Genomic DNA, 143,235 nt, shown 5'->3' with positions numbered 1-143,235 from the left:
TTTGCACGTGCATATATTGGGTTGTGTGGCGCGTGAGGGATGCTATTGGATTTGATGCAAAAAAAAGAGAATCACTTTAATCAAATTACCAGATTGATTGATTCGACAAAATAAAACGATTTTTTTCATTGATTTTTCTCTCTTCTAAAAATACACCCTTTGAATTGAACGAATAACAGTGAAAAACAAAAAACCACTTTATGGTCAAGTGTTTTTTTATTATTGTTGTTGCTTTGCTTCGAAATGAAACGCGACGTTGGAATAATTGAACAGAAAAAAAGAAAACCAAACAGAATATTAAATGGAAATATTCAATCGATTCTTGGTATTCTATTTCCATTCTGTTTGTCTCTCAATTCTATGCGGTTGGCTAATGTTGCATCCGTGTTGAATTTCTTTGGAGGTAAATAATTTGAAACGGTGTGAATTAGTATGGCTTCAGTTCGTATCGGTTCTTTGGGGGCGATTGAGCCATCTGCAACTAAACTTGTGCTTAGACTTTCCGATTCGTTCGCTTGAATTTTTGCGCTCTCGCGATTTCGTTTAACTCACTAATTATTAATAAATAGTTTTTCATTCGCGATTTCTCTCTTGTTGTTCTCATTCAAATGGTTTTACTGTGAAACTCTACTTTACTCTACTCTATGATTCGGATATTCAGCCACCATCACCATGTACACACACGCACATACACACACTCTGCATTGATTTTGTATTATCGATACATTTGTTGTATTTCTCATAAGTCTAATGTTGTTTATTTGAATTACGGTGGTTCAGATAAGCGATGAGAAGAAACATACTGAACGATTGAATGTTGATTGTTAACGAAGAGGTAAAAATCTATAAAACAAAAGTTCAGGAGAAGAGCAAACGCGAAAACCCCTCCAATACATACAATTTCAATTTCACTTACAGATCAAACAAAATGATTTTTCTTATTTTCCTTTTTATCTATTGTTGTCATCGCTGTTGGTCGGGGATATGGAGCCCCATAAATTTTGTGAATTCAATGAGAACTTCAGGTGGTTGAAATTGATTTCAGATCTTATTTTTTCACGATTTCGTTTTGCATTTGGCCCATTCAGTGACACATGATGCAAAGACACACAGCACCGTTCCTTCTACTTTGTTTGTTTGTTTTTCGTTTTTCAGATTGGCATTAAAAAAAAAATCTTTCACTGGTCACTCAAAGTCAATGGATAACACATGGTTTTTTTCCTCTTTCCATCGAACGTAATGAACAAGAAACGAAAAATGAAAATTGAAACTAGAGCAAGTGAACAAAACGATTTTGTTTGAGAAAAAACTTTTGTTCGAATTAAATATTCTCACTTTGACAGTAATGTTTCTTAACAATTTGTTTGGCTAATCAGGAAAGTAAAACACACTCACACTCTTATTAATTCTCATGAAATGCACCAAAAAACTTTACTTTAAAATCAAAAGACACACACGAAAACTGTGTTTGAGTGATAAAATAAAAAGATGTACAACGCAAAATTCAAAACAACAATGAATTTTGCGATTTGAACATGGAATTTATTTGATTGTTGTTATATTTTGGCGATGATTCTTTTGAATTTGTCAAATTCAATCTTTCCGAAAAAATCAGTAGCCAGTAATGTGTGGATAATATTCTTTTTTTTTATCTGTCTTCTCTCACAAATTTTCGCATTCGTTGCGAATTAAAATCGAACCAATTATATTTTCTTGTATTTATTTAGCACATTCACACACTGACGTACTTTTTTTTAATGCCTCAATGATAATAACAATAAAAATAATAAAATAGGAAACGAAAAAAACGACGTATCGTGCATGTATATGAAGCAAAGAAAGTAGAATTTTCACTTCTCGAATAGCCTTTGAACGCAGTAATAGCACTCATTCATTCACGTATACATGTATTTTAGATGAGCATAAGAGCACAACACATACACATATATATATCGCACATATACATAACCAGCAGCACATATGGGCTCTGGATATTTTGACAGATATGCATGCAGTGTGTGTTTATTCGATTCGTTATGTTGTCAAAAAATGTGAACCACAACACTCATACAAACGCACACACATACACACTAACAAAACGCACTCAAACGAACTTCACCAAATCTCGTTCGATTCGACGTTTATTTTGGTAACCTGCTGATTGTAATTAAAATTTTATTTTTTAATAAATCTCACGCGTTCGCTTATCAATGCATTTTTGCATTATAATTGACACATGCACAATAGTTGATTGAACATTTGTTTGGCTAATGTTGTTGTATCATATATATTTTTTTGCATTTGAATCAATATCTAGTTTCTTCGTCAACAGACAAACTCATTTAGGTAAACGAAAACAAAAGGTTTCAATTGCGTTCAGTTGTTTTCAATTGGGTACATCGTATGCAAGTGATGTGTGTGTGTGTGCGTGTGTGTCTTTGTGTAAATGAATGTATAAGTGTGTGATGTCAGGCCATTTTCTGAGGTGAGTTTCAGCAGTAAGTGCGTATGTTTAACACTTTGGTGAATAAATCACACGCAATTGCATTTTACCCGTTTAATTTCAACTTCAAATTGGAAAACGTTTCACCCCCGAAAATGATTGTTTTTAATTCGTTTGATTATTTACAGCAATCAAGCTCATGTACATCTCGTTTATTTGGTAATATGTAAATGAACACATTTTTGTGCAATTGCAATTTGTGCGAGCAATTTTCAAATAATAAAATGTTGTAATTATATAAGAATTTTGTATGGTGGTGAATTATAAAATCATTGCACCGAATATTTGTAGCATATTTTACCATGAATTTATTGAAGAAATCAGAAATACTCAAAACACATAAGCGAATAAATTGTTAAATTATGAATAATATTTGCCAAACATGTTGCAATTCTAAAATGACACACACACCACATTCGAACAATGAATCGATTTATTTTTCTAAAAATGTCAATGCACATGCTTTCAAACAGTCACTCTCTCTCACCAGTGGTGCTCTGTGGATTTAAGCAAGGATACAAATTCCAATGACCGAACAAAAATCCGATTATTTTGAAAAACTTACTCTTTTATTTTTATATCGAAAATTCGTTTAGTTAAATTGACATTACGATTGACTGATATTGTGGTCGAATTGTTTGTGGTTGTGCAATCGTTTCGATCCGGTATGACATTTGTATAATGAGAATGTTAAAAACAAACAACAAAACGAAGAAAATACGAAAGTAACACGGTAATGTTGACGTTCAGCGTCCTCTACTGGACATCTGTCACATACATTCAATCCGAACTTACAATTACTGTTCTTATTGTTGTTTTGATTTGTCAAATCTCATTCAATTTTTTATTTTTATTTTTCATCTATGATCGCATTGTTTTTGCAAACAACTGAAACCGTACGGAAATCAACGAAGCAAAATCAAAGAATTTCATGTTGCATTGCGAACGAACTTGTTATAAAACATATTTTGAAACGGTGTCATATGCACGATAGTGAGTGAATGAGAGAGAGATTTTTCCCGAAATGACATAAAAAATAACGCTCGACGATATTTTATCATGTTTTGTTATCAGTAATTTAAGAAGAAGAAAAAAAGATCGTGTGCCATGTTCCTACGTTAGCCGCTTAAGCATATCAAGTCAAATGGTTGCGTTGATTAGTTAGTCTTGTGTTGTTTTTATTCTCTTGAAATTTCCGTTTTCGATCATTTTAGTTGTTTTTTTTTTATTTGAAAGAAAACAATAAAACTACGTTATTTTCTTAATTTCCCAAATGTGTGCAAACTAATCAAAATTAAGAGTGTTATTTCTCTGTATTTGCAACGGTTGTTTTTTTTGTGTGTCATATTTATGTTTATGCGGTGTAAAATATGAATTATTTGATTGTGATTTTAATCGTATGCCACGTTAATCTATTATTTGTCACATCTGCCGATGTAAAGACAAAAAATGATGAGCATTCAAAGCAATCGATCGAAGTGCCAAATGATATAAATGCAGAATATACAAAACCACCGACAATTTTAATTGTCACATTATTTCGGAATAAGGCTCATATTCTGCCATTGTTTTTAACGTATTTGAATCGCATCGAATACCCAAAGCAGCGCATTTCGTTATGGTAATCCCTAAATAACATTTAATTTTTTGATCTTTTTAATTAAGAATGATTTTTTTTAAAACTCCGTTTGTTTTAAAAATCAATTTAAGAACAGAAAGAAAATACTGATTTCGTTACAGGCTTCGCTCCGACCATAATGAAGATGAAACGATTGAGGTCTTAAATGCATGGCTGCACAAATGGTCTAGCGAATATCATCATGTTAATGTTCAGTATGATAACACGACCAAACGACGTGACTTGGAAACATCTCAAACACATTGGCCCGATGAACGCTATTTGGATGTGATTCGAATGAAAGAAGAGGCCCTGAATTATGGCCGAAAAATGTGGGCCGATTATGTTTTCGTGAGTAAATAATTTAAAATTTGAAGACAAAAAAATAGTAAGGTAGTGAAAATGTATGCATTTATCTTGAATTTATTGAGAAAAAAAAAACTCTTCAAGACTGCATTTAGAATGAAAACAAAAAAAAAACAAATTTTCTTTTTTAAATTTTTAGTTCCTTGATGCCGATGTGCTTCTGACCCGTCCAACAACACTCACCGAATTGTTGAGTTTTGATGTGCCAGTTGTCGCACCTATGCTCATGTCCGATGGTCTCTACTCAAATTTTTGGGGTGGTATGACGTCCGAATACTATTATCAACGTACCGAAGACTATAAAAACATTTACAATTACAATCGTCGTGGTCAATTCAATGTGCCAATGGTGCACAGTGCCGTGCTTATCAATTTGAATGACAGACGCAGCGATACGTTAACCTTCAACAAAACAATTTTGGGTGCACGTTTTTCGCTCAACGATTATGATTTATCAAAAATACCAACGGATGACATCATTATATTCGCATTATCGGCAAACTATTCTCAAATGCCGTTAAAAATCTCAAATGATTACCTCTATGGGTATGTAAGTGTGCCATTGGATGCGGATGATGACATTGACAAAGATTATAAACAATTGATCAATTTGAAAATTATGATTTTAAACGATGAATTGAATGGTTCAATTGACGTTGAACCAGAACTTGAACGATTCAACGAACTTCCGTCGATGGACAAAATGAGTTTGGATAAAATTTTCATGATTAATTTACTGCGGCGTCCAGAACGACGCATTAAAATGGAACGAAGTTTTAAAGAGCTTGGATTGAATGTTGAACACGTGGCTGCAGTCGATGGAAAGAAATTGACACAAGAATATTTGGATGAAATTGGTGTAAAATATTTGCCGGGATATTCGGATCCATTCCACAATCGACCCATGACCAAAGGTGAAATTGGTTGCTTTTTAAGTCATTTTATGGTGTGGGAAAAACAAGTGGCACAGAATTTACAGGAAGTTCTTGTACTTGAAGATGACATACGCTTTGAGCCGTATTTTAAGCAACGAGCAATGCATTTACTTGATGAAGCTCGAAAAATTGGTGGATGGGATCTAATGTAAGAAATCAAATCACTTAGGTTTTACGATAAATTCCATTTTGCGTTTATTTGACAGATACTTTGGTCGCAAGCGACTATTAAAAAAGAACGAGATGTGGGTAGATGGTTCCGATTACTTAGTTCATGCAAGCTACTCCTACTGGACACTTGGATACGTTCTCTCACTTGAAGGAGCTAAAAAACTTTTGGGTATTTATTTGTGTTTTTGGTTATTTGAAATTTGGCCGATTGATAAGAAAAACCAAAGAAAATATTTTTAAAAAATTGACAAATCTCACTTTAAAAGGAAAAATAATTGACGGTAATATTTTAATTTTAGCTGCAAAACCGCTTGAAAATTTGATACCAGTCGATGAATTTCTGCCAGTTATGTTCAATCAACATCAAAATGAGACGTGGAAGAGTGCTTTTCCCAATCGAAATCTGGTTGCATGGAGTGCGGCTCCACTTCTACTCTTTCCAACGCACTACACAGGCGACGACGGATATTTGTCGGATACCGAACCGTCGGAAGAGTCTGACATCATCAATGTTACTGGTAAATATTTCACACAGACACTAATTTCGCAAATGACAAATTTCGGTCCGAATAAACTAATTTAAATTCGAAATTCCATAACAAAATATTTGTCATCGACCGAAATAACCAGAGCAAGTGTCAATCATTTTTAATTGTTCAATTTAGTAAAAACGACCAAATGCGATTGATATTGATTTTAAAGATGGTTTTTTTCACATTGATTGAAACTACATTAGTAGAAAAAAAAAGCAATAACAAATATATAATTCCAATTTTAGGCGACGAGACAATGGAGAAAAAGGGCAACAAAGAAGTCAGTAATGGCAGTCCTTCGGATCAATTGCAAAAATCAATGGACAACACAGTGGATCAAAATTTAAATGTCAATGCCATCAACAATGCATCGATCGACACTTCGTTCTTTATAAATAATGTAAATGATCACGCAACTATCCAGCATAAGTCATCATCCGATCAGCACACGGAGCTATGATACAAAAAGTCAATTGAAAATTAAAAGAAACGAAAACGGTGAACGTTACTTGCCGCACCAAATTCTATTTCTCAAAAGTCGCAAAGTGCCTTTTTTTGTAAATGCGTCAATTATTTCTGTTTTTTTCGCTTTTGAGCATTGCAAATGCTTCGATATATTTTCTCTCATACACTGTATTCTATAAAATATATAATAATTAAGTAAAAGCCATGACCAATGAAAATCAGACAGTCTGCATATGCATCTTATTTAATGAATCTCCAACGAACATGAAGAACAAAAAGAAAAGCCATATGCATTTTCAATGTGTAAAATTTTATTGAAGTAAACAATTATTTTTAGGAACAATTTTACATATCCAATAAAAACGATCGATTCGAAAAATGAGAAAAATCGAGATTTTATTTCATTAATTTGCTATTTTGTCTATGACTTCACAAAAAAAAAACTTTTTAAAAAAGTATTGGTGAACTTAAATATCTTCGACTTTGGTTGTGTGCGTATTGCATCTGAATTTACTTGGAACCATTTTGTTCGCTCCAGTTCATTTTATTCGGTGTTGGTGGCAGTTGATTGAGCATTTTATTATCAACGTCATTGAAATCGATAACGATACGTTTGCAAGTTGGTTTGTATTGCGTGTACTTGATTCCGGCTGCGTCAAGCATTCGCTTCGATGCAATTACCTCAGGTTTGTGTGCATGTTTATCCGACAAATAGATGATATCCTTAATGCGTGACTGAATAATAATTTTGGCGCATTCATTGCACGGAAACAATGCCACATACAATGTGCAATTCTTTAAATCGGCCGATAATTTATTGAGCACTGCATTCACTTCGGCATGACAAACATACATGTATTTTGAGTCAATCGCATTCGGTGTATTTTTACACCATGGGAATTCGTCATCGCTGCATCCCAACGGAAATCCATTATAACCAACACCAACGATTTTTTTATCTTCGTTCACAATACATGCACCGACCTGTGTGCTTGGATCTTTGCTACGTTTTGCTGCCAAAAATGCCATCGCCATAAAATAATCATCCCATTCGATGTAATCTATGGTGGATCAGACAAGAAAAATCGAATGAATGGAAATAATTGAGAATGCATAGCATTTTTAATTACCCTCACGCTTTTTTGACGGCGAACCATTTTGCACGATATTTTCTTCCATTTTTCGCACGAATCTATTTACACCTTCCACGTTTGGATCAACGACTATGAATATTCTTGTAACAAAAATAAACTGGTTTTGTTGTTGGTATTTTTATGGAATTGTCAAAAATACGCGGCAAAACACACTTTATGTATGGGTTTGAAATTGAATATTAAGATGGCGCACTGCATTTGCTTATTATTTCATAGTAAGATTTTATTTATTTATTTAAATATTTTCACTAATCCAAAAACTAAAAAAACTAAAGACTAAAGACACACACACACATGAAATCATTAACACAAAAAATAAAACAATATTATTGAAAAAAAGAGCTCAGTAGAGAGAGAGAGAGAGAGAGAGAGAGAGAGAGAGAGAGAGAGAGAGAATACTAGACGATATTTGACACGAATTGGCCGAATTACAAATGCTTTCAGTCAATGTTAATTTCTATTGTATATTTGAATAGTCTGAAGTATTTTTTAACGATCTACAGTACTTTGACCAATGTCAACAAATGACCATTTGTCGGAAAACGTAAAAAAATACATAAAATTTGTTAATTTTGTCTTTAATACATACATCAACGAGATTCGGTGAATATTTCATTATTATGGAAAAAATCGAAGGCAAAATTCGTTCAATTCTAAGCGAATCAATTGTGGGTTCAACGATTGCCAAATTCTGGCAAACCTGTCGTCATTCAATGTGCATCAAAAGCGGCATTTTATATAAAAACTTAAAGAATAAAAAAAAACTTTGTGTGGTCCACCAAGAAATAGATTGAACTATTGCGCCATTTTTGCTTACATATACATGCTTAGAGAACATCTGTCAAATATCTAAAATTGTTTGATTGAAGTGTCAATGTGATTGCGCCAAAGCTGTTCATCAAAACAATCGTGTAGTTGTTCTCACTTCTGGTGTTTTGTGTAGTAATATTCACAAGTGAAAAAAAAGTCGTGCAAATAGCATCATGTCGACATTGAGTGAAGCAGAGCTTGCTCGAATTGCCCGAAATCGCGAAAAGGCACGAAATATAAAAGCATCCAAGCTTTGTCTTCATCCGTATTCTCGTCCAAAATCCAATGAAAATGGCGAACAATCCAAGAATGAAACGGCAACGACAACAAAAAGGTAAAAGAAAACCATCAAAGTTTCAAATGTTTTGAATTTCAAATTCCATTGATCAGATCATTTAATAGTTTTTGTCTCTTTTTTTCATTGACTCAGTGTAACACGTGCCACAAAGCTAATTGACAGTGGTGGTGGTTTTCTCATTGAGCAAGAAATTTTTACCGAAACACCAGAATGTGTCGAAAAACCCGATGTAATTGAAGAAATCCTACCGATTCCTGTACAATACGATACATGTTTGGAATGTAATGAACAATTCATTGAGTCGTATCTGTTGAAGAATTTTGGTTATTCGGTTTGTGATAAATGTCGCGATCCGGACGACAAACATTCACTTATAACTCGTACCGAAGCCAAGAATGAATATTTATTGAAAGATTGTGATTTGGATAAACGTGAACCGCCACTCAAGTGTATCGTCCGCAAAAATCCACATAATGTCAGATGGGGCGAAATGAAATTGTATTTGCATTTAGAAGTGGAGAAACGAGCATTAGAAGTTTGGTATGTTGGATAGTTAAAAAAAAATACATTAATAATAGCTAACGAAGTCCTTTTGCTATCTTTGCTTCAGGGGTACCGAGGAGCGTCTCATGGAGGAGCGTGATTTACGTGATGAAAAACGCGATCGAGCCAAACTGAAGAAATACAACAAAAATATGAAACAATTGCGAATGGAAATGCGAAGCAGTTTATATGATCGCACAACACAGGCACCACATGCACATGAATACGGCGAAGAGACATATCACGAGGAAGAAGATAATTATACACACAAATGCACCATTTGCGGTTTTATTGAAACATTTGAAAAAATGTAAAAAAAATACTCAGCCCTCATCGGTCCACATAAGCAACATTAAGCAACCTTAAGCAACCCAAAATACATCTATATTATTTCTTAAAAGTAAATCTACTTATTGTCCTTAATATTATAAAATTTTGTACAAAAAAACACCGTGATTCAATAAATTTGCATGAGGTCACAAAAATTAAGCGAAAAATCTTCATTGTGTTTGTGTCGGTCGATTTTGTTTCATTACCTTTCTTGACTCCAAAAAAAAAAAATCGATAATACAGATTTCATACATTGTTCAATCAGTTTTTCTCATCTGTCAAATGGCTGTATACAAATTTGTCATTGGTCGTTTCCACGTGCTCTGTGTACACGATATTGAAGCGGGGAAGTGAATTTTTATTTCAATTTTGGATTCGATTTTAATTGAACGTGATAAAAAATTTGCGGTAACAACAAAAAATGGAAGAAGAACAAATTGAACAAGATCAAGCGGTCGTCAACTTTATTCCCTGCATATCGTTTGTGAAGCGTGGTGTTGCCAAAGAGAATCCAGACAAGGTTTCTATTGTTTACATTCAATTCAAAACATTAACGCAATTTCATTAAGTAAATGAAAATGAAAATGCCATCCATTTCAGGTGACTTTAACGCGAGAAGAATTAGCCAGAGTTATTTCGTCTACAAAAAAAGAGTTAGAGTAAGTTTTAATTTTATACACCACAATGCTTTGAGCGCAAAGAGAATTGATTTGTTTTGTGTTCATTTTTAGTGACGAGGAAAATGAGGACGATGACGACGAAAACGATGAAAATATGGACACTTCTGATGGTGTCGAACCACAGTCACGAAATCCAGACGACGAGTTCAATTTTGCCGACTACGATGAAGAAGGTAATTTCCAGAATACCGCATTTTTTTCTCTTTGTGTGTTTATTTTTAATGCAACAATTGTGATTATAATTTCAGACGCAACTCAAGTGGCTGCAGTGAGTGATATAGCTGTCGTTGATCCGGATGAGCACATCAGTGACGGAGAAGATTCAGAGGCTGAAGATGATCTCATCAAACCGACAGACAATTTACTACTTGTTGGGCACGTTGATGACGACGCTTCATCGCTGGAGGTGTACGTTTATAATGAGGAAGAAAACAGTTTTTATGTACATCATGATTTTCTGTTACCAAGTTTTCCACTTTGCATTGAATGGATGAATTATGATCCAGAGAGCAAAGATAACGGCAATATGTGTGCCATCGGTTGTATTGATCCGATCATCACAATTTGGGATTTGGATATTCAAGACACGCTCGAACCGGCTGTTAAATTAGGTTCAAAAGGCAAACGAAAAAAGGGCATCGAAAAATTTGGACATACAGATGCTGTATTAGATTTATCTTGGAATACAAATTTTCCGTAAGTAAATAGCTCAAAGTGCGTTTTAAAATGCTCATAAAATGATAAAAAAAAAATTTTGTTTCAGACACATTTTGGCAAGTGGGTCCGTTGATCAGTCTGTAATTTTATGGGATTTAGACGAATTGCAGCCACATACCACAATTCGTGCATTCCAAGAAAAAGTGCAATCAATTAAATTCCATCCGACCGAAGCGCAAATGCTATTGACTGGCAGTTGTGATGGTACTGTTAAATTGTTTGATTGCCGTGATCCAAGCGAAATCGATACGAGTTTCAAACAATGGTCATTCACTGGAACCGAAGTGGAACGGGTCTACTGGAATCCACATAATACAAACTACTATTTTGTTGGCCTAAACAATGGTTTCATTCACTATTGTGATATTCGTCAAGAGGGCAACAGTATCTGGAATATACAAGCACACAGTGATGAAATCAGCGGCATTCTCGTCAATCATATGCAAGACGGTATGCTCACCACCACATCGGCCGATGGTGTTCTGAAAGTATGGCGATATAATTCAAGCACAGCTCCAACATTAATTCATGAAAATGAAGTTGGCATCGGTCGTATTCAATGCGCAGACATTTCTTATGACAATGGATTTACGTTGGCCGTTGGCGGTGACAACAAACAAAAACAACTTCGTGTCATTGATGTTCGAGATTTCGAAGTTGTTAAGCGACAATTTAACGCATAATTACGATACAGAAATTCTTATTTTTGTTTATAAATAACCAAATGAAATTATTCATTATTTTTTTAAATCAATTTAAATAAAATCACTTTTTATGTTTTCGAATTGAAGAAGATGTGTTATTTTTCTTAAAGAAAGAATGACTATGAAATTATAACAGTTTTTTGTACCATTTTTATATGACCTGCTCCACTCGCATTTATTCTACATTTGTGAACAGCTTTTATTGGGCTGAAGCTTTGAATGTTAATTAGATACGAGTGGAGAAATGGTATAAAGCGTTGAGTTATTCAAATTTACTCATTTTTTTCTACTGGGTTTAATACAAACATTTTTTATGGATCGCCATACGCTGGATACTTTACCGGAAACAAGTTCATTATTTCGAAAGCCGAGACAATTGAAAATATTTTCTTAATGAGAACGATGATTTAATTATTTGGCGCGGTTGCCAGTAACGACATCTTGCTTTTCGCTTTTAAAACAAAAGCTTTTTTCCAAGCTCTTGTCAAACTGTATCTCGAAGCTCCAGCATTGATAAACCATTTTCGCTACAAGATTTTTTCAAACAAATGCTAAATAAAAAAGAAAATTCAAAATTTTTCGATATTTATAAATTGCTTTTGTGATATAACAAGAAAATAAAACACATTGGATTTAGTTTGACGATTGTTTGGATGTATTTAGTTGTTAAATGCGCACATGCAAGTCGCTTTGTACAATGTCAATGTCAGCTGTGAACTGTCCAAAATATGTGATGCGACTTTAGCGCACTTTCATCGCCAAGGGAAGATAGCCGAGTCGTTAAGGTCTCAACCAGCGGCGGGATGAGCTGGTGCTATAAGTGTCTTCTAGATGCATGCCTCTTGGAAGTGCTTTGATGCAATATCTCAAAGGGCGGAAAAAGGTCAGTCCCCAATTATACCTAATTATCGTCTCTCTCTCTCCGATAAGCGGCCTTTTTCTTGTAATTTCATTTACCATTTTCTATGAAAATCCAATTTTTTTCACAGTTCCGATGGTTTTTTCGAATCGAGGTTCGAATCCTGACGTGGCAAAAAAAAATTTTCGCCATTTTTTTTCTCGATTTATGTTTTTATATTGATTTTTCAATAAATCTGTTAGGAAAAAGAATTTTGTTCAGATATTACAAACATAGGCTTTATTTTTTGAAAATAGTTCAATAAAATGTAAAAAATGAAAAAAATAAATCATAACGCTTGAATCTATCCAGCCCTGAATATTTTTTTACAAAAATATACACATATCGCACACATATGGTCGTGTATACATGCCGTCATATGTGTACATATGTGTATACTATTTCTCCTCCATATACAATGACACAAGTAACACAATGAAATAACGCTAAAAAATAAATCGATTTTTGCTTTCGGAAATTCACGAAAAAATATTTAAATGAATAAAAAAATACAATTTTTTAAAACACAATCTTCGATTGAAACATGAATTTCGTAGTGAAAATACCCGAATTTGATTTACACGAAGTAGATTTTTTGCTTTTGAATTTCATTTAGTTTCTTGTGTTTGTTCGGAGGTGTATCGTATTTTAATAAGTACAAATTATTACTTACGAGAAAATCGAGATTTTTAAATCGCCAGAAATTCATTTACACTCGATAACGAATTTTAGAAATGAATAAGAAAGGACTGGATTTCCAACCATTTGACGAAAGCACGAGCCATCATTCTCAACTAAGATGTAATTTAGTTTCACTTTGGATTTGAGTGTGTGATGTCTATACACGCCGAAAGCAGAACGATGACTGAATTTCATTCATATGTGAATACTCAACGCTCGTTCTTTGTGTGAATGAAGGGGAATAGAGCAGCTGTATCGTATGATGCTCATACACAATAATAAAACACACACTATGTTCGTGATACAGCTGAAATTAGCGGCATATATGAGATTGCGCACAGAAAAAAAATCAAACATATTTCTTCGATGAATCTATTGTTGAAATTTGTTCAATATGAAATTTTCGGATTATCGCCATATGCGAGCTAGACGAATATCAACAACAGATGAAAGAATATTTTTAATATAGGCATTTACTTTGTTAGCTAGAACAAAAATTACTGAAATAATAATATGAATGTGCGATTGTTTATATTCACTTTGTTGGACCTGGAAAACTACTTCATTTAAACTAATTATCAAAAACGAAATTGGTTTATGCTTTGTTAACAAAATTTTATGGCACCAATTTCAGATCCATTCAATTCAATCGCTAAAAAATAAAATCTAATATTGATTGCACACTTTTACAATTCATAGAAATTTAAAAAAATGCACAAAAGCAGTTTGTGCTTCTCAATAAATCGTCTGAATGTTTGTGGTCGTCGTTAACAATGTATTCAGATTTAATGTCAAGAAACAAACAAAAATGTGAATTTTGTTTTTAATCACGACGGTTTTGAAATGAAATTTAACCGTCAATCAGAGTGGACAAACGATTGTTTCAATATTTTATCGAATTTCATTGTTTCGACCACTTTGAAATTTGCCACGCTGAAATGATTTTTTTTTTTTTTTTTTTTTTGAAAAATCACAATGTTTCAAGCGATGAAAAAAAATCTCAAACAACATCGGAAAACTAAACAATTGGATCAAAGGAAATCAAGTTTTTCGAAGCATGTAGCTGGCAAAAAAGTGAAGTGGCATATGGCCAAAGCCACTAAAAATCGAGGAATTTGTTAAATTTTCATATATTTATTATTCATAAATACTTTGCTTTGAACATTTTAAATTCTGCTAACAATTCTCTGTACAACTTTCAAATAAATATTTAATTTTTACACACAAAAAGAAAAAGAATAAATAAATACAAACAACAACAAAAATAGTTAATAAGAAATGAACATAAAAAGTCATTTCAATACTTTTTAAATGATTGGCGCAATTGGAGCAAGTGGTGCAATTGGTGCAATTGGCTGTAATGAAAATGATAAAACGAAAAAATTCATCAGAACAAAAAAAAAATGGTTAAAAAAATCCATTCCTTACCAATAGACCCAATCGCGTCTTGAGACCAGCAAGCTTCACTTGGAGTGGAAGAAGTGTGTTCGTTTTGAGGAGATCTGTGTGAGAAATAAAAAAAAGAACAAATGAATAATGAATGTCAGATAAATTGCATATATAACAATGCAATATTTGTAAACATGCAATTGAAACTTACTCTTTTGAAGTCCGAGATTGGTTCTGAATGCTCCAAGATTGATGGCTCCCAATTGGAGTGGCAAAAACTTCAATCCAAGTGGTGCAAGTGGTAGTAAAGCTTGTCCAACTGTTGGTTCGGTGGATGATTCGTCTTTCTTGGATCCATCTTTACTCGAATCATTGTCGGCTAATTCAATAACGGCTGCAACACCTGATTCATCAGCAGAATCACTGTCACTGTCACTGTCGGCTTCACGTTTGTTCAATTTTTTGTCTTCATCGGCGTCTCTTGACTTGCTGGATGATTCATCATCGGCTGATTTATCTTCAGTTTGTTGTGATTCATCGGCAGCTTTGCTTTCGGCTTCAGGTGATTCGGCAATGGCTTCAACAGTCTCTACTGCAACGCTTTCCTCTTCTTCTTTTGGCGAGAAGATGGTAATTGTTGATCGTTTCTTTGGATCGGTTGCTTTGCGTGCAACTGAATCTTCCGACAATAAACTACGAACAAAACGGCTACCAGATTGTCCTTGAATCAATACTTGAAATGGAATATTTGCCTCTTCACAATTGGCTTGCATGTCTTCCACACAATTCACATCTGTTGATGAAATGAGCAACGAATGAGAAGAGCAAACAATGCAAAATGGGAAAAAGAATGAATGATTAATAACTCGTTTGATCCGAAATAAGTCGACACTCACTTTCATCATCTTTATTATTGCATTCACAAATACACTCATCACCACAATAAAATCCAATACATTTACATAATTTACATAAATCCTTACATTTTTGATCTTCCGCCACTTCGTTCCGGAGTGGAGTCGCCTGAATGTGGCACACGGCACAAATAACGACGATGAAACACAATGCAAAACTGATTTGATTCATTGTTATGCGAAAATGTGGAATCACTTGCTGCCAAAGACAATGGAACTGCACAAAATACGACTGAAGAAAGTCAAATGGAAAATGTTTCGACTTGAACAAGTTAAATGTGATAATTCACTTGAACACTGAATACTCAATGGTTGCCAATTTGAAATGTGTGCCATTTTATATAGCGGTCATATTGTTTATTATTTGCTCTGGATTGCATTTGTCAACTCTTTTTTCTTTCATACACTCACCTTCAATTCGACGCGATGTAAGCAAATTATTATTATATTTTTTTTGTTGTTGGCTTAACGTATCTCAGGTCTTAGCAAATGACATTCGAATAAATATTTTGCACAAAAACATATGCGTATGCATTTTCTTCTAGTTATGGCTTTCGTTCATGGGCCAAAAAAATATGTCTTTTCCGGGAGACAGAGACATGCAGATTTTATTACAGTATACCACCAGTAACCGCAATGCAACATATATTACTCACGTTATTGTTTTCATTTGAATGTTGTTGTTTTTTGCCATTTGTTAATTTATCATTTCTGGTTCAGTCACCTCGAGCTACATCTGCAACAATTGACCTGGTATTTGGCGCTTCATGCACAAAAAACGATCAGAATCATTTCTTAATTTTTTTTTTTTTTTTTTTTTTTTTTTGAGGAAATCCTCATAAGACTAGAAAAATCATTGAATGTTCAAAAATCTAAGGAGACATAGAAACACTGTATTTTTCCTGATTTAATATTTGTTTTATTCATAGTTCATAGTATAGTCATTTAGCTCTAAAATATCCAATAATTTCGAACGTATCATCCAATAAAACACACGTTTAAAAATAAATAAGGTATTTTTTTTAGTTTTGTCATGCAAGATTTAGTTTTATTTTGTTTTCTTTTTGTGTGTTGTGTGCCTCTACTAGTAGATTGTATTATAATTAATGTGTGTTTTTTTCTTTGTCCTTATGAAAGTCAGCAACAAAGATCTAATTTCTCTCTCAATAATCCGTATTTTGTGTCTCGTTTTCATTTACTTTTTTTGGATAAAGTATTGAATTTGATGAAAAAGATTCGGGAGTAGCGGAAGTGTGATAGCACAAAAACGAACGAAAATAAAACTTTTCGATGAACATAAGATACATTTTTAAGCGATTTTTCTTTATATGATAAGTTTATCGTAAGAGGGTGGAGAGTCGTCAATCTTTGGGTTATCATTCAAAATGGCAATGTGATATGGCGGAGGTGGAGCTATTGGGTCAATTACATTCGGAACCTGTAAATAAAGCAATATATTTGATACATGAGTGAAATAAATGGAATATACAGTTTGAACGTTTATCGTAGTATTTTCATGGTGAAATTTCATTTTTAAAAATGGGAGATTTTTACATGTGGTTCATGCTGGTCCAGATGCGCTATTTCAATATCGTTCACATTTGTTGTGACAGCACTTAGCTGGGGAGGTGAAATACTCAAGTTACGTGGTCGACGACACAATGAAACTGTACAAGCAGCGACAAAAAATGTCGCCGAAAAAGCACAAAAGATCAAAATCTCTAAACCGCTCCCTTGAAACGCTGCACGGAAAACGATGAGAATAAATTGTTGAAAATCAAACATTAAAAAAATTATTATTGAAATCAATGAAACAATACAAACCTGCCAGAAAAACTGTAGCCAATGCAAGCGATGCCCACATACCACACTTTAAATGACTGGGTAAAACTTGTGAATCCGTTGAATTTACAGCGTCCACAACATTTGCACGTTCATCAGCCAAAATTTCATTCGACGGTTGAATTGCATTCATTCTTAACGTTCCTTGTCCCAATTCGATTGGCAAATGTGATTGACTGTATTAATTTCAGGCAAAAGTCATGTAAAAATTACGAAAATGGTAAAAATGAGAAAAATATATTCGATAATGTGCTTACTATTGGTGTAAAACAGGAAAATCGGCTGGTTCACCGTATGATGTGTTAACCTCAGCATGTGTTTGAATTTCATGATGTGCACGAGATGTATGATGCTGATGATGCTCTAAATTTAGATCAAATTAAATCGAATTTAATTGAATCATTATCAGTATAAACTTTTGATTAGAAAATTTCAATCAATGCCATAAAACATTGTAAAGTCTTCATAAATGTCATTGTTTAATTAATGATAGCTTGTGTCTTCTGGGTGTCATTCAGTTTTCCAAATTAAGATTTATAGTATACAAACCTTGATGATGGATATTTGAACGATGGACGTTGGGTCGATGAACATTTGGTCGATTCACGTTTCGACATTCTGTATTTGGAAACCGATGAACTGGTGTTAGCATTGATTTATTCCGTCGTGGTGGATGATAAAAATCGTATCCGCTGCCTGACAACGAGGCGGCCACACTAAGTCGCAAATTTGTAAGTGGTTTTTTTTTTTGTTAATTTTCGAGAATATTCATTTAATTTCATAATAAAAAATTAATGGTTTTTATTTGATATAAATAAATTTAACTTACAATCCTGCTCTGGCTCGTCCAAAGCCACATGCTTGTGATCGTTTATCGATCCAAAAATGCATCCCAATCACTTTCTCTCTGTATCTTTCGCTCTCTGTATAATTTGTATGTGTGTATATTAAATTTATTTGCAATTGAGCCTATCTGAATGTTCTTAATATTTAAGCATTTGAACTCATTTCAAATTGAATCAAATCAATTCGTGAATTATAAATGTGTTCAGAGTGGAAGATTTTTCAATAACCATATTATGTCTTTTGTATTCTTTGTATCCAGATTGTTGTGTTTGCATTGAATAATGTTACTTGATTTGAAAAATTAATTAATACAATTGTTTTTCGGACATTATTCACATTCAATGACGGCAAATAATTGGATCATTTATTTATGGAAAATTTAATGGATTACATTTATGCAAAAATATGATTAAATGTCGATAATTTAAAAAAGATACAAGTCAATACATTGAAAATGCAACAATTTGATTTTTTTTTTTGTTATCACTTGAACACTTTAAAATTGTTGGATTTTTTTCGTCTATCACACACATTAATAGAATAGAAAGCACAAAATCGGAGAAAAATTCGTTCGTTTACATTATTATCTGTTGCGAGATCAATTGGTGACTGAAAATTATCTTAAAAATATGCCATTGTCCAGTCCCTCGAATTCAGTTGGTTTCATTGGATTTTTGGTCGACGCTTTTCGAAAAGCAAAAATGTCCATCACATTTTCTAAAGCGATTATTTCACGAAAAAATGATGTTCCATGTTTGCACTGTAATTGCTTGATTTATAAGACAAATGACTATTTATTGTAACGAACAGCATTTTTTCTATGTATTATTTTTTTCTATGGAAAATAAATGTTCTAATCGCAGATACGTCTTGTTCTTCTTTCAATGAGAAAGCGAAAAAAAAACAAAAATAAAAATCACGATCATATACAAAGTTCCAGGTTCGATATCCGCAGACTATGGAAGATATAACGTAAACAATAACAATAAACGTGAAAATGCTGTGGCGAATGGTGGAAAATTGATTTTTTTTGCCACTCGCTCTTTCTCTCACTCAGAGACTACTGCTACTTTGCATCTTTAGCGTGTATAAAATCCAGGAAACACAAACTTCACGTTTATTTTTAAATGCATCGAATTCAAATAATAAATGAGTTCTTTTATCTTTCCTCTTCTATCCACTTTCGAAAGTCGTTCTTCCTTTTTTTTCTCTAAATCTATTTATGTCGAAACAAAAAAAAACGAAACTGATTCAAGTAATAGAAAGTTTTTGTATTGTCTCGTCGTCGCCGTTGTTTTCGTCGTCGTCGTCGATACGAATCAACATTATTTTTGTTCCACTTATTTTTTTTTTTCACCAAAAAAATGATATATTTTAAATGGATATAGTCAATCGTTTCGGGTCGAAATTTCGTCTGCGACGTATTCGAAATCCGATTTAAACTTCAATGTTTATGTGTGTTGTATTCTATACTGTGCCATCAGCCATGATTTTCCAATGTAGTTGAATAATAAAAGAAATGAAGAAGCAAATTCGCGTGCTCGGATGATAGAAACGGAATCAAGAGGATGCAAGTTGAGAAAGTAGCTCGATGTGTGCTGTTGTATTGTGTGTGCTATATATTCGCAAATTATACCTGGGCAAAAAAGCACACGACACGAGAACACAGAATACAATATCAATGGAGAAAAAAAAAATATTGTGAGTGTCAACAACAACAAACGCATGGCGCTTGTACCACCAAAAGATTCATCGCAAACGGGCAATATAAAATATAATGTCAGTGCATGGATACACCGATTCCTGTTTCCATTCGACATCGGGTTAAGTTTACCAATTTTTCTATACGGTGCGCGACTCTGCCTTTGCGCATATCTATACATATATTTTGCAAATGTAGTAAAAATGTAATACAATACAGTGAAATATTGCCAACATCCGAATAAAGGCGAAAAGCTTTTTGCTATTCGAACCATTTAGACAACATATAGAGCAGAGGCTTTTCTTTAACGAATGCTATTATTCGCTTTTCATCTGAATCTCACACTCTCTTGTGCTTGTGTGAGCGTAACAGTTTCACTATGGGAAAATGGTCAAATGTTTGCCTTGTTTCGTTTGCCGATCGAAATTCGAATTTACGAAATAAATAGCCACTTCAAATGCAAAGACACAACTCCAAGCTAACACAAACAAACATAGATACACAAACACACACATTCTCTCTTTCTCTATGTCGCGTACATAGAAGCAAATGCACGAACAAACATAGAAAAATCGCATGAAATGCATTATCCTCTTTTCGGATGCTATCTCTCACCCTTTTGTTCGTATTTTGATAACATGCAATGCATTGCTCTTATGTCATCGTATTTATCCAGTAGGAGAGAAAAATGTATGAACACCCGATGTATCGATGTCATGTTGCTATTATTTTTCGGGTTTTCAGTTTCATGGTCATCGTTTAACTCAATATAACATTTTCATCAATATTGATAAAGAATATAATCACACAACCATCCACATCGTGTGATGGAAAGTGTGAGAGTAAAACAATACAACATAAGAGCAAAATCAGCAATGTGCAATTTGCACAAGTAAAATTGTCAATGATAATTTATATATAGATAGATTGATTATATGTATAAAGTATCAAACAACAAGGATAAGTAATGCTTGATCTGAACACACGGGAGGTGATTTTATGTACAAGTGGCTATTTGTGATTCGTTTTATTCCAATTTTACAACTTATTAATCGATTATCACCTCAAACACAGACACAGATAATGAAAATAATGGACTGATTGATTTAATTTTCAGTTTATTGTAATTATCGGTCGATTTGGTTACAAGCGGGATTGTAAGAAAGCAAAAAACCGATCAAAATAACGTGTATCACTACACGCTATGCCCAACATTTGGAATGAATGGTTAAAATTAATGAATTGATTTGGAATGGGCACCGGAACAATATACAAATTTAATGAACATGAAAATCAGACGAGGTTAATCAAACGAAAACAGAATTAAAGATAAAATCGGACATAATTCGATAATAGCACTAATCGAAGCTGTTTTTTTAATCAACTAATAGCAAAAACGACATGCTCCATTTGACACAAATCGTATTATCAAGTAATTAACATTGTCTTCTTGTTCAATATATAACAATTTGATTTCACCTCTCTTCGTAAAAGGATAAAATTGAATCAACATCATACGTCCTCAGCAGGGGTCCGAGGGGTCCGATTACCCCCCCCCCCCTGACGAAGTGTTACCCCTTGAAAATTTTCAAAGAATTCTTTCAATTTGCTAGGGATTTCCGCCAAAAAAGTGAAGAGCAAAAAAAAAACGAAAAAAGTACACTTTTCGCAAAATACACTTCACTTTTTTGCTTACCCCTCTCGATTTTTTTCAATTACCCCCCCTTAAATTTTTCCCTTGAGGACGTATGATCAACATCTTAAAAGATTGTTGTGTGCAAAATAGAGAGAGAGAGAGAGAGAGAGAGAGCAAAAGAGCAAGAGAGAGATAAGAGGAGAGCGAAAGATGGAGACGATTAATCTACTTTGTCGGCCGTTTATTTCGACTAATTCCGAATTATACGTACCTTACTCAAAACGATCGAAAAATGTATATCAATATTATTCCAATGAGAACATTATTTATGTGACATTCAACGTATATTTGTACATGCAAACATGTGATTCTTGTTCCCACTAGAATATGCATTAATTTTTAATCAATAACAAAATACAAGCCCAAAATAAATATAATCTTTTTTTATTGGTGCTTTTATTCGATTATTTAATGGAAATTATAGTTAACAAAGCAATTTTATTAATGACCTTTGAGTCAGCTAAATTATTTATCGAAAATGTAATAAACATGTGAGAATATTTACCTTTGTGTTCGAAAAATGATCGAAAACGAATTTCCGTATGAAAGGTATCAATTGCTTTTACCCAATTAAGTAAGTTGAAGTGAAATTATTTTGTTCAAGTAATAGATTTTTATTGCTGCTAATTGTTTGTTGTCCGGGTTGAGTGTCAATTTCAAAACGTAATTGAATTGCTTTTAAAAAAGGGGGTAATTAAAAATGTGGCATGAATTAAAACGATAAAAGATTGTTAATTTCAATTTCGAACTTGTTGTTCAATTTATAATGAAAATGCACTTTTTCGGTCATAATTTGATTTTTGTTTTTTTTTTAATTTTACATATTACATTCGACACAACAATAACAGAAATAAAAAAAAACGTAGTAATAAATGGGGGCAAGAAACACCAGGGAAGAGGGAAACAATTTTGAGAGAGAAATATATATAAATATGTATCTATAAACCCTGTCCTCGATTTAAAAAAAGAAACATTTACAAGTCCAAAATGATATACAATGTATGCATGTGAAATTGTCCTTTAACAACAGCGATGTCAACATGCCGATCATATCGAATCAAATCGAATGCAATAAAATTAGTTTTCTCGTTACACGACACTTTTATAAAGAATATTATACAAATTAAACAAACAATACAACAAGTCCATAGTCCATGGAAGAACGACAAGCATTATGGAAACATAAATAACACAAGAGATTGGTAGTTGGTAATGAACATGCTTGTATTATTAATAATTTTGCCAAAAATTTATGTTTTTCGTTCTTCTATTCCATGTTTGGTGCAAAATTATTGTATGCCATTGAATTCGTTTCAGTACTGAATATCAAACAGATTGAAATAAAAAAAACGTAAATAAAAGAAGAAATTAGAAAATGTACATTTTTCACGATATTTTGCCTGTTTTTTTTTTGTCGCTGAAATTTCGTATATTTATTGCATATCTTCAAAGGTATGAAAAAAAAACTAAGTTTAAACGTACGAACGATGTCAATTATTACTTTCGTCTCATTTCATTATGTTTTTGTTATTATGATTGTTTTCAAGATATACAAGAAGGAAGCGCGTTTTCATTGTCATAAATTATTGAATATTGATGTCTTTCTTCTATTTCCATCATAATAATTATATCTTTTTTTTTTTTTTTAATGTTATTCTACGACGAAATAAAAAAATATTACAAGAAATATATTGATAAAAATCAACAAATCAGATTCATCTTTAAAGTATATTAGTATAGTATATGACGGGAGCTGCGTATGCATTGCATGCTTTAACGACAAAAAAATATTATTATTATTTTTTCAGAACAATAAACACTGCGTTTTTTTAGTTCGATACATTTTCTACGTTTGTTTTTTTGTTTGGAAATTTCATATTCGGTTTTTTCGATATATATCTGTTACAATATATATATAGTACGTATAACCTAACAGACTTAGCAGACAATTGTTGGGAAAAAAAATTTCTTCTTTTTTTTTTGGTGCATTTCGAATTGCCGACGGTATTTGTTTCTTGCTTTTCAAAAGAAAAGAAGAACTCCAATTGCATCCAAGCTTCAGGACTATATGTTATGTATTTGTTTGTTATTCTCAAGTGTATTCTCTTGTATAAAAAAATAGTAGCGGCATTATGTATATGTGTATTATTATTTTTGTTTTCTTTTTCACCAAATAACAAAAAAGAATGCAAATCGATTGTTTGCTTTGCGATTCGATAGGGTGCCGCATTGGTATTTTCTTATATTCTTTGTTTGTATCTTGGTCTCTGTCTCTCTTTTTTGTTCTACATAATTTAATTAAAAAGCAGCTTCTGAATGCGATCGTACGCGAACGTCACCGCTTATTTCGTGATGACGTTGAATTAAAGCTAAACATTGCAATAGACAATGTGTACTGGCAGATGAAACGGCCTTTAACATCAGCACATCTGGATCAGTCGGACCAAGCGGACCAGTTAAGTTTTCAACAGCTTTAGCTAAGGCAGCATTACTACACATGGGGCGACAATGAAGGAAAATCAGTTTTTTATTAGATTTATGTAAAAATAAAAGAGAAAAGAAACATGATGATATACGCTTACCATAGTTCAGTGTTGTGAATTTGTTGACGCGCATTGGTGTATGCGTCGGCACTTTCACGTGAAGGTAAAATATCGGTGTGGGAACCAATTGATGGAAAATGTTTTTTTGAAAATCGTTTTCGATGGAAATTATGCTTTATGGCCGACACTTGTGTGTTGTGATTTTCAGCTATCATACGTAATACGTCCACCTGGAGATGAATCAGAAAATATAAAATGGAAATAATCAAAATTAATCAACATGTAATGGAATAAAATTATAAACTATTGCTCTAATCTCCACTACCAAATATCAATTTTTTAGCAATTTGTTTGCTATCGAGACTTCATTTAATCGAAGTTTTTTTTCTATTTCTACCCCTACTTTCATACTTTCTAACGGTTTTTGATGATATGAATTGGTGTGATTGTAATATAATAGAAATAATTAAAAGAATGAATGGAAATTCTTCCATAATGAAAAAGTAATTTTGATGACCCACCCACTGTTGACGGCTTGCTGCGTTTGCCGCACGAATTTTTAACGTATCACCCGATGCACAAGTGATTGTAAATGTTCGTGAATCTTCTTCGCTTGGATTGATAATAGCACCGGCCAAATGTTCCTGCAATAAAAATGTTTACCGTTTATGTTATGTGTGCGGTTGTGGTTTTGCCCCCTTTTTTTGTTGTAGATTCGATTTTATCGAAATAAATGTTGTTATACAATATATAATGTGTTTTTTTGCGCCTACCTGCCATCTCGGTGTGGTTCCAATGTGATTTGATGTTGGACTATCAACATTACATCCGCTATTCATGCTCAACGCATCAAAGTCAAAACTTCGATTACCACTTGAAATGCTGTGGGTGTCAGCAGCAATATTATTTGTCGATGATGACCAGCTATTTGTTGGTAGAAAATAGCGTAAATACCCAGTTTGAGCATCGACAGTAAAATATCTATATTGCCAACCTGCCGATCACAGTAAAGAACAAATCTAATTTAAATGTGTCATACGACAAAATAAATTATGCATATACATAATTTTTTTAAATGGTTTTAAGCGAAATAACAACATCAAGCCACAAAAAAAATACGAAGGGTAAAATGTGGCACATTTTATTTGCATCATTGAGTGCACATTAATCACATTCATTTTGAACTGCCCGGCAAAAATACAAAGTGCCCGTTGAATAATTACGATTCAATTTGGTTGCGAAAAAAAAAACTAACGACGACAGCAAAACAACAATGAAGTTATTATTCAGAATCTTTCGCTCACATTACAGATCTATCATTTTTCCTGTGTCGTGCATTTTGTTTAATAATTATACATGATAAAAATAGAACCGAAGCTGGTGGTGTGTTTTTTTTTAAATCTGTAATTAGACGTGATTTTCAATCAACGTTCATTGCATTTAATTAGGTAGAAGAATCGTGTAATATCGTAATCAGGCAAGAATCGTGAATTGCACTTGTACGATTTTGACTAGTTGTTTATTCATTGTTTAATGTTTCGTAATAGATAGAGCTCTCAACACCGATATTCCAATAAAATGGAATTTATTTTATTTTATTTTTGTTAGAGATGAAAATGCGTCTCATACCTTTAACAACGTTTGTGTATTTTAACATCATTTGGCCGTTAAGCTGCTGACGTGAAATACTTTTTGGTAAATTCGCGTCCATGGTTGTCGGCACCTCTTTGGTTTTATGACGCGATTTTCTGTGAAACAATTTACGAAAAATGTTGGAAATGTCGTTGAATACGTATTGACCAAGAAGGTAGAAAAAATATCTTGAAGCAAGACGATATATAGCACTGGCAGGCAATGGTTAAATCACAGCGTTGTTTATGTTAAATGGTTCTATTTGCCACATTCGATTACATATACGGGAACAAAAACTGTGTCACAACACACGCCAAATAGTCATTGGCAACAAATGGTTTTTAGTTTATTCTTTTCTCCTTTAGTTTTTTTTTAAATATATATATTACAGCTTTTTTGTTTGTTTCTCCTTCACTATTCTCTTTTCTCTTTTTTCCGTCTTTTTGCTGCGGTTTTATTATGATTATTATCGCGGGGTGCAAATCGCAATCAAACACGTACACATAACTTTTTACGAATAAAACAACGACAATGAAAATAAAATAACTTCACATTAACTGATGGCCGAGAATGTGCGCGCGCGAGCGATATGACGACGTAAAGCACTCGCGAACTAAACGCTTTTCGATCAAAAATATGATGTGACGAATATTCAGGTTCGGTGTGTGTGTATTTTTTTTTGTTTTAAATTCAATAAAACCGATTGATAATGATGACGATGACGATAATTGTCATAAAACCTCAGTGCTTTTATGATTGAGGAATAGAGACAGACATAGAAATAGATACGATGGCCCGCGTGTATGGCACGCAAAATTAACATAAACAACAACAAACAAAAAAGAAATTATAACAAATCCGAAATGAAATAAACCGCGAAATATACACAAAAAGAAAACTACACGAAAAGAACAAATAAGTTCAAATTTTAAAATGAAACTGAAAACGAGCGGCAGCAGCAGCAGCAGTAGTAGTCAACATCAAATCACAACACTTGATCAAATGAATAGAAAGAGAGAGAGAGAGTGAGGGACAGAGAGAAAGAGAATAATTTAAAAAAAAGCAAAACTTTTAATGCATACACGTCAAGATGTGCACATAGCTGGCGTGTAAATAACACACGGTACGGCCACGACTTCTTATGTTTTGCTGTTGCTACTGTTGCGATATAGCGTTCGCCTTAGCGATTGTTAACAGCGCACATTTACCATGTAAACTGAAACTGTAGTTAACTAAATTGTTGTTGTTATTGAAGTAACATAAAAGAATTATAATTTTTAAAAACACACACACTCAATCCACAAAAATTTAAGTCGAAGACGATCGATGGGGTGGCGATAGCGTTGATGTTTTACTATTTAAATGAGCAATTTTCCACGTTTCTCTTTTTCGTGAAATCTATACCACGGCAAACAAACTTAAACAACAAAACAAAGAAAAAAAAAAATATGTTTTTCTTTCGTGATCGAATCAATCGATGTGAATGCAGTGCACCAATCGATGCATACAAGAACGTTATGTTTTACTGTTTTGTCTTCTTCGTGTATTTTTTTTCTGTTCTCTGCTGATTTTTTTTGCTAGTTATTTAAGTTCTGAACCCGATTATACTTGTACAAAATTAATGAACAAACAATTTCGCGTATAAAATACATTATTCACTCTATCTTTTTTGTTCTGATCCGTTTCAGTTGATGCCTGTTTTTACTTTTCGAATGGGACTCTATTATGTTGATGTGTATAAGAATTGGCAACCGCTTCGGTGGGGAAAATGAATTCAGCCTTTATATTATTGTTTGTACGAATGAATTCACTCTGTCGCGCACATAACAACGACACCGAAAAAACCAGCAAATATTCGCACAAATAAGGAATCTTGTTTCATTTTTTTTTTTTTCATACACTTTATTGTGTCCCCGAAACACGGAATCTTAATTGGCCTAGTAGTTGTTGTTGGTTTATGTTCTTTCTTTGTTTCCCTTTCGTAATATGTTCTCTGTAATGTTTTCTCGTGCTCTTTCTCTCGTTCGTTCAATGAAATCACGTTTCAAGTGTTCATCATTTGTCCCAAATCCCAAATCGAGTGCGATTTTTTTGTCCTGCACACATCAATATTGTAGAGAGATGAGATGATCCGAGTTTGATTTTGTTGCTGTTGTTATTGTTTGTTATTCTTTTTTATTATTGAAATATTTTTTTTCAACCGGTACAACGAAATACGCACCGAATATTTCAATCGTACTGAGTGAGAATTTTTGTTGAATCTCAGTCGCCGACAAGAGGTAGAGATGATAAATAACAGAAATAAATTAATGACAATGAAATGCCACACACAAACACATTCTACCAATCTGAAATAAAATTGAATCAGAATTGCCGCCTCACTAAAAAAAATCGTATGCAAAACAAACACCGTATGTGTTGTGTGTGCCGCGCGAATGAATTGAATTTATTTCGAATAATATTTGTCCCTTTTAATAACAATTATCCATTCAACGCTTTGACTTGCGACAATACACACGAGCTGAATTTGATTTTTGGACTTTTTGTTCGTTTATTTTATTTCTACATGAAAACGTTTTAATATTTTCCTCAAATTACTCTGGTTATTTATTTTCCGTTTTATTTTTCTACTTTCGCTCGCACTTCTCACACTCTGTGTGTTTATTTTGTTTTCAATCCATAAATTTTGACGTCGCTCATTGTATGATATAAAAACACTGATGATGTTGATTACAAAAACAACGATTCTAGCAACAAAAACAGCACCATCAGCTTTAATCCACTGACAATTTGTACAATACAACGTAGCATAATCAGATTTCACATACAGCTTCATTTGAGCGCCCGCATAACAGTATGCGTGCGCACGTCTGTGTATGTGTGAACACGTTAAATCACAATTTTATACAGCCCTACGACCATACATTCCGATGCTACACCACATATATACACTGATTCGGTACGGATGTTTCGTAGAATTTCGCTCCACTGACGTTTCAACCCAAACTCGCTGCATTTGGCGCGAATTTTAATATCACTTTGCAATATAAACAATTATTTATATCTAATAAATTATTCCTGATTTCAATATACAGACGAACGAATTGCGATGCATATTTAAATCTGAAAATACAATGTTTATTTTAAGGAATATTAAATTTCACATCCATTATGAATCGATTTGTATCGAACTCTGTAATAACAATAAACATTTTATGGCCACCACCACCAATACGGTTATGCGCATCAAATCATAACACAATCACAAGTAATTGTGTCGACGGAGATGTAAATATACCAAAATCCGTTATGTGATTCAAAATCGGATCACCGTCACAGCATTCTGTAACTACGCGTTGTCGACGACAGAACATTTGAAGCTGCACGGAAGAAAAAACACATTTTTTTATTATTATTTTTTTTTTGCATTTACCGTGCCGGTAAAGAGATTAAAATGGGGGTACCACGACTTTTCAAGTACCTTACCGAGCGATATCCAAGCCTGCAAAAAACGATCGAAGCAAATCAGGTATGTTTCTTAATAAACAATTTTTGTTCGGTATTATAATCAATGTTTATGGTGTTTTATATCGCGTATTTTCAGCTACCAAGCTACGATTACGTCTACATCGATTTGAATTTTTTGCTGCACAAAGCGGTCACCGAAAATGGTTTATTGCCTTTGGAACGGGCTGATGATGAATTTTTGCTTGAATCGCGTATTTTTGAACGGGTTTTACGTCAAATTGAAACCCTTCATCGCATTGTACCGTCAAAGGTACTGTTTTTGGCCATTGACGGCGTTGCACCACGTGCCAAATGGATGACGCAAAGAAATCGACGGTAAATTTTTGGAACTATTTTTTTTTGTTTGGTGAATGTTCAGTATAGTTAAATTAATTGCTCAATTTTCTTGGAATTGTTCAGAATGCTTGCATTCGAGAAGAATGGCGTGCCAGCGGGAAAATTTGACACAAATTCCATATCACCCGGTACAATTTTTATGCGTAATTTCGAAAATGTATTGCTTGAATTCATTGCTGACAAAATTAAATTGCACAAAAATTGGAAAAATTGCGAAGTTCGTGTTAGCGGATCGAACGTAAGTAGCATTGATTTATTTTAAAAATGTGTTTGGTTATTACTGTGGTACCGTTGAATACCTTTTTTTTGGTTGAAATTGAATTAAAATCCAATTTTCTAGGTACCGGGTGAAGGTTCGATTAAGATCATTGATTTCATCCGTAATTTGAAACATTTCAATGACTACGTGCCGAACCAAACTCATTGCATTTACAGCGGTGACAATGACTATCTTTTGCTTGGTGTTGCAACACATGAACTATATATTTCGTTCATTCAAGAGGTAAGAATGTTTTAAACGAATGCATTTACTTGAAACAAAATAAATTCAATTTCCGATTTTTGAATAGCCAAAAAAGCCAACTGGAACACTGACTTCACTCTGTTCGGACGATGTAAAACACAAGTTTTCGATGATACACTTTGAATTGTTGCGTCAATACTTGAGAATGGAGTTCATCGGTTGCGAGTCAACAATTTCATTTGAATTCAGCATGGATCGTATTGTTGACGATTGGGTGATGCTAATGACGCTCTTCGGCAATGATTATCTTCCCGGTTTGCCGAAATTTGATTTGAACGCAGACATTTTGTCTACTATTTATGATGCATACAAGGAAGTTTTGAATACGTCAAATGGTATGTATAAGAAATTTTTACAAATTGATAATAAAATATTGGTTGGAAATTATTTCTATAATACTAATTAGGCTACATGACGGATTGTGGTATATTGAATGTGCGTCGTTTCACACGACTTTTGTACAATCTCAAGCCAAAAGATTTTGATTTGTATTGCGATAGCATTAATCGTTCGTATGAGAAATTGATCAGTGATAAAATGGATACCGCACTCAATTTGAATCGTGGATCAGACTCAGCGAACGATTCAAAGATACAAATTAGTTTTAGCGATTTTCTGGATATGAAATACGATTACTATGCCCAACACTTTGGTCATACCGATCTGCCGGACTTTGAAAGCATGTCAACGAGCTACGCAAAAACAATACAATGGATTCTATTTTATTATTTTCGCGGAACACACTCATGGTATCATTATTATCCTTACAACTGTGCACCGTTCGTAAGCGATTTCACTCCGTTGCACAAAACATCATACACATTTAACGTGGATAAACCGGTGAACACATTCACACATCTCTTGGCCATTTTGCCCAAAGGTAGTTCGCATCTATTGCCCACAAGCTATCAATCGTTGATCGTTGATGATCCATATTTTAATATGGTATGTTAATTATTTTATTGTCTGAAAATGTGAAAAAATTTGTTGTATTCTTTCGATAAGTAATTGAATTTTACATTCAGGATGAATTGTTGCTGAAATGTAAAATAATTGAAGAACATTTGAATGCAACAGATGAAAGTCGAAACAAAGTGAAGCCAATGCTCAAGCTTCAATACGTTGAAACCGATGACGGTCTGAATTGTGTAAAGACTACTGAAATTTTATCGGACCAGAAATTTGGTCGTGTGAGCAACGAGAAATATCTTGATCGTCCATTGAAAAGTATTGACTTCAATTTCAAATTTTCTGCACTGAATCATCACCATTTCAATGTGAGTGCACTTTTTATTATCATAACCAAAAGGTGTCAAGAGTGTATTCATCGCAATATTTCACTTGCAGGGCCGCTTAATTCCAAGCAATCCAATTACACCCACTCCACGAATGGTACTTACATTGGAATTTGAAGAACAAAATGATCTCGATGCGGTGGCGGAAAAGTACTTAAAACAAATTGTATGCGTTGATTGGCCCCATTTCACAGAAGCAAAGATCATGCAAATATTCAATGCACAAAAAAAGTTCGATTGTTCAGGCGATGAGATAAAAATTTCGGAAAATCCAGATGAATTCGACACCTGTGTGGAAACATTGAATGCACGGTATAAATAATTACTCTCGTTCTTTCTCAATCATCCAATTGTAATTTATGTTGTTGTTGTTTTTTGCAGGTATACTGCAGCTGGCATCGATATTGGAGAAATAAAAATGATTGCATTCACGGCACCATTAAAATGGTGCGAATACAAAGCCGCTGATGATAAATCAATAAAATTCGATTTAATAAAACATTGGGACAATGACAAATGGCAACCATGTGCTATCCAAGCAATAACGAAACATGTTATGGTTGATCAAATGCCACACGAGTATCTTGTCAAAGATGCACTGCAGGATAAGAAAGTGTTTTTATTCGGCGGCAAATCACACTATGGCCAAATGGCCACAATTGCAAGTGACAACGCACTCGAGACAACTGGTCGAATTAATAGTAAGTATTAAACTGATTTAGCAATATTCAAACGAAGTCCCACTCAAAAATGCATATATACTTTTGTTATCATCAGTTTTGGCTTATAAGCATGAAGAGCCAAACTTTGAAAAGGCAATGGTTTCACATCGCAACGCTAAAGCTGACGAGATAAATGAATTTAAGCAACTCTCAAGTGCAGCAGCACTAGTTGGTGTAAATGAAAAAGTATTTGCCAAAATTACCGGTACCACTTTGGTGAACAACGAAAACTGTGTCTCTGGTCGAAAAATCAACATTGGATTACAGTTGAAAAATCGCAATCCAGTATGCATCAATTTATGACAGAAAAAATGTATATGTTTTTTACCAAATCGTTTTTTTTTCTAGTTTCAAATGAGCATATCACTTTTGCATGACTATGTGAAAAATGTTGGCAGCAAATTCATTTATTCGCAAAAATCAATTGATTTGGTTCAACAATACATGGACAAGTTTCCACGTGTATTCGAAATATTGAGTAAATCGGATGCGGCTGCAATTTCGATTTCGGAATTTGAAGAAAACAACAACGATGGTCTGGAATATGTAAATGAAATTCGTGCATGGCTTCAAACATTGCCACACACCAAAGAAAGACTAAAACCAGTCGATCTAATGCGTCTGTCAGATGATGCCATCAGAGAAGTGCAAAAGGCGGTCATGGAAACTGTGAGTTCATATTTATCCATATATCAACCGACGATAGAATTAATTTTTGTTTTTTCGAATTAAAAGTACGAAAACGATGCAAAGCTTCTTAAGCTCATGATAAAGTGGCAAAATCTTTACATTCCTGATATGAATAATGTGTGCGTTGTTCCGTGTCCGAGCGCAATGTATAAGCTCTTAGATCGTATTGTTATTGTACGCAGTGGATATCCGGTAGGCAATCTCTCCTTATTGATTCTTCAATTAAAGACGATTGGAATTTCAAGAACTTTCTTTTTTTTTTGAAAAAATGTGTACTTTCAGTTTGAAATTGGTGCAAAGGGTACCGTCATCGGAATCGAGCCCATGCGTGGCCATATTCCAGGCCAAGATATTACCGATCAAGAACTGTTTGCATTGGAAATTTTGATGGATAATCCATATTCAATTAAATCAAAAACTCACGAATTCAAGCATCATCAAATCTTTCGTACGCGATCCACAAATATGTTGATCAACATTTCACACGGACGTGACGATTAAAATCGAATTATTTTTATACATTTTTTCATAATCATTGACATACACTGAACAATTTCATTTTAGACTCGATTTTTTTTGCTGAACAAAAAAAAGAACATAAATTGCCGCGGTCGCTCACTCGTATTTAAAAAAAACAAAACCATATTTCGAATGGTTAGACACAATAATCTATATCTGTTAAAAACACATAGTTTCAATCATAAAGATTTCCATTTATTTGAACAATAAAACGCAAAAATGTAAATATTTTGTAGTCTTTCATTGCGAATATAAAATATATTCATTTTTTAAAAAACTAGTCTAGCAAAAAGGAAGGAAAATCTCAAATTAAATCAAAAAATAAATCGAATTCGACGAAAGAAATAAATTCAAATGAATAGCGCAATAATGAATAGATGTCGCTGTGTACCATCGATTAAAATGTTTGCTGTCCGTCTCGATTTGACATTTCGCATCGATATACTGCATTGGGTGCCATCAATGGCGAAATGAATAAAGTGAGCTGACAGCTCGTCGACAACGTCGGCCATCTTGTAAAACATCTTTCTTTTCCGGCGTACAGTCTTATAGTGCGGACCTGTGAATTAATATTTACTAAATTTGTAAGTGATTTTTTTATCAAAAAATACTGTGTTTAATTATCAATTTGCTCAAAATGCATCGATTAATTGCGTTTGCAATGAAAATATTGGATTTTTGTGAATTCTGTGTTGAATAAATTGCTTTTTTTCCCTAAAATAAATCCATTCCAATTGAAGTACAAAGGCGCACGGTGTTCGCGTGTTTCATGCAATGCATGATATGTGTGTGCGTTATAGGTTATGTGAACTCGTTTCTGACTGTCTACTGTGTAGTTGTTCATATATCGCACGTGGAATACTTTTAGTGACAAAAAATCGTAATTTAACTCAATCGAAACAGAAAAACACCGATTAAATTGAAAATTGCATATGTCCTTTACTAAAACCATATTGTTTTAGATACTTAATCGTTCGCATTGACTTTATGGTATTCAAGGGGACTAAAGAAAATTTGGTTTATCATTTCCTCTGGTGGATTGTTGTTACTTCGTACAATGCCTCCATAGCATAAATCAACAGCTTTTTTTATCACTTAAAACAAATTTAGATGATATGCAATTTTGAGCAATTGGTTTATTCAATTTTCTTCTTTAATTCGAAAAACGTGTTTTAAAGAATAAAATGTTCACATGTTTGATTTTCTTTCATTTTTTTTTTTGGTCGCCTGCAGCACAATGGCTGAAGTAGAAGAACAGCAATTCGAAACTTTTGATGAGCAGCCAGCTGCTGAAGAACAACAATTTGACCAAGAGGCTGAAGCTGAAGCTTTGGCATACGCCACAGCAGCTGAACTTCCAGAAATCAAATTGTTCGGACGATGGAGCTGCGACGATGTTCATGTATCAGACATGTCATTAGCTGTAAGTATTCTTAAATACACAATTCAATTCGACCGAATTTAATTTTAAACTATTAATTTACAGGATTACATCGCTGTTAAAGAGAAGTACGCACGTTATTTGCCACATTCAGCTGGTCGTTATGCTGCAAAACGTTTCCGTAAAGCACAATGCCCAATCGTTGAACGATTGACCAATTCATTGATGATGAAAGGTCGTAACAACGGTAAAAAATTGATGGCTGTTCGTATTGTGAAGCACGCCTTCGAAATTATCTACTTGTTGACTGACAAAAACCCACTCAGCGTAAGTATAAATCATGATATTAGATATATCACCATCAATATTCATCATACAATATCTTATACGATTAGTCTGTCCTTGCTAGAACCAAGCAATATAAGGTCACACATTCTAATTGCTTGGCGTAGAAAACTGGACTAGATTAAACAACACAATTTGACTTATTCATTGGCCGAGAATTTCGTCAGACACATCCGACTGATGATTGTTTTTCGGTTCAATAGCCAAGTTCAAATACACGTTTTTCAAACAAAAATCAATTTGAGAATGAAAAAAAAAATATATTTGTCATTTTTATACTAAACGATGTAAATTGGCGCATTTTTTCAGATTCTTGTGGCTGCCATCATCAACTCTGGACCACGTGAAGATTCAACACGTATTGGTCGTGCTGGTACCGTTCGTCGTCAAGCTGTTGATGTGTCACCATTGCGTCGTGTCAACCAAGTAAGTTTTCATTTCGACCAAAAGAAAAAAGAATGCTCATTCATATAGACAGAGTGCAAAAAAAAAAAACACATTGTTTACATTTGAGGTTATGTCATACACGCTGAACGGTCGGATATGTTTTTATCATGACAATCGCTACGATTCGATTGATCATTCACTTTTCGCGACTAGATTAAATGTCTGACATACTTGTTGTTGGCATTCAGATCATTTTGAATCCCACTGAATGCTAATAAACATTGTTAGAACATTGACAATTCAACAGATTGTTGTTGTTGTTGTTGTTGTTGTTGTTATTTGTGTATGACGGCGCAACGTGTATACATTAACTGATAACAAGGGTTATTTGATTTGAATTCGATGCTCATAAATTGTGTTTAATTTAAGGCTATTTGGTTGCTCTGCACCGGTGCACGTGAAGCTGCATTCCGTAACATCAAATCCATTGCTGAATGTTTGGCTGATGAATTGATCAACGCCGCCAAGGTAATTTTAATTTAATCAATTTTTTTTGGTAAATAATTTACCGTATATTTCTGAATCAGTCCTGTATAATGCTGATTGATTTAAAACCATGCTGATCAACTCAGTTTCGCTTTAGGACAATATTAATGTACTCCATTTGGGGTGGTCTTCGAAAATCCTGGATTGAATTGAATTTTTACCTTGGTTTGGTCCTTGGAAACCGTTGACACATTTTTATTTACTGAAAAATTACACACGCACACTTGCATCAGTCCTGTATAATGCTGATTGATTTAAAACCATGCTGATCAATTCAGTTTCGCTTTAGGACAATATTAATGTACTCCAGTTGGGGTTGTCTTCGTAAATCCTGGATTGAATCGCATTTTACCTCGATTCGGTCCTCGGAAACCGTTGATACATATTTATTTGGTGCAAAAAAGGCAGACTTGAAATCATACCAATTCTGAAAACAAAAGTAAATTTAAATATTTCCATTTTTTTTTGGTTTCATTCAATTTCTTCGTCTATAAATGATTCATTTTTTATCTATTTTAAATTAAATACGATATGAATGTTATGCACTTCAATTGTGAATTTATTTAATTCAATTGAGACACAATCGAATTTAATGCAAAACATTCTTATTAATTTTTCTGAGTTTAAATTATTTTTTGAGTTTTAGAAGCAATATTAACTTAATAAATATATTTTGGTAGAATGGTATTTGATTTGCTTTTTTTGATATATGTCTTATGCTGTACGGTGCAATGATTTTTTTTTAAATTAGTACCATCACAAAATAAGACTATAGAAAATTGTTCAAATGGGAAACTTCTCTGGACGATTGAGTGAGAATACTTTGTCGTTGTTAAATTTGACCATTTGAAACAAAATACATTTGCAAGTGCAGACGTGTGTTTTTCAGTAAAATCAAATTTATATGAATTTTAATATTTTTTTTTTCCAACTATTTGATTTTAATTTCATGTTTTATGTTTGTATACTTACAGGGTTCATCTAACTCATACGCCATTAAGAAGAAAGACGAATTGGAACGTGTTGCTAAATCAAATCGTTAAACATACAAACTACCACACATACACTTTATTACGCATTTTACAATGTTCTTCGTTGATTTACATTGTCTGAAGAATTTTTTTTGCGTTAATAAAAACAAATAATTGAAAACAAAGATAAAAAAAAATCATGAAACAATGTAGTTTTTTTCATTGAATTTTAAATGGTTATTTTTTCGTCCATATGGCATGGTCTGTGCTCAAACTACTAATTTTTGACTTATTCGTTTATGAAACAAAATAGATTGAATACATTTTTGTCGAATTATTAATGACTACCGTTTTTTCTGGAATATTTTGATATAGACATTTCCTGGATTCATCATCGTCTTTCCATACCATCAACAAAATTATAAATTTTCAACTAAGGCACTGGGTTCATTTTCATTTTTGTGCATTTATTTTGTACAACTTTCATCAAATCGCATATAAGATGCGATGACACGTGTCATATGAATATCACCATACACATGCTTTTTTAATCATTTTGTTATGAATCAGTATTTTGTGATGCACCAACGCAAATAACACCAGAGTTCAGTGCAATTAGTATTTACATAAAATTTTGTAAAAAAAAGTCATCGATCGATAAATCGAATTCAAAAACTTCTCTAGGAAACAATATATTTTAAAACTATTTATTCATTTAGTATGGTTAGTTTCAATTCGTCCATTGGAAAAAGTATCATATTCACATTCGATGTGGTTCAGAAGCCATACCAATTTTCTTTACCAATATCCTTTTCAAAGCCGTGAGAAAAAAGGATTCGAGTGGTCTTTGGCTGCAAATGAATATGTTTTCTGGCAATGTCAAATAGCTCTATGAACATAGCGAAGAAGCCCTAAAATTGTTCAAATTGAATTCGAACTTTTTTTTTAATTCTTTTTCGTTATAAGGTTCATCGAACCGACAAAATATGCAAAAAAATACTAACCTCCACCAAGAGCTTCTTTGTACTAAATAATAATTAAATGTATTAATAAAAAAAATAGTTGGAATAATAGTTTAAATGAAAAAAAGAAATGAGCAAACAAAGAATTTCTTAAATTTCAAATATAAAGTTTTATTTTAATTTGTTCACTTTTATTCTCACATGTAATAGACTGTAATCAAACAGTTACAATAACAAACATTTTTGAACAAAATTCTAGTCGAATTTGGAAATTTCTAAAAAAAGCCTGCTGTACAATAAAATATACAATCATATTCTTTCGGTTGAAGATGTTTCCTTTACTATCAATATTATAGTATTTGTTCGCGCAAATAATTTCAGAGTTTAAATAACGTATATAATGAGAATTCTATGAATGTTTTGTCAATAATTCTAAAAGTCTAGTACAAAATTATGTTGAATTAAAATCTGAATGCATCAACTAAAATAAAAAAAATGTATTCGGTATGCAACTAGGCAACGTTATCAACGTTGAGATATTTCAAAGACCGCAAATTGGTAACATTTATAAATAGGAAATCTCTGATTATTTGTGAGCTAATCAATCTATTCATCTTCACTTCGTCAAATCACTAACTTATCTACTTGTAAATAATCATTTGTCTATTGGAGATATGCAAATTTAGCATATGTTTCATAAAATAAAATTGCTTTAGTTAACATTAAAAAAATAAAATAAAATAGTAAAACTCCGTGTGCACCAGCATGTTGAGCAAAAAATCAAGAAGAAGACAATCGTTGTTCAAGATTCAATCTGTTCACTGCATTGTTCTTCAAGAATTAAAAACAAAAACAAATTTAAATAAATATGTGGCGCTCATGTTGCATTCTTCATCATTTGGTCTTTTTCTTTCGATTGTAGAAGCGGTCGGCAAGTGCATGTAATATGCTGCCGGGTATTCGTTGATGTTGATTGATTAAATCTTCAATGGCAAGTGCGACTTTTTCCTGCAATTGTTCGGGCGTTAATAATGGATCGTATTCAATTGGTGGTCCTAAGTGTGTTCGAAATTTGACCGGAAAACCACCGTAAACCGGTCGCACTGGAAATTTTGTCTTATTATACAATTTAATAAACCAACGTTGCATAAAACCAACCGAACGAAAACCTTCGCGTAAATTTTCGGTAAACATTGGAATGATCGGTGCTTTGGCATCAATGGCCACCTTGGCGAAACCAACACGATTCTTCCAAAGTAGCTCGTAATTGTTGTTGCCAAATTGAGCTTCATAAACACCACCAGGTGAAATGGCCAATAGATTTTCTTCTTTGAGAATATTCGAACATGTTTGCACAGTACCTGGGCATACTTTCATCGCTTCCGATATAATACCCCAACCGGGTAGTTTGAATAGAAATCGATCGGCTACCGTATGCACCAAACGATCCCGTTCCAAACAAACACGTGCCACAAAATAGTACATATCGATTGGAATGGCCCCATGATAGTATACAATCAATGCTGGACCATCTTTTGGTAAATATTCCATGCCAGTCACTTCATAACCATGATAGATCCATGCATGCGCATCCCAAACTGCTGCCACACACTTTCGTGCCACATTCCAATAATTTATATCATCACTGCTAACTGCTTGATATATGACACGCCTGTGTCACCATATAATAATTATGACACGGTGGCAATAACAATCCATCCGATCAATTTCCCACCAAAAATTTACAATTCGTGTGTTGAGTACCGCGAATAACATGAAAAGAAAACAACAGAGAAGAATATGTTATAAAGTATATGACAAAGCAATAAATAAATAAAAAAAAAATTTGCCGTCACTACAATTAAGCACAAATCGACGAAATATTGTACGATGTTTTGACTTTCCATAAAAACTGCACTCCGATTTGAATTGCATTCGAATTAAATTTGAAATGACAAAAAAATGCATCCGAATGCTGATGATAATAAAAATGGTTGTCGTTCGAAGTGAAGGTTACAAAAATCGTCGATTTGAGCTTTCGTTGGTTATATTCGACTATTATATATTACCTATGAAGCTTATAAATATATAGAAAACACGATGAAAGATAAATTAGCAGCACGAAGACCATTGGCAGTAAAAATGTTAGGATAAGCGGTGTAAGTGCCCGCCAAAGCCATATCGAGTAATCTAAATCAATGTATTGTCCTGTGTGCGTATCAAAATAGAATGAATTAATAACAAACAGAGTTTAGAAAAAAAAAATGATAATCGTAACATATGATTGGTTGTTCATATTGCCAAATATGTATATGCGAATGGTATCGGATGTTTGATGCCCTCTCACATCAATGACGAATGAAATGAAACTTATTCTAATATAAAACAAAATTTAATCACAATAAATCAAAACACAAAATTCAACAACAAATCAAATAAATAAATAATTTGCGCAATAGATTTAATATCGGCGCGGTGATAACACAAGCAAACGGGCACCACTCGAATGATCGCATTCCATGATGTTGGCAATCAAAACAAATATCTTTCGATTATCATTGCAGTGGTCGAAAAAAGAAATGCTACCCAACTACTTACCAATAAAATGAATAAACGAATTGTTAAAATATGAATGATATCCAGAATCATTGTAAATGGTATACATATTTATTGACCACCCCGAGGGCTTTAGGTTGACGAATTCATAAATTACACTGTTCGTTAATTGCGTTCCGCTCGAACAACAACAATAAATTAGACAAAAAGAAAAACACCGGTAAATTGAATTTATTGCACTTTACACAAATCGACACATGAAATTTTCGACACAAGTTTTCAATTTGATTGACGCATGCAGAACGGAATGGAATTGGAATTGGTTAGATATTTTATGTGTCACGTTCGGTTCGTTTTGATTTCTATTTATTATTTTTTCCTCTTTTTTGAATAACTATTTTTTTTTGTATTTCGCGAATATCGTTGGGATCGCTGTCTATATCGATGGCGATGAACTGTTATCGAGAACAAGAACTGCCCGTATAAATTGGTTAGTGTTTGTACGATTTCTTGCACGATGGTTTTCCGAATAAATCCGTCGCCGAACCAACGCGAGCTGGAACTCGACTCGTGTGTAAGTCGATATATTGAAGAAATAATAATATGTTCCCCGATCGGTATGTTGATTTTATGGTGTCTATTTGCTGAGGTCACCTTCTTTTGCTTGTTGTATTCATTCGCTCAAAATTCGTTTCGTTCGTTGCGACTTTTTATTAGTTGCAAACATACGTTTTCTACATTTAAAAAAAAATAGTGTGTGTGTGTATGGTGTTGGGCCCGTGTCCGCTGTTCGCACTCGATTGCGATATTCTTGCTATCTTTTGCACAATTTTTGCGTGTTTTCGGTGTGTTTGTTGATTCAAATTATTATTGTTGCTGTTATTCGTAATTGCTTCAGCGTTTTAAATGTTCTGAGCATTGCTTCATAAACGCCACCAACTTTATAAATCGGCCTGCAATCAAAATTAAAAACAAAACAACGATTGCAAATGGTTTTTTTTTTCTCTTTTTTTTTATTTTCGATGGACGCAATGCACTAATTTAATCTCTATCAATTAAACTCGGTCCGCTTCAATTAAAGATCAAATTTACTGTGTGAATTTTGATTTGTTGGGTATTGCACTTCAAAACAAAAGAAAAGACAGACAAATTGGAATTTCCTGAATTAATCTGTCAATTTCACAAATCACAATGACAATTCACACACAAAAAAAAGAAACTATTTTGCACCTGCCGATTTTACAACAAAACGTCAATATTCTATTGCACGAATGAGGAATAGAAGCACACGAATTTCATCATACACACTATTATTAAATAGAAAGAATTAGCTTCCGATTCATGAGAACGTTCAGCATCTAATACACATCATTTTTACTATTCATCGTTTCTAATTCGTATAGTTTATTCTTTCGCTCAGTCTGCACGTTCGGTGTTTTGTTGTTTTAATTTTCTCGTATTCATAAATCTACTTGCGATAGTTTCGTGTTTGCAAAAACATGGATTTTGATTGGTAATTGTTTGGGCTCTTGTTATCACAACCGATGCAATTTCACTGATTAGTCAATCGCTTTTTATTTCTGCTCACAAAATAGTGACACACAAAAAATCATAATGATGTTTTATATGTTTTATATGTTTCATTGGCGAAAGTATAATACAACAAGGTATAATAACAACATGTGATTATGTGTTTGTGCTTGTGTTTCACTTCATCCAATTGGAATTGTAATATGGAAAGTCAACTCTCTGTCTCTTACTCTCGAAACTTCACATTGAACACAGTTTGACAGACAATGACGGTTCACCATATGCATGGATATATATGCATACATACACATCGATACATTTGCGTGTGTATTAGTTTTTATCTTTAAATGGCGCAAATATCGTGTTCAACTTGAATATCAGGGTTTTCAGCTAGATACTTTCTTGTCAATTTTGAATTTTTGAAATGTGTCATAATTCAGCTGTTTGCCTTACAAATGAAAACTTGATACATAAGATAAATTTATATGAATCTATCACTTTTTATTTTGAAAAAAAAAAAAAAAAAAAAAAAAATCATTCAATGATAACTTTGAGTTTTTCAGTTAATGTAAAAAGAGCAATGAAGATGTAAATCACAAACCGATTTCCGGCATTGAAATTTGGCCTTAAGATGGATTGATTTGCTGCAGCGAAATGTGCTAATCTGATTATTTTGTTTTTAATTAAATTTTACGTATTAAACGAACTCATCATACCGACTTTCAGCACATGATCAGTTTTATTCGAAGCCAAGATAGTTTCGGCACTTTTACGATTGATTTAATTAGATGATGAACGAGTTAACTATATGCATAATACAGAAAGATATCTTTGTATCTCATACATATCAACTATACATGCTTGACTGTGAATTGAGTTAATCAAATTGGATATAAGCAATTATTCTCAAGTAGAAAATCTTGTTGCGTAGACGATGTTAACAATAAGACGGAAGCCGTAAAAAAATTTGAATGAACATGTGTGAATACATTTTGTATGATTCTTGATTTCATATGACAGGTAACAAACAAAAATGTTCTAATTGCACCAACAGCTAGGTCAATCGGTTACATTTCTCAAATAAAAACGATCAAATTTGCCATTCGATATTTCAGCTTCGAATTTCCATCGAAGCAACAAAAAAACAAATTGAAAATCTTGAATCGGTTTACACTCGGGTTAAATTTCCATGTGATTAATATCATGAGATCGTAGTGTAAACAACGGAAAAGAATATAGTATAAATAACAAATTACTGGATAAATCGAGTAGTTTGAGTGCAATTGAACAGTACGCATATCGAATCACAGTAATGTATATGTATCCAAATAGAAAGAATGAAAGAGAAGGATTAGAAACAAACAAACAAAAAAAAAGAGAATTGAATGTGATTCGCTTGATGTGTCGTTGTGTGTGTGTTATTCGGTATGATCACGTTTCGTTCGTAATCAAGCATTGCGCGGATTGTAGTAAGAGAAGCGCTCGATCATTTGGTATATGTAAATGGCCATTTACATGTGTATTCGGTGATGACAAAACCATTTGCCCTTCATAAGAACGAACTGTTGCTTTGCTTGCACACATACACACATCAACTAATGGCAGAACGGTGTGTTTCGGCCACGGCGCTATTCCTTCACATGCGAGAGAATAATACACGACATTACAATACATCGAACTAAAGCAGCCAAACACAAATACACCGACATCGGAGAGCATCAGAACACGTATCGTAACGTTTGCTTGTGTGTATGTGTGAATATACACACTCAGTCATCGCGTATTGTGCTGTATGTGGGTATTTGTGATTTTTATCTCTGTATCGCCTGCTTCACAATACACAAGCGACGACGACAACAGCGGTGGCGGCAACAGCGACAACAACAACACCAAAAAGAATGAACGAAAGAGACTCACAAATATCGTTTCATGTTGTTGAGTTTGAGGTGAGTGCTAGCGCAATGAACAACACATTCGGTTGTGTTTAGTGCTTGTTTCAGGAAGAAGACCATTTTTTTAGAGTAAAAAACAAAAACACACATTTTTCGTTTCATTCAATTTCACACACAAGTTTAAAATTCCATTTTGCTCGAGAATTAATATTCACACATAAAACAAAGTTTTAGTCCGACTGCCGAAAATTATAATAATTTTGTTGTTGATATATTTTAAATACATACAAAACAGTATATATATATTTTAAATATTATTTGTCACGGTGTGCCTTGTTGTTGATTTTTTTTTCTTCATACGGATATTGTTGTTGTCGTCGTCATCGTCCGCAACTTTTTCGTTTTCGGGGCCTGTTGCTCATATTCAAAAAGAAATTCTCACCATAAAACTGACGATATTCCATTGGTCTGGCCGAGGTCTTGTGCATATTTCATCCAAAACTGTTGCATATATAATATTTAAAAAAAAAAGAGATTAACGAATTACAAATGTGAGTGAATTTATTTCATTTTTTTGTTCGCGGGATTTCAATGATTTTGTTTTAAGACGGTCATCGAAAATGACCGAAATCAAGGAAGAATTTTTTACAATACAATATACTTCGATTCGTCATTGGCAATGATATACACGTGAATGGATTACTTCGAATGTGCTGTAAACAAAAAAATAATAAGTGTTCTTTTATGACAATAAACAATAACACAAAACCACGCGACATTAAAAGAAACAAATAGCGACTTTATCGTAATCACATTAGATCGAACAGTTTTTGTTTTATTAAACACATATCGATTCATTGAAAAGTTTTATTTTCTTCGTTTGGTGTATCTCTAGTGTAGTTTTTAGTGTGATAAACGAAGGACTAAAACAGAAAAAAAAACACAACATTGTTGATGTTGCAACTGATCAAATAAAAGGTGAATTAAACAGTAACAGCAGCAACGGCAACAGTGTGAAATATTTTGTACTGTATATGGATGATTGTTGTTGCCTTCAGAAACGACGCGCATCACGAAATCTTGAATGTAAGTGTGACTTTTCACAGAAATGATAAATTTTGCGAGAAAAAAATAATAATAAAAAAACATAAATTAAACCTTAATGCCGTCACAAATGAAAAAGAGATCCCTTCGTGCATTTGTGCTGCAACAAAACAAATAGAAGGCGCATTTCATGAAGGCACATCTCGTATATTTATACAACGTTTGGCAAACTCTGCAACCCCACGAAAATTGTATAAATCTCAACATGATGTGTCACTAATTTCAAATTGTACTATGACAAATATCTCGGTAGCATTTGTGCGTGTACAAAAGAGATGGTACCTTCATTCAATGTGTAAATGGGAAAATAAAGGTGCTTGATTTTCATAGCAATGCGAATGTTTGAAAACATGTGTCCGATTTATTCACATCTGTTTGTGTACGAAAAAGTCTCTTTTCTTAAAAGAATTATTTCGTGCTGTGTATGAATGTCATTTGACTGGTTTCAATAAGCCGACCGAATTTGGCAAATCAACCATTACATTTTGGCGAGTGAAATCGAATTTTTGTTGTTTTGCACTATGCACATACACATGCAGACCGCAGTTTTTTTTTGTCGTTCACTTAGATAATCTTGGGATTTGGTTTTTGGAACGTCAAAAGGCGTCAGCAAGTAGATAAAGTATTAAATGATATCAGCGAATAATAATGTTGTTTTTTTTTGTCATTCGACAATTTCCTTATTCACTTCATTCTATTTCGTATCTCATTTCCAGATTGCCATTTTTTTCGCAAATTTTCGTTTTTATTTAAGCGTAACGAAATGTCGAAAAATTCTTATAGTATAAGAAACAATTCGTTTCATTTACAAATTTAAAATAAATTCTTGGCTAAAGTTGTTAATTGTTAAGTTCAAATTGACAAAATTTATAATGGTTTCTATTCCGGTCGTCTTCATTGTGCTGTTCATCACAGAAATCTATCTGTTCTCTTTTCTCGTTTTGTTAAAAGAACGCTGCGATATTTGTTAGTGCAGTTTCTGTAATTAAAGGCCGAAAGAAAGCCCATTTTCCGTATAGTTACAGTTTGCCAGTTTTAACCATTCATCAACGGGCACATATGTGCTGCTGTTTGTATATACAAAAAGAGCCAACGAACGAGAGACAGAAAATGTGTCTATATGCGTGTGTGTGAGAGAGAAAGAAAATGGTTTTGCATTGTTGTATTTGGTTTAAAATTGGCAATTATTATATTGTGAGCAGATGTGTCCATTAGTACGTGCTACATTTTGCTTTAGCGCAAAATGAATATTTTTTTTCCTCAAAATTCTCGTTCGCTCTAAATTTCCAAATCGACTCACTCATTTCTTTTGTATTGTCTCGTCAATTTTTTTCTTCTTCTTCGACTCATTGGCGAATGTGCGTGGCGTTGTTGGTTCACATCATGTGTTGTTGGTGGTTTATTGGTTGTTGGTGCTGTTTGCTGCCGTCGCCTAACACTCGATTATGTATCGGAATAGTTTTATGAAACGTGCGGGGGCTAATTTCATGTCAAAAAATCTTGATGCTTTCTTCTCAAATCTTATGACAGGCCCGCCATCAACATTTGCGTGCACTGTAGACCCAATTTTTTTATGTTGTTCGTTAACGAAAAGTGAAACATCGATCTTTTTTTCTTCATCTTTACATGTCGAACACAGAATAAAACATGAACAAAATTTGAAATGATTTTTATATATGCGCGTGGTAAATACACCATTAACAACAACACTACCAGTTACAGCAGCAGCAACAGCAGTAACAACAAACGACACAACAGCGAAACAGCCAACATTGTGACAGCAAACGAGATGTTTATATGAACGAAAGTGAGAAAAAATGCGGTCAATAAAAATTTAGTTCACAAACTCAATTTTACCGAGATGCAACAGCACAATTGCGAACAACACAACAGCGCAACGCTCTTCGCTTCCAATTATTTTCATCTATTTATCTCTCTCTTTCTTTCTCAATCATTCATGCAATGAACAGAACACAAAAGCACAACACGACATCTAATTTTGAAAACAAAAAAAAAAAGAAGAAAAACTATATGCGCGATCGGCTTTGGTGTTGGCGATGTTCCGTTTTTTTATTAATGTTTCTTTGATCTGTGAAGCATCACAACCAACGAACAATAATGCAATTGTTTTTTGTTTGTTTCGTCAACGGGATTTATAAAATAAAATCAAAGATCTGCTAACGCTGTTCCAAATTATTGTCCAAAAGAGAAAAATAATATGACTGTGCAGCATACGAACAGCAGCATCAATAGCAGAAAACTATGCAAATCGCTAGTGGCATCCCATTTGAAAAGCGCATGCATATTCCTTCCTTTTCTTTATATATGAAAGTACATCAAATTTATAGGCAAGCGTCGGTTTGTTGTGTCTAAAAATGTCACATCAAAACATATTTCGTTGTGCGTCGCCTCTCGTATGTCGCTGGTTTGCCATAATAACGTCGGTGTACTTGTTCATAATCATTAAAATATTTGTTTTTAATTTCACTTTTCTGCATGTCAAACGCGGCCAAATCATTCAGTCGTTTGACTTTTATTATGTGGAGTTTGATCGCACTCATATCTTTGTCGTGTTGCACTGTTTGTGGGCGGCTCACATTCAATTTGCCAGTTTCATTCCAATGACCATTTCAGTACAGACACTGTATACACTTTGAATTTGCAAACCATTTTTAACACACACACGCGCGCGCGCACACACAGACACATAAGTATATAAATATACATAAATTATCCAATGATGATTTCACAAAATTCAATCGAATCATTTCGAACGGCTAATAAATTGTTTATTTGCAAAAAATTTTGTTATAAAAGAGAAACAAAAAAATAATAATAGAGAATCCATTTGCTATTTATTTGTAAGCCCACACACGTTCATGCGTTCCATATTATCCATATTAAAGAAAAAGGCGATTGTCAATAAATAAACTGGTTCAATTGGTGTTTTGTGAATTTGAGTCACATAAATATGGAGTGAATTTTATTAGCATTAGCTCCGTAGTGCACCGATTGAAATAGAGTAGTTTATTACAACGTAACTGTCATCATAATTTCAAAACATACCAATATTTTACTCCCAATTGAATGGTGAATGCTTCCGCTTCTTTTTAACATGGCATCCATTAGAATGCGCAATTTGTGGGTGTGTAAGTAGATTTTGATTCTAATTGTTGTTGTTGTTGTTGTTGAATTGGCTCAAAGAAATAGTTTGCGTGCAGTCAACGCTGTTCGCATCGATTGCGTGTTGCATGTTTTTTCCGCTTCTTCGGCGAGCAAAATAGATAGAGAAAGGAGGAGAGAGAGATGTACGTGTGTCGATCAAGATCGGCCAACAAATGAAACCGATTGTGTTCGGTTAACATTGAGGAAATGTCAAGGTCTTTTGCTATCGCGTTTCTGTGTTTCGCTTGTCAAACATATAAGAAATGCCGTCATATATCTTTGCGATCTGATGTAAGATCATGTTGTCACAGTCGTCCGCTAAACAAGTACGGTCGGATTGTGTATAATAGAAACCAACAAAAACGAAAACAAAACAAAACAAAATTCACAAGATCGCACATACGATGCGACGGCCAACACATTGCACATTGAATTTGAATTTAAAGTCTATGTGTGCCTTGTTTTTTTCTTCGTTTGTGCCTGCAAACACATTCCACCTTTGATAATGAGAAAAATAAATCATATAAATTCAATGGAACCGAACCGTTAGAGCCGCACTCAAATGTATGGAATTCTTTTGTTAATTCCATTTTAATTGCTTTAGCAGTTTTTTTTTATGTTAACAGCGAAAGAGAATATAGCTCGTAACATCGATTGAGAGAAAAAATCTCGCATTACACATACATACAAACATATGCAAACGATCCTCATAAATGAAAAAAGAGAAAGAGAGAAAAAGAAAACATGATTCATAACTGAAGGAATTTAACATGATTGCCTAACCGCATGCTTTTGTTTGCATTCAAATAATGCCACGAAAATGTAATGCTGCTGATGCTGCCATCGATGTGTGTACAGTTTTTCCAGAAGTCACAGTAAAAGATCAACGGCAGCTAGAGAAAAGAAACAGTATAAAAGAGTCAGGCGATTCACCTCATTTCCATTGGGCCTGTACAAATAATAATATCATCGACGTTCGGTGAGCCGAGATAACAAATACAAATGTGGGAGTTTTTGTTTTATCATCTTTTCAAGGCGTGCTCGCGCTTACACATTCTTCGCAGAAAAAAGAAATATTCTCAGTTTTTCTCTCCTTTTCGCCTCTCTGTCTTCCTAATCGTCTCTATCTCTGTTTACATTCTCCAGCGAAATGTTAAAATGTTAATGTTCAGTTTCTTTAACGGCCGCACGAGGTGAATTCATCCATTTAAATGGAATTCTCCGTGTTCTCTGTAATGTGATATCGAAAAATTTATAATTTTAATAATAATCCGGCGTCCATGGTTTACTCTCCACTCTCTGCGCTAATACTAATGCTTAAAAGTGGGTAAATGATTTTGCATTATCAGCATGAATTGTAATAGCACGATGTCGGCACGATCGGACGATGCAGCGTGAACAATTGTTTTGCCGTTTCTTTTTCGCGCTAATACACAGATCTGTTTGTTTGTTATTTTTTGATTGCACTTTTTTCACCACTATTCTTAGAACATTTTGCCATGAAATATGATTTGTTTGCTGAAAAACGAATGGGCGAAATTGCATCAATTTACAAACAGTGTGTTTTAGTGTTTGTTCTCATTTCCTTTATTCAAATTCATTTTAACGTTGAAAATAGGTTTTAACGCAATTTCGTTTGTTTCGTATATGAAAGAGAAAAAAACCGTTTGAATCGCAATATTATCAATTTATCGACGAATTAAAGCCTCTTGACAAACATAAAGACATTTTAAGAAGAAACCGAAGTAGGATGCTTAAACAAATTAACGCGGACGTACTTTTGATCAAATTTATTCCGTTGGCTGTGGAATTTAAAATCATTTTGAGAGGCGATGCACACTTGAAATGACGATGATGTTCAGCTGAATTGAAAATCGCTTCATGATTTCGATACAACGTGGCACTTATGATTCATCGCCAAGAAAAATGAGTGGTTTTTGTTACTCTCTCTCTCTCTCTCTCTCTCTCTCTCTCTCTCTCTCTCTCTCTCTCTCTCTCTATTATTCTATTGATGACTTAACTAATAAGCAAACACTCAACATTTCTGTTTATGGGGAATTTATCATTGGGCGACACTTGATGCCATGAAATGAAAACAAAATGACAACGAAAAACAAGATTGAATGCGTTGAGATGGTGCTCTCTAATTGGTTTCAGAGTAAAACACAAAAACATTCATACCTTAATCTATTACCCATTTGAAAAGAGCTAAAAAAACCATTGGATTTTATTTTTATTTTGAATGACATTTCTAATCATACTATAAATAATTTCTGTTCGATGTTTTAACCGCACATTTTGATGACGCATATTCTTCAGTCTATGGGCATTCGGAATGGCTTATCGAAGATCATATTGCTTTCGAAATAGAGTAAAGTGGATGTGCTCGGGCACATAATCAGAATGGCCTTGTTAACAACATGTTCAATTGAAAACAGTTGAAAGAAATTGAATTTAATAACAAAAAAACGTACACAAATAAAATCAAATTTGATTTCTGTTCCATTTCAATCAATTGCTTTTTAATTGATGTTTAATATATGGAGGGGGCGAGTCAACTGCTGTTGACGACAATTTACACATGCAGATTATAAAAGTGACATCAATTCTCTCTGTCAACACACACAGAAATTACCATTTAAAATGCTCTTTAAGTCAATCGTTAATTTTATATGTTTAAATGGGTTTTAAATTAAGTAATTCACGTCCATCACTACAGTCGGGCAACAGCAACAACTAAAACAAGAAAAAATCGTTTGTTTTTCGGTTAGACCGGCTCCGTTCCAAACCCGTACATCTATACCCAAGCTAAATCATTTAACTATTTCAATGGATTGCTTTTTCTTTCATTTATTTTCAAAGTGTACTTTATAACAATTACATTTAAAATCGAATTTTGAAGTAATAAAACCGTCATGTCCAATCGATTTATATATTCATTTTGTGGAGCGGTATTGTTTGTAAAATGTCGACGTGTATCGATTTCCCAATGAAATATCCACAAAAAAACAACAACAAAGAATATGTGCGCACTATTGTTATTCAGCCAGCAATTGCATATCAAGTCAACTGAGTTGCAAAGTGAATCGAATTTGGTTTATTCAGTATGGTCAATGTATGTAACTTTTGATATGAACTTTCATTCATATATCGGGCTCGGGGATTTTCCTTGTTGTGTTTTTGGAACGTGTTACGTTTCTCAAAGTGAGTCAACGGAAGCGCACTACAGGAATGCATTGAAGACAGACAGACATAGGCAAACATAAATGAAAAATCACAACGAAACATGAACAACAACAATTCGAAATGAGCGCACAATTTTGTTGCACATTACTGCATATTTATCTGTAGCCGTGTCGACACATTTTATTAATAGACATCGAATGCGATAGCAATCATGATGTTTCTCGCTTTCAGCATTGGTAAATGAATAGATATCTGAGATATCTGGTGAGTGCATTTCCCTACGTAGGAAATAAAATTGAACTAACGACAGGAAATATCTTTTGATATCAATAACGTTTATTTGTGTTTGTGTATATTTTATTTTCTTTTTTTTGAAACCCATTAAAAGATGCCTTTGGCACGCGATGCTTCTTGCTCTCCTTATCATCCACTTCTCTTGATATTTTCTTCTGCATCTCTTTCTCTAGCCACGATGCGTCTTTTTAATGTTTTTCGATAAATTGCATAATTGGCCAATGAGTAAGCAATCGTAAAGATTGTGCACGTCGACTTATATCAAACGCATTCACAGAGCTCATCAATTTAAACAGAAAGATCCAATATGAAAAAATTCAATCGGAGTCTCCTTTTACGCTCCTTTTTTTCCTGTTTGCAACAATCATGCCTTCTTCTGGGCGTTCACGAGCGCGCAAGTAATTGGAAGTGAAAATTACCGTATAACATTGATTGCATGAGATGAAGACGAACAGACGCACATTCGAACGAGAAAGGAATTTCACACGATTCCGTTTAAAGAGCGGGTGAATTGTGTTTTTTTTCTTCTTTTTTCTTCTTCCTCTTCTTATATGCTGTACACGGAGAACGTATAAATTCCGTGTGGAATACGCAAAAAAAAAATCAGAAAAAGTGCAGCGTACGCGCGTCAAGAATTCTTTTCTCTATATGCCACACGCACACAGCAGACGGAGAGCGAAAACAACAGTCGATCAGAGACAGAAATGGTGAAAAAAGCGAATTATTCAGTTAACAAGAAGGTTTTGAACAATCAGGCCATTTGAAATGGGTATGTGTGCAAATATTCAATTCAATGTGCGTACATACTTTATTTTCTGCATTGTTTTTCATTCAATTTTCTACATATATTTCAATTTGTGCGTGAACTTGTTCAAACAAAAACGACCACAACAACAACAGCGAAACAACAAAGTTGTGCGTTTCCATTCGTTTGCATTCTTTCCGCATTCATTCGCAATTTACCAAATGCATACGCTGGAAAGACGAACATGGTTAATTTGTGACCGTTATAGATGCCACATTGAATAGCGCCATAAATGTGTTCAAATTGAAATTTTAAAACGAAAATGAATGCATCTCGCATAATATGACTGAATCCCGAATTCATCACCACAAACTTTGTTAATTTTTCATTGTTCATTTTTGGTAAAATATTTAATGAATTCATAGTAATTTTTGGTTCAGCATTTAAAATTACACCACATCTGTTCAATGGCAGCAGTGAATTGGTCACGATTTGATTTTTCAACGTATGCGGATGCTGTGTTTTTGTTGTTGTTGTCACGCTGATTGATCGTATGGCAGATCGAATATATTTTTCCATTAACAGTTCGATTCCGATGGTATATTTCTTTTCGTTTTATATCTTATGCATACCTATTTGCCGCACACCATTATTTTTCTTTCTCAAGATATTTTTCTTAATTTAATATTCAGCACGACGCCGATTACTGTGGTCGAAGAGGCCAAGAGAAAAATGAAAAATAAAAGAAGGCACGCAGCGCAAGCAAAAAGAAAAGAGCCAAGAGACATTTTTTTTAATGCCATTTGCTTTATAACTGTAGAGGTTGTATTTGCGCTCGCGCGGTCGAACATGCGTTGGCCACAAACACATATCGGTGTGCACACGGTGTAAATGCAACAACATCAAATATGACTCAACAGCCAGAGAGTGTGATCGATTTGATGTTCGAGTGAAAGAGAATGAGCTGAACGCTTATTATTTATGTGATAGTCAATTTTATTATTTTATAATCAACAAACTCATGAAAATGCTATCAACACCATTTTTTCCCGTCTTCATTAATTTGTAATACAAATTCACTGCGTGAATGTGTGTGTGTTTCTATCTAAATTTGTTATATTTTTTACAATTGTATTTTCACTCAATGGGATTACTGGTTTATTTTTCATCGCTCTTCAATTGGCTGTACTCATTCATTGAAAAAGTTTATGAAAAATAAAAAACACATACAATTTATGCATTTTTCTGTGTGTTGCGACTCATCGTCAATTTCGTTTTCAATTTGTGTATGCGTGCGAGTGAGTGTGCGCGCGCGTGGTTAAACGCGCTTCTCTTATTCTTTTTGCCACTTTAAACCAGTCAATTTCAAGTAATATTCATAATTTACTTATTACATTGAAATTGCCAACAACAGAGTACAAATGACGTAAAACAACACTTTCTGGACCGTGATGCTTGTGGTGGATTTTTATTTTGTTTGAATTTGCAATATGATAGTGACGAGGTCATCGCCATCATTTGCATTCAAATGCATTGAAAATTTGCTTCGAGTCATTCGCTGACTAGTTCGCTGATCTCATTGAAAGAATTTATGCACATTTAGTTAGCGTACAAGTTGTAAGTGTAAATAGAAACATACACAACTAGTTAGCATAATAATACAAATGCATTTAAAGTGTTCATTTGTTTGGGACGAACCAAATGTAAATAAATCGTTTGATTTGATCAATGTGACAAACGAAGCACTATAAACCATTTCTTATCAAAATAGGAAAAAAATGCGTGTTTTTTCATGATTCGATAGTAAAACAAACTTTATGGCCGTCATTATAATTTGATAGCGTTTGGCCACGTAATCGACAACATCATTGCACATTCTTTTGTTGATTCGAAGCAATTCGATTGGATGACGAACAAATATAAATGAAATATGATGTCATCACTAAAAATCTTATTTATTCGATCTATTGAAATGTTGCGTTTTAATTTTCATTGATTCAAACGTCAATTCGATTATTTAATTTTTAACGACCAAAAATAGAAAATGTATTCTTTGGAATACTTTCAACTTTTCCAAACAATATGCATGTGTCTTGTTGTTTTGTTCGTTAAGATCGTCCATTCTTCTTTCATTTCTATCGTGCTGCATCAGCACGATGTCATAAGTTAATTATCGTCTTCTCATTTATATATGTTACGAAACAGAAACGCACAATCATACATTCAACTTAAATCAGAAGCTATTTAGCATATAGTCATTAAAAAAAGATGCCATTTCATTTTCAATTCCATTTCACTTCGGCGATTATAAGCCGACTTCAATGCAATCATAGAATTTATTGTGTAATTCTATTTCTCTCGAATCAGAGAGAATTAATGTTGCGTGCGCGGTGCGCATTCTTCAAAAACATCCGCTATGACAACGGATATGCGGGTTTCGTGCACTTTGCTCATATATTCAAATTTTGATTCACTGAATTTGCAAATGTAAAACTCTTCTTAACTGAATTACCATTAGCATTGAGTTATCATCGCATGTATTATGCGATGATGATGATGATGATGTGCATAATACAAACAAAACAAATATCCATTAGAAGTTACCTCTTATAGTTCCTGCATGTGTAAATGCATTGTGTTTAGTGCACAAACACTATTTTTTTTTTTTATTTAATTTATTAATGTTAATAAATTTGTGAAAATGTGAGGGAGAAAGAAGAGTGAGAAAATGAGGTAGAGACAGAGTGAAAAATATGGATTTTGCCATTTTTGAAGCAATTCTCTTCTGTTGACTTTGTACTGGCACCCATAAAACGCAACCAACGCTGCATGAAAAGCGTTGTAAATTTTGCGCGTTGTTTCACAACTGTAAATTCGCTGTCTCGAGCTTTTCATAATTAAATGCCATATTTACAATGCAGAACGGCAGAGATGAAAAAATGCATTTGTATCCATATGCCATAAATTTGGACGGTTTTTTTTTCTCTCTTCTTGTTCTTCTTTCGAAATGCCACCATGGAATGTGCTCACGAATTTGATAAAGTTGTTTACTATGTACAAAATATTTTAATCAAATTCTCGAATACAGAGCGAAACAAACGAGAGTTTTTGTTATAAATTTATGCTCACAACGTTTATGTTACAACATTCGATGGTTGGTGAGACGAAAACTATTTTTTTTTACTCTTCCAACTCATAACAAGGATTTTGATATTTCCCAGAATAAAAGAATTATGAACATTTGGGCTGTCCCGAAAATGATGAATTATGATTTTTCATTTGAGTTCTTTTTTTTCGGAATTGCAACACATAACATTTTTATTCGTTGACTTTATTACATTTTATTTATTACCGTGTAAAATAAAACTCGCTCCGGAATTAACGGTTTTGTGCAAGATCTCTTTTTTTTCTCTTGAAAAATAAAACTCGATATTGCCGACTTATGTGGAAAAAAAAAGAATTGTGGCTCGAACGTGAAAGTGTTATTATTCCATAAAACTCCTAACATCTCGATTGCACGTTATTTATGTTGAATCGAATGCATGAATTTAAACCGAAAAAAGGAGAAAAACAGACAAATAAAACTATAGACGATTTCATGTAAGAATCATATGAAACAAAAATCAAAGAGAAAAGTCCTGTCTCTGTATGATCCCAGTGACTGAGATTAAACATGATTGTTTCTGGATTTCTTATTTGACACGTGCAACGGCATTGTTTCGACAGGCGGTACATCAACAACCAGGAAGTGATGAATGCTCATCATTATTACCGAAAAGATCAATATATCTCGTCTTTGTGTTGCATTTAAAGTAAAATCTTTTTCTATCTTTGTCCGTCTCTTTCTCTTCCGACCTTTGATTTTTGGTGAAAATCGCACTTTACTTCGGTCGAACTTTTTTCCCCACTATTTTTAAGCAAGAAAAGAGCAATCAAAATAAAAATAGTTATTTTTCTAATAAAACTTTATGGCTTTTGTCTAAAAATAGTTTAACATTCGTTTCGAATTGTAAAATTTTCACCATATTATCAGATGAAACGAATTGAATTTTTCGAGAACGCTTTACGATATAAATTGTATGAGTATTGATTTTCTTTAAAAACTGTTGCGATTATTCTCAAATTTCCTATTTTTATTCTTATATCTCGAGCAAGTGTTGTATCGTGCCAACGGGGAAAACAAAATAAGGTGCATCAATTAACGTACGGGTTTGTGTTCATCATTTGAATTGGTACGACAAATGTAGACTTCTTTCAAAATGGGTGTCTGTTATGTCTGGATCCACAAAAATTTCATGCGCACGGCAATGCCATTGCGTCGTTATAGATTTTATATTTAAAAAGATCTACGTAAAACAAATGTGACAAAGAAAGACGCACCTTTAGACATTTTTAAATTGCATTCAGAAAGTGCATTTGTTGCGCACATGTGCCATCAAAGAAGAGCGTGTATAAATGTATACATATATATTCATAATAATGGTTTAAAATGGTAATTGAGCGACTGTGATTCGGTTTCATGTTTTCACATTGAATGAAAATAAAAACTGGTAAACAGAACGCACACGCACCGGTGTGTTTATTTTGATCGTTTGTTCTTACATTTCATTCTCGTTTTTTTTTCTCAACAAATTAATTGTGAACATATGTCAAAAGTTTGGGCTCCTCCAAAATATAAACATGCCAATAGCCGGCGGTGTGTTTTTTTGTCTCATTTTCCATTTTTATGGTATTTGTCTCGATATCTGTGCGGGAAGAATCTGTAAATAAACAAAAAACGAGGCGCTAGATGTATTAAGAAGAGGAAGAAAATAAACAGGCGGAACTGATATACACACACGTGTATATCTACACATTTTGATTTCACTTCATTCAAATGAATTTATAAAGTAACACAACAGAAGAAAGGAAAAGAAAAACAACGGCTACACATCAGAATGCAAAAGGCAAAACACCGAAACGCATGTTTCACATTTGGCCTGCGGGTACATTGTACTTCGATTCCATTGATTGAATCGCACATATATAAACATTATACATAAATACACATCGTTGAAAACACCATAAATTGAGTCGGTTCTCTTATTTCGCATTTCATATGTACAACTTCACAGTTCACACTCACTCGATAAATGATTGATTGATTTGATTACGAGCACACACACTCTTTCGTTTTCCGTTCTCTTTTTTCTTGCTGTTTTTCTATTCGTATCGTTGAATTTATTTCCAAAAATACTGGATGCATTATAAATAGAATTGAATTTTGTATTCGCCTTTAATAACAATGTATGCGACAAATGATATGAAATATATTCCGGTATTCACGGATGTCATATTTGAAAATTCTAAATCAATGACGAACGAGTATAAATATTGAAAATTCCAATTTTTGTTATCGCTAAAAAAAGATCGCTGTTATCAATTTGGTAAACGGTTGTAGTAAGACTCACAGAGACATATCGTGACACATTGTAGGGCCGAGAGATTTATGTGTTTGTGACGCAACCCAAAGAATATTTTTGAAAGCAAAAACAACACATACCTGTCACATGACAACGAATGGAAGTTTGAAAATAACATTTGAGGTTATCTTTTAATTCGTTAAAGCGAGAAATATATGTGCGTTAATCCTCGTCTGTATGACGTTTTCAAGAGTGTTGATTAAAAACACTTTAAATTGTGTATTTTTAATCATATTTTTTCGTTCTATTTGTATTTCGTTATTTTCATTTTGCTAATTTTAATGTTTTTGTCATTATCACAGGTATTTACTATACTGAAAGCCGCTTGTAACGAGTAAATGACGACTGATTCGATTGATTTACACCTTTTGGCTGAAGAAAACCGATAAGAAGACAACAAAGAAAAAGAAAGTAAACCGAATCACAGTGTAAAAAGGAGTGGTTAGATCAAGTTTTGAGTTTATTTTTCATTCTGATTGAGTAATAAACACACAGACAACATAGTCATATCGCTACTTATCAATGCCCAGAATCGATGTGAACAATGGTAGTTGTCGGAATGACAAAATTGCAACGAAATCAAGTTTCATTAAAAGTTTGAATGGAATTTTGGAAAATTCATATCAAAATTTTAGCGACATTGAATCATCAACGCAAAGTGGTAAATTTCATTCGCCGAAAGTATTTGCTGCCGATTCAATAACGGTAAATGCACCCGCAAAAGATGTGCTTGGGCCAAAATTCGATATATTCGCGCGAAATTTGAAATCACAAACGATGCCGGCCGAAAGTACAGTATTGACAAAGATCAATGGCACTGCCAATGGTACGGTAAACGGTCATTTAATGAATAGTATAACAAATGGAACGACAAATGGCCAACCAAAGCTACAACCATTATCCGCATGTTATGATCGTTATCCAAAACCCGGTTCATATGGTAGCCTTCAAGTATTTCCAATGAACGGAATCAATTCGGAGATAAACAATGCCAAAGAGAATATTTGTGACGATTTTCGACAACCGCAACTGCAACCGCAACCGCCATCACATCGACACAAAGACGAGCGAAAAACTGATCAAGATGATATTGCAAAATTGGAACAAGATCGACTTGAAGAGATATTAAAAATGTGCGCCGATTTTGAGCGACAAAATCAAAATGTTCAATCATCACCAATTGTACAAAATCGCATCAAAACGAACGGTTCATTGCCGCGTGAAAAGAAATCACCGCTTAGTCCAGAGCATATTGGTGGCACCGCAAATATTTTCTTTCCATCAAGCCCGGGCGAATTTCGGCAAAATAATTCAAATCAACCATCTTCACCTCATACACCACATAAAATAAATACCGGCTATGAAAATGTGAAACTATTTGCGGGCCGAAAAACTGATTTATCATCATCACCATCGTCATCATCTAGTCGATTCAACGAGAGTACACCACAAAAACCACCAATCGATTCATTACATTTGACGAATGGCAATTCAATGAATGGATATGAAAATATGATGTCTCCGTTTAAATCGCCCATTGGTTATGTGCCACAAAGTCCACGTACACGAATTAAAACATGCATTTCACCCAAAAAGGAGATGACATCTACGCCAATTCAACGCAAGACTGATTATGATCTACTGGTTCAATCGTTTGAAGAAAAACTTCGCATGGAAGTTCAACAATTACGCGACAGCAACAATCGTAGCATTGACAATCGAATTAGTCAGAATACATGCCAAATAAACCAAAAATCCGAAACAAATCCATCTGAACCACCACAACCACCACCAAAATCAATACCACAACAACAACAGCATACCCCAACAAAAATATCACAGCTACCAAACTCACATCAATATGTGAATGTAAACCGTTTAACAAATTTACAAGAGGGTATCTATGGATCACTTACCAATAAACATAACCACAAAAGCAACAACCATTCAACTGTAAGCATTAACAAGAATTTAGATGAAAAACAAATTGCTCAATTAAAAAAACAACAAGCCGAAATGGTGAGAAAAGCAAGAGAACTGAAACAACAAATTGCCGAATTGCAGCGACAAGAGGAAGAGGTATTGACAGAGGTAAATTCATGAGGACATAGTTTTTCTTTTTCATTTTTCATCATTTTCTCTAAACAAATCTAATGATATTCTCCGTTCAATTTCAGCTGGATTTGGAAAAGGCACTTGTATCGGCCGAATTACGAACTGAACAATCACAACTTGATGAAATGGATAAAAATATGGCCGCACTACAAACCACCATCCATCGTTCCGAAGCGCAAAGGAATGCAAAACGGGTTTTACAGGAGACACAACAAAATAAATTGAAACAATCAATCGATATGAAACAAAATCAAATCGAAGGGTAAGTACCACATTCCATTTCACCCAGCGTTTTGTCCGTGTTTGAATAATAATTTGTCTTTCTTTCTTTTCAGATTGAAAAAGTTAATCGACGAAAATGAAAGCGAAACCGAACTGAAGGATGAACTGAATGACACCATTGAACTATTAGAAAATGATACAAAAACGTTTGAAGATTTGGAATTTCAGTATTTGGAAGAAGAAACCGATTGGATGGCAAAACGTGAAGAAATGCATATCAATCAAAAGACCTTATCGCGTCAAATAAATGAAAAGCGAAAGCACATACAAGCATTAGAGGCGCAAAGTGTCGAGAATCAGAATGCAGCATGTGCAGACACAAAAAATATACAAAAAGATATTCAATCAATGATAAAAGAGCTTAATAACCATTGCGAAGGATTGAAGACCATTGAAGTTCTGCTGTTTGAATTGTCGGGCGAAAAAAATACACAATCCGATTCAGATGATGATCTTTCGATTGCAATTTTGCCCATCAAACGTCCGCACATGAATGACATTATGTCACAATCATTGTTTGGTTCACAAGAGATTTTTGGCACAAAAAAACCAACGTCAAATGATTTAATGTCGAAAAGTGTGAATGAAAATTTAATCGCAAACAAAATTGAAATGCTATCATTTAATGATGAATCAATGACCAAAGCCAATAATGAAACTGACTATGAAAATTTATGCGATGTGGACAATAATGAGAAAAGAGACAGTATGACATCGTATACATCAAATAAATCATCGAATGAGATGGCAATTCAACAACAAAATGGTAACGGAAATGAATGTATGTCACAGATTGAATGTGAAAAGTCACACGCGTCGATGGTCGATGAAAATTCAACGATGACCAATGGTGATGATGACGAATGTTCAGATCCATTACAAAATCTAAAATACAATCTATCACCACCATTTGAGCATAAAGCATCGAAAAAATTGAACGATTCAAACGGTTCAAAGTCGGCAAATTTAAATTTATCCATTGAAAGTGATGACTTCGAGGTGAATCCACTGGAGAAACGAGTTCCATCACAAGATGATATCGATCGAATCTGTAAGGTTACCACCAACGCACCGATCTCAACGCAAGGCGCCAGTTTTAAAGTGATCGAAAGTATCAAAGAAATCGAACGAAATCGTCAACTATTACTCACTCAACAAGGTAAACACATTCCGATTTTGCTTTTTGTTCACAGCCCATTTACGTTTAATGGGTGTGTGTGAATAAAGAAGAAAAAAAAATTGCAATTATATAAAAAAAATGATGATGGAATTTTCAAAATGTATGTATTTCGATAGGTTCTCATGTAATCGAGCACGAACGACAGAAAATGAGCGAATTGAAGAAAAAAAGCCATGACGAGGCTCGTGCACAATACCTTCAATCGCAAAACCATAACGATGATAGGTAATTGAACTGAAACGACAACATAATTTGCATTTATAACATCTAAAATTATTATAAATAACGTAAAACAAAACCAACATACACCGAAACAAAATAAAAATCAACTGGGTTTGCCCTATCTGACATTTCCGTCATAGCGACAAACGAATAGAACGATATAGAGAAAAAATATACAGAGAGCATGAGAGCGAGAAATGGCAGTGATTCATCCATTCATGTTTCATTATTGATGAATTGCTGTCGAAAACGATCGTATAGCACAAATAAGTAAACAAAACTAATAAAAATATTGCTTTTCATTATGCAATATGGTTTTATCTCTATTCAACAGCTCCGTTACTGATAAAAATCGTCGACGTTTCGAAGAAATTCCATCAAATCGAATCGGACGGGTGCGTTTATCGACAAACCAGTTCGCACACACTCAGCGGCCGATTCAGTTTCGATCTGATCGTACATCGTGTTGTGCACATTTGAACTGGACCCTGTTTCGCACTCTCAATCGACACAAGTACACACGTATACGGTTTTATGTAAATGATGCATCAATTAAGTGCGATTGCGAAGCGACATTCACTTGGCATTTTGTTTGCCCTTTTCATTTATAGTTCAGTACTTAGTATGTTTTATTAGTCATTTGGACGGTGATCACTGGTGTGAAAATTAAACAAGTGTTTTTATTTGATCGAAAGAAAGTAGAAAAAAATTCGTCTGTTTATCTTTTTCTTTGTTACAAAATTTTTAATTCAAACATGAATTCTAAACGAATGAAGTATCTGATTTGTGGGTAATTTCCAGTTTTAAAAGCAATTGTGCAAACATTTTTGTTGTCAGTCAAACATCTTTTGCGCAAAAGTATATTTTGTGTGTATTTATGGGTTTTTTTTTACAAATCGCCCGTACTTTGTTAAATCAATGTTTTCAGGCGTTTCACGAAAACAATTATTCCATTGAGTCTATTCGCCTCTTTTTTTTACAGTTATCGCTATAAAAATGGTTCGTTGGAAAATGTAAACAACATAAAATATGAGCCATACCATAGACCCGAAATGAATGGAAAACCACCAAATAACACAGTTGCTCAGCTCAGAGAAAACATTTACCATAGTCCGGTAAGTATAAGAAAAAATTGTTTGTGCGAAATTCTTAAAAATAGATGTTCCATTGTTATATTAATTCGGTTAAAAAATGGCTTGTCTTCGCCAACAATGTGTCAATGACTTCAATGACAAATCGATGAAATGTGAATATCTTCCAAAAATAGGTGAAACATGTGCAAAAATACATTGTAAACAAATCAATCAAAAGCCAAAATTCATTTTCTGTGTGACGGTTATTAAATGTGAAAAATTATTTCCTGCGTTTTATTTTGTGTGTCGTGTTCAAAAAGAATATCCGATGAAAATCTTTGGCAAATATGTATCAATGTAGCAAAAATGTGTAAGGAATTAAGGTGTTGTTTTTATGGCAACAATCCAGTTAAATAAATCCACATAGTGTAATTTATGAATGAAACATCGATCACACGATGTTAACAGAGCCAATAAGATGTTAAGACAATAAAATAAATTCTTTTCATTTGTTTGAAACATCATTAAACAACTCTAACATCGAACCGTTCATCACATTGTAAACTAGGCGAGAGAGAGGAAAGAAAAAGACGAACACTTTCTTGTTCACGTTAATAAATGCGTGTATTTTGTCAATTTTAGCGTATTTTGTGCATGTGATCATGTCATTTGAGTAGCTACTGATCAAAAGAGCATTTTAAAATGTGTGCTTTTCTGTTTTGTTTCATGTATTCTGACCACTTGCTTTGTTCATATCATCAATGTTTTTGTTTTTCGCAATGATCACGTCTCACACATTTCGGATCGTGTTAATCATCAATTGTGTCTGTCTTTATCTCAATCTCGTTGAGATGAGAGAGAGCCAAATCATAAATTCAGTTTTTTGTTGTTGTTGTTCTTCTGTGTTTCACTTTTGACGATAGAAAAGAATTTAATTTTAAAAATTCCCCGCTAAACGGTTGACAATGAACAAATATCATCTCACATGCGCGCATATTCGAATGAAGATATAAATAATTTGAACAAAAAATCCAACAGACAATACGGATCCTGTGTGCAAAATCTCATCGGGCATGAATGTGGCTTATTTTTCTGTTTTGGTACACATCTTTTATATGCTTTTACTGTTATTGCAAAATCACAACTCAATTTACGGGCGTGCTCCTCATTCCAACTTGGACGAAGAATTTCAGTCCTTTCGCGAGTGTACACACGATCGGAAGTTTCTTCAAGAGAACACTTTGTACTTTGGCTATGCAAACAACTCTTTTTTCATAGAAATTATTAGGGAAGAAAATTACAAAAGCCAAACGCTATTAGTTAGAGTACATTTTGTAAAAAAAAAACACGTTTTTGCAATTAAAATTAATCGTTTATATCGTGTTAAGTACATTAGAAACAGAAGTGCTCAATTGTTTTTGGTGGAATTGAAATAGAAAAAAATCGACAAAAAAATGGCGGTTTGGATGAGATATGCACATCGACGACGTTCAGCGTCAAGAAATAGTCATGATTTTTCAAAGGTAAAAAAAATCCGTTACAAAATTACTGATGATTTCTTTTTTCATTAAATTTGCGTCAAATGCACCGTCAATTTTGATCGGTGTATAGAATAAGTTAAATAAATCCAGATGACAGTACTGCGAAATATTCATTTAAAAAACACACTTGTTACGAATCATTCATTTCCGTTTTGACATTCTTCGATAGAGACCATTATTTATGGGAATTAAATGGCGTCAAACATCGAAAAGAAAACAACAAATGTGCCATAAGTGTTATGAGAGTTGGGAGTCGTTGTCATTTATTATTATTATACCAGAAAACTGGGGAAAAATCCGTAATAAATTGAATTTTTCGAAAAAAAATTAAAAAAAAGAAGAAAAATCAGAGAAAAATCTATTACAGCTAATGGTCATCGATTTATTATGGGTTGTTATATTGCTTTAGTAATTGCTAATAATCGTAACGTGGACATTTAGGATAAAAGTCACGTAAATGAAATTATCACACACACACACAAACTCGAAATTATTATTATTATCAAGTTGAGAAATGATCATTGGATCGCGCGCACGCCCGTCTAGTCAGGCTATTTATAATTTGGAGTCTATGAATCCATCGTCAAGTGAATGATTCGTCAGCTGGTTTTGATGCATGTGACGCATTTTGCTCGTTTGAATTTAAATGCCAAATGGATTTTTTCTTTGTTTACATTCGAATGTCAAAAGACCGAAAATACTCAATATGTTTCAGTATGTGAAAGAACCGAGTGCCAACTGAGATTGCGTGTTCACAATCTCGTCAATACGCACAACAATCAACAAAAGTGATGTGTTGTTTTGTATTTAATCTCAATTTAGTGGCGAGTGCTATTGTTTGTTGTGAACACAAATAGAAAATGGCGTTGACAGCGAGAATTTATGAAATGTTACGATAAATGGATGGCACATGATTGAGATTTGCTATTTTTGCGTTCAACCACTATAATAAGCACATTTTCTTTTATTCTATCTCTTTCACTGTCCAGATATTTTATTGTATCATCAGATTGTCATTGGCCAATTGTTTATGAGTTTCCATTTCCAACAAAATTCTCATCGTGCACATTTTTATTTTCATCTCAATAAAAAAAAAACCATAATTTTTTTCATCATATTCTTTCTAATTCATTCTATTATTAGCGACATTCACATCCAGAATTTGAATACGAACGACCGTTGTCCGAAGTAAATTCAGAAATTAGCTATGATGCATTGTCCGATAAGCAATTTAAATCATCGAATGACATTCGTATGTCAAATCGCATGCAAGTTGATTGTGATGGGAGTGGCGGTAGTCAACGGGGTAGCATGATGTCAAGTGAAAACAGCGAATCGGGACGAATGGTGTCGGGCACAAGACGCAATTTACCAAAACATCAACGACCATTAACACGTTATTTACCCATTATGTCGGCCGATTTGGATCTAAGACTGCATATCGAGAGCGCTGGCCATCAAGTTACACTCTGCCCACACGTTATTATTGATTCATATTCGTGTCGCGGGTATATATTCACAACCATATTTTATTCGTCCACAAAATTCATTTTATCGTTTGTTTTCTTCAATATTTCAGATATCTTCATAAATTGGGCGCGACATTCCATGGCTGGTCAAAGAGGTGGTTTGTTCTCGATCGACAAAAAATGGCTCTCATATATTATTCAGATAAATCAGAACGAAAACCAAGAGGTGGAGCCTATTTTTCGGTTAGTCATTACTTTTTTCGAATTTAAATGCGAAACAATATAATTTTTTGAAAGAAAAAAAAAGAAAACTTTGATTCTAACAAAACTTCATTTCCGCAGACCATTGATGAGGTGTATTTGGATCATTTGAATACATCGAAAAGTGGCCGACCACATTGCACATTCATTGTAAAAACAAAACGACGCAGCTACCACTTACAGGCCGCATCTGATGCAGCTGCACGAATCTGGATTGACGCCATCATCACAGGAGCTCAAGGAAATATCGATTATTAATTCGCATAAATATAAACAATTTGACGTTTTGGCATTGTAACGCCAGTAATAATATATATATTTACATGTAAAAAAATGGGCAGATATACAAACAATCGCACCTTTATTGCTAAAATTATATCCCCAAATGTTGTACTCCATTTTCACAATTTTTATGAGAGTTCTGATTAAATACGAATAATTGTATAGTAGGAGGCCACTTTTGGTTAACCAGATAGAGAATTTAAAAAAAAACTGTATTTTCCCGCATGTGTTTGTAAATATTAGATTGAAAATTTAAATGCCCACTGCGAAAATTGTATCCATCACATCAAAGAAACGAAGGAAAATTCAATCCCTAGTGTTTAGCATTAATTTTAATTAAATTGTTTATATGTTTCTCTCCGGATCGAAATTAAAGTAAACAACGTTCCTAATCCAAAAAATTCGATTTCCACACTGTAATATTTTTTTTTACATAAGAAATCCAAACAAATATTGTGCCTACATTTTTCAATACTTTTTTTTTACTAAAGGACAAAAATATTCTAACACAAGTAATTAAGGAGTTTACAATCGGAAATGCCTTTCAATAAAATGTTCTAATATACGCTCCATGCATATTCATGGCGGTGAAATCAATTCGAATAAAAGAAAACTTGCATCAAGTACTTTTATCGCATGCAATAAATCGAAATATGCAATTTGGAACATGCATCGATTAAAATCAATGACTATAGGAAGAAATCGAACATTTTTAATGAGTTTTTAATAAATAGTTAAATTCATCAGTTTGTCTACCTTAATTGGCACAAAATTGAATGCACCAATGCTTATGATAATAGTCAATTGTGTCCTCATATTTATATGGTATTATTGAACGGTGCATCAAAGAAGTATAATCAAAATAACGGATGATGACATATAAACTTTTAGTTTTATTGCATACAATTAAACAGAGCACATTTCAAATGAATCAACACCATATCGTATAAGTTTTACTTTATTTTATTTTATTTTATTTTATGAATGTAATGGCATTTTTTTTTTTCGAACATAAAATAAATAAATCAATAAATACATCTTATCACGTATGAGGTTTTGTTTGATAACATTTTTCATTAAACTAATATCCCGCAGCTCACGATTATGACTAGTGATGATCAATTTAATAGTTTCATATTTATTTCGACTCATATAAAAAAAAAACTCAAGTCGAAATTCACAAATGATAACTAAAATATGAATAAACATTCCTATCACAGATTTTTGTCTTTTTGCTTACATCTGATGTCTTCAAATACTGTGGTTTGTGAATGAAATAAAAATTCTTAATTTGCCAAAACAATTTCTCGGATCCATTGCGTATATTCACTGACGCCTGTAAATTCACAAGTTCATATGGTTTAAAAAAATGATTGAATTTAAAATTAAAAAATAAGAATTCAATGATAAATGTTACGTGTGTAAATGCCCGGTAGACCAGGTCTTGCACATCCAATTCCGGTTGATACAATACCAATCAAACCATCATCACCTGTTGAAACCATTGGACCACCTGAGTCGGCCCAACAAGCATCCACACCGCCTGACCTTTTACCTGCGCACATTTGGGTCGATTGAATTGTTTTCATTTTTTTCTGTTGGTCGAACGATGCTTGACATTCGTAGTTACTCCAAACTCGTACCTCAGCTATTTGTAGAATATCAGGTCTGGTTCCTGCTTTTTTAGATATATATTTTCGATTTAAAATCAAAAATTTCGAAAAAAAAAAATAGTAAAATTTAAAATGTTTACCAATGTTAAATTCTTCGTCCAAGTTGCCCCAACCTGAATGAACAAAAAAACGACCAACAAAAAAATTTAACGAACGACATAAAATGGAATTTTGACTGAATCATGATTCTGTCTAACCTGATATAAAAGCCGCTTCGTTGTCATAGGTCTTGTTTTTGCCATTGGATGAAATGCAGATTGGTTGTACACTTTTGCTGAATTTAATCGGTTGACTTAGTTCAAGCAGAGCTTCAAACAAAAAACAAAAAAAAAAAAAACAAAAGTGAAACCATTCCAAATAACTGTGTTCTGATTCAATCGAGAAATCGGGTTTTTGTGTTACCAATATCGTTATCAGGTCGCTTGCATTCGTAATTCGGATGAACGACAATGTTGCGAAATTGAATTTCATAAGCTTTTTCAAATGAATCGTTGATTGTGTTATCGTCTTTGTGTTTAAATTCCGATATTGCGTGTAACCCTACAATCGCCCGTATACGATGAGGCGGCATTATTTCGTCAAAGCCACTGTAGCAATATTATTTGTTTTAAAATACTATTGCTATCAAGTTCAAGGTTTCCATTTAAAGAAACAAAATCAAAACAAAGCAAAAAGTAACACACTCACGTGCAAACACAATGTGCAGCTGTCACGAGCCATTGTTCATTGATAATGGACGCGCCTGAAACGCAAAACAAACCAAAAATCGACCAAAAAATAAATAAATAAATAAATGGAATTTTGACTGAATCATGATTGTATCTAACCGCAATAATGTCCACCACGTCGCGTCAAACTGGCCATGAATGGCATGGAACCACGTACTGCATTTGTCCCGCCAATAATTCGGCCATCGCGAATATTTATCGCTTGACAGGGCGCCGATGACACTATAAATCATTTACAAAACAGACAAATTCATGTGATAAAAATTGTCGCGGAAAATTTTTCCCGTATGAAATGACACGATTATGAACGGAAAAGAGTTACATAAATGACAAAATATTTAACATTGTGATAATGCGATAAGAATACAGTAACAATTCATAGATTGCCTTGTCATTCACCTTCAAATTGAAACTTTTATCGTCTCTAATAATCCGTTATTGAATTTTCAATGTGTGATTCGGATTTTAAGTTATGAGGTGTGCAACGATTTCAAAACGATTTGTCTGGATTTTTGTTTTGTTTTTGTTTTGATGCAGCAAGCGAAACAAATCCAAACATTCTAACGATACACGTGTGATATAACGTGTTAAAATTATCTAACGACCATGCGGGCCAACGACAAAATGATACTAGCGATTAATTGGAAAATGCGACTTATTTTTAACCCAGACACGCAGGAAAAATCATTAAATTTATCATTCGCTGACAAAAACATATCGAGCTATTTATATATACCGTATATTTATTCGTATATTTAAATGTTATTTTTGGTAATGTCGAAACCTAGGGGGTAGACACAAACTCGAATCTTAATAAAAGAATAGAAGAAATGAACATGCTATATGCGTTTTACTACAAAAAAAGCTGAGAAAAATAGCAACACTAAGCCTGTGCCTCTCCCCTTGGTCGAAACTCAACCGATTTCCCACGAAATCTCATCAAAGTGATAATTTCGAATTAAAAATAATATTCTTGTGGTTTGTATACTATTTTTCAAGATCAAAATATAAACAACGGGTGATGAAAGCAATAGCTTATATTTATTTACATCTATTGAAATTATCTAGTTTTGATGTTGATGCTGAATAAATCACATGGACACTTTTAGTACACAATATAAAACGGCTTTTTAACGCTCTAGGTTAAATATCACATATGTGGTACGGCACTCAAACTGTTTGCTGTTTAAATTACAGTTGAGATTTCAACATATTTAACAAGTAAAAAACCAATCCAAATCCTATACTAAATTTGGAACGACCAATCCTTGAGCCGCTTTCATATTTAAAATAAAATTTACGATTCAATTCATCAAACATATAATTAAAGAAATTATGTCGCTTTGAATCCCTTTATACACATTTCTATCTATCTGTCGTATTCTATCTTCCTTTTCATCTTATCGCATTAATTGTCAAATAAACAGACAATATATTTAGCTGCCGTCATCTGGATGCCGTCAGCAGATGATGCGAAGTGAAAACAATAGAAGTGATTGTTATAGTAATACCAGTATATAACAAGCTTATATACCTATAACAAACACTTATATTTTTTTCACTTCGCATCATCTGCTGACAGCATCCACATGACGGCAGCTAAATATATTCTCTGCAAATAAAATATAAAACCTTTGTTTCTATACGGTATGATCTCTTTTATGAATTATTTTCAAAAATATTTTGTTGAAGCCCCGGGAGAGAGAACAAAAATGGCAAAAATCCAAAACAAATAACTTACGGCTTAGTTGAGCATCGGCACAGATTAAAATCAACACCAACACCTCACACATTAAATAAAACTTCATCATTTTCAGTGGGAAAATTGTACTAAAATTTATGGTGTTTACTTATTTCCTTCCGTTTAAAGTTGTTGAAAATATTAAGCGAAAATTAAACGTTGCGCAAAATTGCTCAATATTCGAGGAAGGAAGCTAAGTGAACACCGGAATATAACTAACGAAGTTTTCACTGCGCACCGCTTATTTATAAAAATATCGATAAAGAAAACTTGGTTTGTTTGGTGTAGAAAAAAAAACAGCCGGTACCTGTTCCACGTGCGAATGCGTTACCACCATGAGATTCGTTACAAATGTTGCGAACAATAAGTGTTGATTTTGTTTCGTATTTTTGTTTTGGTTCCAAATTTTAACCTTGATCATTTGACGATTAGCGATCATTGGTTTTTGAACTATTTCCAAAATACATAAACGACATTATACGTCTATTTATCGAAATTCGTGTGAACCATGCCAAAAATTTAAAATGCGCTACATGTTTTTATGACGGTTCAAATAGGTACACATGAAAAAGTCAGTGACTCATATTGTTTTGTCTTCATATTGTATGCGTTTTTTTCATCAAGTTTAAATTAACAATCGAAAATAAAAAATAAATTCAGACGAGCACATTGTTATCAGAATAGTGCTTATTGATGTTTTTGACACTCATTCTCTTCCGGCCTCTGCTGCACGATCCTCAACAAAACATTGAATGAAACAGTCATTGAAGTTGAACCCAAATACACCAAAAGAGCAATAGACTTACAATCGAGATCTCAAATTTAAAGAGAAAAAACAAATTTAAAATTTGAAAACAATTGAATCGGCTTTTGTTTGAAATTTTGTTTCAGATAGTTTGAATTTCTCGTGCGAAATATGTTTATATGTTCAATTGATTTCAACTTATTTTGGAAAAAATTTCTTTGTTGAAATTTTCATTTATATACAACTCCTTAAATTGATGTGTATAAGAGGGCTTGAAAAAGCCACTGGAACTTCCGTGACCGAACCGTATCGTCTATCTCCAAAATTTGCAGCTTTGGCAGTGATAATTCGCATTTATTATTACTATTCTAATTACGATAATATTTTAAAAATACGCGATGACATCTTATTTTTATTTACCAGATAGTTTAAGTAAAGATTTTTTATTAGTCTATTGTTATCAGTTTGTTATTATTAGTTTTAGTTGTAATTTTAGCGTTATGACGTCAACAAATTATTACTTTCACGTATCAAAATTGGTGATAGAGTAAAATGAGTAAAATCAATTATATGTTTATTATTATTATTATCATCATTTGTTACAACTTACTTCTTTTTTAAATTGTCTTCTTAAAAAAACATTTTTTATGGCTCACGTAATTTCATTAAACTACGTCATAATGTTCGTTTTTTTGATAAAACAACAGATTTTAAAGATGTGCGTATAATTATTTTATTGAATAGTTGATTGCTCTAGAATAATAACAGCATATTAACGGTCGCATATCAACGCGAAACCAAACGTTTTTTTTTTTCATATAGATTTGTTGTTGTAATTCATCTAAATCCATGTAAAAAACGTCAGTTAATATGCTGTTTTTATTCTAGAGCAATCAGTTAATGATTATTGCGACCAATGAGAAAATTTTATTCGAACGCTGAAGACATCGCATCAGACGTATGATTTTGCTGGAATAGCTGCTGTTGAAAATAACAGCTGGAAATGCCGGCTAAGTAGATGCGCGTCTGCGGTATGTGTTTATTGTGGTAGACTGTTTTTGCGCGCTAGACTTTACACGTATCGTAAAAAATGACGTACCTCAGACGTGCATCGACTTAGCCGCTATTTTTAGCAGCGGCTATTTATCGGGCATAATCATACGTCTAAACCGCCCTATCTCTATTCTGATATCTGTATTTCTAAAATTAAGTAATTTCCTCATTTATAATAGCAATTAGAGAGAAAAGTTATATAATCAAAGTGCGTATGATTGATAACACATTTATGATAACTGGAAAAAATCAGATAAATATGGCAAGCAATTTAGAAGAAAGAATCAGTACATTCGAAGCTTTTGATTTCAAGAAAAGACTTAAAAATCGGTTTACCGAGTATAAAACTTAAATTAATCAAACAGAAGAAAAAAACGAAAAAACAATTAAGATGCAAAAGTTATTTGCAATTTTCGTAGTAATTGGCGCCATTAATGCGGCACACATCAGAGATACACAGTCTGGCTCAATCACTGAAAGCCCAGTCGAAGTTTCAAGTCAAGGCTCATTCACCGAACTTCCTATTGAGGTCTCAAGCGAAAGTTCATTCACCGAAATTCCAGCCGATGTTTCAAGCGTAAGCCCAAATGGTCACGGAGTCAATAATCGCTGCCTCGTTGGAACCTTAAGAAGCGATTATTGTCATGACTTGGAATCTGTTGTCTGTCATATGAATGCGACCGATGTTTTGAAGGTTGTGAATCATTGCGTCGATGACAATTCATCCACCGAAGACGACAACTCATCCATCGAAGACGACAACTCATCCGAAGAAGACGACAACTCATCCGAAGAAGACAACTCAACCGAAGAAGACAACGCATCCACCGAAGATGCAAGTACTAAGACAGTCGATATACGCTGCCTCGTTAAATATCTTGAAATGGGACCTCTTGATCATCAATTGGACCAATCGGTCGTATTGGATTACGTACAGTCTTGCGTCGATGACACCCCAGTCACCGAAGTTTCAGTCGAAGTTTCAAGTCAAGACTCATTCACCGAACTTCCTATTGAGGTCTCAAGCGAAAGTTCATTCTTTACTATTATACAAGACAATGATGTAACAAGCGAAAAACCAAAAAACTAAATAAAATCTAATCGTTTTACGTATTTCGCATAAATACTTTATTATTTGTAATCACTTCATCGGCCAATAATTTTTCTTTGCCATAATTTACATAAATGTTCAATGTTACATGTAAATATGTTGTTTTTGTTTTATTAAATTACAATAAATATTGTGATTTGCTCTTTATTTAAAATGTTTGCATAATAATTCTTAAATTTGTTCTATTTTCCATTCACTTTGTCCATGTCATATTTACTTTTGAACTTAATCGATAAGGTTTATTTTTCTTACAATTCGAATCGATTGCCCGTGATAATTGGACAACAAAAAAAAATATTCTACCAGATTTATTATGTTTTTCCTTGCATTAGTTTTTGTCTGTCTTTTTGTTAATCCAAACTTATTAGCCACAACCAGATTTTTTTCTTCTTTTAACTTACAAAAGAATCGAATCTCAATAACTTTCTTTGATATTTTCTGTTTTATTTTTCTCTTCCGGTAAGTATTCCAGATCAATTGTTATATATTTTTCTTCTCTCTTTTTTATTCATTTTATTCAGTATATAAGATTATATAACATAATCTACGATTTTTAATTTACTTAAAAAATATAAAAAAATCCATCGGAACAAATTTGAATCCGAATGAGAGTCTATGTTGTGTATGTATGTATGTGTGTGTGTTGTTGATAAGTAAGCAAAAAAATTCTATTGCACGAATCTTGTATGTAATTAGGCCTTTGAAAATATACAAACATGAATATTTTCAATAGTTTCGTACTTAAATAAAAACAACCGAAGAAAAATTCAAATAAACTTATTTATCCAATAGTTTCTTCTAGATTTACAACCTAAACAAATCAGTGTGATTTTGAATCAAGCAAATTTCTTTTCAAACGAATCAATAATTAAAAGAAATAATGAACTATGGTTGACTATAATTTTTTTGTTTGTTGTTATAATGAAGTGAGTGAGTGATAAACCAAATTCAACAAGAAAAAAAAATAACTCAACACTTTCTGATCAATAATCTTAAGTTGCGAATGAATGATGACGAATTGTTACCATTTCATTTAATATTACACCACAATAAATATTACACCTTGTTTTTGAATTTCTTTCATTTGGTAATTGTTTTTTATTTTATTTTTTTTTTTGTAAATTTTTTCTTCTTTTTAAATTGTTTTGTCAGTTTTTCGTTACGAAATACTCTGTATCAATACAAATACCTATTATATTTGTTATTTTGTTATCTTTTTTTTAAATGTTTATTTTCTTTTATATAACTCGGCCACCATTAAATGTTCGGTCAAATCCCCTTAAACGTTATGACTTTAAAAAAATAAAATTTGGGACTCTCAAGCGAAAGGTTCCTAAGAAATCTCTTTCAAATAAAATGCACAACTAAAACATTTGCACTAAATTCATCTTCATTAGATTTTTTTTCTTGTTTCGTTTAGCCTGTGTTTTTTGTTTTGTTTCAAATAAAACTCCCTATCTACGTGAAAGCGGTGGCAATGCCAATTCAAGTTCAATTGATTTGCTAACATAACTAAATTAAAATATTTAAATTCTACGGTGGAAATAAATCTCAATTTAACAGAATCATATTTTGTTTTTCTCGTAACAAGCCAAAATAAAATGTTTTTTTTTTCATCGAACAATTTGAGTTCGATCTGATTTATAATGATGGCAAATGAAACCTGAATTTTGTTTGTCTGAAATTTCAATGAAGAAAATATATATCCTATTTACTATTTTAACTTTGAATAAATAAAATTGGAAATGAAAAGGCTTGAATTTCTATCTTAACTTGTATATATGGTATACTTCTTTCAAAGCAACGGAAATAAACATTTAAAATCATATAATACTTGATGTTCACAACACACATCTTTAAATATCAATCATTATATACTGAAGTTCATGTAGACGTTTGGAAAAATCAAATGAAATGGCACGCTTTTTCTCTCTATTCAAAATGCTTAATTTAATATTTCAATGATTTAAAGCTTTTTCTTATTAATTATAAGAATTCATATCATAATATTTACGTTCCCCGATGAAAATAAAATTACTGTCTGACTGAAATTCAAATTCACCAATAGTGTTTTGGCGAAATTTTCACATGGAAAAATGAACTATTTCGAGTGAGTCGACTATTTTGAGTGAAACTGTTCGATTGTAGTTAACAAAAAACACAATTTTTGTAATCGCAAGTCCGAAATAAATCGACAAGAAAAATTATTCTCACGGGGGTTTCGTTTTTTTTTGGTATTATTCTTTGTAAATTGTACACCGGAGCTAAGCACACCCACGCACACATTGTTCAGTCACGAGTGCTTGTAAACAAGCCTCCTTGTACTTTTTTTTTGTTTTTTTTTGGTTAATATTGTTTTTTGCTAAATAAGAAAAAAGCGTATCAAATTAAAAAATGCCTCAAAAACGAGAAATTTTCTCTAACTCCCACTCAACTGTTTCATATCTTTCTTATAAGCAATTTTGTTTGTCATTTTTGTTATTGTGTACTCTCTAATCTATTTGTGAGGTGTGTATCTATTTTTATTTCTACAGCCTGATTCAATGAGTGTATGTGTTTATTATTTTGTTTGTTCATCTAGATATTAGCAAAAAAAATGTTCTCTATTGTCCTGTATTACAATCGATCGATGTGCAAATGGTCGGTATAAAATGAATTTTGTTATATTTTTTTTTTTCTCAAAAATGTGTGTGTGTGTTTTTTTATCAAGGCTTTTATTTTCATGCTACAACGGCGGCAAACGATTTTCCCTTGTTGTTATGCATAAATTTATTAAATCTTAATTATCGTACCGTATATTTGGATGGGTAGTTAAATATCGATCGAAACGACATTAACTCGGGGAATAAATAGTATAATGTTAACCCGCTTTATTTCCCCTGGATACCGCTTCAAAATGGGAAGCGGACAGGGGGATGAACGGAAAACATTTTTATCGAACTATACACGTTATATATTTTGTATGTTTCTTTCCAATATTCCCGAAATTGGTATTGTTACGAGATTTGTCTGTAAACCGTTTATCTACTGCTTGCCATTTTTCCAATAATTTGCCACCGTATTGGGTTGATTTCTGTGTATGTGTGTGCTGAGTCAGAATTTTATTGGACATTTTTGTGTGGGTGTGATCTGGTGTATCTGCGTATAAATTCTTCATCATGAAAGTTTATTATTATTCGATGCTTTCTTCGCATTTTTCTTAGCTCTTTTTATAATAATATCCCTTTTGCTATTTCAACATCTTTCTTATTCAAATTTTTTTTTTATCTAAATGTTAAAATGGGGTTTTTATTCGAATTTACTTTTACTTTTTTGTTATCTTTTTTCCGTTGAATTATTGTTGTTCTCTCCATTCGTCTGGTAGTGGATGTTTTAGGCTCGTTTAAAAAAAAATCTTGTTTTCTCTACAAATTGGCTTAGTTTAGTGAACTCATGCTTGCAGACATATGATTAAAGCAGAAAAATTGCAATGTGGTGGAAACGCACCGCATTTGAATAACTTTTGGTGTTATCATATCCATCAACCGATCACATCGAATAAATCGTTTCTGTTTCGACGCTATTTTGAATCTGTACGATGGATGCTTTAATGACGGATGGGATTAGGAAAAGATCTTTTAAAATAGAAAATTTAGCTCTGTGTGTGTATGTGTGTGTGTGTGGGCTTTTGATCAGGATATGAAGAAATTCAAACAAATTATTATGAAATTTCATTTTTTCATTCAGGTCAGCTATTCATCATTTGCATGTAAAAATTCATATTTAATGTATCATCATTGGTCTGAATTATTTTGTTTCATCTCTCTTTCTTTTTTTTAAATAATAATAATACAATTTGAATTTTAAATTACTATGTTGGAGCTTTCGTTGTTTTCTTTCCAATTTGAAAATCGAATGGATGCATTTTTATTTTGACGAAATCAACAACTAATTTCCGAATGATTTTCTTTGGCTGGTGTGTATCGTTCCTTTGCTGCATACCCTTGAATCGTAAATGGTGGATTTAGTTTTTCTATGTCATTATTATTTCCCGAAACGACATTATTTGTCGTCGTATTGACAGTCAATGAAGCATCATGTTGTGCGTTAGTCATTTGAACATTTGCATACGATTCCAATGTCGATGGATCCAATGTTAATGGGCCTACAAATAAAATGAAATTATCGAAAAGACAAAATCAATTTGGATGTTGGAAAACATTTTGAAAGTTGTATGGTCCATACCATTGGTCGTCTTGTTCGAATGATGATTATTATTTGAATTGTTTTTATCGATTTGGCCGTTGCCATTACCGTTGCCATTGCCATCAATGTATTGATGATTATTTATGGTATTTGGCAATTGATTTTTATGTGCAGTTAAATCGAATAAAATCGGCGGATTCACTGCCGTTGGTGTTTGTTGTGGTGTATCAAGGCTAATTAGCTTATCGCTTATAGACATTGATTGACTAGATAACATTTCACATCTGGTGGTTGGATTTGGATTTGGTGTTGTTATAAATGATGAACTATTCTGCGGTGGCATTGATCGAATATCGAATGGAGTTGATGGCGATTCATCTCCAAACGATATGGGCCCTCTTTCGATGCTTGAACTTATATCGGATGATGAAACTGGCCTCAATTCGATTGGAGGGGAATATGTTGTCATGGTTTCGGGTAAAGTAATGCCTACAAAAGGTTAAAATTTGTTTTGGATCAAACAAAAAGATATATATTTGAAAATTGTATGCATGAACAAACCTGTTCCTTCGTTCAGTAATTGTTTGGCTATTGCTCTTGAATCATTGAATGGTATTAAATAATCGGATGAGTTGGGCATTTGTAGGCAAAAATCATCATTTGCTCGCATAAGAGTTCGATCCCGTTCGTTATATGATGTATCGGAAAAGCAATACGGTATTGGTTTCTTCATTTCATTTTCATCTTCTGACAACTCGATTAATCTGTGTAATAGATATTGAAAGGTGGGACGCCGATCAGGGACTGGATTCCAACACATTGACATTAACGTGTAAATGTCTGCTGAGCAACTGTGTGGTGCATCTAAACGACCACCGCCCGTCACCAATTCCATAACCACACGATTTGGTAGGCCGGGATATGGCATTAAACCCATACTAAATACCTCCCATAGCAGAATACCGAAAGACCAAACGTCCGTTTTTGACGTAAATATTCCATCCAAAAATGCTTCGGGTGGCATCCACTTGATTGGCAACATTGCTTTGCCACCTTTTCGATAATAATCAGATCGATATATATCACGTGCCATGCCAAAATCAGCTATTTTCACTGTACGCCCGGGTCCTTTTGAGCTGAGCAAACAATTTCGTGCAGCAATATCACGATGAATAAATCTCTTACTTTCCATATAACGGCATCCACGTGCCACATCGATCGCACAAAATATTAAATCCTTTATGGTTAACGTTGATGGTTTATCAAAGCTATGACGTGCTTCACGCAAAAAATTCTTTAAATCACCACCCGCTAATAATTCGAGCACAATGAAACGCGGATGCGCGTCAAAACATACACCAATCAAATGAACGATATTTGGATGACGGAATTTTGCCATAATTGCAGCTTCCATCAAAAAATCATTTTCAGCTTGACCGGTCGACATTTCGGGTAATGTTTTTATAGCCACCGGCATTTCGACCATATCGGTGTCTTTGTATTTATAAGTACCTTGAAACACTTCACCAAACGCACCTTGACCCAGTGCTCTGAAAGTTGACAACCACAAATTAAACATATTCTCATCGTTAGTTGATCAATTTTTCGATGCAGTCTTAAAGAAATAAGCTAAAAATGAAAATGACTTACTTTGTCATCGTTAAATTCTCTCTGTTAACATGTGGCAAAGTTTTAACATCCACTGCACCAGTAAACATGCAATCGTTTCCATAGTTTGGATTGAAATTCGTTTGTTGTTGATCCTCTGGATTATGTCGCAATCGACTTAACTGTAAATCTTGTTCAAGCAACACTTTATGCCGCATCGCAATTTGTTTCTTTCGTTGATATCGATTGTCTGTGATGAAAACAATGGCAATTGTTTAATAGTCTTAAAACATTCTAATGAAATATAATAAATTCTTAACGATTCAAACTTACATAGTATGAAAATTAAAATAGCCAAAGCTGCAATTAATAGTATTGTAACAACGGCAAAGAATATTATTAAATATTCCATTGGGATCTCATTTCGGTCGATTGCTGTAAAATTACAAACAAAACACATTTTCAGCATTTGTGCAAGTTTCTCATTTTCTTTGTTAAATGTTGTTAAATGTAAGTAGCTTACGTTCACATGCAGTTTGATTTTCTTTCTTGAGTCGCCATCCTTCTGGGCATATGCATCTCACAGTAACACTGAATTCATCTAAAACGACACAACGATAATCACAGCCGCATGCTGGATGAGGCAAAGCTGGTACAATCACAACGGAACCATGACCGATATTATCACCAGCATAAACGAATGATAAATTGGCAATGCTGCGTTTAAAACCAATGTATGAAGTGCCACCTTCACCATTCATCACCGATTTAAAAGTATCACCTCCTCTATAGCCACCACCGCCACCTGTAACAATTTTTTTCAAATCAATACATTTGGTTTGTGATATGAAATTATTAGTTTTTTTTTTTTTTTCAATTCGAATTGCATTAATCAGCATTAATGCAACTAATATTAGTTTTTATGGATACAACATGCGAAATTTAATACAAAGTTGATGCATTCAACATTAAAAAATAGAATCGAATTTTTGAAACACTATTTGAATGGTATTTTTTCGAATTTGTACAAAATAATTAATTGCAGCTGTTGCGCCCGATTCAAATAAACGAAAAAAGAGATCGTATGCAACTAGAAAAACAGCAATTAATTGATTTAAATCAAACATAGAGTACAGCATAAGTCTGCACATAAAATGAAGAGTGACATATACAAATTATTATACCATACATAAATAGTTCCAGTTATCAAAAGTATTGAAAAAAACTTTTTGCGTCTGTTCAAGATAAATATTTAATAATGTAGATGTCAATTAAATTTTAACAAGCATTTAATTAAAATAAATACCATAACAATCGTTCGCTCGCTTCCGAGTGTTTGGAAAATATTTTACCATCACATGCACACATGTATGTGAATGTCCAAGACTAAATGAGATAAAATCAGAATTGGGAGCCAATTATGACATTGATATTTTTCGATTTCAATCACACAACTTAATCTGAATATTGCCAAAATCAACAATTTGTTGCTGTCATTTCGTTGAAAAATATCAATCCAATTTGGTCCTGACACTGGATTAAAGTAAATTAAAAAAAAGTACCTCCACTTCGGCATCCACCACCGCCTCCGCCAAATCCTCCCTGTCCGTGAATTCCAATTCTCTTTGACGCATAGCAAGCTTCACCACCATGAGCCCCTTCAAGCAATGCTTCTCCATTGTATGGATCCTCCGGTACGTTATCACTGGACCCACACCATCCTCCACCTTCGGAAAACCACAATGAAAAAAATGGAGATGAAAAAAATACGAACGTTTTTCTACTCATGAAAACAAATTTTAATTCATAAACTCTGAGATAGAGGCCATACTTAATTACGGAAAATTGATAGATAAATTTTTGTTGTTACCTGCACCGCCAGTATTATTAAATTCACCATTTCGTTGTCCGTTCCCTTCGCGTCGATTAGGATCGTATACACGTCCATGTTGTTGATTATCTTCGACGACATGGCCAATGCCCAAACCACCACCGCCACCCGCAACCATCAATGGAACCTCAACTCCGGCCGAATTCAGTAGAAAAATAAATGTTGCTCCACCGCCACCGCCACCAGTTCGATCATCTTCAATCACAATATCTTTAATTTGTTTGGTTTTGGAATTTGAATTCGTTGATCGGCCATTTGTACTCTTTTTATTCGATTCACAATCATTATCATCATCATTTTCTCTACGACCACGCATAAACGATTTCATGCATGCACTTTCGCCCTTTTGACCAACCAAAATATAAATCTTTTCATCTTTATGCAGTTCAAAGACTGAAATAGCCAATGCACCGCGCGATGAACCAATACCACGTGAGCCCAATCCACCGCCGGCACCTTTTGCAATTATACTGTCAAGTAAAATATTTTACAATTAAATATCAATTTATTGTTAAAGAACAATTGATTGCACAAAGCTTACGTATAATAATTTTCTGACGGTACACTCCATACTTGAACACCTTTGAATTTTTGATCTTCAATTACTTGAATTCCACTACCCGCCTCTGTATTATTGTATGCTTCACTACAATTGACTTGTGTTGGACCTTCTCGGCCACGAGTATTACATGTAGACAGCTCGATAACTGATGATAAACGGCAGCGAAAAAAGAACAAAAAAATTCATATAAATAACAAAATTAATCGATATTTTCTTTTAAGATAGCATCATCTAGAGAATGTGCACGTACTCGATTGATTTACAAAGTCAACGTGCGGTGTTTTGTCCTGTAAAATACGTTGGTCGTAATAGTTGTAGCCTTGTAAATGTTCGGCTGGTATATTCAAGCCAAAACATTCGGGACTCAAGGAGAAATCATCAATCGCAACATCGGAGAATATTCGCATGCCCATTCGGGCCTCAAATTGCAAGTAATATCTAAATTTTATTGGGGAGCATAGAATTTGAATTAGAAATTGAACGGATAATTGTACAAGAGAAAGAATTTATGAATGAGAATGTACCTCGATGTAATATTGGGCATGATTATAGAAAAGCGCTTCCAATCGCTACCAATTTCACGTGAACTCCACCAAAGTGTAGATGTAATATTTTCCTTGTCCTTAATTTCAACGACCGAAAAATTTAAGCTGCCTGTATTTTTCCCGAATTGATGGATATAGAATCGAGCCTACATTAAGATTTAATTGAAGCAAAAGTTATGAAAATTTAATTATTTTTGATGAAAATAGTCATTGTGCGTCAGATTTTGTGGTCGATAGAGAGAGAGAAAGAGAGAAAAAAAAGATGGTGTGGGTTTGTGTACATACCATACATGTTTGTTGATAGATCGAACTGGTGTTTAGATGTGCATACGGTGGTGGATTGAAAACGATGCTATTAATAACAGCATTGCTGGCAAAGCCAGATATTTTTCTTCCCGCATGTTGATTCATATTGACGAATAGATAATGTCCTGAGCTATTATAATTTTCAAAGGTATGATCAATGTCTGGGCCGGTTTTTTCAGTTGGCGTTGGTCCACTGTGTCGTTGCCACACCATAATCGCTTTTCCTACGTAGATACACCAAACGGCATACGATAATTTGGCAAACAAAACAACATCATTAGATATTACATACATACCACGCTCAACTTGTGTTACAAGCGCACAAGCATTAATCAAATGTAATTAGGTTACGTATGAAATTCAAATTCTATTATACACGTACCTGAATTTTGCCATCCACACCATCCGCTACTTTCAAAATCGCACATTCCACCGAATGGAATTTTCTCTGTGAAGAACCGAAAACAACCAATTACAAATTGAGTTTATTTATAATGAGAACGATATGCGGCGAAAATAGGAAGAGAAGGCATGTTATGATATTATTCAATTCAGTTTGTGGCTGAAGTCATTGATTCTAATTATTGCGATGACTTTGTGAAATATTTAATGGAAAGTACACCGAATTTACGGTGAAACATATACGTACGTATGCAAAAAAAAACATAAATGAAATCATTACAATTTTAAAGGAAAAATCTTTTTTTTTTTCACTTACCGCAGTTAACCATTTCATCTTCCTTATTATCGCAATCGATGTTGATGTCACATTGTTGCCGTGAACTGATACACATTTCCACTTTGTTTGCCGTACACTTGACATCCGGTGCATGGCATTTTCCATTGAGTGCTTTAATTTGATTATTTGGCTCGAAACAGCCTCTCAAACGAAGATTATCGATGCTGTAAAGATGTAATAACATTTAGATAATCGATTTGAGAAATGACTTGGATGGATGGTACAATTTTACAAACTAAGATTGCTATAGCCGGCCTAGACAGCGACACTGAGGGGAAGAGTCGTAACGGATTGACAGTAAAGTGTTCTAAATGGTTTCAATGGCATACTGTCACCATTTCCACGGATAATAAGTTTATCCGTATATCCGTTGCAGTGTAATATACCGCATATGGATAGATTTCGTACTACATTTTTACGATGTTATTTTTATGAAAACGAGCTTCCATTCCATGGCCAAGGTTTATGTATATACCCCATATGTAATATGTATGAGGTTGCCATTTGAGTTGTATGGCACATTTGAATCGAAATGGTGGCCGTATTCATAAAATCTTAAGTCCTTTTAATATGTATGTCTGAATTCGTATGTGTTGAGTTCTATCGATAGATTTTGTATCTTTGTTTAATCGAATTTACGTAAAATTGTGATACGTGTAACCAAAAGTTTGGTTTATAGTGTTTGCATTTGGATACGGTACACATTCATAAGTCATGAGTATGAAAGAGACTTAAACGAAAATCTTCTTTAAGCAATGCTTTTAATGACATTAGTGAAGTCTACAATGCGCATCGATTCAATATCCACGATTTGTAGTTTTATGTCGTTCAAGTTTTTTTTTTAAATGCAGCATCTGTGACAAATGCCTGACACAAAACATTATGCCCAACGATTTAGTTTTAGCAAATCCAGAAATTTCAACAGGAAAAAGCAAAAAGATGAAATTCAAACAAGTATTACCTAACATGACCTCGTTGTTGTGGTCGTAAACCATTTGGCACAACCTCGAATAATATTCGAAAATCCTGCGACACCCGACCAATTGGAAATGTATCCTCTTGCCATTTTCGATCATCGTTACCAATCTGTTCATTTGGCACCCACGACGATGCCGTTGTTGTATCATGCGAATTAATCGGTTCGATGACAATGCGTAATTTACCATTTTTATTACCACTTTGATGAGTGAACATTTCGAGGCGGCATGACTCTTTAGTCATACCGAACATCGGTGATTTGAGCGTTCGTATTGTGGTCGATGGTGTTATGCGTAAATGAAGAAAATGACCTGTAACAAAAATCAACGAATATGATTCGTTTAAAATTCACTTTATTTGCTATAATTTCGATTATGGATAGTTTAATTTTCAAGAAATTTCTTCAAATTGGTGTGTAATGAAAATGAATTTAATTCAAAATAATTTCAAATAATTAAAATAAAAGTGCGAAATACAACATTTACCATTGACATCACCTGTATTATCAGCACTTGGTCCGGGCGGCAAACCGGTTTTCGTTAAATTACTGCCAGTTACCAATTGAAATGTTTCATTCTGTGTTATATCCCATTTCCAACGGCATTCCGTTTCGAAATTACATCGAATTCCTGCTGCCTCTTCAGCTTGTGTATTTATGTTTTGTGAATCTTCTCTCATACGTTGGGCAGCCTAAATGTGAGCACAAAAACAAATGCAATGAAAAATTTTATTCAACAATTTAAATGGTAAATATTTAAACTAATGTACAGATGATTTGTATGACAATGGTTGCAATTATCAAGGTAAAAATATATACGGTTTGCAATAACATATGACTAGAATGGCAGCTTATAAGAGCTTGCTTAACTCAAGAGAGACGTTGTTAGACACAAAACAACAAATATACGAAATTTATATGTTTGGCCAAATAAAACACACAACACCAACATGAATGTTGACAATGATAAACAGAAACGACTCCTTATGTGCTGAAAATTATGGAAGTAAGTTGTACATTCCACAACCATTCGACCCATTTGCTGTCTGATTTGTGTTGTTTCTGCTTCATAATTTATTCAACACTGCACACAACTTCATCCAGAACAATATATATAAAAAAAATCCACGTCATGTGAGTGAATGTATGTGTACACAGAAGTCCACTTAAAAATACGTTGAGACTAACGCAGAGCATCTTGGAGACACTTTAATAATGTCACTGAAATTATAACACATACCCTCGTTTTCTCTAAAGCTTCGATGCAATTTTCGAATTTTATTTCGAATTCCGTTGATTTTCATTGTGAAAATTCTGTTGAAATAATGACGATGAATGGGATTTGATTAAAGCAAAGTATTTTCCGCATCAAGATGAGGTTTGCTTAATTCAATGAGAGATTGAACATACATACCATACACACACACTCACACACGACAAGCACATAGATACAACGAAGAGGTGAATTTGTCACAAAGTAATTTAATGAAATTGCATTTCATTTCGTCGAGGTATTAAATTATATCACGACTCGAGAATCTTGGTGTCCTTCCTCTTTTCATTATTCTTGGTTTTTTTCTTTTTTGCATATTCAATGTTATGTACCACTGTTATATATTTCGATATATTGAATTCGTATAATATCCTGAAAACAATGGCCGTATTTTTGTATTTACACGTGATCCTAATCTCAAGATGAAAACGAGGAACTTCCACAGTATTAATATGGTTGGCAGAGAAAGAAAATGTGATACATTTTGAAATTGACAGCATAAATATTTCTCTTTCATTATGAATAATGATGAAAAAAATGAAGCCTGTATCAGTGAGTGTCGTTTGCAGAAATGCGATAAAAAATTTACAGACGAAGAGATTTTCACAATTTGTATTTGGGTCATGTATACGTTTTACTGATGCAGAAAGATTGGAACTTTGTGATTTTTTCTGTTTTTAGTTGACACAAGGCAGCGCCACAATTGATGAGAAAAAATGTAGCTTTCGTCGAAAAAATTGGAATATGAGCGAATGGCGGCGGAAAAAAGAACATTCGGTCGCCACCACGGTGTCTCATATAAGTGGGCCACTACTGAGGGTATAAACGTCGTTTTTCTTTTTTGTTGGTATAGTTTTCAAAAATCTACTCCGATAGAAATTCGTAAACATTTATTTCCTAAATTTCTATCGTAGCAGATTTTTAAAAATTATACCAAAAGAAGAAAAAATGGAAATTTATACCCTTAGTAGTGGCCCACTTATATGAGACACCCTGTATAGTCTCTAGACAGATAGTGACTATAGTTTCAAATGTTTTGAAATAATGAAAATTCATTTTGTGCGAATATTTTCATAAAAATAAATTTTGTATCAATTAAATAATATCATTTAAAGAATAAAACTTGGCTTGATTTTCGAAATTTGATAAGATGTTGTTTGTCCCGTTTTTTTACGATGTACATTTAAAAACATAAGATTGAAAAAGAAAAATGGATTGAGCAGAGTGCTTGTCCAATCATATAAATCTTTGCAGCAAAAATCTATTTTCAATTATGTTGTTTGATTGTAAATAGTTTATCCAAGATAGTGATCGGAAAAAATGCATGCTACCAATTTGAAGCCAAAGTCATAAACCATGTATTTGACATCCATAATTTTCAAAAGTCCCGAAAAAAGCGAATTGAATTTTTATCAAGGGAAAAATCATTCTTTTCCATACACTTTTTTAAATGGATACATTCATAAGAATTTCTTCAGAAACAGAACAATACTATGTTAGCGTTCCGAAAAATCTTATCTTTTATATAAAAAAATGCATAAAATTACGTAAATTGCTTTTTATTTGTTGTGTTTTCTTCAAAATTGAACTACATTTCCACACGAATACTTAAGATACACGGTCGTTTAAGGATTGAACTCATATTTCATTCGAATGACCTTCAGATAAAATCACGTTCAACGTATTTACTCCCATTGTAATGCACCACGAAAAATGCAAGCAACAAAAAAAAAATTTACTCGTATGAACTATATAGTTTGAGTTTAGTCCTTTTATATGCGTTTTCTACTCATGTATGTCGCATAATAAAACGACTTAACCTAATAATAAATTTAAATATGAACGCATAACAGATTCTTCATTTAAAGTTTTATGGTTAATTCTTGTTGACTGACAGTTATTGTGATCGTTGATATCTTAACAATTTTCATAAAAGCTGCATGTTCATTTTAATGCCATTTAGTTTGGGATATATGAATGTGTGGTTTCGTGATGAAGACAAAATATAACCGGCATCATTTGGAACGTCAACGAGAGAGACGAAGACAGATTGAGTTAGAATAATGAATATATCCCACGCAAAAGTACATCATTAATTTGTTGTTTTATTAAAATCGCTTGGAATGGTTGAAAAAAAAATATTATTTTGCAAATAAACGGTGAAACGGAAAGGGAGCAAACGTTGACGTTTCTATCATTTTTTCATTCTCTCTTCTCTATTCGTCTACATATTGCTAACATTAATTTTAAAAAGTTTACATTTGCAGTTGAATTTGGCAAAAATTTGCTCAAAATATCAAAGTGGATTAAAGGAAACACGAACATTTCGAGTATTTTCAACGCAACTAACCTTCGTGAGGCACTCTCTATTATTTTTCACATGTTTATTTGTGCACAACCCACAATCAATACCAAAACCGGAAATTATTTCGTCGAATACATGAATAAATGTCTATAGAGAATTAGACATGTACGGTACAGGTAATTCGTCACACATTCATTCGCCATAAATGTATGTTGTATTCGTTGCAAAGCTATCTCGTGTGGCCAATAAAAAAATGCTAATATCAAGTCAAAGCAATTGAAGAAGGTCACGCTACTTAGCTTGTTGTTCGTTTATCTCTAATGTTTGGGTTACCTCAAGTAGCTTGAGCGAATAAATCCCAATCAATATGAAAAACACTTATAGATTATCAGCTTTATTCGACGAACAAAAAAGGCAAATTGATTTCATCTTGTGAAAGCTCTGTACCAATTTGTATTGAGAGTATTTAACTTTCTATGAATCTTATCAACTATTTATTTGCGTATGTTAAAGTGAAATGTGGTTAAAAAATCGCTCTTCTTTTTCTTGTTGTTGTTATTTGTATAATTTCTCTTAGATTTATTTCATTTATGAATAATGAAACCCACTCAATTTGTGATAATTATTGAATTAATTGAATTGAAAAGCAACGGAACACTTACTTTTGCCACTTGCGAAATTGGTTTGTTTGTGTTTAATTACATTTTCATCCAATATAAAATTCAATTATTCATCTCCCGAATATTTTCAGGCAAACGTTAACATTATTTCGTACAGAAACTAGATGGCGCCTGTAAATATCAATGCATGTGTTGGGGTTGCTCTCTTTTTCATTCACATTAAATACCTTTAGTTTCTTTAGGGATTTCATCAATCGAAAGTGACGCAATCCGTTCGTGAGATATTTCATTTGAATGCATTCGGTTCGTTTGACCTTTTTTCATTTACATTTATTTCCCGAGAGTTGAAAACGCTACTGCTATACAATAGAGACTCGGGAAACTTAATCCTTAGAAAAGTTAAGCAAATTTTGGCTACCATGTAATGTATTGAATATTAAATTTTGACTCAACACTTTGGAACCAGCAACATTTTATGTTTGGTTGTATTTGCTAAGCTTTTTCTTTGAAATGTATTAACAAATATAGATTGTTTTTTGGCCAAATTCGTCATCGCACAATATTGGCAGCATTTCTGAAGTATAATTAAATCAAACTTCGTCAAGAACATTCCGATTATTCGATTAACTTTTCCGAGTTGAAACCAACAAATAGTTGAAAAAAAAAAATACAAAACTAAAATGGAGCGAAAAAGCAAGAGAATGTAAAACTAACGATAAGATAAAATATGACCAAACACTTTCTTTATCTGATTTTTCGTCTTTTATTCGAGTGAAAACCCAAAACAAATCCTGCAAGCAAAACAACATAAAAAAATTGATTAAAAACTGCAAATCCAGCAGTTATAATAAGCAATTTTGCTATTCACCAAAAATAATAAAATCCCAAAACAACACTTCGTTCGACCAAAATCTGAAAGCCAGTTTGCTGGGTCATAGGTGTGTTTTATTTGTGGGTGTATGTTTAAATTTGATTTGCAGAATGGTTAATGAACCTGCTGTATGTACGTTTGAAACACCATCATTTGGCCCATGTTCTTTCATTGTGTTATAAGTGTTTTTCTTGTGTGTGTGTAGCAAGCTTACTTCCATAATCTTTTTATTCAAAACATATCGTTTCAAGCATTCAAAATAACCACTGATATCTCACACAAGAGACACTCTTAAAATATATATGTTCTCTTAGCATTTTTCTTTTCTTTTCAAAGTTTTATTCATATCAACACACTTTCCATTGTACACAAGTGTCTTACAAGCTTTTGTTTTATTAATGAAAAAAAAAAAATTACCAAATTGAGCACGATGTTACCCAGTTGAATTCCCAAAACTTTAAACTTTATGAAAATATTTGCCGAAAGATCAAACATATGAAGTATTTTTGAATCGTGTAGTAAAAGAAAATTCAATTTTTCAGATAATTTTACGATTTTTAGAAGCCGAATGGAGCTTACGTGTCTATCATTCAATAGGTCTATTATCCTATCATAATGTATGGTGAGACTACTGTAGTGTATTTTCGAAACATTTTCTACCACTGAATGTTACCTCTGAAACTGAAAATCAATTACTCTTTAAAATGTGTGATTAAATTCGCATGCACAACATGTGTTTGTTGTGGATAATAATAAGGTGCATAAATGACATGATATGCTTACAAGCATTTCAAAAAATCGAATGCAATTGACGGTTCAAAAGCTCAATGTTTATGAATCCGCTACTCATGCTCCATTGCCGTTAATAATGATGATCAGCGAAATGATAAGCAAGACAATCGCTGTAGTACGACTATAAATCAACACACAAGATTAATATATGACGGTTTCAATTTTATAAAAGCGTGTAGTGTGTATGGCAATGACTAGGAATAACAGTCGCTCTTATTGTTTTAAAATGACGTGAGCTTTTTCGAAAACCCAACACTGATATAGGGAAAGCGAGAAAGCATGAATGAACTATTTATGGAGTCCTGTGGATGTAGTATGGTTTTATTGAACGTACAGAATTTTACTGCAACATAAAAACATACATACATGGCTCACATCATCGGCAGTACAGCATACAAACATGTATATTTACGCACGTTTAAAAGCGTTGTATCGTTTTCCCGAACATACAACGCTAATAATATACACATACACGCACATCATGTATCTACCATAAATATTTGTGATAAATTTTATTGGTGTTAACGGTGAAATGCAGCGAAATAGTTTTATGGGTTGGACGCATTGTTTTCTATCTCTCTTTTATGCGTTTTCACTCACATCAGTTCTGGTGCATTGTTGTTGTGCAAACATTGAAGACGCGCGAAACCAAAGGTCGTTCAAAGGTGATTATTTTATTACACTTTCGTTTTTGTCGGAGCACTTTAGCTAAAGAGCGAAACCATGTGTTACGTTCATAATATACTTTCATCTATACAATATAGTTCTTAGACGAGAGATAAAATGGGACCCTAACATTGCACATATTAAGATTTGTGCATATAAAAAAATGACACTACGAAGATCTTTATACTTGGTTTAAACATTTTTCAATTTTTCAAATTGTTTTGCGGGATTTTAAAACGGTTTAGAATGGATTTTTAGAAAATGAAAACCTTTTTTTAACCTGGAGTCCAATTACAATTACCTAAACCGACCTTCATGAATTTTGAATAGCCAAACGGAAGTTGAAGACCATTGTTTTTTTCCTTGAATTTTCCATTACATGTTTATGCTCAAAAAATATTCTCGGCAAACACATACGACACAGAACAACTGATTTTTTTTTGTGTCCATATACAATTTGTGCAAATCACTTACCTTTTCACTTTCTTTGATTTTCAGTTGGATGATGTGAATTGGATTACTGCTACGATGCAATGAATTTTGATCTGGATCATCATTTTGTCGTTGCTCATATAATTTCTGTTTGTGTCGCAATTCGTTCATGCCGCCTCGACTTCGATTATTTGGTTTCGAAAAACCATATTGATACGGACTTTGATGCTGGTGCTGATGTTGTTGTTGTTGATGTTCTTGATGCTCTCGTGTTCGTATCGATTGTGACCCAGTTTCATTTGCCCATCGCAAATGTTCACCATACACTGGGCCGATTATCACACCGATTACGCCGCAAACGAACCAAATGATTAAATAATATTTTAATCGATGCATATTTTGGTTGCGATATCGATAACAGCGTTAAAACATTCACACTTAGATCAATTAAACGGCATTTTTGCCTAATACATAATCTCATTGTAGCAATTAACTTGCATCATTATCAGATCACGAATAAAATCCATGCGGCTAAATCCTTCCGAATAACGTTGGTCGTATGTATTGTCTCTGTATCGTCGCTTCTCTTGTTTCTCTGAATAAATAAATTTAATCGTAAAGGGGATTCGTGTTTTCTTTCTCTGAATCGATGTGGTCAACTGTTTTCGTTAAGATTTGTTTCTACAAAACTTTTGATCACTGTTAGCACTTTAACGGGCACAATTATTATTTTCTTTCCTTTTCTTTTGTTTCGATATTTTTCACACAATTTCCGGTGAACATTTGCTCGTTTTCATTCTTTTTTCTCGACGTAGGTGTCAAATCACACTTTTTTTTCTCTATTTTTGTCCGTAAATTCGTTCGAGAGTTTCAGTCCTCTTAAGGGACTGCTTTCGTTCGTTTACACGATTCAACACTTAACATTTCTATAGCACAACGGTTTCTTCTTGTCCCGCACACTAAATCTTTTTGTTTTTCGCAATCAATAATTCATAGACTTTTTGCGTACGCGCGTGTGTGTTTGTTTGTATTAAAATATTTCGCACTCATTTGTTTGGGCTATGTTTTTATGAGTAAATGTGTTTATTCTCGTTATGGTATCTCCTCTTTTCTCTCTCTCTGGGTCTTTTATTCTGCTTACCAAATTGATCGAGTGGATTTGTTTTGATTATCAGATTTACATCCAATTTCTTTCGCTATCGTCCGGCTGGCATTCATCTATAAAGAGAGAGAGAGAGAGAAAAATATAACAAAAAAATGGACATAAGATGACGAACGTGCACATGAAAAAATAAATAATTCAAGCAAATATTTCATAAAATTAATTCGCAGTCAAGTTGAAATGAATGGTAAACTTTTCGTTTCGCGCATAATATCGTGTTGAAATGTGCGTACGACGCTCCAGTGACATTGTTCTATTTTATTGTGAAAATGTGGACCAAGTTTTGAAGTATAAATAACATATTTTCTACGTGGGAAATTTATCCAATTAAAGTAATATGACTGCGAAAATATGACACTGTTTAGGACCGAAAATTCGTACACACGCAACGCAAAGAAAATGTAGTGACGTGCAATGGACATCAATCACATTCGTCCTTTTCGTTGATCATCAAAAATAAAGAGCGCCGTCTCTATTTTAATTCAGAAAACTTAAAATTACTTTATTTGTATTATTCATAACATTGCGCCAAAGAGTAAATGATGCATTTTCGCATTCCATACCATTATCAAGCACCAACATTTGAACGGATGGCAGCACATTTGAACATTCATCAAAACCGAATGAACATCAAAAAATTCGGGTGTATTTTCTTAACTTTTTCAGTCAATCAGAATATAGATACTTCTATTGGTTTGAGAAAGAAGGGGGAAAAAGTAAAATTATAGAATGTTGTTTCAATTAAAATTTAATTCTCGCCATCTCTTCATTACATCAATTACTGGCAGGCAAGCATGAGAGAGAACACAGAAAGCAACACACACCAACACACAATCCATAAATTCAACGATAGAAATAGAGTGGGAGTAACGTGATTTATATCCAACGAAAGAGAAAACCGCTTTCATGTGTTTCCATTTAACTCGTCACCGAGAATGAATAAGCTATCGCAAGATCATATGAACATTTTTCAGCTAAAGTTAGATTCGACACCAAATATTAACTAAAATATACCAAAAGAACCAGACATGCCTCACCATATGTCATCTTCAAATGAAACGCATTCGAGAAAGCATTGAATTGCAAACGATTAATCTTTTTTTTCTTTTCATTTGGCTTTTTTTCTACTGTGCGTTGCTTGGAAGTATATTTTGGTTTTAAACTAAGAAATCGTCTAGATAATTTTATTTATCTGAAAAATCAACCGTATTTGCATTTTAGGGTGCTGGAATCTTTGGAGAAATATGAGAGAGAGAGAAAAAGACAAAGACAAATGAACAATTTTGGTTGTTCAAACACTTTCACTGGGAATTCTTTCTTGAGATGCTCTTCAAAGAAGAAGCTACTTTTATTTTGTTTCTACTCTTAGTCATTTAAGTGTTGCAAACGAATTACCAACAATATTGAACTAAACAAACCAAACCACAGGCGAAGACAATGGACGGTTACTTATAAATAAAAAGGTTAGCCACCTGAAGAAGAATTTAAAGCCAAAACAAAAAGTATTCGCTTTCGTCGCCTTTTTCCATCGCCCATTTGAAGTTCGCATTCTCTCAATTACAAAATGATGATAAGTATTTCGTGAAGAACTAATTAATTACACGGAAAATGCGCCACCTCGTCAAGCAAAATTAGTTAATACAAACTCCACACTCTTAAGTTTTTCTTCGTCTTCTGTTTTCAATTAAACTTAAATACATACAAAACACTCAACGAGATGAATTCGAGAAGAGAGAAAGGCAGCAGAGGGTTTCAAATTAAAACAATGTTAACACACTTAAATGAGATAAGGCATAAAATGCTTATCTAGATTTTTCATAAGCATTAAAAATTCAAAGCAAAAAGCATTTCAGAGCGTTTCTGCAGTGTATGGTAGTAATTTATTAATATCTTTCCGCCGGAAACGTTCATGACATTAGGTTATTAGGCCAAGATTAAGGTGGCTCAATATATTTAGTGAATGATTTTATGAACGATTCGTAGAAATAACGGTAATTCATTGAGACTCATTGATTTGACGAAATGTATATCAAATATGCCTGAATAATGTAGCTTAGTGACCCAGGCAATGGAGCTGTAATTGATGAGGATGATATATGTCAGTGTCGTTTGATTTCCGTTTCGTAGATTTATCCATCACATCAATAGAGATGGAATATAATACAAACATTCCTATGCAAATACTATAACATAAAATTCTTTAGATGAAGAATCAGCGGTTTTGATGAACATAAGTGGTTTTTATTACTATTGAATCAGCATGCGTTCTAGGGGAGACATGATTCATATGCTTCATTGTGATTTGGATTTTTTTGAGTTGATTTGAATCGATTTGACAATACAAATTCAAAGCATCAAACTTCAAACATCAAGCACCACTTCTAAACATATTTTTTTTAAACCAAAAATTCAAAATTCAATGTAATTCAAAATGATTTAAAATATTTAAAATTTACTGCAAAGAGATTTATTTTAATGTCCGTAGCAGTGCTAAAGTTTTCCATTTTATACAGTCTCTTATAGGGCATAATTTCGGTTTGGTTCTATTGGAATTGTTGTCTCCCCCCTATGATACGTTTGGATCTTTTGAAGTTAACGTTTGGAATGTTAAGTAGCGACATGTTATTTTGCCGAACATACACAAAACACATATGTTATGTCTGGTTGAGAATATTTTCCTGTGCATTTAAAATGTTTTTTTATGAATTTTGTCGATTTGATTGTAATTTTTTCAGATTTTGCATTTCTATGAGCGCAAATGTTGTTAATTAAACGACTGCAAATGAATGAAAATTTGCTTCATCAATTTCAAGTCAGTTGGCTTCCTCTAATCCTCTTTTGCTCTCATTTTTTCCCCACGCATATAATAAATGAAATGCAGCATTTCGTCGGAGAGATTTAATTCCCCATCGTCTCGAATTTCTTTTCGGTTCAACTGTTATCATTATGACAAATTTGATAGAGCATGAAGCAAATCTGCTACCATTGCTTTCGTTGAAATGTTAATGCGTATGAAACTTAATGAACACCCACCAGCACACTTTCTCTTTCAAGTGCAGTGAAATGCATGGTGCTTATCATTTCCGTTGCCATAGCTATGCTTAATGTAACGGGTGAAACGGATAGCATGCTGTTGTTGGTGTTGTTGTACAGTTTTCCCTTTTCGGATACAGTAACCAGTGCTCCGCGAACGAGATGGTATTTGAACGAAGTTTCATTTCCCGTTTACATTAAAAGTTTTTTTTATCCATTTTCAAAATAAACGTGATAATGACACGTTTCTATGAAATATTTTAATACAGAGTCGTGTACGATTCAATGAACCATTCGCTCTCACATTTCATTTCTTTTACTTCAATGTGATTCCTTGCTTCAATTTTCATTTCTATCGTAATCATCATCTGAAAAAAAATTACGTTTCAACGAATAACAAAATTGACAACATTACTTTAGAATTCCAAATTAAGTTCTTAGTTTTTTTTTATTGCAAATTAAGTTCCTAGGTTTTTTTTTTTAAATGAGCTCACATTCTTTAATATGAAACCAGTTAGTGCCCACATAATATTCAAATATGTAGTATTTTGTAAAGTTTTATGTAATTCGGCTTCACTATCCATGAAAGTTTATTTGGGGATGACATGGAGAAAATGAGGAAGACAAAAACCCAAAAGGATGACCCCAACTGACTTTTTTCCAGCAATAGTTTTTTCCACAGTTTGTCCATTGGAAATGAAAAATCATACTTCAACTTTTATTACATTTTTGGGCGAATTTTGGTTTGAATTTTCATACAAACAATATTCAAACCAGCATAACCTTTTTGCCATAAAACTGAATATTTAACTTAAATGTTTGAATTAATGATTCGGATAGCAATTCTTTTTTGCGCTTAAAACGAGTGGAAGCGTTTAAATCGACTTTTTATGTGATAAAATAATTCGAAGTGATAAGTACAAATGTTATTTGTGAAAATAATCGCGGTAAGAAACCGTTATTATTGTTTGATTGGATCGTCACCACAACTGGATATGGGAAATATGTATGAAATATGTTCCCGCTTAAGATGACAAAAATCGACCTTTTCCGTTCTCGCTACCTTCTTCTTAAAGAAACTTAGGTTTGCCATTTCTCATTTCCCGTCAAAACTTTTTTTTTTTCAATGACCGCATTCAATTGAATTTCCATCACGAGAGCAACAAGTAGCATAAAGAGAGTAATGCAAATAATGGTTTGTATACGTTTGCAACATCGTTCAAAATTCCAATGTGTACTATTTGATTCACACAAATACAAACGAGCGAGAAATGCGCCCGAATAATTGTATATATTATGCTCGATCTCAAACTGTGCAACAACAAAAGGTAATAATCCTCACACGCTAGCATATTTGTTTGAATATCGTGTTATCAGTTGCTTTACGTCTGCGGCTATTTTTGGAAATCGAAACCCGAACAAAACATTCCAATGTTGATATGAATATTCAACTTGCTTAGTCACTCAATCACTCTCTAGATCTCTCTCTCTCTCTCTCTCTCTCTCTCTCTCTCTCTTTCTCTCTCTCTCTGAATGCTCACCATCGAATAAAGTTCAACAAAAACAAACAGAAACCGATATGAATATTGAAAATAGCACTATGTTCGTCACAACGAAGAAAAATCTCATCGATTGCGTGGTAGCTTGGTAAAACTTGGCTCTATGTTCATTAAGAACGAGAAACGGTGGGAAGTTAAATACGTACAACATAAAATTGATGTTCTTTATCGATCAAACGAAAATGAATGAATGTTTTCTTCTTGCTATAAAACTATTGAAGAATTATTCTATTTCGAACATCATGTACGCCAATGCGATAATTTTTTTTAAAAAAAAGTATGTTTCTTATCTTTCACTTTAGTTTTAAGTGATATACAAATATTTCCGGCATCTTTCATTTGCATGATTGATGACTTCCTACAAAATATTAGAACGTATATAATCAAACAGTGGTAAAAGAAAATCAAGTTCATATTTCGAAAATGAATGTTTAAAACTATGGATGGTTCGAAATAATGAGTGATAAAAATATTCCAGATCTGGCGCAAACTCAAATATATCATGTCAAAAACAATATTGGTAGAAACATTTTCCGGAATAAGATGGACGAGCATCGACAAATATTTAATCAAATCAAACCAATATCCGATTCATATGGAATATAATACTATTGGCTTGTGGCTGTTTGTCATCCAAAATACTTTCCACCTCTTCTTCTCTTTCTCTTATCAAATACGTGAAATATACGTTTGTGAGACAATTTAGTGGTTTAAAGTTTCTCAATGTTCAGCTCATATTCGCTTTTCGTTATTTCTCCTTCGTTGGGTGTGCACTGTGGAATGTCTTTTACCACAGTCGATATGCTTTAAATTACATTAGCTCACATAATTGCCGTCAATATTTTCAAAGAAAATTGCATACAATTTATCTTTCACCGACAAACTTTGGTGAAAAAGTTTTCGTTTTCGATGAAAGCCAAGCTATCAAGTATGTTACCACTGGAGAAAAAAAAACGAGAGAAAAGAGTGAATACTTCTGGTCTCTTCAATTGAAATAATTTGGAATCGATGAAATTCGGTCGTGAACATGAATTCCATTTTTGTTTACATGCGTGTGTGTTCACTGGAATTCGTTCAGTTCAAGTATGATAAAAGTTTTAAAATCTTCTTCATTTTCAAAACCAATGAAGTGAGGATTACCTTATTGTTTGCACTCACTGTGCAAGTATGTGTTTTGAGATACAAGATTTGCGTAAAGTGTTTGTCGTCATGCTTTACCAATCAATGGGAAAAATATGCTTTTACAATGTTTACAACACCAATTGTTTCGATGATAAAAGTCTTTAATGAATCATTTTAAACGCATTGCTTTCAATTTTCAGTGCTGCGGTGCGTTGTACGAACGTTAAAACCTCTTGTTACTCAGTTAGAAAACACAGGTGAACGGTTTAAAATTATCCCTCAAAAAAATTGGAAAATTCAACTAGATAGTTGAACATGAAGACCTTTTTTGACCTTCAAAATTTCTTTGAGAAAATTTCGCAATTAAATACGCCCCCGTTGGATTGCCAACTTTAAAAGCTATTTGCTCATTGAATTTACGACCAATAAATTTTATTGATAATGGTTGATTGCTTTTGTATGTACGAGGCTATCATCGTAAACCAGTATATACTTTTGGGTACATCAGAGCTGCTCAATCAAAGCTAATTCTCAATGAAGTGGCTTTCCATTTGAATTGAACGATACAAAATATTTAAAATTGAAAATTTCTTTATCGCCTTTGGAATAAACAAGAAATAGTCAAACAAACGATGGCTCATTTCAACTGAAAATAGTAACTTCAAACATTTCATCAATGAACCGCAGCACATTGAATGAACCATGATTTGCAAGTAATGGGCACACGCAAAATCTGAGCACTATAATGACCACCCCCAGATTCACGTGAAATATAACGAGATTTTTCCGAATTCGTAGTAAAATTTCAATGATTACGACCTTATTCAAAAATAAAAATCACAAATGTGGGCAGAAAAATTATCGCTTTGACCAATAATATCATGGATAATAAAGAATCAAAGTTAAACCTCTCTCACTTGGGTTACGAATACCAAAAGCACCTGGAAATGTCAAAGTTTCTAAATAAAATTGTTTGCATTTACTTTGTCCGGGCGACTGTAATAGTATGACAATAAATGAACAAAATAATTGTAAGCTAGTCAATGAAATGCTCGCCACTTGCTTAAAAGTTCAATCAAATTCATTCAACGTTTTTGCCATTTCACTCATTGCCAATTGGTATTAACATTTCAGTATTCATTCCATTTTGTTGTGACTGAAATATATGAATGAGCTTTGTCCACACGCAAATGCTGCTCAAACTCAAAAGCGCAAAAAATGAAATGATGCGGTAAAAAAAACAGTGTACAGAAAACCATTCAAAATATCAAGAGTGAAATCATAAGTCGAGCAATCTACAAATTAAGAAAAAAGGTTGAGTTTTCCAAATTTGGTTGCCAGTGACATTCTACATGAGAAAAAAGTCCACCTTTTTCTATTAAAAAAAAATAGAAAAAAGGCACGATAAATAATCTCTTTTGACATAAAATAACATTCAATTCTTCGTATTTCTCTGAGGTTTTCCATTTCGCTTGTGTAAATAATTTTAATTCATCACGGATACTTCATGCAATGTATTTGATTTACTCTTTTTTAAGTAATCATGTTTTCTTCGTTTATCTCGATTCATGTTTTTGTCATTTGTTTGATATTATCGCAGGTATTTTATTTGTATATTAAACAGCAGCAAGAAGTGGTCTTGTAATGTACGCGAACAATGATGAATGAGAGCGTACAGGATTTCCATTTCATTTTCAAAATATGAAATTATTTTCATCATTTATTCGGAGGGATGGATTACGAAAATTCCTGCGGCACGGATAATGGTGTGTTTGAAATGCGAAAATTACCAAAATCTTGCACGCCACAAATATATACATACAATTGAACGCTCTAGAATAAAAAAGAGCATATTGTATGCTCGCATGTCGATGATAAAAATATAAATTTGCAAGCAGTTATCAGAACAAAACGAAATTTACATATTTTCTATAAGATAAAGTCAATGTTCTTTATTCCTTTGTTAAAAAAAAATATTGTTTCGCTTTGATATGCAACCGGTTTGAGTCGCGTTTCGACATGCGTTTCAATAAGCTCTTTTTATTCTAGAGCGTTCAATTATAATAATTTTTTTATAAAACGGCTACTTCTTATATAAAATCGTTTCTGGTTCTACAGTGAAAGAACAACAACAACAACTCAACATCGCCAAGCGGATTCCACTTTTATTCTTGGTCAAAAATGATATATATTTGTATACACTCTGAACAAGGCTATTAACGTAAAATAAGTTCGAATGATACCGTTCAACACTCTCTCAACACTGATAAAATCGGCTGTGCACTGACTATTCAAAATTTTTGATTCAGTTCCTCCATACGCTTACAAGAGTCAATTAGGTATTCATTTTTTGTTTTGTTTTGTTTTGTTTTTTTCTTTGTTGCTTTGTATGTTTCTATCAATGTCGTAAAAATGGCTTCCCCGAATATTTGGTGAACAAAAGCTTTATATAATATTCAATGGTGTAAACAACAAACTAAATTCATACAGCACAGTTAATGACAATATTAAAAAAATTAAACCGGTGGAAAATTGCATTTTTTTGTTATTTTTCATTTCATTCCTTTTCTTGGACGCACGGACACTCAAATCTTTGTCTGTTATCTGTAACAGTCAAATCTTGAGCGAGTTTGGGATTATCCACGTAACATGAAACATCGTACATTCTCACCAGCCAGGGGCTTTTAAGTTCAAACGTATACTACTTTTAAGTATGCAAAAAAGTATGAAATATAATGCCGATTATCTAGAATATGCGCAAATAAATGTGTATAGCGGCACATATTTGACGTATATTTCGCATATATGATGAATAAGACGCGTATATTGTGAATATGTGTGTATATTTTGTATCATAAAAGCTCACCGGTTAGCTAGTCCATTTATGATTTTTGTCACATGGATACAATTCTTATATTTTCTGCGAAAAAGCACACTCTAAGTTGTCGATTCAAATACACGTCTTATGCTGGTGATATGACATACGCAATGGCTAATTCGTTTTCGATAATTTTGGTTTCGACTTCTACAGTGGGGGTCAAATATTTTAGTGTGTGCGGAATATCAGTATTTGTGAGAATTAGATTACGGATTCCTCATTCTCTACATCTTTTCAATAAGTATCGAATCAAAAGTCATATTATTTATTTGTAGAGGAAAATCTGAATGAAAATTTATTTAGTTCCTTGCCTTCCTTTTATTCAAAAAAAAAAAATCTTTAAAATGAGTGTACAAAATGGTCTAATTTGTGACGAAATGTCCAAATGGTGCACACTTTTCAAAAAATATTGAAGCGGTTCTCTTTTGTTGGTGGAAAAATTCAGGTCGAATCACGTGTCACATTTGAACCACTTATAGTAATTATAAATTCGAGCGCACAATTTTACCTGCACAACTTCAAAAATTTTCTTGGAAAAATCAATCAACAGTTACAATAAGATTATAATTTTAAGGTTTTATAACTGAATGTATTTAATTGCTCTTCAAGTGAAAAATCTACAATGAGAAGCCCCTGCAAAATATTTAATACGTTTCTGAAAATGTATGATGTAAAATGATGCATGTTTGTAAAAGGGAAAAGTGGAGAAAAAAAGGAAATAAGAGTCTTATAACAATTTGTATTCGAAATAATGAAAAAATCGTCCCGAGTCAATTATTAAGACGATTATAGTCAATTAGCACACAAATTCAAATGCAAATTTTCAATTTTAATACTCCAGTTTCGATAAGAAAACCAAATACAAACGAAAAGGAATCGCAATCAAAATAGTATAATTGGTAGATATTTTTGAGTGAATTTAAGTGGATTTAATTCTTGTATATACATATAAATCATTAAAAACTTGAGCAAACTCGGAGTAACCTCTAAAGTAAGTAACGTCATTTCAGCTGAATGACGGCTTTCAGAAAAACAGCGCCTCGTAAAAATATTGAGAAATCTGTTTGCGCATGATAATAAAAAGGAAATGCGTTCAATTCACATTATAATATTAGATTTGATCTCGTCGTTTGAATTTCCTGGAAAATTCCTTCCGTTCGACAAAACGGAATCATCGTGCTTTGATACGAACTCTTATCCCGGAAATATGTATACAAACTATTATATTAGCATTTGATACAATATTCATAAGTTTAACAGCACTTGATAGAGAATTGTGGCAAAAGTACTATTTTAACCATTTCCAACATATGTATTTTTATGGTATCCGCATGAAAAGGTTCAATCAAAATAAAATATGAATTTAAATGCGAGTAAAAGAGACACTTATTTAAATTTGTAGGCTTTATCGAATAAATTATTAAATAAATGAGTTCCGAAAATAGAATTATGTTGATACATTTGCTTGCTTACTTTATTGTAAGAATGCCTAAAACTAACTATATTAGAATATGCTGACTGATGAATTTGAAATCGTTTCAATGGATCTGAAATTGATTTGTCCATTTAACAAATGAGATTCCTTTCACTTTTACACTTCGCCATTTCAATGGCATTTGTTTTGCAATTTTCTAAATCACTATGAAATGTATACGAAAAACTTCAAGAAATAAAAATTGTTTCTCTTTTATATGTTGACTCTCGGTATATTTATTCGGTGGGATTTTATTGGTCTGGATTATAGTTTATTTGGAAAGTATATTTTGTATGTGGTATTTGATAAATCAGTTTATCTCTCGTCAATGAATTCTGGATGGGATTAATTTTTCACTTGTCCACCAATAATATTATTTCATGTGTTCCGCATATACGCGTGATGATGATGTGATCTCGTCGATATCTTTTAGTTGGAAAATTGGTAATAAATAATCAATATTTTGCATACGTGTCGGCGGTGCATAAAATTGTGGTTGAAGATAATATTTCAGTGTCAATCAATATGCCAATCACAATTTAAACAATATTCTGTCGTATAGAAACTGATTGGTGTGCTATCTTTTTGTTTAATTAAATCAACAATCGCACTCTGAATAGTTGAATTGAAATGCCACTAATTTTCTTGTCGTCCGACAAACGTCAGTCAAATAACGAAACGCATGCATTGACCAAAATGAGTCCAATAATTAGTAACTCGGGTTGATTTTTCAAGTTAAGTTGAGAATCTATCCAAATGAGTGTCTAACACACACAAATGCTATGAAACACGCATATGCACACGCCAGATCTGTGCCAAATTTAGGATGGATAACGACAGACGATTATAATGACGATGCCATTTTTGAAGATGGATTTGCCCAATTGGTCGTACGCAATCACACGCATCGTTTTAATATGACAAAATGTGAACTTTTGTGAGCGATTGACATTGAATGAAAATGGTTTTGGAAATCGAACGTGCGCACCACCATACACAGTCAATCATTCATATCGAATATTTTACATTCAGATAAAATGAATTGAATTCTTGATTTATAATTTAATATCGTGTTTTATGTCATACCAGTGCGGAACAGACGCACAAATATAACTCTTATCGACATCTTCGTTTAGTGGTGTGATTTATCTTGCTTGTCATTCTTTTTGTGTTCGGTCTAAAAATGGATGGAACAAAGAAATTTGCATAACTTTTGTACAGATTCTATGTCATTGTTTTTTTCCTGATTCAAATTACTTTTTGTTTTATTTTTTTTTTCTCGATTGAATTACATAACAAAAAAAGGATTCTGTTCATATTATTACAATGGCTTCCTTAGCTGTATTTCGATCGAATTGGTTTTTTTTTCGTTTCAAATTTTGTCCATGCTTACTTTTCGCGTACGTCATCGATCGAAAACCATTATTATCATGATGTATAATGTATATGTATATATGCACACTGTTGTCTATAAATAGATGCCATTATACAGTTGAATCAAATTGTTATTTTATGTAAACGTTCTCAATATACTGAGGTAATTTCATGCAATGTCGATCTTAATTCCAAAAAATAAGTCGTCTCTCATTTTCTGTCTCTTATCTATAAGTACCATTTTATGCGATGATTAAAGTGAAGCGCCGTTTTATCAACATCAAATATGCCGAAACATGTGTGGTTGTTTAACCAATACACTCAAAAGATTTTTGATTTATTTTCATGTATGCCATCGCTTTTGGAAACGATTTCAATTATACGGATCAAAGGAATAAATCGTATGGAATTGACATGAATTACGACAACAGATTTAAAATACACTGTCTTTATAAAAAACCTGTAGCATGTTCATTTGCATATACTGTCAAAACAATTATTGGAATCCATATCCAGCTGAATGATAAAAACATGCTCAAGCTCAACAATGTATTTTCAATATATTTTCTAAATTTGCACATTTATTTTTAGACACATTTCAAATGTGATTAATTGGTTTTTGTTGTTTTCATGTTTCTTTCGTTTCCATTTCGTTCATCAGCTTGTTAGTGCATTTTGCGCATAGAAGCTCATTTTATTCTGGAAACAAGTCAACAATATCAGATTAAATCCCAAATTAGTCCTTTAATTTGCACATGAATCAATATTGTGGCTCTCTTCCGTTACAAATTCGTGTTATTGATTTCAAATGCTGGTTTTTCTGAATAAAACGATTCACATTTTCGAACGAACAAGCAAAATAATTGATAGAAAAATCCATGAATTTATTAGTCAAATACCGTTGAAGATGGGGGTGAGTTTTTGACCACAGTCACATCGATGAATTTTTATTTTCCGAAATTTTTTCATTCCAGGTTGAAATAAATCAAACTGAATACCCATTAAATTATGTATATAGGTATTTCTTTTGGATTTTATCTCGAAATGTTATTTTAACCATACAAAAAAAAAACGGTCCGTACCAAGAGGCAATGTAATTCATCAACAATTGTATTGTTTATTTATTCAATTTGTCAAATTGAAACGGAATGAAGAACGAAAAAAAAAAACCGAATGTAATACAAAAACGGAAGGTAAAATTTCGAGTGCCATTTTCTTCATAGAAGCTGGGACATGTTTTATGTAAATATAAAATATATAGAAATGTATACTGAGTGTGGTGACCATGTGTGTGTGGGCTGTAACAATGGAAAAAAGTGATGTGTAAGCTTTCAAAAACACCTTTTTGCCTATTAGGATTCGTTTTTTTTTGTAGCGCCAAAGGTAATGTAGCAGATTGAGCATCGACTTCATTCGTCCGGTCGTCAAACGAATAGCGGTTATTATCTGTAGAAGTTTACATTCGATGTGTTTGCATTTGATGAGTATCGTTTGATACGAAATACCCTTTTGGTGACAAACACATATATGTATATTGCAATAGAAATAGAATAGACACAGAGATACAGAATGTGCGATTGGAAGAGACAGAGAGGTAGGGGATGAGAAACAATAAAATCACATCTGTATGAGAGCCGCACACAAATCATAAATTTTAATCTTTATTGCTTGACTGCGACAGAAGACAGAATAGCGTAATGGATAGATAGAAATTCATTTGAAATATAAGAGAGAAAACTAGTGAATGAATGCGGGGAGCAAAAGCTCAACGAGATTAAACTACGAGAGAGGCAAGCCTGAGATTATATAGTCGGACAGTATCCACTGTTTTGCGTAAACAATCCAATTGAGCTTATCATTGATTATAAAAGCGATTATAATTACTCAATTGACAGAGTAGAATTGGAACAAAATGGTATATATCAATGGAAAACCGAAAATGAATATATCGCCAAAGAATCTGAAGCATTTCGGATGATTTTGAGTTTGAGTGAAATGTCGCTAGTCGAGAGCTTACCTCGAACTCCATTATCGCTACGACCGAAATGTATGAATTGTTGTGAATGTGTGAAATTGCGTGTCATCGTTGACGTCGCCACCACAGCTCAACAATCGATTTTCACAACGTTTTTATTGATATAATCGTTTTGTTTTTATTAGCTTTTGTTAGCATTTCTCACAACTCAATCTCATGCAATTTATGCGTGTGCCTACCATCTCGGTTTTTTTTTCTGATTTTTATTGTCACCGCCTCAGATTTGCGTTTCACGGAATCCGATTTGATCCGTCACCAAATCTTTTCAACGCGCACAATGCATTGCAATGCATTTGTAAAGAATTGAATCAATTGCGCAAAAAAAATGTATGTCTTGATTTTTCTTTTATGTACCACCGCTATTCCATGTCATTTAAACATTTTAGATATGAGCCACAGATTAAATAATTCAACAGTTAAATGTGTTATGGTGCGTATTTAAACCACTTAAACGATATTATAACAAAATGGTAAGTCGAGAGTACCTGCTCGTCTCGGAATAATACTGTTGTGTCTGTGTGCATGTGTGTTATCATTCAATCGCCTTCCACTCTCATGAAATATTAAATGTTTCATAATTTTAAAGGCGAGCGATGGTGAAACCTTTCGTTCATATCCCGCGAGTATATTTGACACTTAATTCACTTCAAATTCTGTATGTCTATCATGTGTCGAATTTTAACATTTAATCGAAATTTTCAAGACTCATTTATCTTTACAAAAATGGTATACATTCATTTTTCTTTATCTAAACCACAAATAGGGGGACATATAGAGATCAGCCGATTCGAGGGTGGTACCGAAGAAAGGGCGAAACCAAAAATTTGCAGAAAAAACGAAAGAAATTAGAGTGTATTCAGAAAATCCACCCACGGATTTTCGGTTGAATTTTTATCGGTGGTGGCTGCACTTGATCAGGTTTGTTTGAAACACACATTGACATCACATAAAGAAAACTCAACTTTGTAACATAATTAATTATAAATGTTTGCGTGATAAAAAAAAAATTGCCCGTCAATTTAGCAATGTTTCGGATCGATAATATTTCGAAGTAATTTATACATACGAAAAATGCAAACAAAACAAAAACAAAATCACGAAGCAAAAGTTTCAAGGCTCGGTATCGTTTATTATCGTCCTGTAGAACAAAACATACGAATATGGAGAAGTTGTAACAGAAACAGAGAAAAAGGGAAAAAAAAGTAACAACACATGAAAAACTCGAAACGACATACACACATCATCCCTAATAAAATCATATGGTTTTATATGAGGATTTCCCGCATAGTTGAACTCTCATTTCAACTCGCTGTTGATGTGTATTGGATATGCCCAAACGGCATCTATATGGATGGGATGTGTTATAAAAAATTGATTTCAAAATAAAAAAAAAAACTTTTTGATTGTTTACCTTAGCAATGAACCTCCGAAAAATTCATACACAACTAAACTACATAGAATTTGTGCATACGAAAAACGAAATCTAAACTGTAAAATTCAAACGCAATGATGTTGATGTAAAGTATGAGCGTCGAGAATGTGAGTGTCGTTCAATATATTCCTCTAGGTTTTTCTTTTGTATCCTTCATGTTGCACCGTATGTATTTCGTTCAAAACAAGATTTTGTTGTACTTTCATGTTGATTTTTTTTTTATTTCACGCAAAAAAAACACACACACATACACTAAACTAAAAATGTTTTTCAATGAAGCGCACTGGATCTTCAACTGTCGTAACAGCACCACAATGTTCATACAATTGCACATGTGTTATATGTGTAGTTTTGTTTTTGTTATTTTTTTTTTGCTACTGATGCTGCTGCCTTTTTTCTCTGTACGGCGCGTTGCACAATATGTTTTTTTTTATCTTGTGAATTTTGTCGAGAGTTTGAACTTAGTTTAAATGAAACTGAAACAACCGTTTCAAACACAGAAAACCTCAATCGTCAACAATCTCAATGCGAAAATGAAACATCACTGAATTTGTGAATCTGTTCGAAGGATTTATTTTTGGTTACAGGTTTAAGCGCTACTGTCTAGTTGTATGGTGTCTCTGTCTTTTTTTTTGTGTATTCTGGCTTCACTCACTTTTCAAAAGACACACATCTATTTCGTGTGTACAAAATTATTTATATATAGTGGAATCACAAACGCAAATCGAGAAACACGCGCGACGAATGCTAAGAGACCACTGAAAACATGAACACGGAGAATTTAAGAACGGCTACGCTATTCAGCATCACCAGCAGCAGAAGTAGCTTTTTCTCTTTAAACACATACACACACGCGCAAACAATTCACATATACATATGCGTATATATGCACACATTTTTGGTTGAACGAGCCTTGAATTTATTTAAGCAAATATTCCGAATAAAATCAGGCATAAAGCGATATGGGTGGAGAATTCTTATTGGTTAAATTTTTGAATAGATGAAATGAAAACAAATCGATTTTTCATTTTTGATTTGTTTTAAATTACAAATTGAAAATTGACGATAACAAACCAAAAAAAGAAAAATCTCAAATTCTATTCGGCATTTACAAATACGCAACCATATCATATCTCTTTTTCTCTATAGAAATGAGAAAAAAGCATACAATACCGAGACACATTGAGAGAAGGAATATTCACTGTCATTCATCGATACGGTAAAACGTACACACTCATCGTATCCAACTTATTTGAGAACGTTTATGAAAATGGATGCTCACGTTACCGATTCCTCTCTCAGCCACAGCTACTCTCTTTTTATTTTCTGTCTCCCTCAATCTCTACAACTCCATCACTGGCTTGCTCGCTCAATTGTCGAGCGGGTGTTTCATCTTGTACACACACACACACACACCGTGGAACTTGCTATCAACACACTCACAATAGCATCCCGTGCCATATCGTTCTCGTTGATTCTCTCTTTGTGTGTGTGTGTATATATAAAAGACGAATATATATTTGTATGTGTAGAATGGTGTGCTTGTTTTACTGATGTGAAACGAAACAAACGCTTTTGTTCGCTTCTTTGCTTAACGTTCTTTTTGTTGTCGCATTCAGTGAGCTAACAATGTAAATGGCTCATCGCACATATAGACGTTGAGAAAATTGCCAACGAAAAAAAAAAAAATATATATATTCGGTATCGTAGGCGATTGAGATCTTCTTTTTTCCTTTCATTTTCAATTCGCCTGCCAAACCTGTCTTGAAAAGAAAAATCATACTTGTGCGTTGATGCAGCTGCTTTTGCTGCTGTTTCTCTTCAACATCGTTTGTTATTCATTTGTGATGGTTTCTTTTTTGTTGGTTTGGCATTATCCACGCACATTTTCTATCCAATCGTTTCAATGGGAAACTTTGTGCGATATGGAGAAAATGGAAAAAAAATCGTGTGCCTTTATATATACACATACACGAAGACGCAAAAAAGAACAAAAAAAACTCTTGAAGATCGTAGACGAAAGTGAGATGAATAGGTAGAAAAGCGCGTAGCTAGTTGTGTCTTTTATATTTCTTAACACGTTACTACCGATACATGTGAAGATGTGTGTTTGTAAAAAAAATTCTGTCTATGTGTGCATTTTCCGAGCTTTTTCTATCGAATATATACGTCCATTGGATACCATTTTATACACAATGTCTATGGAATAAATAGGCATACAATATTTCATATCGTTGCATCGTCGTTATCGCACAATTTTTTTTTTTAATTTGAAAATGATGCGACAATGTATGAAAAGGGCGTTGCGTGCGTGCCCTTTTTGATTAAAATACGTATGCTATTCAGAGAAAGGTGGATAGAGAGTGAGAGAGAACAGCGAGAAAGTGAATAAAAATTCAACAATATATAGAAGCAATACATTGACTTGTACACATTTTGATTGTTCGGTGTCATAAAATGTCATGCAGCGCAAATTATATTTACACAAAATTGCAATACACCTAACGAACAAACGATGGCATCGAATAAAATCAGCAGTAGCAGAAGAAGACAGATGGAATGGTTTGGTGTGGCTTGCTTGTATAAATGATGTGATTGAAGTTTGTTGTTGCTTGAACGTGACAAATGAATTGTTTGGCTTTATCGATGAGCAATTAGATAGAAGAATGAACGAACAATAAAAAAAGTAGACAGACATTCACTTTGACTTTGCGAAATGAGCAATGGTTTGAATACCAAGAATATTTCTGCACTTGAACAATTTCAATAACAATGCAACCAAATGTTTGATCTCATCTCAATGGGCAACCACTCAATAATAAAATATAATTTTGTTATCTCCAGCTGTGTGAAGTCTTGAGTAAGTCAAAGAACAAGACAATGGATGATTTCTGATTTCTTCGTTAGCATGCGTTGATTTCTTCAATCGTCTCTCTTGTTTTTTCCCCAAATTTCCCGGGCACATCAAAAACCATAATAAATGTTTGGTCAACTAAATGTTAAGCGCACCGCAATTTATATTGACACTCCCAATAGTGTATTCTCCATGTCTTCTACACGCTTGCCTTTTCTTTTCGTTTTCGTTCGAATTTTTGTTTGGTTTTCTTTTTAAAATTCTTATAGCATTTTCTTATTTATTCCATATTCCATAAGTAATTGCGATGTGCAAATTATACAAGAATTAAAGATTCACTGTGACAACAAAATTGAGACAGACCAAACACTCGAATGCCGAACATTGTGCAAATCTTGGTTACGTGATTAAGTGGTTTGTATTCTCTTTTTTCGCAACACGAACAACGCAGCAAGCCAAAATTAAATTTTCCATGCATTTTTTACACTCTTGTTCGCTCTCTCTCTCTTTTCTTTCTTTTATTCGTGTTTTCATTCTTTCTTTTATTCGATTGTGTTTGGAGTGTCTGCCTTTTCACTCGTTGATATTATTAAATTTCAGTTGTTCATGGCATTAATTGACATTCCGCAAAGCGGTTTTAGTCGATTTAATATCCTCATATATACACAAATCTTTCTCTCCCTCTCTCTCTTTTTCCCACACACAAATACATACAAATACCAATAACAAGATTGGGTAACAAGAAAGAACAAGGAATAATTGAATGGAGCATAGTCGACGTGAAATGGACTTGAAGCTCCATAATAGCAACACGCAAATGATATAGAACTGTTTTTATTGAATATATGATGGAATAATGAAAAACGAAAAATGCGCTTTTCAGCTTCACACACGAAGTGAATGAAACGAACATAAGAGAAACGATATGGTTTATGCATAACATTCATTTAATTGAACATTTGGAAGCGCGTAGAACGAGATGAGACTCCAAAATGGTTGGAAATTTGAGCACTTTTGAGCTCCAACTGGCTGTAACACTACCACCATTCACCATTCACAACTACCATGAGATACTATCGACGAGACGTGTAATGTTTGACAGAGTACGAAATGGGGAGAAAATGTGGAAAATAAGAGCCCGAGAGAGAGAGAGAAAGCGAGAGAGAATGTTATGGAGAGCAAAATGAGAGCAAGAAATTATGGTGGTAGAGCTACTTGAAGACGTACTATTTTCTGAAATGAATCTTTTTGCTGTTGTTTGTGTCTGCGCGAGAGGCATCTTTCCTCGTCGCGTTCTCTTGTTTCTGTTCTTGTGTGCCGTTCGTTTTTTTTTTGCTGTTATTTGTCCGAAGTAAAAAAAAAGGAAATTATACCAGAAACATGATGACTACGTTACACAAACGGCTTATGACTCTACTTTTCGTCAATTCGTTCGTTCTACGACTTGCTCGTTTGTCGAACCTCCCGATTTCAATTTCGCATTTTTTTTTTTCAAGAATTTTCGGTGCAGTCATATGAAATCAAAATCAAGCAAGAAAAAGAAAATAAAATAAGACCAATAATCTGTCAAACAAAAGCCACGCAGAACGACCGAAAAAATTGTACGAGAGTGTATTTGTGCGGCTGAAATATGTACTTGGATATTACTCCAAAACGAAAAGAAATTCGTGTAGGTTTGGTATGCCAAAGCATCATTCAACATTCGCATGGTACATAGTTGTTTGGAATCGTGTCTATCCAACACGAATTGGTCTTCGAGCTCTCATTTCGACTGGAATGTACTAAATGGAATTGCCATTTCTCTCCATGTGTGACCAAAGAACATAATAATGTATTTTTATATTATATTCTGGAATGTTCCAACATTTCGATATTCTGTTGCTATTTTCGCATCGTTTTGCACAACTGACTTCCTTATTCGTATGCACCAGTGTGTCCATAACATATAGAAATAGCACTAAATAGTGTCGATATCTAGACTATATCGGTGCACTATATATGGAAGATATTTCCGCAAGACACCGTAGCTCACGATTGAAGTGAGTGCGGACGGCAAACATGTTGACGCATCTTTCTACTGCCGCACGGCAACTTGTGATTTTTGCCGTCTGCACTCACATCGATCGGGCGATACGATGCCGTGCAGCAATATCTTCCATATATGGACCGATATAGTGTAGATATCGACACTATTTAGTGCTATTTCTATGTATTATGGACACACTGGTATGCACGCAGACGAAAAATGTGTATGTTTTTGCCACTCTCGCCATCCGATCGACAATCACACTCAATACATTCGAAATGCCAGTATAACTTTTGAAAATAATTTTTCTCCAGTTAAATTTACCGAGAATGTGTGTTGTTGATGCTGTTGGTGGTTCTCTCTCTCACACCTTGTTTACACAATGTTTTTCACATTTTACGCACATTTTCCAGCATGAGTACATACATTTATTTTATTGGTTTACTTGTTTGACGAATGACACAGTCACTTGAACGTTTTCAATTTCGTCACAATTCTTTTTCCATCATTGCGACATAAATAATTCAATTTCAGTTTCAATTCAAACGAATATATAACGATATGAGAGATATCCTCCTCTATTTTTTTTAGCTTCAAGAAAAGATTAAAATTCTTTTCGCACTTAACCAAATAAGACGATGTGAAATTGTGGTAGGAACTTTGAGTAACATTTGTGGAAGAAGATGATTTTCCCTGAATCTAAAAAAATCTAAATATTATAATTGGACATAATTAATTAACCATTGGCAATGAATTCATTAAAAGAACAACCACAAGGGTGTGGGTCGACAGTGAAAAACAAAGAGAAAATTTTGTTGTCAAATTTATGGATGCGAGACACGACTATATAGATTATAGTTATAGCCAATATATTTTGCTAATTTTTGAAAGGAACAGTTTGTAGAGTGGGCGTAGTGAAAATACATGTTAAAAACTTTTCCCTCTTATTGATTTTTAACCGAAGAAAAAAGTTCAAGTAAGAAGAAGAAAAAAAGATATAAACAGCCACTCCAACACGCACATTCACAAACATCAAATTGAATGCCTTGGAAAAATGCAAAGAAATATACGTACAACGTACGTAAACAAAAAAGTAACGAACATTCAACGGCATTTTCATGCTCAAAATATACCAACATAAATTCTATCGAGATGAAGAAGGGAAAAGAGAGCAAAAAAGATATAACATTTCATGAAAGATGACCTTTTCTAAGAGACTTAAATAAACTTCCGTCTATATTTAGACGCTAATCGAGCCGCTGAATTGTTAATTTAACGGTTTATAAAAGTGAGCTTGTTAATTCTCTGGATCAATTATACCGCTTATTTAACGAATGCGAGGCCATCGTTTCTTTTTCTCCGTCTCCCGATAATACATATATTTTAATCACTTCCATCATAGATAAATTACGTTGAAAAACATTAAGAATAGCAACACAGTTTGTCGTCACAAGAGTAAAACTCTTGTTAGCCCAAAAATTTGTTCGAACGGTTGCGGCTAACAGCTATTAAGCTTTTCTTGTTCTCTTTGCGCTGAAACAGTGCACTCTTTCATAAATTGGATAACCTTTGTCTTCTATTACAATCAATCGGTATATTCAATCAATTTAAATCATAAGCATATTTGCTATCAAGAGATTGACATCAAACCATCAAAAAAGTGCTTCATTATGACAAGAAAAAGTTTTCCATTTTATTTATTAAGTTTACATTGTTTTTTTTCTCGCTGTTATGCGATAATCGTATTTTTTGTTGTTGTTTTCACTTGGAAAGTTATGACAGATTTGACACTAAACCAGTCAAAGTTGACATTGTTTTTAACTCATAAAATAAAATGAGACTTATATATAGATAAACATTCATGTATACCAATTTTTTTTTTCAACATACTTACATCCAGACTAACATTTTGCGATAATTCTGTTTCAAATTAAAAGTTCTTTTTACAACAACACTCGTTTGAAGCCTGAAAAAGTTTTTTCACCAAATATGAAATGCAATTTGAATTAAAAACAACCCCAAACGCTTTTAATTAGCTATATTATGAATTTTAATAAACCAATGTAAACAATTAGCGAAAAAAGAATGTGTGGCGTTTTAATGTTTTAATTTAGTAAACAGTCCAAAAATGTGATCTTTTTTCACTCTTACGCTGTGTGTATTTCATCAAAATTCCAAAAGATTCATGAAAACGAAAAGTTCTTAAATGGGAAGAATTTTTTTTTGTTTTTAAAAGTTTTTCTTCAAAAGAAAATTAGCCAGAATATATTTTGGGCCAAAACGCTTGAAGCCAAATGCATAACATTAAACACGATTTGTTTCCTTCTTTCTTTCTCGTTCTTTCTCGGCATTTTTTTATGTTTGAAGAATTATTACAACATGTTTATGTTTTTTTTCTCAAATGAATTGTATTTTTCATATTCATAAATACGTAATAAAAGTAAAAGAACATTTTACCATCTATACAGATACATAGATGGCATTGTCATTTAGAATTAAAAAAAATCAACTTAAACATTGACATTATAAATTTGTTCAGATGAAAAAATCAACTTGAAAATTGGTTCCTATTTGCATTGATTTTTACCATAATTGTACTTAAAGTCAAAATCGAATGTGTCTATTGTGTGTGTTATAAAAGTGATGAATTATTTGAAAGAAAAAAAAACACTCAACAATAAATATACAAAAAATCCAATTTTAAAATGCCAGTAAAACTTTTTCTACGCTGTTTTACAACATTTTTCCATTTTCGATACAAAAAAATGATCATTCCAAACTCAAAATGAAATTATTTTTCAGAAAATCGATAAATCATTTTGCGCAACTTCAATTATTTTCACCGTAAATTTTCATCAAAATATCGAATTAATATCCTTCAAACAAAGTGATATACCTTTGTTTATAAATCAGGATATTTTTTTACTATATTTTGTGAAGTAAATTTTTGATTTTTGAATGAGCCTTAACGTTTCACATTTTTTTTAGTCAGCAATTATATTCATTTCGTTTTGATAGCAAAGTTACGCATTCAATTTGTGAAATGCAAAAATTATAGTTTTTTTTAATTAAAAAATAAAATGCTTTTTTCAGTGGCAGAAGGTGAAACTGAAAGTTAAAGTTTTCAATGTGATTATCAATGTGGAAGGAAATCATTGGTTCATATTTTAATTAAAACAAAAGTTGAATATGTTAAATATTGTTTCAAATAATAATGCTGTTATCTACAGAGCCCATGTGATATGCCGTTGTAAGTCATGCGGATACGTTCATATCATGGGTATGATGCATTTGATGAATTTCGTATTCAAGCCAGTAAACATAAAATACGTTGATCCATTTTGGAATTATTATTTTTTCGTTGTTTTCAATTAGTGTGTTTGTCAATTATATCATTTCCATTTAAAATGAAAGTTATGAACATTGTTTGTGACTTGATTTCATGAAAACATAAGCATGTAACAGTTGACATTTGAAGAAAAACACACATAGTGCCGACGAAATAAGTGAGAAGGGGAAATGTTAACTTCCTTTTTTGTCTAGGGGAGAGAAACCAATGCTAATTTTCTAGTTTATTGCTTGAAAAATCTAGTAATGCTAATATTCAGTGTTTCATATATCGCTATCAGTATCCGTAAGATAACTGAGAGGGATATATTCAGCCAGATATGATACTGTCTAAATTAGACATTGGAGATGGTAAGCGTGTCTAATGCAATTTTGACACAATTTTGACACTCATATCTGGCTGAATATATCCCTCTCAGTTATCTTACGGATACTGATAGCGATATATGAAACACTGCTAATATTCCTTTATGAAAGTGCTAGTTTTCTAGTTTTTTGTATTGACAGTTCTACCAACTGTACGTTTGACATAATGAGATGTAAATTGAATATTTTTTCATTTGTAATAATATAAATTTTTATTTAATTCCACTTTTTAATACAAAATTGTGCAAAAAATGCTTGTTCCTTTCAATAGTCGAGTTATAAAACTTATTTGGTCATCGAATGACATATTGATGAAACAAAATCAAAATGGCGAATTAACTAATTTTTGCTAATTTTTCTAGTTTTTACATGGACTACAAAAAATTTAGCTAATGGCTTCCGTCCCCTAGGTTTTTGTTGAAAAGATACTAAAAAAGTTCGAAGGATGTTGCGCATTTCTTGTGTTCACTGTTAAGTGATTTTCATATAGCACATGATTTGTGCCGAAACTCGGCCAAAAAAAAATTTCATCAAAATGAAAGCGGATGAAAAAAGGGGGGCAGGGAGCAAACCACGAAGAGACATGATGAAATTAAAAAAAGCAAAGTGGAAATGAATATTGCATTTGAAAGTCTTCCAAAATCTCGACCATAAAAATCACGACACTCAATAGCAAGTAAGTACCAAATGAATATTTTGCACAATGCACATATACACACAAATGTGAGAGAGATATGAATAGAATGAGTTACAATTATTACTAAATGCAACTTACTAAAAATAAATGAGTCGATGTGGATTTTATGCTCTGGTCATTAAAAAAAAAAACAACAACGACGACGAAACGAAGCAACGACAATGACGACGACAAACTCGCAAGCACAACAAACCGAATAAAACGAATACGTAACAAATATAATGCGCGTCGCATTGCCTCAATCACATACAAAATACGAAAAGTCAGTTTATTAATAGAAATGTCTTTGTATGTGCATCTCTTTTCGAAATGTTCAATTTAAGAAGCAAACGACGACTGCGACAATAAACGTCGGACAGAAACGACGGCAACGGGCATACGAAGAAGAGGGCAAATAAAACGTACCACATAAACCATACTCACAACGCTACACCGTATGCTGAGAGAAGAGGATAGAAACGAAATACACATGAATGTTTATACATAGTTGAATTTTGTTCGTCCGTCACGAGTGTGATTGAAGAACATTTGCATTCATTGATAAAAATGTTGGTGTTGTTGTTTCCGTATTCGGTGATTCGATGTAAACATGCTTAACGCGACAGTGAACGACCAAATGCTCAAAATATTGCGAGCAATTTAATGAGAACATATGAGCAAACAGGCATAATTATTTTGTTTGCGCATGCATATGTTGACGCAGATACAAAAAGGTTCAATTGAAATGACAGAAAGAAAGTAAAAATACATTTGTTGATGGTATTTTGCCGCTTACTTTGAATTTCAGCTATTTTGAGATGCTGATTTTAACGATCCTTCGATCCTACATGTGCGAATCGGGTTCGGTTACTGTCAATGCCGTTGTCGTCATATTTTTTTTCTCCTACGTTCAACATGTGCTATTAATCATTCACATTTGTTATGATGACATCAAATAACATTATTTTTTTCCTCACTTATCAATCCCGAGGCAGCCGACACAGTAACGTCATACTTTGTGCACGCTTACACTCTGATAGATTTTCTCCATTTTGAATTCAATCAGCCGAAAAAAAAACAATAACGACGACACCGAAAAAATAAGATAAATTGTTACCGCACTATACCCGTTACACTGCTGTTTTTTTTTTAAATATATTGAATTGATGTCTTTTGTCAAATTTCGGTTACAAACATTATGCAATATAATAATCGATAAATATACGCTACGGAAATTTAGCACAAGAACCGTAGAAAATACAAAAGAAGCAAAGAAAATACAGCACTAAACAGTTTACACTTCTCAAATACAAACTGAATCACTTCAATATATCGTGACTTCCGATTTGTGTATTTTCTTCGTCAGTGATAAATAGAGCCTATCAAATAGTTATTAAGCCAATGAATAAGATTCGAAGAAGTGATGTCTAGAAACGGTACAAAAAGCGAATAGTACTTAATTAGCTGTTAGCTTTTTTGATGCGTTCTTAACGCGGCGTCTCCATCGTGTTGCTTTTGATCGAAAGCTTCATTTATACAATTGAACGTTTTTTTTTTGTGTCTCACATCACAAATAGAGCACGAAAACCGAAACAAAATGCTACACCGAGAGAATGGAATGGGGTTGTGGTTCTGTATTCAATCTTTGCTACTAACTAACACTTTCGATGCCAGTTATTGTCAATGGTTTGCAGTATACATTGCAGTTTATTTACAAGTGACAAAAGGGACAATTTCTTTGAAGGTCGTTGGGCTTCTTTAGACGGGAACGAGAATGTGGATGGTGAGAGAATAAAAGAGATACATACCACGTTGAGATATAAAACGTTCTTATCGAAACTGAAGCCACGAAAAAGAGCGGTGGTGATGTTTTTATCGGTTGTTTCCATGCTTTTTATTTCATTCGCTCACCAGGGCGATTTCTTAGTTTTTCTTACTTTATCTTTTTTCGAGTGTTTGCAAAACGGGAACGCATTGGTGTTTGTGTCTCTCTCTCTCTCTGTGTGTGTGTCCGTACACGCGAGTAAGCCTTGTGTGTGCAATTGTGAATGAACAAGAAAAACGAAAAGTATACATGTATATGCGCTACGTAAGATAGCCAAAATGGCAATTTAGATATGATGATTTCCTTCACACTATGTGGTTAACGATAATGTTCGGCATTGTGCGATTTTCGTGTGTAGCCATAAACAAAGTGTGAACAAGAGCGAGCGAACAAACGAACGCTTGCTCTCCACTTAAATGTTCAATAGCAGAGACAAGAAATCGATGTTTATGATCGGTGTTTACGATAAGAAAACCCATGAAATATGGCCACCAAACACTGGATGGGGACACGCTGCAAAAACAAATAACAATAACACCAACTTACTTTTATGACTTTGTATTTTCACGCGCTGCATGCTAGTGTGTTTGCTCGAAGCCAAAACAAACGACTTAAATATTTGGCTGGCATGAAGTAAGAAAAGGCGTTGCGATTTTAAATGGCCGAACGACACTGCTACGGAGATATTGAATGGAACGAAAAACCCAGCAGAGAATGAGTGAGTTAGTTATTAGTTGTCATTTGTTCAGGCCCACTTGTGTAATAGTAGCGGCAAACGCGACAAATAAAAGCTTCAATGATGTGGAAATGCGTCCGATTTAACATTGTCTTTCCATACAGCTTGCTTTATGCTCGACAATCCAAATATAAGCATCTGTCATCATGGGCATCCGAATTCGATTATGCTATCGCCGATATTTGAACATCAACGCACCAGTAAACCATTTAGTTATCGCTATTTCGATGAATTTAAAAATCAACATACCAACATCAAACGGTACCGCACAGAATCCGAATCGCTTGTATTTAATTGAATGTTGGTGGATTTGTGGTTTTGGCGATAGCCACCTGCATAACTTTGTCGAATGGGAGAAGGGGGAAACAGTTCATTATAATGATTATACACAAATATCGTTTTTTTTTGTTGTTCAAAACAATAACAAAAATCAATTTTATTATTTCACTTTTTGACTTTTTTAGTCACAAAATGTCATATTATGTTTTTACTATTTTTTTTAAATTTAAATTAACATTAATTCGCGTTAATATACAATACGGATAAATTAATATGGATTTTATTCATTCGATTGTTTGTTTATTTTTTTCTCTATTCTCTCTTTTTAAATATCGATTATTTACAAATTAATATTTGGCTTAAAAAAGTTAGCGTTGATGTGCGATATTAGACAAGGAAGAATAATCTACTCATTTTTATATCATACTGATTTTTTTTTCCGCTTTTTTTTTCAAATTAAATGTTCAAGTAAAATAAAAATGAGAACGAAGAAACAAGAAAAGAATGTTCCGTCATCGTAAACAGTAGACATTAACTGAATAAATTGATAGAGTGTTTTGTTAAGAAAGAAAAAAAAAAGAAAGAATATGAATATTTGTTGTTTGTTTCTTCGTTTGTATTTTCGTTTTACGTGTAATATCAAGATGCATATTATGCTATAAAAGATGTATGCGACGTATCGTCATTCAATTGTTCGTAAATAGCTAAATAATTGCTGGAGCATTGCAGAGCCCACAATATCGCATTTCCTGTAGAGATTTTATTAGTATTCACTTATTCACGTACATTTAATCATATTACATTTGTATTATATTTCAATGTTCTTTTGCTTGTTCGTCTTTGTTATTTATTTTTCCTCTCTTCATTTTCTATTTGTTTGCAGTATTTTGTTAAGTTGCTAATAAGTATTTCTCCAATGCTATATGCTTTTCTGCCAAAATGCATTGGCCATCAATTTCAAAGTTTCTTTCATTCAATTCATATACATTCACATAAACATGCACAGACACACTTAACATCAATTCGTATGCGCCAAAAGCTTGACAAATATTAACAATCTAATGATAATTTTCTTTTTTTTTTATTGCGGTGTGTCCGCATCTCTGGGGGGGGAGGAAGGGAAGAAACGCGGACGCAATATGTGTCCACGACACATGCTGAGCAAGAGCAGAGCAAAGAGAGTTATGAGAAATAGAGATAAATCGGGAATGCATAGAGCAAATTGAAATCACAAGTGAATGTCACATAGAAGCAAAAGTAAATCAAATTTATCAATTTTCTTGTGTATTGAATCGGATGTTCACCCCCTGCAATTATTTAATGCAGTGCTTGTATTTTGTCTATAGCGATTATTCGTGTTGCAATTTGTTATTACGTACTTATAGTATACAGCAGGGTTAGTTTAAATTCAATAAATTCATGATGTTATTTCATTTGAAATGTGGGGTTTCGAGTTGAACAACTGGATCACCGCACTCGAACACTTTTCTCTTTCTCTCTCTCTTTTTCTCTATTTCTGTTTCTCTTTCACCTCTCACCATCAATCTTTCATATTATCTTCGTCACTCTCTATGTTTTCGGTTCACACATGATTTGGTATCGGAATTTTTGGTATGAATCCATTTTAATGGAATATCGCAGTGAATAAGTAAATGCCCGTAATATACGATAACACTGTTAATGGGATGAATATGTTGATGTGATTGCCAGCCGATGGAGACATTGAAGATGAATCTGCAAAATTGGAAAATTGTATGTCAAGACCAAGGATCAAACAGAGCCAAAATTCAATTTGAGAAATTGGTCGAGTGAATGAACGCACTAACTCGTGAAACTCGTTCACTTGCTCAAATAAAATGCAAGTAAACCAAAGAGCAACCCAATTTGATACAAAATTTTAAAAAAAAGCACACATACAAATTCATCTGACTTGTTATTTACCTGACGCCGAATTGTTTGTTGATCGTTGATACTCCGTTCCATTGATGTTCAAAAGGCAAACGAAACTCGTTTGATTTGTGTGCACGGTGGCAAATACCGTTGTTGAATAAAGACCGGTGGCATCATCGTAACGTGATTTTGATACAAACTTACCGGTGTCTGGCCTGCAATCAATCCATAATGAATCCATATTGGGGATTTAAAATTGAAGATAAATTGAAGATGAAATTCGAGAACAAAATATTCAAAGAGAAACAACAACAAAAAATACATACAAAATGGTTAGCTTCGGTTCTGGATAAATGTTTTTTGCAATACATTCGATGGACAAGGCGTCTTCATTATCGGTGTGTTCAGCAACATTCAATTTAAAATCCGTTTCGGGTACAATCATTTGCAAATGTTTTGAACGTTTGTCATCATTTTTGTAACTACCAATTTCGCATGTGTATTCACCGGTCATATTCTTCATTGGTTTAATTATAGCGAGGGCACGATGTCGTTGCAATGCATTATCCGACGCCGTATAATTAGTATCGATGAATGGTTTTATATGTGTCTATAACAGAGAGAGAGACATGTATAAATTCTAGAGTTTTTTTTTAAATCATCATCTATTTAATTTATAAAATGAATAGAGCGAAAAAAAACATAAATATTTATGGAAAAAGGGCAGTGAGTGAAAAAAAGAGACATAATCAATATGAATCGAATATCCTTCCAACACAACGGAACGTGCTATTTTGTGACATTTGAACGCAATTCAACTTACTTAAATGCACATATTCTACAACAACTACTAGTTTATTACAGGAACATAAGGATATACGGGCTACGTATATGTTGTTTAAATGCAAGGAAAATGTTAAAATATAAATCGTATGCAATATGCGATTGGAATACTTACGAATGCATGTACTGATTTGTCTGGTATCCATTGATAAATCAACGTTCCATTTAAATACCATTTTAATACGATACCCTCTTCACCCGGCACACTTTCGTATGCACAATCTAAAATCAATGAGTCGGGATTCTCCTCATCTTCGATTACATAGTGGCTCGGAACATTGAAATCCGTTATATTAACGGCATTACAAACTGTAACACGGCAGCAAAAACACCAACAACGAAGCAAGAACATGCAATGAAATAAAAAAAAAGAGAAAAAAAATTCATTATAATGAGAGAGTAAAAAAAATTCAAATACACCATTGAACTTATACATAAGAGCTGATAAATTTCATTTTCAATATTCAATTTATTTTTTCAGCACAAGTTTATACAAAGACAAAAAGGTAAACAGAAAAAAAATCAACGAATGACCAAGGTGTATTTTAAAGTCGGCGTTTTCGTTGCATTTTTATGGTATCGATTCGAAAAAGATTCAAGAAATCCGATCACAAGTCCATAATGGCTCAAGGATATACAAATTGTTTCGTCTTCTTTTATACATTTTTTCTTCTTCTTCTAAATCGCCAGCCATAAATACAGCGTGTTTCAATTTTAACAAGAGTTTCAGTTTTAATTCACCTTGACGAAAAAATCTGTCACATACCGACTTTTGGATTGACGTTAACTAGCACCTTTTAATGTAAATCATAAAAAAAGAACGTCAAAACATCCTGTATTTCAGCTCCTTTACACAGATCAAAAATCCGTAAATATCAAGCCAAAGCGGACAAAGAAATAAAAAAGAATATAAAGAAGAGGGCAAAGCAATATTTTGTTGGCTGTTTGTTTAAAATAATTGGAAATATTCCAAATGTAATAAATCTGGTGTTGGATGTCAAAGGACGTGAGGTATGGATTAGCATGTCAAATACCGTGTAAATTTGACGGAATAATTGCTGCATACACCCTACTGACATCTTCATGCTTTCGGCTTGCTGGTGCATCGATTCAGCGAGCTTTATATTATGCACCTCATACCAAATAAAGCGAATACAAAAAGGCCAAAGGCCAAACGTTCGACCACATTTTATTATTTGGAGTGCAACATTTTTCAATGAAATATAATACGGTGAATTCGAAGCTGGGCTCACATAACAATGGCACAAGAGTGTGAGCGAAAACAAAAAAACAAAACGACAATCAAAGTTAGAAGAAGAAAAAACGAATTGATCTAGTGTAAGAGAGAGAGAGAGAGAGAGAGAGAGAGAGAGAGAGAGAGAGAGAGAGAGAGAGAGAGAATGAAAGACATAAACCAAACCGTTGCGATTTATTAATGAGCTAAGGAAAGCCGAGTGAACGCAATGCACAATGACGAAAAAAAATATGGTTCTTAGTGGTTTGAATTAAGACACAAAGTAAGTTGTAAGATATTTGTATGCATGTTCCGTTGAGCGCATATGATCGCTCCAATTACTTAAACATTTAAGCGTACTAAATTGTTTCCTGTTTAAAAATATGCTTTTTTTGAAATGTGTGTGTGTGTGTGTGCGCAACGGCGACAGCGACACCGTCTTCGGCGATCTATTGGCACATTGTTCGGATCCATTTTGAGCACTCTATTGAACTGCACCATCATACAATTTCGCGGTTATTTTCTACTTCTGTTTCTCTTTCTCTCTCTCTCTTCTTCTCTCTCAAACATAAACACACACACAAGCTACCTAGTTTTTACTCCTTTGCTGGCATTCATCGTGATTGATACAACTTTTGCCACTTTTGCACCCGCTTCATAGTTTATTTCCTTGAGTTCCAGTTTTCTGCTTTTGTCTGTTTATTTATGATTTATTGAAAGCATAAGCATAAATAATAAGCGGTAAAAACTCAACTTCGACTAGAATTACGTTAATTTACTTTATGGTGCTTGCCATCAACGGAACTATCGGCAGTCTATCGCCCGCGTGCGACGTTTATTCTCTCTTTCTCCATTTCGTTCGATCTTTTTCGCTTCTCTTTCTCTCTTGTTCATTTTCATAACTTCATGTGTGCACACACACCACATATACATGTGTTAATATATGGGAAAATACTTTGGCGATACTTTCTTGCAACCCTTTTGGTATACTGCAGAAAATGCACCGACCAATGTAAATCGATGGTGTATATGGTAGCATGAATCTGAACACCGTTGTTGCTGCCGCTGAATCTTTTTTTCGTCAATATTCGCGTTAGACAATTATTACACGGTGTGCATAAGAGGCAAACGGAATGGGATAGCGAGCTTTCGAGAGAGAATGAATTTTGTGGAAGAAGCCAACCAAAAAACACATCGGTAATTTCAATATATGTGCATAGTCATAAAACGTGGAATATATGCACAAAATTATCGAGCAAAATTAGTCAAATAAGCCTTCCGAATCGCGATTAGGTAATAAAATGAGTTTTAGAGCGGTGCAAAAACGAAGAAGAAGAAGAGAAAAAAAAAACCGTAAATGAACAACAACAATAAAGAAAACAAGCCATGCACTGAATACAAATGCGCTTCATTTAGATGAGACACGTCGTTCCGAAAACCCGAAGGAAACAAAAGTGGCTTTGCTTGAGACAATGAACCAACCGCCTTCAGAATGTTACCGTTATAATGAATTTTTAAGAGAGAAAAAACGAACACACACACACACAGCAAAAACGAAAACAAGAAAATATTTATATAAGAGAGGAACGAAGATAACAAAAACCATAAATAATTCTATTTGAGTACGTAATTGAACTTATTTGTTTGTGCTTGCATTCAACCCAAGTGAGGCAATGGTTTCGGCTTCAATGCGTCGATGCATAATCTTTTGTTTTTGCCTTTGAAGAATCTTTTTCATTTTGTGAATGAATGAGAACGCGCTCGTGTATGTATGTGTGTGTGTTGTCTGTTTAAACCCGGCCTGAAATAATCGGTAAACAAAGAATTCAAAATGTGCGTTACCATCGTCCATTTTTGTTGGAAAATTCATTTCTCGAAAATAGCACACAACACTTTTTAACACATTTGATCCATAAAAGGGCAAGAGAGCGATAATGTCTGTGTGTAGAAAAAGGGAAAATTGCAGGCAATGAGATAAAAACAAACATTTCGAATTCGAATCATTCGGATTTCCTTTTGCTATAACCAGCACCAAAATTGTAATGTGCCTGAGGTCGCCATATGCAAAGATATATATCGTTTGTGGTTTTTCGCTTTTGCATTATAAGATAAATACACAAGCACACAAGCAGAGAGAGAAAGCGAGAGAGAGAGAGAGAGAGAGAGAGAGCAAAAGGAAGAATAAAAATTAAAAAGCGAAGAAAATTCAACACATGAATATATATGACGTAGTGCATATCAATTTATTCAAACGTCGCTTTTTTTGCATTCCATAGAAACTGTATCCGTAATTAGATGGCAAACAAATGGGAAAAAAGTAATAATATCGAAATAGAAATAGCGGACTACTCTGGTATTTTGTGTGTGTAAATGTAAATAAAATGGCCGAAGAAAAAAGCGACAATTGTAGCGGTCGTGTATCGATTAAGCGATCTGCATTCACCTCCATAGTCGAAATTATCATTGCTTCGCGTTACAATTTTATTTGGCTTTTTCCACTCCATATCTCGAGCAAAAGACAAGTTTTTATTTGAAACTTTATTTTTGGTCATCTTCATGTGTTTGTGTGTTTGTATTGAATCTCTCTCGTCGCACTATTATCAAATTTTAAATTAGCACAGTCACATACACAAATGCCCTCTTTCATTCTATGTCTCATTTTCTCTCACAATGGCCTGTGTTATGGTTCAAAGAAATTCTATTTGCCAACAAGTACTTATTTGCTATAGTTTTTATTGTTATTGTGCTATATTGTGCTTGAATTTAACCATTTGTTATTTATATTATTTTTTTTTCGTTGCCTTCTGTAAATGTATGCTGCTTTTATATGTCTTTATACTGTCGAGACAAAGGGCGAAATGTGTGCATTCACGAGATGTAGAAAAAGTTGAAAAGAAACGACTTTTGAGTGCGATTTTGTGTGTTCTGCGGCTTTCTTTTCGCTATTTTTTTCTTCTGATTTTCTTTTCAGTTAGCTAGTTTAAATCTTTAAAGTTGCCACTTAATGATGAATCTACAAAAAAGAAGAAAAAAAACAATAACAAAAAGCCACAATCAATTGTTGCTGTTTTGTTTTAATTGCGTCTCTGTACGGCATATTTTGTTTAAGACAATTTCCGTTCATGACTAGCTGAACGTCCTAATATGTTTACGATTTACACATCTTCAGAGTTAATTCGTTCAAAAAGTACTGCATTCTAATTCTATTCATTTTGATCACTGTCATACTAATTGGCGTGTAGAATATTTTTGTTGCTATTTTTTTATCCGCACACACACTCACTTTGTGCGATTCGTTTTTGTTCGAGTGGTTCGTCTTTAACTTTTGCCTTTTGCCGGTTTAATCAAATTCATGCATTTTATTTCATTTGGCAGAGCGCACATTTTTTTTTTTTCATATTTCTGCCGGTATGTGTATGTGCGAGCACGCTTTTTTCTACGTTCCTTATGCTCGTTTTTTTTGGCGTTCTTCGATGCGCCCCGAGTTCCTGTTTGGATTTTCCATATTATAATTTACGTGTTTATTATGATTATTTGGTGCGCTACTATTACTCGATGTTACCTGTGTGTGGCAGTGCGTTTGTACGATAAACGTGTGTGAGTTCGTTTTTTTTTTTTCGTTTGCTTCGAGTTTTACTTTTTTTTCTTCTGTACTGTGTCTTTCATTCTTGCCGTTGTGACATGCTTCGCTTGTGCATATGGAAGATAATGGGTGTATGCCCTATGCAAATGCAATGTGTTCCAACTTCAGTTGTTGTCTTTCTATTAAATCTATTTTTGTAATTCTTCTTCTATTTTTTTTTCTGTTCTCCCTTTACAATTTTTTTATGCTCTTTTCATATTCCGCACAATTCGTTTTTTTTTTTGTTTCATACCTAGAGAATTTCTCTTACTCTCCTCATGTGTGTGTGTGTATCTGTGAATTTTGTGAGCGCGCGCACATATGGATTTTCGCTCAGAATATAAACATTTGTTTGGCTCTCTCTTTTTCCTTTCCACTATTTTTTTACTAATCTTCAATTTTTTTCTCAAACATTTGTGCTTGTTGGATGAAAAATTTAAACACGTATTTTATTTTCAGCGTGTGTCTTTCTCACTTTCTTTCTTTCCCTTTCTTGCACAAAAGACACATTCGACATACAAAATACATGGTTGAAGACATATGGATAAATAGAAATGTTATTATAGCCATAGCAGTGAGCAATAAAACCTTATCCACTGACAGAACATTCGTACGCGCCAAAAAGAAGACACGATGCGCGCACATATAGAAAAACAGAAACGAAAAAATTCAACAAGAACTCGACAGAGGAGCCCAACAGTGAGCAAGTAAGAGAAAGACAAAAAAAAAAGAAGAAACATTATTTGAATCCACCAACAAGCGCAAAGAAAATATGCATGAGGCAAAAGACAAAGAAGTGAAATGATTTTATTATATGCATAAATGCAATCTCTTCACGTTTGTACATCAAATTGTACATAGCTCTTGAAAATTATGGAGAGAAACTACAACGCAACGAATATAATATTCGGCACTCTCTCTCTCTCTCTCTCGACCCATCGCCCCATTTGCTCCAGCAGCGTTTGCAATGAAGTTAGATACATCCATTTACAAAACCATGAGTCTTTGGCGATTGAGCAAATGAATAGAACACAAAAGCAACCAAAATGGTAACAAATTATTTTTGTTAACAATTTTCAAATGAATTATACTCCGATTTTATGTGTAATGGGTATGTGTGCGGTATTGAGCTACTCGGCATCGGGCGATGGGCAACAATATTAACACCACAACTCGAAACATCTAGAACTTCTGTGCCACCATGGATTGTGTATTGTTTCTATGATACACACACACACCCCTAAAAATATATTGAAGGCTTACCCCGTCTCTCTCTCTCTCGCTCTCTCTCTATTTCTTTCACATACACAAAATGCACAAAACTTATTTTCTACACCAGTTGCTTGTACTCGTGTCCAATTCCAATTCGGAAAAATATACTGAGAAGTGGAAGAGTAAGCTTCAATAACCGCATTCATATATCGTTACCATATTTGAGCCAAAACGACGGAATACTTTGGTATGAAAAATTTGAAAATGCATGCCAAAGAAATCAAGAGAGTGTGTTGTGGAAGCAATCGTAATCGTATTGCATTCAACAATACGGTAACTTCGATTGCATTTGCGTTGTCGATATTCTGTGGAACGCATTCGATGATATGGAAACGATATATAAATGCGAATGGCGAATGGTTATCAAAGAGATGCAACTTTACTAGAGAAAATAAATTTACCATAATTTCTATTGCATTCTCTTATTGCCGAATTGGCATCAAAAGAAATTCCTTCAATGTATTGTCTTTCTGACTGTCTGTTGCAAAAACAGGCCGCCTTTATTTTCATCTTCTCTCTCTATCTCTCTCGTTGTCTCTCTGTACTTTCAAGACCAAAAATATTTGCCTTTTGTCCAGCGCACCCGTTCCTTAAGCCTTCGAATTCAATAAAATTGTGCAAAAGATATATGCTCCATGCAGTACAGATGGTGGGAAGAAATGATTATGAGAAAGGCTGCATTTTGCATGGGCACATTTTTATTCATGACGACATGAATTCACTCCGACCCTACAAACTTTTAACAATGTGTCTTCTATTAGTCTATAAAGGGTTTATGGCAAAATAGCCATTGGTCATAATAACAAAAGCGTGTGCATAAAAAAACACACACATTTTCTTCGGTCACACATCAATGTAAAACGTGAACACACATTTTCCAGAGAATATTCATAGTCGCTTACGGTTTTCTTCTTTCTATTTTGCCCACATCCACTTTTCCCATTTCATTCTTGATACAAAGATATTGCCAATTGAATCTGCATGTTAAATTGATGATGAGGAGAGTTTAGCTTGGCGAAAATGTGAAAAGCATCTCTTGAGCTTTCTTGCTCTTTTTTACATTTACTTGTTTACTTCGACAACCGTCCGTATTCTGGTATTTGCGCCAACATAAATACATGCATGCACACAGAGTGTGTGTGAGAGAGGGAGACAAACACAGACACATTAAATGCGATACACGCTTTTAGACTGAAGCATGCATGCTTCGTTGAATTTGCTTTTAACTTTTCAAACATATACATTGCAAATTTGCAAAAGTGGCAACAGATCTCTTTGGCTTCTTTTCGGATTTTGAGATGCATTGCCCGAGAACATATTAATATAGATCAATTGTCACATTCGCATAATATTCATCGAATTTTTGGCTCTATAGTCGGATATGCAAATGTGAAATTGTGCAGTTGTGCAATGTTAAATGATTGGCGAATATGCTTTCAAATCAATGTTTATTATTATCTTCCTTGTTTGGCACTTGTTCATTAGATACTGACAGTTTTAGTAGTAGTAGCAGTAGTAGTAGCAGTAGTTGTTGTTGTTATTGTTGTTGCTGCTGCTGCTGCTGCTGCTGCTGCTATTGTACTTCTTCTTCTTCACCATCACCGACCATTCCTTGTAGTTCATTCTCTATTGTGGATATTGTGTTGCTCGGTACTAGTGCGGTATTGCATTGCGTGTGCCAATTGTGATTTTGGCCAAAGACAAACTCTAGTGTAAATTATTGCAATGCTTGTCATTATTCATTTGTCACATGTATATTATTGAACGGCTCTAAAATAGCAATAGAGCAATGTCAACGTTGATGCATTTCTAAACGGAGGAGCGAAGCATGACATTCGGGCACGATTCAAGCACAAACTTGAAAGTTTTCTCATTTGCAGTGCGATCATGTTTTCCATGCATCACATTTTCATTTGTTTGGACCGTTGAAAGAGTGAGAAGTGTGTGTGACTGTGTGATTGTAGGGAGATAGAGAGAGAGAGAGAGAGAGAGAGAGAGAAAGAATGATAGAGACGTATGAAGGCAATAGTCGGTATTTCAACGCTTCAATATATCGTGTATAGCTTTTCAGCAATTGCAATGGTTTTTTTTTCTTCGTAAGAGACGAGTGACTGCAATGATGGGGGAGTGCAAACTGAATTCATTCTCTTCTTTTTTTCATCATTTTCATTCATGATTTCATTTCATTCTATTAATTCATTTTGCAATTTGTGCCCTTTTTTCTGCTGGTGAGATTTGTGTTCGATATTCGTTAGTTTTCACTACTTTGTTTCGGGGCAGCAAACTAAATTGCGAAAAAAGAACCATATGATTGAAAAAGAGAGGAAGACCGGAGAGAGAGGGGAAAGCAAGTCACTTTTTCACTTGTTTATGCTTTAGCATTTTCTATTGAGGCCACAATTTCAATGCAATCACACATATATATATATATGAACGGACACATTGAAGTTTGTAGCATTTTAAATCAGTTCGAAATATTTTATACTTTTGTTTGGTTTTCGTTTCATTCAGAATTTTCGACGGCGGATAGCTTTTTAATTGAACTAAACTCAAATAGAGAAATCGAGTGTACAAAACGTTGTTGCAATAAATGCTCAGTCACAAACGGCAGAGGTAACGGGCCGGCTATAATTTCAACTATAATTTAATGACAGCGACAGTAGCAGCCGCATACATACTTGTCTTTTTCGATACAGAGAGAAAACAGAAACATTCCAAAATACTGCCGACACACACATATACATACGTACAGTCGTACATATACATTTATATATGTATAAAATGTGTTTGAATAAAATTTAATTCAAATAAAATGGTAACAAATGTTCATGAGGATATTTCGAAAAGTGAACGCAATAAGTTGCTGTATTCTGCGCCACTCTCTTCTTCGTTTTACCTATCGAAAGTATAAATGCCTGCACACTTCGTGAACACATTAAAGGCCATAACGACGACGATGGCAAAGGCAACTGAACCAGCCAAATCTCTCAAATGAATGCAATGAGTTAAAGAGAGCCGTTTTGTTGGTCTTTTGGCCATTTTGTGTGTGTTGAAGAAGAGAAAAAAAAATGTGCGTATAATCATTCCAAAATCCTAGTTCAATGTTATGTGTAGAGTTTTCAAAGAAAATTGAACGATATATTCGCCAACCGAAATATATGCTATAGAAACTTAACAGAAACAATGAGAGAGAGAGAGAGAGAGAGAGAGAGAGAGAGAGAGAGAGAGAGAAATAGTACGCCACAAAGGGCGAGTAAATGCGGGACGAAAAACAACCAACAAGAAAGCAGGAGAGGGAGAAAATTAAGGCGAATAAAAACAACAAAATCCTGTAAAAATGGAATGAATGTGCATAGGAAATAAAATGAATAAAATTTTTGCGAAAATGAATATATTCGGGCAGTTAAATCTCGTAAAAGACACTCAGCACATTGAATGCAATGAAATGCGATGCACTTGCAGCCAAGCAGCCAGTTAGCTCGATACATGAACACACAACACAACTCAGCAATACGGTTACGGATATTTGATTTCCACTTCATATAGCCGGGCCCGAAAGAAAATGAGAGACAAAGACAGTGCAAAACGAAAAATATTGGCGAGAGAAGCAACATTACCCGTATATTGTGTATATGGCAATTTACACGAAACCCATGGAGACCGCCATGTCACCGTTTCTAACATACCATTAATGTTTTACCAGTTTTTGGGGCTTTTACAATTTGTCATTTGCGCCTTCCTTTTGTAAACAGTGAGTGAATATGAGTTTCCATTCTCATTCCCATTCTCGTTCGTTTGCTCATTCATTTCCTTGGCTGTCTGCATACATTCACATCGTCCTTTTCCTTGGCTCAGATCGAATACCCATTTCTAACTGGTTTGTCATCTTCTTTGCCATTGCAACATCATCGGCTATTTTTTTGCACTTTGTTTTTATACTCATTCTGATTGCGACGTATTACTTTATTAGTTTCAATTTCTAACTATATGTCTGAGCTTAAGTGTCATACACATTTCCATTTTTACCATTTCGTTTCATTCAATTGGCTACCGTTGCTTTTTTACTCGATTTCTTCCATCGTTTCATTTTAATTCGGTTTGATAGAAAGATGTTGATGATATTGAAATGCATTGAAAACACACAATTTCAAATGAGATCCACAGAAAAGCAAAAACGAATAATGAAAAAGCCCATTTGAATATGCGAGATGATGGTGTATTTTTTTTAAAAAAAGCAAACAAATAAACAAATTATATGAATCGAAATTGATGTATGGTGAGTAAGCTATAAATGCCAAACCAAACAATGAAAATCAGAGAAGAATACATGCATAAATAGAAAGGAAGAAAAAAAATTGCAAGCAAGCCAACAACAACGGCAACAGAAAACGACATCAATGGCCAATACCATTGCATTCAACCAATCGCCAATAGAAATCGTATCTACAAGCTTTTCCTCGCCTCAACTGACACATCTGTGCTGAAAGTGTGGCAGCGAGGCGGCGAACAGAAACGAGTTACAGAAAAAAAGTAATGCTCACACACACACACACACATCGAACATTATTGTTGTTATGAGTTTTGTGGAGCGGCGCCACACTTAATGTGTGCAGTGTGCACGCAGAACACAATTGTGTATGAGTGTATGTACATTTTTTTCTTCATCTGTGTGCTACACTCTATTTCGTGAATTGTGTCGCTTTTCTTTTCGGCTAATTCGTGTGATTTTTTGGTTTTTCTTTATTTGCTATTCACTTTGGGTCTCTTTGTGCTTAACAGCAGCCAGAACAAATTAGATTGAGCATGAACATGCACTGAAAATTTATGTGTGTCAAAATGATGTCGTGTACTGTTTGTTAGTGATGCGTGCGCTTTAACGGCTTTTGCATAGAAATGGCCAATCAACATCATACAGAAAATTGATTTCGGTGCCAATTGATCTCAATTTGCTTTAAAGTCGATTGTGCTTTTTGTTTCTCGTTCTTTGCACGTACATTCATTTTCTCTCTGCGTTAAAAATGTACAATTGCGTTTTTTAATGTGAATCTCTCGTTCTTTCTCTCTCTCTCTCTCTCTGATTTTTTCATATATTTGGCGTGCTTAGTTATGTTTATGCATCGTCTATTTTTTCGATTATGCTACTCTACGAGCATACACATCAATTAGTCGGCTTAAGGGGATTGTCTGTTATTGTTGTTTTATTTTATTTTTTTCACTTTACCATCATCATTCATCGCTCGCTTGTGCGCGATCACTTTTTCGGCTATGATTTCGGAATGACTGCATTGATGTATGTATGAATGATTTGTGGTCAGTGAACATTCAAAGGAAACGATGGCACGTGCATTCCAACGGATGTGTATGACTATTTTTTTCTGTTCTTGCATTCGCTCACTGTACGCCCTTTTTTGTTTTTTTGTTATAGTTGTTGTGTTGAAAACAGTTGAATTGTTCTCGTTCGTTGAATTCTTTTTTTTTTGTTCTTTTTGAATACGTGCATTCTCTATTTTTTATTTATGCATATATCCCCATAACTTTCATGAACCGAAAACGTTTATGTGATGCGAATGTCGGTAGCCGAAAATTTAAAGTGCATTTTCATTGATTGCTGTTTACAAAAATATATTTATGATAAATAGACGACCATTTGGTGGAAAACTTATAAATCGTACTTTGAACGCCAATATAATAACATGCCATTGTGGAAGATTTGTATTTTTTCCATTTGAATTGTTTTGAATATTAGAATTTATATACATTTAATCTTTTTTTTTTGCTTCTTCCTCGTGTTCCGGTTCACCCAGGAACCGGTACTTTTCATACCGGTCTCGTTGTTGCATTTGCTACGCCCGATCACTGGACCTTGCTTTCACATTTTTTTACCTCGCACTCTCACTCACCCATTCTATTCGAATTTCGATTGAATGCATTTTTTTCAATTTCTTCTTTCTCTCTTTTTCTATCTTGGTTGGGTTACAGCCGCTTCGAATCTTAATCATGAATGGAAAGTATGGGTGTTTTCGGTACAACTGATTTTTTTTTTCAACAACACTTACAATATTGTAAATTGGATTTTGGGAGAGAAGGGACAACATAAGAATACAAACGCCATCGCTCCTCTTCAATGCAAGTGACTTTGAGTTGGTGGTATTGTGCCACTGAAAACGTGTAGATAATGTGGTTCACTAAGATTGAAATGGCTCGTTGGTATAAATTTATGCATGAGCCGACACATATAAAACAACCAAAAAAGAGAATCAAAACGGCTTATTCTCGGTCTCTTTCTGGTCTGTCTGTTACTACATTCTATCTCCTCTCTTTCGTTTTCTCTTCTTTTTTTTTTCGTTGTGCAGAAAGAACCTGTGAAATAGTCAAATGAGAAGCAAAGCATACCGGAACAGAATGTTTACGGCAAACGATTTTCCATATCATATGCACACACGATATACGCCAAAGCATACGGCAAGTGTATGTTTTTCCAAGCGAATTTTGCCATTCTATCTTGCATGCAACAAACAACACACATTGTACACATATAGATTTGAGATTGAAATGCATGCGGCGACACAGACAGAGCGAGATACCGAGGGAGAAAGAAAGAAAAAAAGAGATAGAAAAAGATAGAAATGCACACTTTCATATCAAAGCCGTTCTTCGGTTATTTGTCTTTGCAATGTTTGTTATTGTTTCCATGATTGTTGATGATGTGGAATTATTTTAATGCACTCGCATGCAGAACAGGGAAAAATTGGAATTGTTGCACGGACCCCAAGAGGAAGCGAACTAGTGAACGATCGAGCAAATGAATATGGTACGAATGAGAGGACACAAACGGGAACCAAACCAAACCACTCGATTGAACGGCACATTACTTTGTTTGTGAAAGAATAGAAAGTATAACGCAGAAAAATGTCTATGTGCATTGTACACAAATATATAAATTGCTTTGCTTTTGCCGTTCTGTTGTCAATTTATAATTGAGAACGACTGTCAAAATGGGAAATTGAACATTTTTCCATTCGATGGCTTATTAATATTGATAAAAATAAGAGAGAGAAAACAAAATAACAATCCGATTTATGACATACAATTTTTCGAGGCAAAAATATTTTTCTTCCTTGTTTCGGAATTTTATTGCGGGATAACATTTTTAGTTTTATTTCATTTTTGTTATTGTTGTTGTTGTTGTTGCTCATACATCATTGTACAATGTTCATATGAGTATTTATGTATGAAGTTTGGCTGTGTTAAATCGTTGCTTTTGCAATGTCATTTTTCGACAAAACAAATAAAACATTCAATGGTCTGCTCACTTTGCAACGGCCATTACGACGGAAAACAATTTCTCAAATTATGTTAAAACGCTCCACTCGTCAAAAGAATCCTAGACACACATAATATGTTGAGTGCATGCGAATATCGATAGAGGCATTAAATAGAGTTAAAGAGATAAAGATAGAAGGGAAAAATGCCATTCGAACAACTTGAATGTATGACTCAAACTTTAAGCATGTGTTTGTGATCACACTTTGAGTGAACCATTTTTTCCCCACTATTTATCAATACACTTTTGTATTCAATTGAATTAGTGGCACGTTATTGAAATAGTCCGATTGGAACTTAACGCATGTTTCTGAGACTTTTAACGTGCAACATAATTAACTTTGATAGTGAGCAGAAATACTAGTACAGTTGAAATGCTTTGAGAAAGCGACAGTGCATCACATTTTTTTAAATTTACGCCACTATACTCCTTCTCTCTCTCTCTCTCTCTCTTTCTCTCTTTCTATCTTAGTACTGTATGAAACTCACACCATCATCGGACTGGTTTTGCGGGACAGAGCTATTTTTTACGGTATGTTGTGTACTGTGTACTTTTTGTCGTTGTTATTATTCATTTCCTTTCTCGTGTTCCTGAATGCGCTTACTCTCACCCCGTACATTTTTCGCCTCAAAAACAAATTCTTCCATATTGTGTATGTGGCATTCTCTCTCTCTATCTATCTCGTTTCACTACTTTTTCATTCCTTTCTTGCATTCAATTCGCAGAAAAACGACTGCACATTCCTCGCCAACAAGCTACAAAAAGGGAAGTCAGATTCGATGATTTAAAAAGAAAAACTAGAAAATGCTTTGCGTTCTATGGCTGAGCGCAACAGAGACAAACACAATGAATGAGTAAAAAAAAATAATAGAAAAACGAATCCGCACTTTACATCCCGTTTGGTGCATGTATGCAAAAGAATGACGGAATCGCAGTATTTTTTCCATCGAACATATTTCCTTGTGCTGCTGCTGCGACTGGTGTTCGTGTTTATTTTTTTTTTTTGTGCAACGATTTTGTCGGTGTTTGCGAAAATAGTAGGGGAGCAAAATTGGAAATAGAAAAAAAACCATCGAAAATTTGTTTGAAAAATCATAATTGTTGGATATTGTATGAGAGTGCGATTGAAATCGCAAAATATTTGGCTGTCTATAAAGCAAAAAGTGTTTATTTTTAGCCACACATCAATTCTAACGCGATCACGAACACACACATATATAAACTCCATTTACGACGTATTTTCTGCGATCACTAAACATATGTGTGTGCGAGTGCAAATATATAGTGCTATTTCTGCTTTTCGTTTCGGCACTCAAGCATTTCAAGTCACTGTAAACAGATGAGAGGCCATAACTCAAGCGACGTGCAAAGTGTATATGTGTATACTATAAATTTGTTTTTACGCGCTAAGGTTAAATTGAATTGTATTTTGACTTTACAAGCAATACAGAGAACAAAAGCCGTACAGCGTCAGAATACAAAAATTGAGAGAAAAAAAAGAGAAATAGTCACCCAACCAACAACTAACAAAAAAAATCCATAGAGAGCGAGAGAAAATAATGCCGAAAACGATGCAGGAAAACGAATTGAGCTAAAGCAAAATTTATGTAAATAATATCGCATTTTGTTTTATTTGCTTGGATTTCCCTATATATATGTGTAATTATAAACATTCATTTTAATTATTATAACTGCTATTGCCTGAGAGTGCCTATCACATTCTAGAGAATTTCCTATGGATCGTAAAGCACAAATCTAAATGGGATATAGACATAATTACAAATAAAGTTAAAATCGCGACGGATTGCGGTGTAAAATATATATAGACTCTTTTTTTCTCCACATATTCGCATTGAACAAGCAAGCCAACAAGCGAGCACGTTACGGATACGAAAGAAAAATAACTATGGAATGAAGATATTGAGAGAAATATATAGAATTTTTTTTTCGCCTGATGATTCGATGCGCTTTCGATCAAAATGTTCTCTTACTCTCGCTAACACGACCACTATTCGATTCAGCATGGAAAATGTGTATTGTATGCTGATGATAACGGTGGTGGCAGGGTATCCTAAGTGTATGGTAGAGTTGGTTCAAATGAATGAACGAATGGAATTAAAGAGTCGATCAAATCATCGGCGTGTAATTCTTGCGGGAATTTCAATCTGTTTCATTTCTTCGGGATTGCCGTCAAAATAATGCGAAAAGAAGTGATCGGTAAATCGGCCTTACTCCCCGCGTTATTACGACTGAAAAAAACGTCTATTTGCATCAGCAAAATTCGCACCGAAAAAGATAGACAGTGAAAGAGAGAAAGAAAAAAAGAGAGAGAGAATGAAAAAAAAAATCATCGCACGAATATAATACGTACAAAAACAAAAAAAAAAGTTCAGGCCAACAAAAAAAGAATCAAAATGAATCCAAATAACAAGTTGCGAATGAAAGAGAAAAAAAGAATGCGAGTGGCTTTATTAAAGTGCACATTTTCTCTACGGGATGTGCGGAGGAAAAAAAGTGGCAATTCAGCAAAAGTTTTGATACGTGAAAAGTAATAGTTTGGGCGTATATATATATAGCATAATGTGAGCTAAGCGTTTTGCATAGTAGCCGACACAGCACACAGCATCACACGTCAAAGCAATAAATCGTACATCGATGTAAATATTTTGGTCGAACGATTATTTTATGGATGCACATGCCATTGATATTGATACGCGTGAGGGTTGGTACCGTGTAAAGGGTTGAGAGCGAAAGAGAAAAAGTGCATACACACGTTGTTCATTTGCTTCAATTCGTGCTTACGCATTTTGAAACATTATTACAAGCGTTCGCAAGAGTATGACCATTTGGCGAAACATTTTCGACGCAAAAATTATAAATCTATATAATTTTGAATGCGAATAAAGTTACACAACTCATACGAAAGAGTCATTTCAATTGTTCGCTTCGCCGTGTGTCACACGGATGAACACAACGTTATTTTCCAGCCATTTTATTCGTATATACATGATTTGCACATTTAATGAAATATAATTGGTGTAAATTGGTGGACATGACCACTTTCTGTCAATGAACATGATCCAGATTTTTCACCAAATTTGCTTTAGATGTGCATCTCTTTCATGAATATCGATGGCTGGAATATTTAATGGAACACATCGAACAACAAAAATAACTCGGCCGAATGTTCAAACTAATGCATGTCAGTCGTCATTTTCTCACCATCTGTCCACTACATATATGTGGATGCGTTTGAATGCATTTGGGATCGAAACATTTTAATGTTTTCACACCGAAATCGATGCGATTTTTCGAAATACGTATTCGATGCAAACGAGATCAGTTATGGTTACTTCGCGGTATCAATACGATATGATGTCATTTGTTTTCATTTTTAGTAAAATTCTTGTCTCGCACAAACACACAAAAACACAAATACAGGCAGCAATATCGAATCGTTCATACAAGAGACGACACACCGATAGAGAATGGGTCAACTAGTACGAGACAGAGAGAAAGGAACATGATATTTCGCTTCGGTTGCGAAACACTCTGCTATTGCGAATAAATGTCCGAAATTTGCATCTCGCTAAAATTTATTTTTGGCCTATGGCAAACGCGAACACCAAAGATCGCTGCGTTCCAATGACATCACACGAAAATTTGCTGTAGTCCTGTCTCATCGAAAATATGATTGTAATAAATAATAATACTATCGCTTATGGACCGGGAGCACACCAATGTCATATTCGGTGCACTCAGAGATTTTCGGTACGGAGAAGGGAATTCGTTTAAATTGGCTTATTTTTTTTATATAACGTTGTTGTTTGTTCTCTAGTCTTTTATGGTGATGATGTACTTTGCATTCACGCTTCCATCGAATCGAGTTGACTCAACTCCAGACTTCCATATGTTTGGAATTGCAACCACATTTTTAGCGTGAATCACTCTCGTGACATCGTTTTTAATGCATTTTAGATCATCATTTAAACGGAATTTTGTTTCATCGTTTCCGATCATAAACAGAACGTACCCAAAGCATCAATCGTCATTTTACAACGAAAAGATGTAAACGACGTTTTGAATTCTAACAGTGAAATTACTACTGATAATCGATATAGGTACTCACCTGTTATAATTACAGCAAATGCTACTAAAATGTATTCCGTGTTGATTTTATGCATGTTCTATGTATAAACGTTGTTCAATGTCACCAAAAATTTGGAGTTTGTCGAAGTTCTATTCCTTCTATTACTCTAGCTCTCTCAAATCGTACAATCTTCGTCTCCTCTATCTTCCGGATAACGGTAAAATGTATGGAAAATCACTTAAGATTTATCGACATTTGAAAATTACCACGTCGAATTTGTGTCATTCAACCGAAAACACGTTACCACCACTGTGCACTTTGTAAAGTATCTAATGAAACACCAGATTGATTAGTAAATTGAAATAAAATAAACAATTGAATAAAGATGTAACTATTTGGTTTTTGTTATAGTAAAAACTCCAATATATAATGCAATACTTGCACAACTTTTTAAACTGATTGAAATATTTCGATTTAATTTGAAATTGAACAAAACAAAAAAGCAATGGTAGCACATGGACCGACTTAATGAAAAACCGATTCAATTGAAATCAGAGAGTTTTAGTTTACATTTACGGAAATAGTGCACAATTGATTTTTTTTTTCGCTTTAATTTTTACATTTAAACTTGGCGGTTGTTCGTTGATGAATGAACAAAAAAAATTGAACACTATATTCGAATAATATATTCTATCACACTCTTTGTATAAATTTTCTATATATATATGTGTGTGTATGTGTTAACTGCTGTTGCTATTGTGTGCCGAACAATTTGATTGCTTCATAAAAATGCTGTTTGCCTCACGAAATCCAAAGCGAATATAAAGCACATTCGATTTTCTATTTGCCAATTTCGCATCAAGCCAGTGTAGTGTCTCGCGTGTACGTCCGCAACCGTACAAAAAAATGAAAAATGAAAATGAATCCTTGGATTGTTGACAACTGTGTGGTATTTTAAATTAAAATTCATTTGCACTGGACATCGACTTCACAACGTTACAACGACAAACACTTCCAACATAGCAAATCATCAACCATTCACACATACTTTGCTAACTCGCTCATTTGCTTGGCCGTGCAATCTATCTAGCTATATCTAAATGTCTATATATCGGCTTTGATCGCATAACCGAACAATTTTAAAATTTTGTTTTACTCACACATAAATGCACGCAACGAACGAAAAATTAATATATGAGAACAAAAAACGGAATAAACGGACTTTAAAATAAAATGAAATAAATAATACAGGCAGCAAAGTCAAGAAAACGCACTCTCACAGCACACGCACAAATCTATTTATCAACAAAAGCGGTTAGAAAATATAAAATAGAGAATATGAAAAATCATTGAATATTTAAATAATTCTAAGGATTCAAAGGACAAGAGGTTTCAACTGTCACTTCACACAACTGTCGCGATTTGCATTTGAATAAATGAAAAAAAAACAACAACAACAAAAGCAATCCGAAAGCATAAACAAAACTCTCCACATTTCAACCGTTATGCGTTCAAAGTTTTTTTTTTAAGTATATCCCAAACATGAAAAAAACTGTATAAAAAATTTATAAATTTTAACCGTTGACATACTAGGTTTTATCTTCTATTAAGTCACGAACTGTTTTCCAGTACCACGTTTTCAAGTAAGTATCAACCAAAATACTGACTTTGTTAATTTAATACATTTTTTTACATTTCAGTTTTGCACAAATAAATAAATATATATTTAAAAAAAAAACGAATAAAAATGATGAAAAAACAAAAGAGAAAACGTTTTTATTTCAGTTTGTTTTGTTATGTGTCAAAATGTTGTATCGCGTTTGTTTAGTTCGTTTTAATACGTTTCGTTCATCTATTGCTCTCTATCCGTTTGCACGAAACGCGCGAATGAAAATGTTTTGTGGGAAATAGAATTGCTGTTGAGAACCACCACCGCCACCGCCGACACACAATATTCGTTTGATTATCACATAGCCGCACAACGAACATTGTACCTACTTTATCTATGCGAGCACAGAGAGAACGAGAGACACAGCACACACAACATACAGTCTATTAAACACAAAGTATCCGTGCGCCCGTTTTCGTTCGGCAATCATTTCCAATGTCTTTGCATGTGTCTTTTCCCGATGTATGCTCTACCATGCACCATTTGTATGAGGCATTCGTTCGTTCTCGATTTGTCCGTTACTTGGTCACCAAATCGTCCGACTTAACGTTCAACAAATTTGTTTTATTTGATTTAAAAATCCATTTGAAAATGAGATTGCCGAGAGAATTTTATCTTTTTGATCGAATTTTTCTTTTCGCTATGAAAAGAAAAGGCCACGTCTTTCAATTCAGCAATTATATGAACAGCAATATCGGACATGAAACGGATGTGTTACGCGCCAACAAGTGGATTGTATGAGTGAGTCTTTGTATAACGCTTTTTGTTTGCTCGTTATTCCGTTTTGACGGTTTTGTTTATCGCATGAGCATGTGTGCATTGTGTGTTGGCTCTTCGCTTTCAATGCTTGTCGCTGTTACCAAACGTGTCTGTATGTATGTCTATAGAGATATATATATGTGTGTGTGTGTGTATGAATTTTTGTATATATGCTTATACGTGCGTATGCGAATCGCTCGAACGAACTGAACTGAACGATCGAATCGCTTTGCAAGGTTCTTCATTCTCTTGTTCGAATCTCTTTCCCTTGCACTCTTTCTTTACGTGCGAACAATTTTTGAACGTTACAGAAACGGGCTGGCTAAGAAATAACAACGTGCAACACACATACGCTCACTATACACTCGAAAACTACACACTTCCAATTCATATGCCACTTAAATTTTAAACGATACAATTCACTATTATATGGTGTACAGCGAGAGCTCACAATATTATACTAAATACGCGCGCATATTTTAGTTGTTTCTTTTTCGGTTGTCTCTATTAAATATTGAGAAGCATCTAGGGAATGGGTTAAAGGACCGCATTGATTGAACGGAGTGAGAGAAACAGAAGTGGCGCGCGAGAGTGAATGATATAAATGGTAACAAGAGTACAGAACAGAGTAGACCCATTGCCAAAGCCAAAGCCAGAAACCAGAGCATCGGCACATCAATGTGACAATAAACAACTGGTACAACACAGTGAGTACATTTGATTCAAGTTTCGTTGTGACGGGCCTCAGTACAATGCACATTGCACATTGAAAAGCACTCATTATAAGTCTTGTGATTGTTGAATGTATATTTTATTCACAATTTGAAAATTTGATACCAAAGAACGGCTTTTGTACAATAGAGTATACATGCACAGCAGCACACATGGTTAGTATGGGATGCGGTGTACACGCGGGATGCAAATTGCAAGTCAAAGTCGGATACATACACACACACACACACGCATATATACTGTATACAATTTTGGGGGAGAGAAA

At 33.7% G+C, this 143,235-nt stretch overlaps 15 protein-coding genes, 1 long non-coding RNA gene and 1 other non-coding gene across 32 annotated transcripts in view; 7 read left to right on the top strand and 10 right to left on the bottom strand.

The window, feature by feature from the left end:
* The window catches only part of LOC116340365 (MOB kinase activator-like 2), a 103,874-nt gene extending 100,678 nt beyond the window's left edge, over positions 1-3,196 (bottom strand). The window contains exon 1 of one of the 3 annotated variants that reach the window (XM_031766837.1): positions 3,069-3,196. The gene's annotated coding sequence lies outside the window, so the exon portion shown is untranslated. Of the gene's footprint in view, positions 1-916; positions 1,345-3,068 lie in introns of those variants that run through there. The other 2 variants (XM_031766840.1, XM_031766838.1) reach the window with 2 other exon arrangements.
* A 108-nt stretch (positions 3,197-3,304) lies between these two features.
* On the top strand, positions 3,305-6,955 carry LOC116340362 (glycosyltransferase 25 family member). The gene is made up of 6 exons (XM_031766832.1): positions 3,305-4,124; positions 4,244-4,472; positions 4,627-5,570; positions 5,629-5,762; positions 5,893-6,111; positions 6,372-6,955. The coding sequence occupies exons 1-6, from the start codon at positions 3,874-3,876 to the stop codon at positions 6,584-6,586; spliced, it is 1,992 nt and encodes a 663-aa protein (XP_031622692.1). The 5' UTR covers positions 3,305-3,873; the 3' UTR covers positions 6,587-6,955.
* Positions 6,956-6,961: 6 nt separating this feature from the next.
* LOC116340366 (deoxycytidylate deaminase) lies at positions 6,962-7,857 on the bottom strand. Its single transcript, XM_031766841.1, has 2 exons — positions 7,722-7,857; positions 6,962-7,652 (listed from the first exon to the last, which is right to left on the bottom strand). Exons 1-2 carry the CDS (start codon positions 7,768-7,770, stop codon positions 7,102-7,104), a joined length of 600 nt encoding a protein of 199 aa, XP_031622701.1. The 5' UTR covers positions 7,771-7,857; the 3' UTR covers positions 6,962-7,101.
* Positions 7,858-8,620: 763 nt separating this feature from the next.
* LOC116340154 (DNA repair protein complementing XP-A cells homolog) lies at positions 8,621-9,885 on the top strand. The gene is made up of 3 exons (XM_031766439.1): positions 8,621-8,889; positions 8,986-9,393; positions 9,464-9,885. The coding sequence occupies exons 1-3, from the start codon at positions 8,729-8,731 to the stop codon at positions 9,708-9,710; spliced, it is 816 nt and encodes a 271-aa protein (XP_031622299.1). The 5' UTR covers positions 8,621-8,728; the 3' UTR covers positions 9,711-9,885.
* Positions 9,886-10,017: 132 nt separating this feature from the next.
* LOC116340107 (periodic tryptophan protein 1 homolog) lies at positions 10,018-11,908 on the top strand. The gene is made up of 5 exons (XM_031766340.1): positions 10,018-10,246; positions 10,327-10,385; positions 10,458-10,579; positions 10,655-11,102; positions 11,170-11,908. Exons 1-5 carry the CDS (start codon positions 10,148-10,150, stop codon positions 11,804-11,806), a joined length of 1,365 nt encoding a protein of 454 aa, XP_031622200.1. The 5' UTR covers positions 10,018-10,147; the 3' UTR covers positions 11,807-11,908.
* A 551-nt stretch (positions 11,909-12,459) lies between these two features.
* LOC116340118 lies at positions 12,460-14,328 on the bottom strand. Its single transcript, XR_004201057.1, has 2 exons — positions 13,399-14,328; positions 12,460-12,921 (listed from the first exon to the last, which is right to left on the bottom strand). It is a non-coding gene; the product is annotated as an uncharacterized LOC116340118 (long non-coding RNA).
* Positions 14,329-14,520: 192 nt separating this feature from the next.
* Positions 14,521-16,009, bottom strand: LOC116340157 (RNA polymerase-associated protein LEO1-like). The gene is made up of 4 exons (XM_031766450.1): positions 15,779-16,009; positions 15,007-15,588; positions 14,835-14,908; positions 14,521-14,761 (listed from the first exon to the last, which is right to left on the bottom strand). Exons 1-4 carry the CDS (start codon positions 15,879-15,881, stop codon positions 14,714-14,716), a joined length of 807 nt encoding a protein of 268 aa, XP_031622310.1. The 5' UTR covers positions 15,882-16,009; the 3' UTR covers positions 14,521-14,713.
* Positions 16,010-16,671: 662 nt separating this feature from the next.
* Positions 16,672-18,837, bottom strand: LOC116340114. The gene is made up of 6 exons (XM_031766351.1): positions 18,381-18,837; positions 18,101-18,267; positions 17,809-17,914; positions 17,534-17,727; positions 17,264-17,451; positions 16,672-17,147 (listed from the first exon to the last, which is right to left on the bottom strand). The coding sequence occupies exons 1-6, from the start codon at positions 18,440-18,442 to the stop codon at positions 17,034-17,036; spliced, it is 831 nt and encodes a 276-aa protein (XP_031622211.1). The 5' UTR covers positions 18,443-18,837; the 3' UTR covers positions 16,672-17,033.
* Positions 18,838-23,202: 4,365 nt separating this feature from the next.
* Positions 23,203-28,753, bottom strand: LOC116340127 (oxysterol-binding protein-related protein 11-like). Of its 8 annotated transcripts, none has more exons than XM_031766377.1 (6): positions 27,497-28,753; positions 25,968-26,477; positions 25,112-25,332; positions 24,860-24,982; positions 24,378-24,568; positions 23,203-24,286 (listed from the first exon to the last, which is right to left on the bottom strand). In XM_031766377.1, the coding sequence occupies exons 2-6, from the start codon at positions 26,047-26,049 to the stop codon at positions 24,094-24,096; spliced, it is 810 nt and encodes a 269-aa protein (XP_031622237.1). In that variant the 5' UTR covers positions 26,050-26,477; positions 27,497-28,753; the 3' UTR covers positions 23,203-24,093. The 8 variants fall into 8 exon arrangements, with proteins under 8 accessions (XP_031622237.1, XP_031622238.1, XP_031622239.1 ...); XM_031766378.1 differs by having other exon boundaries at positions 27,870-28,753; XM_031766379.1 differs by having other exon boundaries at positions 28,192-28,753.
* A 573-nt stretch (positions 28,754-29,326) lies between these two features.
* LOC116340119 (5'-3' exoribonuclease 1-like) lies at positions 29,327-33,792 on the top strand. The gene is made up of 13 exons (XM_031766356.1): positions 29,327-29,499; positions 29,575-29,813; positions 29,898-30,072; positions 30,175-30,336; positions 30,404-30,692; positions 30,764-31,302; positions 31,383-31,634; positions 31,705-31,964; positions 32,034-32,353; positions 32,430-32,659; positions 32,723-33,043; positions 33,110-33,256; positions 33,347-33,792. Exons 1-13 carry the CDS (start codon positions 29,425-29,427, stop codon positions 33,563-33,565), a joined length of 3,228 nt encoding a protein of 1,075 aa, XP_031622216.1. The 5' UTR covers positions 29,327-29,424; the 3' UTR covers positions 33,566-33,792.
* A 243-nt stretch (positions 33,793-34,035) lies between these two features.
* Positions 34,036-37,421, top strand: LOC116340166 (40S ribosomal protein S5). Its single transcript, XM_031766466.1, has 6 exons — positions 34,036-34,167; positions 34,817-35,006; positions 35,070-35,291; positions 35,619-35,735; positions 36,126-36,224; positions 37,217-37,421. The coding sequence occupies exons 2-6, from the start codon at positions 34,821-34,823 to the stop codon at positions 37,283-37,285; spliced, it is 693 nt and encodes a 230-aa protein (XP_031622326.1). The 5' UTR covers positions 34,036-34,167; positions 34,817-34,820; the 3' UTR covers positions 37,286-37,421.
* On the top strand, positions 34,509-34,674 carry LOC116340369. The gene has a single exon (XR_004201080.1). It is a non-coding gene; the product is annotated as a small nucleolar RNA psi18S-1854 (small nucleolar RNA).
* Positions 37,422-38,330: 909 nt separating the features above from the next.
* LOC116340068 (transmembrane protein 68) lies at positions 38,331-42,443 on the bottom strand. Its single transcript, XM_031766254.1, has 3 exons — positions 40,774-42,443; positions 40,245-40,383; positions 38,331-39,847 (listed from the first exon to the last, which is right to left on the bottom strand). Exons 1-3 carry the CDS (start codon positions 40,838-40,840, stop codon positions 39,070-39,072), a joined length of 984 nt encoding a protein of 327 aa, XP_031622114.1. The 5' UTR covers positions 40,841-42,443; the 3' UTR covers positions 38,331-39,069.
* A 1,751-nt stretch (positions 42,444-44,194) lies between these two features.
* On the top strand, positions 44,195-67,539 carry LOC116340038 (pleckstrin homology-like domain family B member 1). Its single transcript, XM_031766192.1, has 9 exons — positions 44,195-45,239; positions 58,412-60,200; positions 60,287-60,486; positions 60,560-61,665; positions 61,803-61,911; positions 62,891-63,023; positions 65,666-66,030; positions 66,102-66,234; positions 66,334-67,539. Exons 2-9 carry the CDS (start codon positions 58,632-58,634, stop codon positions 66,508-66,510), a joined length of 3,792 nt encoding a protein of 1,263 aa, XP_031622052.1. The 5' UTR covers positions 44,195-45,239; positions 58,412-58,631; the 3' UTR covers positions 66,511-67,539.
* A 9-nt stretch (positions 67,540-67,548) lies between these two features.
* Positions 67,549-70,868, bottom strand: LOC116340039 (trypsin-1-like). Of its 4 annotated transcripts, none has more exons than XM_031766194.1 (8): positions 70,677-70,868; positions 69,035-69,157; positions 68,895-68,949; positions 68,610-68,794; positions 68,405-68,515; positions 68,288-68,320; positions 67,952-68,212; positions 67,549-67,870 (listed from the first exon to the last, which is right to left on the bottom strand). In XM_031766194.1, the coding sequence occupies exons 1-8, from the start codon at positions 70,744-70,746 to the stop codon at positions 67,821-67,823; spliced, it is 888 nt and encodes a 295-aa protein (XP_031622054.1). In that variant the 5' UTR covers positions 70,747-70,868; the 3' UTR covers positions 67,549-67,820. The 4 variants fall into 4 exon arrangements, with proteins under 4 accessions (XP_031622054.1, XP_031622056.1, XP_031622057.1 ...); XM_031766196.1 differs by having other exon boundaries at positions 68,090-68,212; XM_031766197.1 differs by lacking the exon at positions 70,677-70,868 and adding an exon at positions 69,335-69,538 and having other exon boundaries at positions 67,551-67,870.
* A 4,321-nt stretch (positions 70,869-75,189) lies between these two features.
* Positions 75,190-117,589, bottom strand: LOC116340034 (ALK tyrosine kinase receptor). 3 transcript variants are annotated; one of them, XM_031766182.1, is made up of 18 exons: positions 117,492-117,589; positions 91,399-92,574; positions 84,885-85,089; positions 84,383-84,710; positions 83,401-83,585; positions 83,065-83,130; positions 82,662-82,906; positions 82,356-82,522; positions 82,082-82,269; positions 81,811-81,976; positions 81,249-81,739; positions 80,941-81,105; positions 79,902-80,183; positions 79,712-79,813; positions 79,421-79,628; positions 78,332-79,320; positions 77,810-78,259; positions 75,190-77,729 (listed from the first exon to the last, which is right to left on the bottom strand). In XM_031766182.1, exons 2-18 carry the CDS (start codon positions 91,750-91,752, stop codon positions 77,506-77,508), a joined length of 4,815 nt encoding a protein of 1,604 aa, XP_031622042.1. In that variant the 5' UTR covers positions 91,753-92,574; positions 117,492-117,589; the 3' UTR covers positions 75,190-77,505. The 3 variants fall into 3 exon arrangements, with proteins under 3 accessions (XP_031622042.1, XP_031622041.1, XP_031622043.1); XM_031766181.1 differs by lacking the exon at positions 117,492-117,589 and adding an exon at positions 107,405-108,168; XM_031766183.1 differs by lacking the exon at positions 117,492-117,589 and adding an exon at positions 107,405-108,168 and having other exon boundaries at positions 84,897-85,089.
* A 2,540-nt stretch (positions 117,590-120,129) lies between these two features.
* Positions 120,130-141,779, bottom strand: LOC116340193. 2 transcript variants are annotated; one of them, XM_031766513.1, is made up of 6 exons: positions 141,401-141,779; positions 139,850-140,139; positions 122,384-122,577; positions 121,752-122,035; positions 121,477-121,640; positions 120,130-121,269 (listed from the first exon to the last, which is right to left on the bottom strand). In XM_031766513.1, the coding sequence occupies exons 2-6, from the start codon at positions 139,902-139,904 to the stop codon at positions 121,160-121,162; spliced, it is 807 nt and encodes a 268-aa protein (XP_031622373.1). In that variant the 5' UTR covers positions 139,905-140,139; positions 141,401-141,779; the 3' UTR covers positions 120,130-121,159. The 2 variants fall into 2 exon arrangements, with proteins under 2 accessions (XP_031622373.1, XP_031622374.1); XM_031766514.1 differs by lacking the exon at positions 141,401-141,779 and adding an exon at positions 140,431-140,828.
* Positions 141,780-143,235: the final 1,456 nt, after the last annotated feature.

This window comes from Contarinia nasturtii, unplaced genomic scaffold, assembly GCF_009176525.2.
Source record: "Contarinia nasturtii isolate CC-2019 unplaced genomic scaffold, AAFC_CNas_1.1 Cnas_scaffold_630, whole genome shotgun sequence".
In the NCBI taxonomy this organism is placed as follows: domain Eukaryota; kingdom Metazoa; phylum Arthropoda; class Insecta; order Diptera; family Cecidomyiidae; genus Contarinia; species Contarinia nasturtii.
Note: the sequence above shows the minus strand (reverse complement) of the source record. Positions and strands in the feature narration are given on the sequence as shown.

Bases quoted from the DNA above. Each gene is read 5' to 3' on its own strand.
- LOC116340362 (XM_031766832.1), top strand. From the start codon at position 3,874: ATGAATTATTTGATTGTGATTTTAATCGTATGCCACGTTAATCTATTA. The intron at 5,763-5,892 runs GTATTTATTTGT...TTTTAATTTTAG, and splicing joins AGGAGCTAAAAAACTTTTGG to CTGCAAAACCGCTTGAAAAT. The intron at 6,112-6,371 runs GTAAATATTTCA...TTCCAATTTTAG, and splicing joins TGACATCATCAATGTTACTG to GCGACGAGACAATGGAGAAA.
- LOC116340366 (XM_031766841.1), bottom strand. From the start codon at position 7,770: ATGGAAGAAAATATCGTGCAAAATGGTTCGCCGTCAAAAAAGCGTGAG. The intron at 7,653-7,721 runs GTAATTAAAAAT...GATCCACCATAG, and splicing joins GCCGTCAAAAAAGCGTGAGG to ATTACATCGAATGGGATGAT.
- LOC116340154 (XM_031766439.1), top strand. From the start codon at position 8,729: ATGTCGACATTGAGTGAAGCAGAGCTTGCTCGAATTGCCCGAAATCGC. The intron at 8,890-8,985 runs GTAAAAGAAAAC...TCATTGACTCAG, and splicing joins ACGGCAACGACAACAAAAAG to TGTAACACGTGCCACAAAGC. The intron at 9,394-9,463 runs GTATGTTGGATA...TCTTTGCTTCAG, and splicing joins AAACGAGCATTAGAAGTTTG to GGGTACCGAGGAGCGTCTCA.
- LOC116340107 (XM_031766340.1), top strand. From the start codon at position 10,148: ATGGAAGAAGAACAAATTGAACAAGATCAAGCGGTCGTCAACTTTATT. The intron at 10,247-10,326 runs GTTTCTATTGTT...CATCCATTTCAG, and splicing joins CCAAAGAGAATCCAGACAAG to GTGACTTTAACGCGAGAAGA. The intron at 10,580-10,654 runs GTAATTTCCAGA...TTATAATTTCAG, and splicing joins TGCCGACTACGATGAAGAAG to ACGCAACTCAAGTGGCTGCA.
- LOC116340157 (XM_031766450.1), bottom strand. From the start codon at position 15,881: ATGAATCAAATCAGTTTTGCATTGTGTTTCATCGTCGTTATTTGTGCC. The intron at 15,589-15,778 runs GTAAGGATTTAT...TTTCATCAACAG, and splicing joins AGTGGCGGAAGATCAAAAAT to ATGTGAATTGTGTGGAAGAC. The intron at 14,909-15,006 runs GTAAGTTTCAAT...TTTCTCACACAG, and splicing joins CAATCTCGGACTTCAAAAGA to ATCTCCTCAAAACGAACACA.
- LOC116340114 (XM_031766351.1), bottom strand. From the start codon at position 18,442: ATGCATTTTTGGATCGATAAACGATCACAAGCATGTGGCTTTGGACGA. The intron at 17,915-18,100 runs GTTTGTATACTA...ATCTAAATTTAG, and splicing joins TTCAAATATCCATCATCAAG to AGCATCATCAGCATCATACA. The intron at 17,728-17,808 runs GTAAGCACATTA...AAATTAATACAG, and splicing joins TTTCCTGTTTTACACCAATA to TCAATCACATTTGCCAATCG.
- LOC116340127 (XM_031766377.1), bottom strand. From the start codon at position 26,049: ATGGACGCGAATTTACCAAAAAGTATTTCACGTCAGCAGCTTAACGGC. The intron at 25,333-25,967 runs GTATGAGACGCA...TGTGATCGGCAG, and splicing joins ATACACAAACGTTGTTAAAG to GTTGGCAATATAGATATTTT. The intron at 24,983-25,111 runs GTAGGCGCAAAA...TTTTTATTGCAG, and splicing joins GAACCACACCGAGATGGCAG to GAACATTTGGCCGGTGCTAT.
- LOC116340119 (XM_031766356.1), top strand. From the start codon at position 29,425: ATGGGGGTACCACGACTTTTCAAGTACCTTACCGAGCGATATCCAAGC. The intron at 30,693-30,763 runs GTATGTATAAGA...AATACTAATTAG, and splicing joins AGTTTTGAATACGTCAAATG to GCTACATGACGGATTGTGGT. The intron at 33,257-33,346 runs GTAGGCAATCTC...GTGTACTTTCAG, and splicing joins TTGTACGCAGTGGATATCCG to TTTGAAATTGGTGCAAAGGG.
- LOC116340166 (XM_031766466.1), top strand. From the start codon at position 34,821: ATGGCTGAAGTAGAAGAACAGCAATTCGAAACTTTTGATGAGCAGCCA. The intron at 35,736-36,125 runs GTAAGTTTTCAT...GTTTAATTTAAG, and splicing joins CATTGCGTCGTGTCAACCAA to GCTATTTGGTTGCTCTGCAC. The intron at 36,225-37,216 runs GTAATTTTAATT...GTATACTTACAG, and splicing joins AATTGATCAACGCCGCCAAG to GGTTCATCTAACTCATACGC.
- LOC116340068 (XM_031766254.1), bottom strand. From the start codon at position 40,840: ATGTATACCATTTACAATGATTCTGGATATCATTCATATTTTAACAAT. The intron at 40,384-40,773 runs GTAAGTAGTTGG...ATACGCACACAG, and splicing joins TTCGTTTATTCATTTTATTG to GACAATACATTGATTTAGAT. The intron at 39,848-40,244 runs GTAATATATAAT...ATGGTGACACAG, and splicing joins TATATTTATAAGCTTCATAG to GCGTGTCATATATCAAGCAG.
- LOC116340038 (XM_031766192.1), top strand. From the start codon at position 58,632: ATGCCCAGAATCGATGTGAACAATGGTAGTTGTCGGAATGACAAAATT. The intron at 60,487-60,559 runs GTAAGTACCACA...CTTTCTTTTCAG, and splicing joins AAACAAAATCAAATCGAAGG to ATTGAAAAAGTTAATCGACG. The intron at 61,912-62,890 runs GTAATTGAACTG...TTTTTTTTACAG, and splicing joins CAAAACCATAACGATGATAG to TTATCGCTATAAAAATGGTT.
- LOC116340039 (XM_031766194.1), bottom strand. From the start codon at position 70,746: ATGATGAAGTTTTATTTAATGTGTGAGGTGTTGGTGTTGATTTTAATC. The intron at 68,321-68,404 runs GTTAGACAGAAT...TTGTTCATTCAG, and splicing joins CGAAGCGGCTTTTATATCAG to GTTGGGGCAACTTGGACGAA. The intron at 68,213-68,287 runs GTAAACATTTTA...TATCTAAAAAAG, and splicing joins GGACGAAGAATTTAACATTG to CAGGAACCAGACCTGATATT.
- LOC116340034 (XM_031766182.1), bottom strand. From the start codon at position 91,752: ATGCATCGATTAAAATATTATTTAATCATTTGGTTCGTTTGCGGCGTA. The intron at 85,090-91,398 runs GTAAGTGATTTG...GCTCACATTTAG, and splicing joins AAATCAAAGAAAGTGAAAAG to GCTGCCCAACGTATGAGAGA. The intron at 79,814-79,901 runs GTAAGCTACTTA...GTAATTTTACAG, and splicing joins AAATCAAACTGCATGTGAAC to CAATCGACCGAAATGAGATC.
- LOC116340193 (XM_031766513.1), bottom strand. From the start codon at position 139,904: ATGCATAAAATCAACACGGAATACATTTTAGTAGCATTTGCTGTAATT. The intron at 122,036-122,383 runs GTAAGTATTCCA...TCTCTGTTATAG, and splicing joins ACAAATCAGTACATGCATTC to ACACATATAAAACCATTCAT. The intron at 121,270-121,476 runs GTAAATAACAAG...CCAATTTTGCAG, and splicing joins AACAAACAATTCGGCGTCAG to ATTCATCTTCAATGTCTCCA.